The 141,219-nt window shown below is 47.3% G+C and overlaps 4 protein-coding genes and 1 long non-coding RNA gene across 7 annotated transcripts; 3 read left to right on the top strand and 2 right to left on the bottom strand.

Moving 5' to 3' along the window:
- Positions 1-20,066: 20,066 nt before the first annotated feature.
- CSNK1E (casein kinase 1 epsilon) lies at positions 20,067-51,411 on the top strand. 3 transcript variants are annotated; one of them, XM_067559478.1, is made up of 11 exons: positions 20,067-20,376; positions 24,626-24,713; positions 31,935-32,045; positions 32,265-32,413; positions 33,188-33,416; positions 44,893-45,063; positions 46,292-46,440; positions 46,959-47,151; positions 47,259-47,398; positions 47,840-47,905; positions 51,285-51,411. In XM_067559478.1, the coding sequence occupies exons 2-10, from the start codon at positions 24,638-24,640 to the stop codon at positions 47,870-47,872; spliced, it is 1,251 nt and encodes a 416-aa protein (XP_067415579.1). In that variant the 5' UTR covers positions 20,067-20,376; positions 24,626-24,637; the 3' UTR covers positions 47,873-47,905; positions 51,285-51,411. The 3 variants fall into 3 exon arrangements, with proteins under 3 accessions (XP_067415579.1, XP_067415577.1, XP_067415578.1); XM_067559476.1 differs by lacking the exon at positions 51,285-51,411 and adding an exon at positions 48,566-49,975; XM_067559477.1 differs by lacking the exons at positions 20,067-20,376; positions 51,285-51,411 and adding exons at positions 21,056-21,232; positions 48,566-49,975.
- Positions 51,412-54,894: 3,483 nt separating this feature from the next.
- On the bottom strand, positions 54,895-55,690 carry LOC137160465 (uncharacterized). The gene is made up of 2 exons (XR_010921886.1): positions 55,520-55,690; positions 54,895-55,125 (listed from the first exon to the last, which is right to left on the bottom strand). It is a non-coding gene; the product is annotated as an uncharacterized lncRNA (long non-coding RNA).
- Positions 55,691-56,260: 570 nt separating this feature from the next.
- On the top strand, positions 56,261-97,081 carry TMEM184B (transmembrane protein 184B). Its single transcript, XM_067559475.1, has 9 exons — positions 56,261-56,408; positions 74,036-74,295; positions 79,976-80,141; positions 84,578-84,668; positions 85,286-85,361; positions 89,012-89,103; positions 89,479-89,648; positions 90,818-91,012; positions 93,237-97,081. Exons 2-9 carry the CDS (start codon positions 74,095-74,097, stop codon positions 93,476-93,478), a joined length of 1,233 nt encoding a protein of 410 aa, XP_067415576.1. The 5' UTR covers positions 56,261-56,408; positions 74,036-74,094; the 3' UTR covers positions 93,479-97,081.
- A 3,118-nt stretch (positions 97,082-100,199) lies between these two features.
- Positions 100,200-110,412, bottom strand: MAFF (MAF bZIP transcription factor F). The gene is made up of 3 exons (XM_067559028.1): positions 110,258-110,412; positions 102,504-102,573; positions 100,200-102,283 (listed from the first exon to the last, which is right to left on the bottom strand). The coding sequence occupies exons 2-3, from the start codon at positions 102,537-102,539 to the stop codon at positions 101,870-101,872; spliced, it is 450 nt and encodes a 149-aa protein (XP_067415129.1). The 5' UTR covers positions 102,540-102,573; positions 110,258-110,412; the 3' UTR covers positions 100,200-101,869.
- Positions 110,413-113,366: 2,954 nt separating this feature from the next.
- Positions 113,367-139,978, top strand: PLA2G6 (phospholipase A2 group VI). The gene is made up of 17 exons (XM_067559474.1): positions 113,367-113,399; positions 117,969-118,212; positions 118,566-118,781; positions 119,752-119,932; positions 122,228-122,415; positions 123,164-123,260; positions 124,608-124,790; positions 125,136-125,244; positions 125,657-125,818; positions 127,907-127,997; positions 130,121-130,284; positions 130,852-131,002; positions 131,159-131,295; positions 134,324-134,478; positions 135,201-135,368; positions 138,262-138,335; positions 138,571-139,978. The coding sequence occupies exons 2-17, from the start codon at positions 118,004-118,006 to the stop codon at positions 138,713-138,715; spliced, it is 2,430 nt and encodes an 809-aa protein (XP_067415575.1). The 5' UTR covers positions 113,367-113,399; positions 117,969-118,003; the 3' UTR covers positions 138,716-139,978.
- The last annotated feature ends 1,241 nt before the right edge of the window (positions 139,979-141,219 follow it).

Here is a 141,219-nt window from a genome sequence, read left to right as displayed (position 1 = left end):
ACGTGGAAGAGGGGGCGGGGAAGGCTCTGGTGCTCAGTGTCTAGTTTTCACAAATTAGAAAGTTGGCCATCATAGTAGGCCACCTAGAGGTTGATGAGCCTGCTAGAGCCTTGGCTTACGAGGAAGGTCTTTTAAGCTCAGGCAGGAGATGCTCATGTGTTAAGGTCCACAGGCCCCAGGTTCAATCCCATTGCCAATAACATACCTGTGGGCATTGTACACAATTATTACATATGTACATACCTTTGCTTAAAAATTATGATACATGAAGTGTCGGCTATGCCCGCAAGGAGACCAATCCTGGTCTTGTTAAAGCCAATTGGCGTTTTGCCAGCAACTTTGAGAGGAGCAGAATTAGCACCTTAGTGAGTAGCAGACCCCAGCGCCAGATCTGTCTAAAGCCTTGTCTTATTTCACTAAAGAGGTGTGTTCTTAACCTGAGTTAGCTAACTGGAGCTATAATCCTAGTGAACACAAGGCAGCATTACAGATGTCACGTAAACTGGCAGGTTGAAGCCCAGTCCTGCCATGTTCTTTAATTTGACCTAAAATGTTGGGAGAAAGCTACAAACGGTCTTGTCTTCACTAGGATTTTACCTCAAGTTAGTTAACACAAAGCACACACTTTTTTTCTTTTCTTTTTTTTTTTTTTTGTCATGAAGACAAGGCCTAAAAGAGACTTTGTCTTGGAAGTCAGTGATTCATTTACACAGGAGGAGACCAGGCAAATCTTCTCCCTCCTAATTATCTGTTCCTTGGTTCTAAACATTCACTAGCTTCCCAGCCCACGGAGATGTATTTTCCTCTTCTCACTAGGCCAAAGCCTGAAGTCATTATTCAAGTTTTGTTCAGGTAAAATTCTCATTGAAGTCAAGGGGAATTTTGCCTGAGAAAGGACTCCAGGTCACCAGTTATGTGACAAGTATGCTTAACAGGGAGGTGAAGACGTGGGGGTTACAGCAACTATTTGTAGGTTTTATTACCAATCGCAAAAACTCCCCCCATTAGTGGGCATCTAAAATGCGTGCAGGGAAGGAGTGAGGGGAGAGAGAGAGCGGGAGGGAGGGAACTGTGAGCACACTGCACTGCCACTTAGGGTACATCTTCACTGACGGCAGGAAATTCGCCACTATCAGATCGATCTATCTGGATTGATTGAGCCGTCAGTGAAGACCCTCTCAATTGATCCGGAAGTCGACATGTTAAAACCACCCCCTCAAGTGGTGCAGCACAGTGAAGATGCCGCATAGAAGAGGAGTTACGAAGTCAACAGGAGTTACACAAGCTACTCTGCGTAGCTCGTGTAGCTCCTGTCGACTGCTGCCAAATTTCAAGGTAAGTGTAGACCAGGCCTTAATGGTGCAGTATGGCCAGATGGGAAGTATGGAGCTACCCTCCTCCCAGGAAATGTAAGCAGTGAAGATACTCCTTCAAAACTATAGACAATACAAGAGAGAAAAAAACAACCAGATTGATAGAATAGCTGCTCTTGGTCCACACAGCTGAACCCCATGGGAGGGTGGCTGCTCCTATATGAGAGAATGACCTCCCACCCCATCTCCTGGGGCACCTACAACACAAGGAAACGGGAACAAAATCCACATGTAGCATGACAACATTTTGTAACTGGCACAAGAGGTGAAGGGCAGGGAGGATGGATGGCAAAGAGAGTAGAAGAGGGGAAGAGAGTAGCAGGAGGGGATGAGAAGGTGAAGAAGCAAGAGTAGGAGAAAGATGAAGTGAAAGAGAGGAGGATGAAGGAATAAGGAAGATGGAGGAAGAGAGGTTGTGAGGAGATCAGGGAAGAGGTAAGGGAAAGCAAATAGGAGGGGGGGAGAAGAGGGGAGTAGGTGAGAGCTGCAAAGAACGAAGAGGTGGAGAAATGAGGGTAGATGTGTAGATGGTCCTTCACCCACCTCCCTAACTATGTCAGCAATGCTTCATTCATACCTCTCCTATTGGATGGTACATATTAGTAAATGTGCGTAGGAGCCACATAGATTATTGTGCTGCTAATGGGTTTTCCCATCGCTAGCATGACATCACCCCCATGTACCACTTGCTGATCCATGTGTCCCTGTCCCTACCTCTCCTCTCTCTTCTCTCCCAGCTGCTAATTAATGAAGGCTTTTTTTCCCCTTGGGGGCATAAACAAGTGTCAGTATTGACATGGCTTTTAATATAGCTTTCAGAGGGTTGCGCTTGTCACTGGAGTACTGTACTGGAAACAACTAATGGACCGAGAGGGAAGAGTCCCTGTGTGAGGACACAGGACACATATCCACAGACTGGGGATGTGTACACAGGGAGAGGAACCCACACAGATGTGCACCTGTGTGCCATGTAGCAGTGTACACCAGAGACAACATTTTGAGTGTACAGACAAATGATATGCACAGGATCTTCATGTGCAAAAATGCAATCATATGGCTATGCTAAAGACTGCGCATACAGACATAAGGATGTGCCCAAGTACCTACACATGCAAACATGGCGACAATGGTGAGTGTACAATGCTCAATGCATGCAGACTTTGAGGATGTGAACAAAGTCTACATGGGCAAATACACCAACATGGGGCTCTGTGTTCTTTGCACAGGGCTCCGCTTGTGCAAACATTGGTTTGGGCATGTGCACAAAGCTATCCATGTGCACATGTACAGAGAGAGGCCACGTGTGCAAGGGTGTATGTGTGCAAATGTGTAGAGATGGGGAAAGTGCACACTATGCCAACGTGGAAAGATGAGGTGTGTGCAATGCAATAAATGTGCAAACATGCAGAGGTGTGCACAAGGCTCTGGTCATACAAACATGCAGAGCGGAGGGAGGTGCACAAGGCTCTGCAGCAGAACGGACACTCCCGAGCATTCAGATATTATGAGTATGGCCTCAAAAATCATACAATTGCCTACAAATCATGAGATTTAAAAAAAAAAAAAAAAAGGTTTTGGGCTCATTTTATTTGTCTTCTGGTTTCTGAGCCTTGGGTCACATTTTTATATTTCCTCTGTACACATGAGGACTAGAAACATACTTTAAAAAAATTAAAGCTGAGAGTCTCGTTGAATCACATGATCCCAGCAGCTGGGGCTTTAAGAAAAAAACATCAAACATTGAGAGACTCGCGATCAAACTGTGAGAGCTGACAACACTGCTACACATACAGAAAGAACAGAAGAGAAAGCTGAGCGAGGGGCAGATGGAAGGTGTGGTGAAGAGAAGACAGAGAAGAGAGATGAAAGGAGGAGAAAGAGCTCCTAATCCTTCCTCTCTTTCCCTCCGCTTTTGCATGACCCCCTGCCTTGCTCCAGGCCCTCCATTACACCACCTGAGGCAGTGCCTCTTTCAGCGGAAAGAAAGGGAAAGTGAATGCTGAATGGTGAGGTGAGTGCCCTCTCCAATGGACTGATATGCTGTTAAGACAGAAATAAGATCTGAATCCCCCAAACACCACAACCATAGCCCAAACCAATCGCAACTCTGGGAGTCCACACTCAGTGAAAATGGGCTCATTGGAGCCCTGTGGCCTGGTAAATATATGGAAACCCAGCAGTCTGGCCTATGACATTGCTATGGAAACCAAAACATGACTATTATTATTCCCCTGGAGAACTTTTGGACCAGTGCATAACACCCTTGTGAAGGTTGCCCATGTGTTCCTGAAAACAAGGAGGGTGCCTGTTGCCAAGGCCTTGCCCTGGTCACTCAGGGTTGCAGCTAACTCTCACAATTTGTTGTTTTTCTTAAAGCCCCAGCTCCTGGAGTCACGTGAATATGAGAGTCTCAGCTTTCGTTTTAAAAACAAAGTACATTTCTACCCCTCATGATTGCAGAGAAAAGCTTGAAAACTAGAGACTCAGAAACAAGATGGCATATGGGATCGGTGACACTGCTTGTTCCTGTTGCTTGTACAAAATTGTCTGGTGGTGATTTGTTTAACCCCTGCAGACAGGCACATGAGTGGGTGATATTCAGGACAAGCTGGTGTGGCTAGGAGTGTGTGCACTTTAGGAATCATTTATCCCCCAACATACCCTCTCCTTTCCACTCCAAAAGAAGGACTCCCATTGAAACTGTTCCCCAGGACTCCAGCCAAGTCCTCACACCAGACTTCCCCAGGCACCTAGAATCAAAGCTACAGATGAAGGACAGGGCAAGCCAAAGTCTGCTGGGAACATACTCTCCAATACACAAACAGACAATATACATCATACATACGCACTATCACATCCCAGACACACCACAACCTCCTTCCACAAACAGACTTTCACCATAAGCTCCACAAAGCCACACCACTCACACCAGGCATCATCACGTAGACAAATCCATTCCCACAGCATGTACACACACACCCCATAAACACAAACAAGACAAAACACAAACTGCTAATATACATGTCTCACAGACATATAAACACAGAGATACAAACACTCCCTACACATACACACCACAGTCTCCTCTGCACACACTACTGTACAGCGCGTGGGGCTGTCCAGCCCACACATTCCCCTGTCATGTGCTCCAGGACAGCCTTGCCCATCTGTTTCTCTTGCTTTCCTCAAGCAGGTTCTGCAGGAGGGTGCTTTCTGTCTGCCTCTCACCCCTGGCCCTCCAGACCATGTCATTGGGCTTCTACACCCGCGAGCCTCCCTCATCTCCGACATGCAACCTAAGCTGGCTGCACAATAGCCAGATGGTTCGCCACTGAACTGCACCCAGGAAACATCTGTATGTGCCTGTGCTTCACACCATCCACTTCCTTGCCCTCATGTCCTGCCCCAACACCAAGTGGCAGGACCTGCTGTCACCTGAGGAAGGCAAAGAACCCCAGCGGGCCATTCTGTGCTCTGCTCCGGTCCCACGGACCACCGGGGATATTAGCAGCTCCTTCACAGAGCCGTGCGCACAGGCATGTACCTGGAACGATTCACAAACTCCCTCGATGCCTGTCCCTTTTGTACTGACAGGGAAATCCAGGCGCACATCTATGTGGAGTGTCAGGTTGCAGGCTTCATCCAGAATCTCTGTAAGAGGTTCTGGTTGCACTTCTCCCCACACCTCCTGCTCTACGCGCACACCATCTGTGGCCCCACAAAGTTGTGAGACCTTCTCGGCAACCTCCACCTGGCACTGGCCAAGTCAGCTATCCATCATATCAGAAGGAGGAAGGGCGGGGTGCTCCGTGACTATGGGGCCTATTTCTGTTCCCTTCTCACATCATGTCTCCAGGCAGAGTTCCTATGGGTGGTGTCCATGGACTCCTTAGACACCGTTGAGGAGCAGTGGGTGTCATCCAATGTTCTCTCCTTGGTGTCCCCCTCCAGATCCCGTTATTAACTTTTGACGCCCACTACTCCTGATCCTGTTTTCTTTTTTGTTGGCCCCAGTAATCATTAGAAGCCTGACCTCAGTGATTCCGCCTCCTTAGCTATAGGGACTGGTGCCCAATTGCAGTACTACTAATAGTACACACTATCATACTTACTACACCCACCACATACATAAACACAAACCTCACAGCTTCCTAGCATACACCCGCCCACTATAAATACATAAACAGCACGGCATATACGCTGTCACCACAAACACCTAACATATATGCACCCCCATTGCAGACATACCCACAAACTCCCATCACACCTATTCACACACCGTACCTATGCTCAATACCGCACACAAACACACAGCGTTTTGGCCACGATGCTATGTATGCGACATTCAGAGCACTACTCTTATGTCTCTATAGCAGATTCAGTACGCTTTACCCCAGCTTTGACTAAAACAGATTGGTCCTACTACCTGCTAGGGCACAGTATCTGATGCCCACCCCTCCTACAGGACTTGTTAAAGCCACAGTGCTCTGGAGACTTTCTCCCTTTCTTTGCCTGGCCCACCCAGATGCTGTGAGTACTTCCCCCATCCTCTTCTAATTTACTGTTAAGACCCTCCATACTGATCCCAGGGAGCAAATGAAGAGCTTCATTCTTCCTTTAAATTCAGGGACAAGACTCAGATTCAAACCTCACAGCTGATGGCAAATTGCTGTAACAGCTGCATTACCACCTCTGCTTGCATTTGTTAAAGGAACATTTTTTCATTTTAGAAATATGGTCTTTTTTCCCCCAAAAAATGAAAAAAGAACCTGATTTTTTCTGGTGATTTTAAAAAATTGAAACCATTAGCAACATTTTGCAGTTTACCAAAAATCTGGTAAACGAAAAATGTTGACTAAAAATTTTTGCATAAAAGTTCAAAATAGTGAAAAAAATGGGTCCGATTTGAATTCTGCAAAGTGGAAACAAATTTGAAATCTTTCACACTTAAAAGCAAGTGCGTTGTTTTGTCAACCAGCTCTAGCAACCAGCCTCTGATTGGGTCACGTCTGGGTGAGGGCTGTAACACACTGTACTGGTATAGATCACTGCCCTGTACAGGGGGTCGTCAGGAGATCCTGTGTTGTTGCTGCAGGAGGTCTTGAGTTCTCTCATTGCTTCTTCGTGTGAAATACTAGGTGGCCATGGTTATAGGGAACAGCAGAAGAGCAAATCTTCCTTCACAAGCTATTAAGAGTCTGCTCCTGTTCCCATTAAAGTCAATGGGAGTTTTGCCGTTGACTTCAGGAAGAGCAGAATTGGGCCCTAATGGACCGCCACTAATAGCGACAGCATCGGAAAAGCCCACAGGGCACCAACTGTGCACTAAATCTGTGACGTTGGGATGAACTATTCCAGACTGTGGTGGGGGGATTAAACTAGGGAGAAATTTTGGGAGCTTGGGAGAGTTGAATTCCTCATTCAGGCATGGAGATGGCCTGGGTTAAACTGAAATAGCATTGCAATGGGTTATGCTACTCAGATGGAGGGGAGAGGAGAAAAGAAAACCCCCAGTAGGGAGGATTAGTTGGGGGAGGGAACTCTCCCAGACCCAGAGATCTATGCAGCGATCTCCCAGTGCCAATGCGTGTTTCTAAAAAGTCCAGTAAAGAAATGGAAACAAGCAGGAGCTGAGAAACACTCTGGATAGGAGGGTAGAGCATTATATCCTGGCTTTTACTATCGACAGTCTCAGCAGCAGGCTGCTCACACAGCCCCTAGCCCTCCCCATTCCACACTAAATTTCTATCCATGCTCACATAGTTTCAAAATTGGGTTAACAAGGCAGAAATCACCTTTACAATTAGATGCTGCTTCTTGCTTCCCCACACCCAGGAAGATAAATCACACCCTGGGAGGGGAGAAACTACAATGAGGATGAGTTGGAAGACTTTACTGAAGAAACCTGGCCCATTGTCTGTCCTCAGAGCACCACCTAGGGACCAAAAGGTAGATTGCAGCTCAAAATGGAGAAATCCCCCACTCATCTGGATGGAACAGCTGGGGAGGCAGCAGACCTGAACTGAAGTAGGCAGACAGAGCTGTACCTGGGACTCAGATCTGAAATAGCTGGCCGGAGGTGGGTGGGGGAGGATGCAAGGAAGGATTGAGGTACATTGGCAGAGCTGTGTGTAGGATACAGGACTGGCACAACAGGAAGTATTGGAGGTCAGGACAGAGGATCTGAAAATATATTAACTGATCTGCCAGTATTTTTCTAGTCATGGCAGTTTGTATAGGGCCTTAAAACCTGAATTTAATAATTTGGTTTCAGGATTTTTTCAGTGCTATCAAATATCATCTGTATAAAAACCATAAACAAAACTAATAAAGTCAAAGTAACTTTTAATAAGTTAATGTTTGTACTTCCACTTTGGTCCCTTCTCTCAGGCAAATCTGAGCAGCAGTTTCGGCTCCATGCTTGAATCATGTTCAAGAGGAAGTAAATGGAGATTGGGTTTAAAGTTGTCATTCTAACTCCAGTTTTGCTTCATGCACACACTTCAATTTCTACATTATTATGGCAACCAATCTTCTCATCACACCCTATAATGCTATATACTCTTTGAGAGATCAGAGAAGATACAATTATCACTCGAGATCAAACAGATCTCAGGATAGTAACTCCTAAAGTCAGGTCAGAATCCAAGGAAGAGGCAAGACACATTGCTAACTGGAATGAGGTGAGTTCAATGTCTTGTACTTTGTGATGAAATCCAGGCTGGAAGTGAATACTCTACTGGAACAGTCTGTGAGACACTGAACATTAAAATAGTCACTGGCCCCCTGAACTAGCAGGGTTATTCTGGCACTGTTCCAGGATTTAAAATAGCAAGTCTGGGAATGCTACTGAAATTTTTTATCCTTGATTGAAAGGTGCTGGTAGAGCTGTTACAGGTTCCCTGGGCTACAGTAGCTGAGATTGCTGCAGAGTAGGAGTGAAGTGAATTGACAGGGTTGTATGCTGCGCGGTGGGAAATTCATGGTCCTCATATCCTCTGTTTCAGATACTGACGAGGCTGCAGCACTGACAGTGTCACACTGAAGTTCTAAGTGCACACAGCACTTTCTAAACAAGAAGGGACAGTCTGTGCCATGCACAGAATTCCCCAGGCTCACGTTTGTTTATTTATACAATTTATTGTTATTATTTATTCATATTTTGGTAGCACCTACAGGCTTCAACTGTGACTGGAGCCCTGTTGTGCCAGGTATTGTACAATCACATAATCAGAGACAATCCCTGCCCCAAAGAGCTTACAATCTATATAGACAAGACAGACAAAGAGTGTGAGGCACAGAGAAGTGAAGTGACTTCCTGCAGGTCAGTAGCAAGCCAAGAATTGAACCCAGGACTCCTGGGTCTCCATCCAGTTGAGTTTATCCAACAAACTCTATATACATGTAGAGAAATATAAAACAATAACTCACGAATACTGCTTAAGTGGCCACCCCCCAAAAAAAAAAAATAGTTCTTGACCCTACCTTCAATCAAAAGCTTCAGTGAAGAGATGAGCCTTACTTCATATTCTGAATGTCTATCTAGGTATTTATATGAGCCCCATCATAGTATTTTAGCCCCTCACTAGATAACCAAATGAGTTTTGATGGACCAAAGGCAGGGTACATATTGAAGAGGCTGAGACCCTCTGCTGAGAATGCCCTGCCTTCAGACATTCAGATCCAGGGACTGTTAGCTAAAATATCTCAGCTGCTCTTGAGAAGGGAGGTTTCCATCAACCATCTGACCATACAGGACTTTGGGATAAAAATCAATACCTTGAATTGTATCTAGAAGGGAATAGGAGGCCATAGCAGTCTCTAGAAAACAGGCAGTGTATGTTTCCTAGGATTGACAGCACAATGCAAGGAGGCAGCTGCAATCTGCATACTGCACTAGGTGGCTTCTGAGTGACCAAGCAGAGTCCCCTGTAGAGAGGACTGCACTAATCCAAGATTAGTCCTGGAGTTGTCAAAGGCCTATACGCACAACTAGGGGGAAGCCTTCCATGTATTTCTATTGTGGGAACTGGTAATCCAAAATGAATTTTATCTGAGCAAAAAAACCCATCCCCCTGAGCTATTGCAGAAAGTAATTCCCGGCCACCTCCCGCCCTGTGCTGTGTGGGAAGGCTGTCGAGATGCCCTTTGTTAATCAGTGCCCTGTGCCTGGCATTTGGCTGGCCAGGACAAGCTGTCCCTGTTAGAGAAGCCCCTTGCATAAGAATTAAAGGGAAGCTGAGTTGAGATGCTCAACTAATCCACTTTCTGGGGCATGCTGGGAAGCTGCATATTAAAGCCTTCTCTCTGCCCTCCCTTCTTTCCACGTGTTGTTTATCGCTGCTCCTGCCCCTCCCCCGGAGGAATGGGAATTACCCTAACTGAGCCAGCTGGTTTCATAACAGCCTGAGCTGCCTCCTCAATCCACAGAGGGGCAGCACGCGCACTGAAGTCTTACAATGAAGGCAAAGCGCATTGAGCATGGTGTGAAAAACAACTTAGCTCAGGCAAACACAGCACACACAACACGCAGAGCACCCCCACACAATCCCTGCACACGGCGCACATATTCAGTTACCATGCCACATGCTCAAACAGACACTCACGACACACTATGCACACCCCTCACCAGTATACCACATGAACACACAACACGCACACACGTCACCAGTATAGCTCACGTATACATGACATGCACACTTGTCACCAATACGTCACACGAACATGACACGCACACTCGTCACCAATATATCTCACGTGTACACCACACGCATGGTCCTCACAAGTATACCACACGTACACACGACGTGCACGCCTAACAAATATGCCAGATGTGCACACACACACACTTCTCACAAATACACTGCGTACGCGCACGCTCCTCACAAATATACCGTACGTACACATGACATGCACACTCACCGCAAACTTTCAACACTCACTCCTTATAAATATACCACATGTACACACGGCATAGACACACTGCAAACTTACTACACCAGGTCTTCACAAATACACCACATGTACGAATGACACACGCTCACCACAAACTTACAAGACACATTCCTCACAAATGTACCACATGTGCACACGACACACACTCTCAGGAGAAAAATTAATATAGATTGGTCTCTGGAAAGGTACTCTTCTCCATGATGAACGCTGAGCTGAGGACTTACTCCCATTCACATAAAAAGGGAGCATCTTGCTTTTCCAGTGGCATAGGAGAGTTCTTTGAAAGGAAGCTGTTAAGGCTGGTTTTCTAAGGCCGTGGTTCTAACGATAGCCCACAGTCCACTGGTGGAGCACTTTGTGTAAGCCACACTGGCAGAGTGCATGTCTGATTTGTGTCGAGGAGACTTCACCTCCGCCTTTTACACCTGCCTTTGCAAGCATCCAGGCTCCTCATCAAGACTACTAGCTTTGGGTGTCTTAGTCGTTTGGTTCCCAACCGAGACACCTTTGACCAGATTTCCAGAAGCACAGGGCACCTGCAGCTCTGCCTCAAATCAATGGGAGCTGTAGGTGCTCAAGATCTCAGCAAAATAGGCTCAAAGTGTCTAAAGATGAGCACTCAAAATGGAGGTAACCAAAATCTGAGGCTACTTTTGAAAATTTTGGCCAAAGAGTTTGGTTGGATGTAGAAGCAGCTATTAAGAATGATGAGGCACTAGCAGCCTCCACGAAGGGCTGCAGCAACAAATGCCAGGTCTGCACTCAAAAGTTAAGTCGACTCAGCTACGTCACTCAGGGATGTGAAAAATCCACACCCCTGAGCAATGACCAAACACTCTGTATAGACAGTGGAAGAATTCTTGCATCGACTTAACTACTACCACTCAGGGGGGTGGATTACCTACACCAACGGGAGAACCCCTTACGTCACTGTAGTGAGTGGCTACACTGAAGTGCTACGGTAGCATTTCACATGTAGATGAGTCCTAAAAGAGTGACTGGGGAGATAAGTCAATGCATATCCACCAGCAGGAGAAGAGCCAGGAGTTGCCAGGAGAGACCTAAGCCACTTGTGGGGTCAGAGCCTGGATCTTCCCAAATGAAGTACTTCATGGAGGAGCAGAACATAGCAAGTGTTTTTAAAGAGGTAATCCATATTATGAAAAAGGGTGAGAACCCCTGTTCTGGTGTAGGGGTGTCTGTACTGAGGCATCTAACAGCATGGGCTGTGGCATGATGGCAGAGTTTAGATCTTGAGACGTGAGGTTACAGATTTCATGCAAGTGAGCAATTTTGTCTGCTGGATAAGGCCTCAGCCTTTGATACTGTAGATCTGACCTCCATGGTTCTGTCTTGAAAAGCTCTTTTTCAATGTTGGCTGTCTTCTGTTTCGCAATCTCCTGAACTCCAATGACTAGACAGACTCCATGAACCTGAACTCAATGTGCAGAGCATAAAGGGCAAGAAAGGTAAAAGGTAAATAAACCACATTCAGGATGGAGCTCTTCTGAAGATTCATCAGATCAATTCTCTTATATAGCCCACAGACATCTCGATTACAGGGCTGGTCATATAGTGAATAAGATGATAAGGGAGTGTTGTCATCCCTAACATTTTGCAAAGATTATGAGTTTAGCTGAAGATAATTTTGCTGAAATCTGACCATATCTTTCTAAAATTTAGTTTTGAAATAAGGTGGGGGGGGGGGGGAGGGGAGGCTTAAGAGTGTTAGTTGGACCTTTTGCAATATATTAGCCCAATCTTCCAGCACAGTAAGATTAAATTTTGCATCCCATTTTTTTCTGGATGGGGTGGGTTCATATACTGTAATTATTGAGTTAAAAGTAGAAATTGAGTTGAATGAGTCCCCAAAACTGGCAGCCAGGTCTTCTAAAAATAATAAGCTGATTTCCAAGATTTGATTCTATAAATGGCTGTAATACTTGATAAACAAGAGATGTGAGTCATGGAGCTGATATTTTTCGTTCACTTGTATAAGAGCTCAAGAGTTTGTTGTTTAGTAACCATGTCCCTTAAGCAATGTATATTATAAATTAGTGAGGCTAAATGAGAGTAGCATCACTTTGCCATGTTATTCTAAGTTGGGATGTTAGATGAGGAGCAGAGAGACAATTTTGCTATGGCAAAAGTAATCTGTGAATAGCTAAGGATAGGATTTGTCTTCTATGGGATTGGTATTTTAAATAGTAGAGGAAGCAGCAAAGTCTTATTTGACCGATCATCAGAGAGAATAGTAATTTCTCTGGAAATTTATGAATTGTCTCATAAAGTTTAATAGCTGGTAGAGCCAGACCTCTATTTAACCAAAACTTCTTAAATAATTTGTGTGACAAAGACTTGGCAGTTCACCAGCCCAGATAAGTCTTATGTAGATCTTGGGACAAATGTATCCCTGATGTAACTCCACTGAAGTTAATTCATTATCCAATGACGAATTTGCACTCCTGTGTCTACTATGGAAAATTTGAGCTGGGATTTTCATCAGTGTCATGCTTGCTTAAGGTGTATCACAGATAGGGTGGGGCTATTCAGTTTTAGAAGTTTGATATAAAGGACACTGTCCAGCCAATAAGAGATTCTGTATGGATTCCCAGGATTTAAAGTATGTAGAGACGTTTTCTTTGGTAATAAGCCAATGATGTTACTGGAAGCAATTTTTACAGGTAAGGAAGAAGTTCTTTACCCAAGTAGGTCATTTGGTTGGCTGGTTCAAAGAGATTGTTTGGTCGGAGAATAGTTGGTAATTCTGAGAGGAACATTCCTTTTGACATTTTTACAGTGAATTTTGTAGCCCTTGAAGTTTTTAAAGGCTGTGGCCAGCTCCAGATGATTCAGGGGTGGATACTGGGTAGATTGGGAAGAATCATTTGGGTGTCATCAGCAGACAGGCCTCAGTCCAACTCTTGTAGTCAATGGGAATCTTTCCACTGACTTGAATAGGTTGAGCTGGATCAGCTGTATAGGAGGTCCTCATCATCTGAGGTTTGTAAATTGATTCCAGGGACACGTGAATGAGCTCTTATTTTCATCGCTATGGTTTTTAATGCTAGTCTGAAAAAGAAAGGGGAAAGAGGGAGAACCTTGCCTGGTACCTCTCCCACTGTAAAAGTAGGGGAGATTATATTATACTATATATATAGTTCTGTGTTTCCCAAACGTAAAAAAAAAATTTCTCTCTTCAGGAAAATGAAAGTAGTCACATCCTTCTGTGGCCTGACCATGCATTATATTTTATACATCTTCCCTGCTCCCTGCCCCTGATCCCCACTTTGGGAAACACTAGTCTAGTTCTCCATAATACAGTATTTCCTCTTCTTTCGTATGTGATTTGCCGAGCAGTGAAATAGTTAGCTACATGGACCTTCATGGTATCATCACAGGCATCTGAGTTAGCATACATTGAAATGACCAAGGCAGTTTACATATCAGAGCTATAGTCTCAGGCAGACTAAGGTAGACATCTCTGCATTGGTTAGTCTTGCTTCCTGTTTGGAAGGTTTTCTTCACAACCATAACAGCTAGAGACTTTATTTTTCAAATGAAAGCTGAGATTCTGGAGAACAATAGAGACCTTTGTCTGTGGCCACCCCTCTTCGGGAGGGGAGGGGGGTGGTGAGAGCATGCACCACATGAGAAATAGTGTCTTAGCTGGTAGTTATAGATTATTGAAAACCAGTTGAGAAAGGTCTGACCAAATCCAAACTCCTTTAGTGTAATAAGTAGCTTCCTGACTCTGTGAAATGCCTTCTTGTTGTCAAGAAACAGCAGGTAAGCATCTAGTGACAAGTAAATAGTTTTCAAAGACTTTGGCAATGTCTTTTGAGGTCTTTGATGAGTGAGGATTCAAGTAAACATGGAAACAGTCTTCTGCTTTTCAATCCTGTTTGCGTGCTCTTCGCCCATCAGTGTAATAATTTGTTATATTCTTTTCATCTGGAGCTCACTTTTGGAGGGTAAAGGGGAGTTTAAATCATAGTTCAGTTTTACTAAGCTATTTTGGAGATGGTTGTTACCTGTGTCTCCGCAGATTTAATCTCATTCCCCAGTTTTGTCAGTTGGAGAAGACTGGTTTGCTTCTTTCTGGTACTGTAGTACATAGAACTAATGTATATCCCTCTGATATTGGCTTTGAGGGCTTCCCTGGAGAGCCTTTGATGAATTATGTGTAGTCTGAGATGCTCTTTGAAATTGTTTGTATAAATGTTGTGTCCTTAAGCAGGGATAAATTAAATCTCCCAAAGCTGGATTTTGAGTGGACAACACCATTTCAACAGAGGTTGTGATGGGAATCTGATCCAAGATTGTAATCCGATGTACTGCTGATGACATTGAGCCAGATTCTGAGCTGGCATACATCAGTGACACTCCACAGGCTTGATTTCAGTCGCCTCTTCTCTCATTCCTAAATGTTTCTCTTGCTCTGTACCCCTTGGTGGGAGCGGTCTATGCTGTTGTGCCTCATTGGGAACCTCTCTTCTTGAATTCACTCTGGAATGTCTATTACATCTCACTTAACATCCTTATCACTTAAATTTACTCTTTATCAGTCTCTCACATAACATATTCTGAAGTTTTCCACTCTATTTCTTGTACTTTCTCCACTGAATTCTCCTGCATCCAGGGATGAAATTGGGGGAAAACAGGTGGTGCTACTCTTCCAGGCTCCGCCCACAAAATAAATTCCTCCCAAGTGAGTGGATGAAATGGGATTCTGCTCATTGTAGACTGTGCAGCTGTTCAAAATGTGATCTTGCAACAAGCACTCTGAGCTGTAGTAATATCAAGCTCCTTAAGCTTGGCTTGCCCTCATTGTGGCCTGAATATATTCATGGGCTCCGCTGGGCTTCTTGGGCTTGGTTCCTTCTTGATTGGGGAAAAAAGGTAAGTGGCATCTCCCAAATGCCACTCACTTGTGGCACTGAGGGTAACTTGTGCAGATCCGTGAACTTCTCTCTCCTTTTTTACAAGAAGAATGACTCACTGAGCATACGAGTTGTCACCTCACTGAGATGAATGGGGCAGCTCACACTTATCAGAGCAATTGATCCAGGCCCTCTACAGACTCAGCTAGACGCCTCTGCATTGATTCACATTGTTGAGGTTTTCTTTGCAACCAGACCACCTAGAGTCTTACTCTTTTAAAAATTGAAAGCTGAGATTCTGGAGAACAAGATGGCAGCCATATTCTACTTGTTGTACTGCCACGTACTAGTGCAATCCAAGCCGTGCCTGCACTTGATCGTGCTTTAGCTTCTTCTTGTGCAATTGCATCTCCAAAGTTAAACGGAGACAACCCAGTTTGGGCTTCTTAATTTCAATACCTGATAGATCTCTCTGAATTTGTATTTTGGAATGTCAGAGGTTTAAATAATCCCAGTGGATGACCTAATATTCTTCCAGCTGCATTGGCTTTCTCTAAGAAACTCATTTTATCCCAGAAGGAGAAAAATTGAAAAGAAAATGAGTTGTTGCTGCCTTTCATACATCATTTAACTCCAGTCTAAAAGGAGGGGGTTAGAGTATTTTCAGTCATAAGAATGTTCTATTTTAAGTACATTCTCGCTGGTCCAGTCCAGGTGGATGCACCATCATGGGTTTCATCTATAATCCCCATAGTACAAATACTGATGTCTTTCTGAAGACATTCCCATGAAAACAAAAAGCAAATTAACACATCCACCCCACACAGAGCTCTCTCCTCCCATCCTCCCTCTAACAGCATTCAATAACTGTACTCAGTCTATCTATTTTAGGAACTTTTAATGTGCCCTTCATCATAGTATCTTGGCACCAAATATAGGGGTGGTTTAATTATGCTGGCGGGAGAGCTCTCTCCCATCGGCATAGAGTGGCTACACGGGAGACCTTACGACGGTGCTGCTGCAGCAGTACAGCTGTGCCACTGTAAGATCTGTAGCCTAGACATAGCCTAAGGGCTAGTCTATGGGCTAGTCTACACTTAAAACTTACAGTGGCACCGCTGTATCGGTACAGCAATGCCACTGTAAGAGCGCTTGTGTAGCCGCGTTATGTTGACAGGAGAGAGCTCTCCCGCTGGCATAATTAAACTACCTAAATGAGCGGTGGTAACTATGTCAGCGAGAGAGCGTCTCCCGCCGACACGGCGCAGCCCACACCAGCGCTTATGCCAGCAAAGCTTATGTCGCTCAGGGGCTGTCTTTTCACACCCCTGGGTGACAGAAGTTTTGCTGGCATAAGTGCTAGTGTAGACGAGACCTAAGTCAGGATGCAACAAGTGGGTGTAGCAAAAATATATATAGGATAGGAAGAAGGCAGAAGTGATCCAGTCACAGGGCTAGTGTGCACAGCTTGATTAAGATTCAATTAAAGGATTTTTTTAAATTAAAGAGTTTATTTTAAGGCTTAAATCATTTAAGGTAAAAGTACTGAAGTGTCCACACACATACTGATTGCATTATCTTGAAGTAATGTGAAAGATCTAGGACCAAATTCACTGAATTTGACACAGGGTAAATTATACCTCCCCTGGTTCATTGTGTTGGAGGGAGGATTCACCCCAATGGGTTGTGTCTACACTCAGGACTTCTTCAAATTCTCCCTCTATTGCTCTAGCACTGCCCCCACTCCAACAGTGCTAGTAACAGTCAAAGAGCTAAAGTAGACACAGTGTAGGCAAGTCAACTGCAATGTCCTTCAACCCTGCACAGAGCACCCATACAACAGCATTGCCTAAACCAAGAGCAACACCACCACACCGACCAGCTCTGGCACCGATGAAGCTGCATGGGTGGGAGAATTCCATAGTGGTGTTGACAGTGGGTGCTTTCCTGCACAGGCCGCTTTAGTATCTGCTGGGATATGAATCAGGTCATTCCCTGGCCCTACCCTCTTTCTACTCATTGCCTCCCATTTTTAATTTTTTGTCTGTGCTGGCCTTCTTCAAGTTTCCCAGCAAAGGGGCAGTTGTAGCTATTTTAAGCTTCTGCAGCTTCACCCCCAGCCGCTGGCTGACTTTCTGCTGCCAGGAGCTTTCAACTAGGTTATACGCTAGGCTGACTTGAGCCCCCAGTCTCCTGCACGAAGCTGTACATTTTATAATTTGCATTTCCATCCGGTTTCTGTTACACTAGCCATAAATCTGTCAAAGTTCAACAAAGCTATTTAAAAACTACCATCAGACATTTAACTTCTAGGAGCGGAGAAAAAATTCTGAGATTAAATTAGCCTGAAAGTAGTAGGCCCTGGCCCAGTCACCCTAAAATCGGACCTGCCGCACAATTCCAGCCTGCTGCTTCCCAAGTAGTTCTGCTGATGCAGCTCAACTCTAACTTAAACCTGCTGTTCAAAGGTCCCATGCCATCTGCACCGATTCAAACATCGCCAGACCGATCTGCAGCATTTACTTCTACTCCAGCCCTGTACTCCTCCCCCCACCTTTGCTAATACAGCTCTATGCTGATCAATGGCACCTTCCTGCACTTCCACTGATGCGCCTCAGTCCTTTCTTGCAGTGTGCTGCACACAGAGTTATTGCCTTCGTGGGCCCACTTAACTCCTCTGTAAATATACCTCAGTCCTACCTTTCTAAACCAGAATGCTGGGACCTCACACTGTTCTGCCAGTGCACTTGAATTCTTACGTACCTCACCCCTTGCCATTCCAGTCCTCTGACTCATGCATTCGTAATGCACCTCAATCTGGACCTGCAGCACTGCATCTGTCAGTCCTGGAACAGCCATACAGCTCTCGTGACGCACCTCATCAGACGCATGTTTCACTCAGTGCTTTAGTCCAATAATGAAAGGGTTAAATGAGTGGCAGAGTTCATGTGAGTTCCTATGTTCCTGTCGGTGACCGGGAGTTGGGACCACTCAAAAGTAACACAGAACAGCTGTCCGCAGTGGTGTGTACAAGTAATTTAGTCTGAGTCTGGCATGGACGGCACATAAAGGTACTGGAGGTTCTAGATGTTGGTTAAAGAGACTGCTCTTTATTCTCTACAGTTCTCTGGGACTCTTTCTTCTAGGGTTTAATAGAAGTTAAACCTTGTTAAGAAAATCCAAGTGAGCTCTTTATTAGTACTCAACACACCTCCGCCCTGTGCTGTGGCACCCTTGCTTTTCCACTCATGCAGCCTGCCAAAGCCCCTGACTCCTCATTTGGCTTAATTATTCCTGTCCTCACACACCTTACAGCTCTAACAAAGTACCTCAATCCTTGTCTGCAACCCCCCTTCTTCATCTAGTCCTGTCTCCTCACCCACACCAATCGACCAATGCACTTCAATCCTTTCCTGCAGTCAGACTCCTTGGCATTTTCCGGTCTTCATTCTCCACTCCTCTGCCAATGTTCCTCTAGTCTGATCTGCACAACCACTTCTATTCTAACCCTAGAAATAGCTCCCACACAGCTCTGTCATTGCAATTTAGTGTTGATCTGAAATACCTCTGGTCTTCCACTCCTGGGCCTCTACACGGTCATTCTGCCAAGCCACCTGAGTGATCTCCTTCTCCAACCCCTGCTATCGCAAACCTGAGATTCACACTCAACGCTTCCAGCCCTCCTCAGTTCTAGCACATAGCTCCTCCTGATATTTCTGTCCTACAGTCACCCTTCTCTGGTGAATACCTCTGGGTTCCCTTCTGCAGTGGAAGCAGTTATTTGGGATGACTTTTGTGATTTCAGGGTTTGGATGCCAAGTGAATAAAGTAAAGCAGGAGAGAAGCAGGATTACATTCGAGTACGTGTTTCTTTGTGCTTTGTAAAATGTTATTGTGACGTGTTTATGGGAATATATTTGTGTGTATTTATGTGAGGTTTTTTGTACGTGTATGGTTAAGTGTAAATATTTGTAACTATGTTGTTAATCTATGGTCTCCACAGGACTTCCCGTCTGTCACTGCTCTGCATGCCATGGTGTGTTGAACTTCGCAGTAGCAAGATCCTCTTACTCCAAAAAACAGACTTCTACCGTTAAAGGGAGAATCTCTGGTAGCTGTACAAGACCTGTGCATGTATGTTTATGTACATTTGTATATGTGCTTGTTTGTGTACTTTTATTTGAGCTTATGCTGATGTGTTTGTATTTCTTTAAAGCATATGCTTGTCTGTATGTATTTATTTGTATATTTGGGTCAATGTTTGTGCAGCTTTGTGTGTATATGTGTTATGGGAGGTGGTGGGTGCAGTACATAGGACACAGGACCAGGTCACAGAGAGTCTGTTTCTCCATTACTCCCTACCTTATGAGTACACCAGTACAAGTGCACAGAGGGTGTAAAATACTACTATTAAGTTTGACAGCTGCTTTGCATTGGTGTGAATGATGACTCAAGTTGCAGAGCCATGGAGAATCAGGCCTAGAAAGCCAAGGGTCAAATCTCAGGCCCAGCTATGTTATTCACTTGCCACTCAGTTGCTTAGTCTGGTCTTGCTTTCCCACTCCAGTCAACCAATGCACTTCAGTCCTTGACCTTAGAGTGTCTCAGTTTCCCTTTCCTGCAGAATGGGCAGGATAATGTTTACCCACCTCTGTTAACCACCCTGACAGAGCTATAGGCAAAAGGTGGCATGTGTAATTGTGTAGCTCTGTGTGTGCCTGTATTTATTTGAGTGTGTGTGTTGGTTGTGTTTGTACATAGGTGTCTACAGCATTGTGCGTGCGCGTCTGTCTGTGTTGACTGGTGCGTGTGTTACTTCGTGCCGCAGACCCAGCAACCTAGACTGGAAAAAACATGGCGTTGCCCCTTTAAATCTCAAAGGGCGGGCCCGAGCTTCGCAGGATGACATCACTGGGTTTGGCCCTGAGACTCAATGGAAACTCAATGAGAGAGGCACGCACCGCTTACTCAGTACAGAGACTGAAGGGGCAGGCGGGAGGGAGGGAGGCAGGCAGAGCAGAGAGACAAGGAGGGCGATCAGGGCTTGGAGCTGAGTACAGCCGCGAACACCCTGTCCCAATCCTCCTTCATCCTTCCCATCCCAACCACCGTCCACCCTGACAGCCGCTGGAGCAGCAGCCGGACACTGTCCCCTTCCAGACAGGGTAAATATTGCAAGCATCCGCACCTATCTTGGGGTGCAAATCCGGGGGGAAAGGTAGCCCCTCTGGCTCTTTGTTTTTGCTGAGAGCGGAGGAAGAGGCTGGGGGAGGGGAGAGAGACAGGGCTGGGGGAATGTGACACAGGCAAATAAGACAAACTGGAAGGAAGAAAGGAGGACAAAAGCTGTTTTGCGGAGACAAAGCGAGGGGGGCACCCCCACAGAGCCCCCCTGCTCCCCACTTTTGCAGGGACATTTTAGGGGCTGTTCTCTACCCCTTTCAGAGCGGTGAAGGGTTTTTTTTTTGCTCTCTACATGTTGAAGTGGCTCTCATGTATTTTTGGTTGAGGTTTTTTTGTAGGGGGCACTAGATCTGAATGTGTTACTAGACTATTATATTTGGGGAAAGGGGGCAACAAAAACCTGCTCATTTCTTTGCTTAACATCTCTCCATAATTTTAAAACATTTTGCACTGAGTAACTGATACCCCTTCTTGCCTCTCTAGGTTTTATTTATTTCAGGGGTGGTCACGATTCACAGGGGCAGCCCTTGCATTATATATTTATAAAGTATTATGTCTGACAAACAGGGTGTGTGTTTGAGCTTGGGGGGGGGAGGGGAGAATCAGCTGGGAAAATCAGTATTTCCTTTTGTGCACTGAAAAGACTGGTGAGGGAACGAAGAGAAAGGAACTGTTTATCCAGAATTATTTCACCTTTGAGAATGACTAGAACTAGGAATGGATAGAAGATATAAACTCTGTGCCATTTTTAATTGACCGGTGCATTATTTTGGGGGAAAAAAAATCCAATGTTAGAATTTGACTTAATTTAGTATTTTCCTTGTGGAGGACCAAAAGGTGATAAGGAATTTTTCTTCCTTGCTTATTTATTTCTCCTTTTATTATTTATTTCATTTTAATTCCAGTATTTGTTGTGTTTTCTTCTATCTCCCTCTTTCTTCTTTTTGTAGGCCAGAGGGATCTGTATTTATATTTGACATTTTGCATGCAAAGAAAAAATGTTCTTTTCCCCCTATTTTAAATTCTATTTTCTCTCCTTATCCCCTCCCTTTAAGAAAAAGCTATGTAAAGTCTCTATGATCTCTGTATTAGGCAATCCCCATTTAGCTCCCCAATCCCCATTCACTTTCCCCTTAATGCCAGATTGAGCCTAGCAGCCTCCATTATGTAGCTGGTCAGCTCTCAGTGTGTTTAGTATTCTCTGGCCCCTGGTATCCCTGACTACATTCTGATATAGCTGTTCAGGTGGGGCAGGGAAAGTCTCCATTTATTTTATTTGTCAGTGGTTTGTGTGCTTCATGGTAGAATCTGTGCTGACTTGTAAAGGGGGGGGGGTGGGAATCCTGCAGCTTATGTGTGCGCATCATGTGTTTACATAATGTCCGGTGTGTGTGTGTGTGTGTGTGTGTGTGCGCGCATATGTATTTATATAATATAAAATAGGATTGGAGCATATGTGTGTGTGTGTACACAATGCTGCTGGGAATATAGTATTTCTAGAGTTGTGTAGTGTACTGTAGGTGTTGGTGTGTCATGGATATTAATATATGCTACACGTTCACTTGTGCAGAATGCATACTTGCTTTAAGGTTTCGTGGAGAGGTGGTTGTGAATCCCATTATGGAAAACTAAATGGTTGTCCTGTGCGCCCTGGGAATACTGCTTTGATTGGGGAGTGCAAGCAGGATGGCGAGCTGGGGTGTTTAGGATATCTGTTTATGGCAGGTCTGGAGGCCAGACCACAAAGGAAAGCGGAAACTGTAGGGTGTGTGAGGGTGAGCTGGTAAAATCTTCTAAGCCCTGGAGCAGTTCCAGGGGCTGAGTGTGTGCTCTGGCCCGTGGCATGAGTTTATTCCGCGACCGTCTGTGTACCCATCTGCAGTGTACCCTCTGTGCAAGGTTCTCTTTCCAGTGCTGCAGTTGTGGGGGCGGGGGCAGGTTTACAGGAAGAAATATCCATCATTCTTTGCGCTCTCTCTATGCCCCCAAGTCCCCAGGGGTGCCCCCACGCTCCCTTCTTGGATACCCCTTTAGAGACCGCTGACCCTGTTCCTTAGTCAGCAAGGGGATCATTGCAAAGTTGTGTGGGATAGCCTATAAGCTTTGCCCCTGTCTGTTCCAGGAAGTGAGGGACCAGAACAGGGCACGGGCACTAACCACTAGGCTCAGCCTTTGTAGCGTGCGGAGCTGTTGGTGCCTGAGACTGGACTCTGGGTCGCCTGCATAACGATGCGGAGCACTACCCCCTCAGATGTGGGGCCCGGCCTCTGCAGCATTCCTAGACCCTGCTGACCAGGGCTGGGAACAGAACCTGAGCAGAACACTAACCTTTAGGCACCAGGCCTGGCTGAGCGTGCTCTCAACAGATTCTGGGTTCAGAGTGTCAGTGTCATTAATGCAGCTTGTGCCGAGAGCTGCAGGCATTTGCTCCTATATGGGAGCAGAAGGGCGCGCGAGTCAGGTGTACGTACATGTGGCTGTAGTCTCAGAATAGCAGGCAGCGGATAACATCGAGGCTGGTGCTGTGCCCTTGTGCAGGCACACCTGCCTCATGGTTCTGTTCCCAGGGCTGTGCCTATTCCTCGTTCTACAGAAGTTTTAAATAGTCCCAGGGCTTTGTAGTCTCTAATCATAAAGAAGCCAAGGCAGGTAGGTAAATATCAAGCGAAGAGACTCCACCTCTTGATGTTTGTGTGTGGTTCCTAGTGATTGCACCTCTGCTTTCAGGGTTTCTGATGGCCCCTGAATGCCTTGGTGTGGTTATTTTCCTGTCTCTCTCTCCAGCCTATCTATTCCTTTTTCTGTAATCCCATCTCCTGGGGTGGGAGAAACTGTTCTGGTTTGGGGTTTATGGTGTGCTGGGATTATTTTTGTCACTCTGATTATTTTTGTCTCCCCCAGAGGAGACATTCCCATTCCCCTCTTGAAGATCTTTCCCTGGCTGGGGCACAGTGCATGGGAAGTTTACCTCTTACCTTGTTCTGAACATTCAACTCGTTCTCTGCCATGCCTAGGTGCCCATCCCCAATACACCCGGAGTCTGCATTCTCTACACTAATAATATGGCATTACATTCATTAACTCTACAGCACAATCCTATAAAAGGAGCCACGTTCTCTGCTCCCCTCCTTTTAGACAGAGCCACATGGCTTGAACAGAGGAAAGTGCAAGGTGGTGACCTTGCCCGGGAGCCTCCAGAACTCCATTTGGCGAAGGCCTGTGGAAAGAGATGGGTCCTGCAGTACCCCTAAAGGTGGTAAGGCTCAGACTGGATCTCTGGTGGGGATGAGTTCTATGGCTGTGGGCCTTCCCCCCAGAGCTAAGTATAAGGAAAGTGACTAGGCTGAGTCCTGCGTGCCCTGTGGGGCCCTTCTGTGCATTTATAGGGGTAGCAGGTAAGAGCCTTGTGTTCCTAGACCATGCAAAGGTGTGGGGGGGAGCAGTAAAGGATACCCACCGCAGTGTATTGTAATGCAGACAGAGACCCGGTAGGGCAATGGAGGCTGCAATCTGTGCCGTAGAAATGCTCTGAAATAGGAAAGTAATGCAGAGACGGACTTCATTTTGTTTGTTTTAATGGGACGCTTTCTTCCCTTCTCCTTCCCCAGCCCTGTGTGCGATGTGGAAAATGGAACAGCTTGTTAGTAACAGTGGTTCGGTGTCTCGGAGCTATTGGTTCCAAAGAACACCTACCACTGGGGTGCTGGTCCTTGGACTCCTTGCCATGGGATTCATGCTTGGTCTCTGGTGCTGAAGACCAGAACTCTTCCGGGTTCAAGTTACTTTAGGCTGCCATGTATGAGGCTGGTCCTGGTGCGAATGCTGCTCCTCTGGGGCATCTCTCCGCACCATTAAGCCTGCCAGCATTTCCACCACCCCCCCCCCCTTTCACATCTCTGAAGAAATGATGAAGCAGGGATTAACTCCGGTTCTCCCACAGGGCTGTGCAGATGCCTGAAGTCAATGGGTTTGGGTCTTGTCGCCGCAGCACTCCTAGCTCTGCCAGCCTTGGGCAGCCAAGAGACTGGGATGGAAAGTGGATCCCAGTTTTTCTACGTGGCAGTTCAGGAGACTGAGCCCTAGGACACCACACCTGGCCCTGCAGAACTTGCAGCCTTACGGAAAGGGACTGGCTAATAAACTCCAGATTTCTTGTGCCGTGACGTGTGAGGTACCGATTAAGTTCCTGTTTCTGCTCTGACTCTGCATTTCCTTTGCTTCCTCCCTCAGTGCGACGGAACCATGGAGCTCCGGGTGGGGAATAAGTACCGGCTGGGCCGAAAGATTGGCAGTGGTTCCTTTGGAGACATTTACCTGGGTGAGTCTCTCTGTTGGCCATTCTAGCCATCGGGATGTATTTTCTAAACCCTCTGATGCTTCTTGTCTGCTTATGGGGTGAAACTAGCTTGTGAGGGGAAGGATTCTGAGGGTGATCCTCAAGGATTATGCTGCTGATGATGGCTGCTTCTCTGGCCTTTACTGCTGCTGGCGGGCTCCTGAAGTGAGGATGTTGTGGTGTGCCAAGAGCCAGCCCAGGCCAGGCAGTGGTGAAAGGAACTGGGTCTCGGGCCAAACTGGTTACGAAGTGGACTGTATAGTGTGTGTTTGGCAGATTCCCACCCCATCCCTCTTTCCCCTCACAAGTTTGTGTGTGTGAACCTGGGGGGATCACTGGTGGTGGGAGTGGTGGTTTGGTGAGGGGAGGTCTATTACACCAGGACAGAGAGGCTGATCTGATAAAATCTCTTTAGTGGAGGCTTGCTGGCTTCATATTGGGTAGGAAGATACTTATAACCCTGATTGCCAGCTGGGAGATCCGAGCTCAGAGCTGTTCAGGGCTGTGGGAAGAGCACCAAGCAGTGGTATGGTTCCTGCTGCTCTGTCACTCAGGGAAGGAGGGGAGGGAGAAGAGGCCACTTTCAATCGAGACTAGCTGATGTTGGTCGTTGGTCTCCCAAACTTGCATGCTGCCCCCTAGTCCATTTCCATTTTTAGTGGCTTTGCATGCCAGTCTATTCTACAGCCTAACAGAGCCCATCTGATAAGAAATAACTTCTTGAGAACTGGCCATAATTTGCCCTTTGCTCAGTTTCTCCCCATTACTTCTAGTTACAGACCCTCAAGAGACCACCCTGAATAATTCCCCTCCCTCCTTGATGTTTACACCCTTCAGATCCTTGCAGATGATCATCATACACTCCCTTGATTGTCATGTTGCCAGGTGATACATATTTTGCTCTTTCCTGCTAAATCAGTCCACCCAGCCACTCATCATTATTGTTGCTCTTCTGTGAATTCCCTCCATTTTGTTGACCTGTTGAGATGCCCAGTGAAGCATTCTAAATGTGGTCTAGCAAAGGGCTATCCTCATGAGTGATCTGATTCCTCCACATTGAAGGCTGCCTTGGGTCTCCTTGGCTTCCCCGGCCACCAGCACCATATCACATAACGAACTTCTCTTTAACTTGCTCTCGGCTATCGCTATGGGATCTCTCTCTCAGCTTTACTGCTCTTCAGTTCCTCCCAGTGAATATTGCTTTCAGATTCTTTTTCTAAAATGAATCGCACTTTATTTTCTGCCCATATTTCTGGTAACTACATCCCTTTTCATTATTTCTTGGTCCTTGTGGGTGTTTGCAACTCGTCCCTGTTAAGTGTCCTGTGAATGTCACTAATGGCTATTTAGTGCCTTTGCCCAGGTCTCTAATAAGGATGATAGGTAAAAGCAGACTGGGGCTCCCTATTGCATCCCACTGGACATTGCCTCCACCTCAACTCAGGTGACGCTGTAACAGAGTGAAGTAAGGAACAAAGGGCAATAATACCTGGTTAGCACTGACATAGCATCTTTTGACTTCAGGCAAGTTACACAATCTAAACCTCCCTTTTGAGGTAGGTAAGTACCCCCTGCCATAGATCTGGAGTGCATGTGTATGTGTAGGGGGAGAATGGAGATAGAGAGGTAATGGGTCTGATCCTTCACTCCCTTGGAGCTTGTGTAGTCACCTGCATCTGTGCAAAGTGGATGTAAAACATTCTGGAATTGTTGCACACCCCCTTTGCAAAGTGTAAGTGATTAACATAAGAATGACCATACTGGATCTGACCAATGGCCCATCTAGCCCAGTATCCTGTCTTCTAACAGTGGTTGATGCCAGATGCTTCAGAGGGAATGAACAGAACAGGGCAATTGTGTGATCCGTCCTCTATTGTCCACTCCCAGTTTCTGGCAGTCAGAGGCATAGGACATCCAGAGCATGGAGTTGCATCACTGACTATCTTGGCTAGTAACCATTGATGGACCTATCCTCTATGAACGTATCTAATTCTTTTCTGAACCCAGCTATAGTTTTGGCCTTCACAACATCCCCTGGCAACGAGTTCCACAGGTTGACTTGGCATTGTGTGAAGAAGTTCTTCCTTTTTTTTGTTTTATACCTGTTGCCTATTAATTTCATTGGGTGGCCCCTGGGTCCTTGTGTTGTGTGAAGGGATAAATAACACTTCATTATTGATTTTTCTCCAAACCAGTCATGATTTTATCCCCCTGTAGTTCTCTCTTTTCCAAGCTGAACAGTCTGTCATTTTAATCTCCCCTCGTATGGAAGCTGTTCCATACCCTTAATCATTTTTGTTGCCCTTCTCTTTAACTTTTTTGTTTCTTATATCTTTTTTTGAGATGGGGTGAAGAGAACTGCACGGCATATTCAAGCTATGGGTGTACTATGGATTGATGTAGTGGCATTATGATACTTTGTCTTATTATCCATCTCGTTCCTAATGTTCTGTTAACTTTTCTGACTGCGTCTACACGTTAAGCAGATGTGGCAAGTTCTCTTAAAACAGTGACTTCAAGATCTGTCTTGAGTGATAACAGCTAAGCAAGGTGCAAGGCAGTGGAGGCTGTGATGCCCTGTTTTGTTAGGCAAATAGGGGTATGTGTGTTAAATCGTTTTCGCTCAGTCAAGTTACTTTAATATGAAGCCCTGTTAGCTGGCTGTGTTGGAGCCTAGGTGGTCCCTCCAGTTGGGGTCAGGCATGCTGTAGGGTAGTGTATGTGGAGGAAGCTTACAGTCCTGTTACCCAGCTTCTATCTCTTCCTGGTGAGTGAAACTCTGTTCATGGATCTGTTAGTCCTGCACTAGATTCGCCTAATATTTCCCTCTCATGGTCTGGAGATAGAGGGAGTGAAGGGAAGAAACTGAACTTTGTCTTGGTGTGAGATGAAGAACGTGGGTTTGCACAGCTAAACTCCTGACCTCTCCCCTTTCACCTGACCACGCTTGTGGCAGTGTGTTTTCCTCTAAGCAATAGGTGCTGTGGGAAATACACTTCATAAACCATTTTTTGGAAGAGGGGAATGTTAATTTTTTTTTTTCTCTTGCACATGCACATACATACATAGTCTTAATTTCAAAGGCTGGTGCTCCTTCCCCCTTCTTTTGGGAAATCTGCAGTAAGATAAGAAAACACTAGAGAACACGGGGAACAGCACCGTTGGCTGGGGATGACCCAGACGATCCAGTTGGCCTTTAATATTTTCTGTGGTTCTGTAATTCAGTGGCTGTGTAAACATTTGTACAGAACATGCAGTTTGCTTTATGATGGGCTTGTGAGGAAGTGGTTTTGATTGGACAAGTCAGAAGTGAGATGCATTAGCAGAGCTGGGGTGGGGGGGACAAGGACTGGAATACAGAAGCTATCGCAAGTCAGCAGTGAGATGCGTTGGCAAAGCTGATTGTGGTGGTGAAAGGGCTGGATTGCTTTGGAGAGGAACCATAGAAAGGAGTGTGAGCTGAAGATTGTCTGTCTGGCAGGCAAAGCATGCCGGGACACTGGTGGTGTGTGCTTGGACAGTTCCTGGTTGCATGCCCCTCCCTCACATGGAGGGGAGTGAGTTCCCTTTGTTTCCTGGGCTGTTAACTCTCTCTCGCCCATCTGACTTCTCCCATCTGTTCAGTGGCCATCCTTTCTTCCCTCACTAAGCTGGCAAGAAAGAAGGTGGTGGAGGAGGGAGGATGTGGGGCGAGGGAAGAACATGGCTAATAAACGTCCTCAGTGTGCATTGTGTGTTAGTCCTTTATGTCTGTTACTTCTCTAAAAGGACCCCTTGTGGAGAATATCTCCTTGTTCGGCAGGTGATGTCTCTGTCCCTGTCCCCAAGGCCCCATTTAAAAAGCTCAAATCTAATGGATTCTGAATTCAGACAGCTCCCACAACTGAGCAAGGCTGGGGGTGGATGTTACGTAGGATTGTGGATAATTCCTAAATCTCTCAGGTGGCTGAAGCTAGACGTCCACATAGTATTTGTGTCTGAAACAGTCTTCTCAGACTCTGAGATCTAGGAGCAAACTCTGGGGAAGGCAGAGAATCGTAGGGGTCTGCAACTTCTGCAAGTCTATCAGATAGTAAAAGAGGGAGCATGGAGCAAAGGGTCAGGAACTCCTAAACTCTTCTTCTGGGTCTGTCACTGACTCCGATTTAGTCTTGGGCAAGTCATGTAGCCTCTTTGTGTCTGTGAAAGAATACACACCTACTTCAGTAGGGTGGCAGTGAGGATTATTAGCTGATGCCTACAGAGCTCTGAGGGTGTACAGAGCTCTGAGTGAAAAGTATTTAGTCAGTCATCCCGATCAGTAAAGGATTATTCCTTGCTGTACGTTTTCTAATGTCTTGTCCAGTCTAGCTCTAAAATGCTCCAAGCAGTGAAGCTGCTTCTACTTTCCAGGGGAGACTGACACCTCTGTATCAGTCTTTGGAAAACACTTGGTCCAAAGGCCAGGTCTGGCCCTACTTAGATATTTGCCTATCCGAAATATCCAGATTTTGCAAAATCTAAGCTGTCATGATTTTTTTTTTTTTAACATAAGGTTCTGTATCTTCGCAAACATGAGAATCTTCTGCATGTGACCAGAGTTGTAACCAGTGAGTTGTCATCTTCCTAAATCTTCAGACAGTCTGAAACAATGACTTGGAGATGTGAACTCCACCAACCCCATCAACCTCATTTAGGTTGGAACTCAAAAGCCTAATGATGTCACTTTTAAATGTCAGGATTAACTTTCATGGCTCATCAAGTTAGTGGGTGGAGTTTGGCGGGAACTGGGAATTGCTGCAGGGAATGAAATGGAGAAGAATTAAAAGAAGGGAGTTGCAAAGACAGAAGAGAGAGAGAAACAGAGAAAGGAGGAAAGAGAAGGAAGAGAGTAATTTGGAAATAGCCGTGAGTGTTTGTTTTCCCATTGGGGAAATACTAAATCTGACAATAAGTGACTGAACAAACAGTATTTAACTAAAAGCTTAGGCCTGGTCTAAGGTTGGTATAAACTATGTTGCTCAGGGGTGTGAAAAATCCACCCTGTTACAGTTACGCCAACCTAATTCCCGGCATAGACAGCGCTAGGTTAATGGGAGAATTCTCCTGTTGACCCAGCTATGGCCTCTCGGAGAGGTGCAGTGCCTCCCCCGAGGGGACAGCCCCTCCCATAAGTGTAGGTCATGTTCTCGGTGAAGCACTCGGGGGTGCCACTGCACCATTTTAAGTATAGATAAAGGTCTTCATGACTATGCAAGGGCAATGCTGTAACCTTGTTCTTTGGGCAAACTCTCCACTGACATTAATAGGAGTCTTGTGTTGTGAAGGGAAGGGAGTACATGGTCCTAAATTTACACCTGGCTCACAGACTGTAATTTAAACGTAGAATTTGTCTGTGTCCAAAAATGACCCCTGGCTGAATGAATATCAAGAAGGCTTCCTCCCCAACTCTCTCCTCTGCTCCCCCCCTCCTCCGCTTTGAGTAAAAATATTTCTTAATTTCATCCTGTTGATCCTATTCCTACTCCCTCGGAGTCTTATATAATTCCTCACTCTCTTTGGTGTTTACAGCCTTCAGATACTTGCAGACTGTTATGTCCCATTCTCCCTCTCTACCCTGTTTACTTGTCACTTAGAGAAGAGATAGGTATTTAGCTCTCTGTAATCATTCTTCATAAATCAGTCCCTCCAGGTACCGAATAACATTTGTTTCTCTTTCACAAATTCCTACCAACTTGTCTGTCTCGGGTCTGACACTAGTATTTCAGCGACACCTTTCGGCTAACAGGGTCCCTCAAGCTGATCAGTGTTCAGGAAGTTCCAGGACTGCCCCACAGGGAATGGACTCTGGGGACATCTACTTTATCTTGTGGATCTAGGATGGGAGAGGAAATAGAGTGGTGCTTTTTTCTTTTTTGACCATTTTTCCCCCTTCTTGGTCCCAGTTCTGGATGAGGGGTGGCAACGGGTAGGTGGATAGAAAGTGCTCTTTCCGCATCCCTCAGCAGGGGCTCTGTATTTCTTTAAGCCCGGATTGGAAGGCAAGAATTATTTTACCTGCCAAGACTAGCTTTAAGGCCAGTGGATTGTTTTGGCTTGCTTTTTTTTTTTTTTTTTTTTTTTTTTTTTTTTAAACTGTGGCCCACCTCAATCCACTGTCTTGTCCATGTTTCTTCTATTCCTATGACTGCTGGATGGCTGAATAAATTCCTCCTCCCATCCCTTTCCTCCCCACTCCATCTTCTGGTTAGTACACATGTTCTGGGATGGTGTTTAGGGTGACAGTTTTGACTGCCAGTCACCTGTGGAACTGGCAGTTAGAATCTGTGTGATTCTTAGTATTCCTTATTCCACTGTGCGGGTGGTTTGGGATTAGAGAAAGATCTGGAGTGTCATTCTTGTGGCCTAGGCACAGATCTTTCAGTTCTTGCCATTTTAGGATGGTGGGAAACAAATTGGACCCCCCTTCTGTTGAATATTTGAAAGGGATAGTATGTCCCTCCTCGTCTCCCCTTCAGTCCTTCTCCCACAGCCAGCAGAAAATCCAGCTCAGCTGATGGCCCTGTGTACTCCGTGGCAAGATTCCTGTGTTCTGTGACCGCTAACTTCAGTTTAAAAATGTCAGGTTTTTTAATTACTGTACATCAGAAATATCTTCAGTAAAGGAGTCCCTGTGTGGTTTATTTTGCTATTGCCTTCAGTCTTTATTTCTTCACACTCATGAAAGTCTTTGGCATATCCAAAATTGGATTAGGGAACAATAATTACATGAGAGAGAGAGTGTATTTTGTCACCTGGGCTGGTGGACAGTTTGGAATTGTGTGATATGCGCGTTAGTGGGATTTGTTACCTATTTTGCTGTTGATTAATTTAACCATGTTGACCTACACACTGTCACTGTAAGGTTTCAGACTTAGTGAGATAGTGAGGCCGTATGCACTTCTCAGAAGTATTGTTTCAGGCTGTCTGCAGAGTCTGCATTGGTTTCCGTTTATTTTGCCACCTAAAGATTTTCTCTGCAAACGTAAGAGCTTAGAAACTGCATGTGTGATTTAAAATGAAAGCTTACATTGTGATGCATAATTCTGTGACAAAGGGTAGATTTCATGGCAAATTCTGCAGTTGTGGTGTCATGGGGTTTGCATGAACCTTGTAACGGGTGTCTCGCTTCATTCAAAGCATGTGTAATCTTCATTTTTCCCTCTTTTTTTTTTTCCTGTGCAGGTGCCAATATTGCCACTGGGGAGGAGGTTGCCATCAAATTGGAATGTGTCAAAACCAAGCACCCCCAGCTCCATATAGAGAGCAAGTTCTACAAGATGATGCAGGGAGGAGGTGAGATCAGGGAGGGAAACCAGTGAGGTTGCTATACCAAGTGAGAGTAAAAGTAGAAATTATTCCAGGGCATCTTGGGGAGGTGGGAGAGAAATTGCTGCTGGTACCTTAGTGTTGGATATTTTCATTCTCAGCAGGGGATACTGTGGGTGGTGGGGAATCACTGTGGACGTCTCTCGTCTGTCTCTGACTCATGGTGTTGGACTCTCTTTTCTGCAGTGGGCATCCCCTCCATTAAGTGGTGTGGGGCTGAGGGTGACTATAATGTGATGGTGATGGAACTTCTGGGACCCAGCCTGGAGGATCTCTTCAATTTCTGCTCCCGCAAGTTCAGTCTCAAAACGGTTCTGCTCCTGGCAGACCAGATGGTGAGTTTCTTCTAAAGGTGTCAGCACCTCAGCTCCATCCTCATACCTTACTTCTTACTTTTCCCACCCCTTCCACTCAGTAGCAGTTTGGAGCTACTGTATCCCAGGCTATTTGAGTGAAGATGGAGAGGGAACTTAAGCGGCTTCCAGGGTGTTTTGCTGTTGAAGGGGCTGGGGAACCAGGACACCCAATCGCAGGAGTTGTCAGACTGGATCAAGCTCTAAGTCCACCTAGCCGAGTATCCTGGCTCTGACAGTGGTTGGCACCAGAAGTCCCAGAGGAAGGTGTAAGACCCTCAAATAGGCAGATGTGGGATAACCTGCATACAAACCAATCCCAGTTAGGTTTCTTCCTGGTCTTGAATAGTTAAAGATTGGCTTAAGCCCTGAAGCTTAATACCCCTTCCACACTCTTCCCTTCCCTCCCTGAAGTGTTAACGGTGACTTCCCCGGTGAGGAGGAGGGGGAAGTGTTGGTGGGAACGGATGTGTTTCCTGTTCATCTGTGTTTGTGTCTCTTCTCCCATGAGTTGGGGAGAAGAGTCCTTTCTTGGGCTGGGACTGTGGCCCTTGCTGAGGAGGAATGCTAGCTGTTCGAGCCCACTCCCATGGCCGATGAGCAGATGGCCTGGCAAGCGTACCCTCTTTTAAGGGTGGGGGTTGTAACTCATACAATCATAACAAGTTTCCTTCCTATTTCTCCTGCTCTGTCTCCCCTCTCCCCCCCCCCCCCCTCCACCCACTCTCTGCACTGTCAATCGCCCTCCCCCTCCAGATCAGCCGTATAGAGTACATTCATTCCAAGAACTTCATCCACCGGGATGTGAAGCCAGACAACTTCCTCATGGGGCTTGGCAAGAAGGGCAACCTGGTGTACATCATCGACTTTGGCCTGGCCAAGAAATACCGAGACGCCCGCACCCACCAGCACATCCCCTACCGGGAAAACAAGAACCTGACTGGCACGGCCCGCTATGCCTCCATCAACACCCACCTGGGAATTGGTGAGCCTGCTGTCGCGTGTATGGGTGTCGGTGGGGACTCTGCATATCTGTTCATGTGAACCCCATGCAAGGTGTGCTCCCCTGTGGTGTAGATTGCAATATAGTGGGAGGGGCAGCAGCTGCTATTGTGAAGGTTGCGTAGTGGTTTCCCTCCAAATCCCTGGATTTCAATTGCTCATAACATTTGAAGCAGCAGGGTTCAATGGCTAAAGCACTGCAGTGGGAGTTGGGAGACTTGGCTTCTGTTCCCAGCTGTGCCACTGACTTGCTGGGTAACCTTGGGTAAGTCACTTACCCTCTCTGTGCCTCAGTTTTTCCCTCCCACCTTTAGTTTGTCTTTTCTGTTTGTAAGTTCTTGGAGGGAGGAACTGTCTCTACTATGTGTCTGTACAGTGCCTAGCACACAGGCACTAACCTCAGTTGGGGCTGCTAGGCAGTCCTGTAACGAACAATACTACCATTCATAATAATTTTGAAATAAGCACTTTTTTTAAAGATGAAAATCGCATAATGCAGGCACACGTGGAGGCAGCATTAGGGCTGCGCGTGCAACGTAAACCTTACATGTCTTGACTTCTGAGCATGTAATCTTTAAGTTGTAATTAATATTGTATGAGGATTTGTCACAGGATGACTGGCCCCTTTGGGAGTGATGGGTCCAGCCCCACCTGTGACACTTTGCTTATTTTCTCCCCCCTGGGGAAGCGAGCTGTCACATGACAGGCAGGTCATCAGGCATGGAGATAAAAATTGAAACCTCTGCAGAGCCGAAGTAGAGGTGCAGGGGGAGAGAAAGTAGCTAGGTTCCAGTCCTGCTTCATGGAATCTCCTGATAGGCTGGGGAAACTGGCGTGAACCATTGCACAGCCCTAGGAAGAAGGGCTGTGCAATCTCTTACCCAGGGAGAAGGGTTTGACCTTAGGGGCTGAAAGCAGACTTTGTATTTATAAAGGCTAGCTAATAAAGTGGACCCTAGGAAGGGGAATCTGAGGGTGGAGGGCATGCAGGGCCATGCCATGCCATGCCATGAGGGAGTGGGCTCCAGGGATGTCATCCTGCCAAAGGATTATTTATACTGTAGCATCCCAAATCCCTTCATCAGGATCAGCCCACTGTTGTGTTGGTGATGGGGCAGAGTCCTTAATACTCTGCCTATTTTCCCCCCTCTGGCCTCTGGTTGATCTCACTAGTGGGGAAATATAGTCTGCTAATCTTCCAGCCTTTTTTACAGAATCCCTGTTTCCCATGCATAATGCTCCTACCTTCCCTGTGCTAATAATGTTGTCAATCAATAGTAGTGTGAAATTGACGTGATTCTCTGACAGTTTCACAGCTGCCTATGGAATTCTGAATGCCCACATTAAAAACGATCAGACTTTTGTTAACTTTGCTGCTGCTTGGCAAAGCTGTGAGCAACAGAAGTATTGAAGTTCTCTCTCTGCGGGCTCGGGAGAGCATCTCCTTATAGTATAGGCTACATTTTATTCAATTTGGAAGGTTTTCTCCAGATTCATATGGGCTAAGAATGTAAAAAACAAACAGAAAAACCTTAAATCCTGCAGAAACTGGTGGCTTTAGGCCCCAGTGTCATGTGGGAAAGCTTTCCACTCTCCACTGTCACTGATGACTTTCTTGAAGCTGTAGATTCTGGACCTAATATGCGGAAAAAGATCAGATTCTGATCACCCTCATCTTTAATATATGTAGCTGCAGCCTATGGAGGCTTTGTATCAAAACAGGAAGCACTGCATAGCTGGGAGTGGGAGGATTTTTCCTGGCTTCAGCTCTTCATTAAAAATACAGCCAGCTTTGTAGAACCCTATGGGCCATATTTTGGCAAACCACTACTTGTACATATATAATATTGAATTTCATTGTGATTCTTACTCAGGGTTCCCACAACCAGGATAACTACCACACTCCAATTACTTTATGCATGCTTCATCTACTAGGTCTATCAGGGACTGCATTTTTGGACTGCTCTATCAGAACTGAGTGAGGGACTAATAGGTCTGTCTTGCTTGTTTAATTATTCACCATGGTCTTAAATCTTTAGCCTTTGATTCTGGAGTGCAGCTTGCCTGTCATGATGATTGTTTAGCTATTGTTTGCTCTTCAAAGGGCAGATTGCATGTGCAATCAACCTGTAACTCTCACATTGCACTTTGCACAAAATTTTGAAGATGGAATACATAAATCCTTGCAACAGCTCTCAGAAATTGTATGTCCATTTTACAAGTGGAGTCAGAGAGAGGTTAAGAGACTTGCCCAAGGCTGCTTGGGGAATTGGTGTCAGAACAACAATCAGAACTCTTCACTTCCTGGCTCCCACTGCTGTGCACAGGCCATGAGACCTCTCCACTGGACAAGTGACACCCACGTTTTGTGAGTTAATAGTATTGCCATGGGAACTTTTACTCTGAATTTTGACTGTTACTAAATACTCGGTCTTAACATTGCATTCATGTAGTTGAGCGGTAAGGAGAGGAACCATTGAGTGGAATAGCAATCAAATGAGAGCCTTTATTTGACTGTGCAAGCTAAGGATTGGTACATTCCAGTGTTTGAAGGGAAGTGCAAGTTTTTTTTTTTTTTTTTCTTTTCCTTCCCAGAGACTGGGGAAAAAGTGGGTTGGGAGATCTGGGAGGTTTTCCATGGTTACAAGGGGAGTCATTTGACTCTGCGGCCCTTGGTTCATGCATTCCAATCAATTTTCACATGCTCTGGGGATGAGAATCCCCTGTGCCCGTCAGAGCTTGTAATGTCTGAAATAGACACCCAGGGGTGCTCAGGAGACAGGCACAGAAGGGGCCTAGCATATTCTGTCTGAATAACGAATGTGGGAAGCATGAGGGTAATAACTATTTCCCCTCCCCACCCCACCCCCACCCCTAAATGCCTTTTATAGATGACATCAGAATGGGCTCTGTTTTTATGCTGGTCCTGCCCACAGCACTATTTCCAGTTTCATGCACTATTTAAGACACTAGCCATTCTGGTTGTGCAACTTCAGAGTTTATACAATCTAATATGAATGTGTAATCAGAAGAACATAATTTGGAGAGGAATGAATGTGGATTGGGGAGATTCTGGGACCATCCTTGGGAAGGGAGCCAGTCGCAAACACATAGAAATAGCATGGCTTTTGGAAGGGTCAGGTGGGTAACAGTGTGCTGTGAATCAGGGAGGCTTCTTGGCTACAGGGAAGCAGGTCAGCTCATGAATCCTATCAGGTGCAGGTCCTAAATTGCCTCCGTCTGCTCAAGCACCTGGTCCTAGTGCAACTTGCCTCCCTGCTGTCTATGACCCAGCCTTTGTCTGGGCATCCTCTCAGAGGAGGGAAGGGGTGACCAGGAGCCTATGTCTGTGTGGAGCAGGGAACTGGCATGGAAGTAGAACAGTAATCTTAGAAACAGGAAAGGAAAGAATATATCATTGCAAAATAAGGATTGGTCTTGGGGGCTTTCCGGAGGTGTGGGGAAGAGAAGGTTATTTTGTAGAGGAGAATCAGTAGGTTGGAGGGTGTGTGGATGCTGTTCTTGGTGTCGAAGAGAAGACTGAGGAGCTGAAGATGAGTAAAATACAGAGAGGAAGTGTGATGTAATAGGCTAAACCCAGAACTGGGAACCAGGAACTCCAGAGTTATAGTCCTAGCTCTGACACTGGTTCACTCTGAGACCATGAGTAAGTTCTTTGTTTCCTGTCTGTAAAATGGAGATGTGATTTCCCTTCCTCTCAGGCATGTTGTGAGGATAAAGTGACTATTGTAAACACTAAAAGTGATGCATGCTAAGAAATGGTGTTGTTCCTGTGTGTGTGTCTTCAGTCCTTTAGGGTGAAGGTGGATATTGCTGAGGGTGAAGCTGTCTTGTATTATATTTTATTTGTTCTTTTAATATATATTCCCAGGCAGAAACTGTTAAAATGGAGTTAGGTTGAATGTACTTGTTAGTTTAGTGTGATATACATTACAAGGATGTTGTAATTATCCCATCAACCACGAATTTTATAAACCCAGGAAGTTCACGGCTAAGTTGCACGTAAAAGAAATCCAAACAGGTTAAGTTATTGAAGTGCAGTCAGGAAACCCAAACAACCTTCGTGCTGCCCTGTTGGGCTCTTCAAACGTCTCATGGAGTGAAAACTCACTGAAATGTTGTGCATAGGCTACATTTAAAGATCTATATCTATATATATATATATATGTACTTTTAAGAATTAATGGTCACTTTCCTGTTCTTCATAACTGGAAGTTTGTCCTTCTGCCCTCTGGTGGCACCATGCAAAAATATCCTTAATTCTGGAACTCCTCAACTTTTGAGTGCTTGACTTTGCAATTTTCACATTATTTTAACGTGTTTTTGTTTTTAATTGGCCATGTGAAGTGAGGCCTACGCTCAGCTTGATGGCATTTCTGTGTAATGCCATAACTGCTAATCAGAAGTAGTGTTCAAACCCAAAACTTCAGGGAATGTTCAAAGCATTGCTGGCTGTAGTCTTGTTGGTTTTGGTGGAAAAAACCAAAAGAGAAATGGAGGACACATGGAGACCCTGAGATGTAGTTAGCAGAGCCAGCAGTTTCAAGCACCTCTGTAAATTATCTATAACTCAAACAGGTTTATGGCAGCTATTAACACCTTCTAGCATCATAGTACCTCCTCCAAACCATCCACTGTCTCAGCTGTGCCCATACAGTTTAAAATATAGACAGCCTGAATTACTTAATAATAATAATGGTGAGAGGGGTAAATGAGGATTCACAGAGCCCCTGGCATGGGGGCAGAAAATGGGGCACACAAAAAGCCTTGGGATAAGAGGAAAGGGTGGGGGATTGCAGGGAGTCCCTGAAATAGAGGAGGATGGGGAGGGTGGTAAGGAGCCGCCACTGAGTGCAATGAGCTTGATCTATAGAAGCAAGGAAGTGTGCAATGTTCTAGTATCTATTATACACACACGTGCACTCACCCTTAATCCAGCTCTGAAGCGACACCATGATGGGGTAAGATGGGGGGAATATGAAAGAGTCTGATTTGTCTTTTAAAAATCAGTTTAATTTGGATCCACAAACACTAAACCCACCTTAATCATAATGGTGGGTTACCTGTGCAACCTTAAGTCAGTCTCTGATGTGTCTGCATTATAATACAGTCTCTAATTATATGATCACATACTTTTCACAGTTTTTCCTGAGGACCCATTTCCCCCTCCCCTACCCCCCCCCAGTCTCATTTAGTGCACAGGATAGAACTGCTCTGGGAAAGAATCAGGATCGTAGTGAAGGAGGATTGGTCTGTACTTCACCTGCTTAATTTGTTGCAGAAGTTGGAAGGTGTGTAGTGAGCTAAGCAAGGAATTTCAGGAAAAAAACCCAAGATTTCATCCTCTACGGTAACTGAATGCTATTCTGGGAAAACTAGTTCTGCCTCTGACACACAGTTTCTATGAGATACTGGGCAAGTCATTGTTAAACCAAATTTTTAACAGAGGATCACAAATTTGTATGTTCACTTTCTGAGTGCCCAACCTAAGATATTTGAGGCCTGATTTCACTTGCAACTGAGCACACTCAGCACTTCTCCAAATCAATGGGAGCTGTGTTTTGAACATCTTAAGTGCGAAGTACTCTGAAAAAGCTTTGGCCTTAATCTTTCTCTGCCTCAATTCCCCATTAAAAAATAAATACCATCTAATTTATTTTTATTTATTAATAAATTAAATGTATTAATAAAGAAATAATACTATCTAATTTCATGGGGTGTTTTGATGATAAATACATTACTCTTTGAGAAACACTCAGATACTATGGAGAGAACACCATGTCCATAAGGAAACGAAGAACTTTCCATTCAGTGGAAGGTTTGAATGGTGTGTGTTCAGTAAGGCCTGGGCCGCGTATTAAATGTGAAGGATAAAAAATAAATGTTGAATAACTACCCATTTATTGAATGAGGCAGGGGCTCTGTGCCCAAAGTAGCATGTGATCATGTAATTAAAGACAATCTCATAATGCAAACTCAAAGAGGGCCAGATTAAAGTTGTACCTTCCTTAATGTCTGGGCGCGTGACTTTGGAACCGTAATGTTCTTCTAATTTAGATCTTTTTAACTTTGTTTAAAAAAAAAAACAAAAACAAAAAAACTGAAAAACCAGGAATTCCATTATACGGATGCAGTTTGACCCCCCAGCTTGGCTCGTCCACAGGGTTTAGATCCACAGCACAGACCTCTGCCACTTGAACTCACAGAGTAAATGGTAGCGGTAGTAGGATCTTACCCTCTCTGTGGAGCACCCACTAGTGGGGGATTAGAGACACTCTGCCAGTGAGTTTCACAGCTACTTCCTGACAGCAGACAAAAGTAGAGTCTGAGGATTATCATAGAATCATAGAATATTAGAGTTGGAAGGGACCTCAGGAGGTCATCTAGTCCAACCCCCTGCTCAAAGCAGGACTAACTTCAGCTATATCATCCCAGCCAGGGCTTTGTCAAGCCTCAGCTTAAAAACCTCTAAAGATGGAGATTCCACCACCTCTCTAGGTAGCCCATTCCAGTGCTTCACCACCCTCCTAGTGAAAAACTTTTTCCTAATGTCCAACCTAGACTTCCTGTCCTGCAACTTGAGACTGTTGCTCCTTGTTCTGTCATCTGCCACCACCGAGAACAGCCTAGCCCCATCCTCCCTGGAACCCCCTTTCAGGTAGTTAAAGGCTGCTATCAAATCCCTCCTCATTCTTCTCTTCTGCAGACTAAACAAGCCTAGTTCCCTCAGCCTCTCCTCATAAGTCCTACTCCAGGGTTCTATTCCAGATTCTGTGGGGGAGTGTGCTGTAGTGGTTACAGACCCTTCTGTTCCTAGCATGACTCTGTTTCCCGTGGTCCTCTCCACCCACTCCTCCGTTCCTCACCTCTCCATGTTCTAATTGGCCTGCTTTTGCCTTATCTTCCTCACTGCTCCCCCTGCTGGCAGCCAGGCATTGAGAGCCTAGGAAAGACTGTCTCCCCACTTTCAGTTGCTGTGCCTGATGCCGCAGTGGTCCCCAGCTGCCAAGGGGAGCAATTGAAGGGAAAGTCCTGCTCTGCCCCAGCAGCACTAGCGTAGGAACATGCTTGGTGAAGAAAATTTTTGGAGAATTTAGCTGCCAAACTCTAACAGTTCTCTACTGATGTATGAATTACAGTTCTGCGGAGGCTTGGAAAACTTGGGCAAATTGTCATGGGATGCAAGAAGCATGTTCCTGACACCAGGGCAAACTTCTTTCTCCCCTACCCTCCCCAATGCCAAATTTCAAGTCCCTGCTCTGAATTATGGAAGATCTAGAGCTTCTCAAAAAAGCGCTTGGAAGATTGCTTTGCCCATGTTTTTAAAAACAAACAAACAAACAAAAAAAACAACTCGCGTGCTTGCTCATGTCAGTTCCAAGTAGGTGGGTGCTCACTGTGTGCACAGTCACTGGAAGGTTTTTCCCCTAGTGCCATCCATAGGGTTGGCTCTGGAGTCACGTCTTCGTGGTGGGATCTGCTGATCTTCAGTTCCTTCTTACCGGCCGTAATAGTTGTTGCAATAATGATCTTCTCTTGCTTTGCAAGCATCTCTCTCTAGTGGTTATTGAACTGATTCCTGTAAATAGTTTGTTAGTTTTGTAGTTATTGTTAATTTAGTTAGATAGGACCCCACTTATCAGGGTCCTTTCCCTCTTCCCTGGGGATGGGGCATGCTTCGTTCCCCCAGGTTTAAACTGTGCGGATCTTGTAAAAAGCCCATGCCCAGGAGCGATTCGCATACCACCTGACTTAAGTGTCTCGTGGAGACCCATCAGAGGAATTGCTGTAAGATCTGTAAGTAATTCTGCCCTAGGACAAAGAAGGAGAGGTGCCAGAGACTGAAGTTCCTCCTTTATATGGAGGCTGCTCTCCAACCAACACCAGGCCTGGCTGAGCTGACACCCAATGCATCAGCTTCAGTGCAGAGTGCACTGGCAGCCGTGAGAGAGACAGCATCGAGGAAGGTCTAGAGACCTTCTGCAATGTCACAGATCACCGGCACTGAGGGACACCTCATGGGCGCAGCACCACTCCCATTTCCCTGTACCACACAAGAAGCAGAGGAAAACAGACAGGAGGTGCTCGTCAACGCCCAAAGCAGCGGGGCACAAAAGCGGAGGTGCAACCTGCATTGGGCTACTCAAATCGCGGTAATGTTGACTTGAGCCCCAGAAAGGGGTCCATCGAGTCCAGTGCCTCTGGACACCCCACCCAGGTAGATTTGCAAGGAGGACCTGCAACTTCCCTCCACGCTGGAGACTTTTGAAGTGGCCAGGGATCTGATAGAGAGCATGGCACCTGAGGGACAAGTTGTCAGGCTCTGACTCAAAAGTGTAATCTTACTCCTCGTGGTGAAGATGGCACCAAGCAGTGAGATGCCACCAGAGGATGGAGGTTGGTCAGCCTTTCCCCATGCCTAGGCTGCCACAGGGGCAAGTGCCAGCCCAGTGGCCTTTTTGGACCCCCTAGGGTCATCTCTTGAGGAGAGTGGTGGAAGGTACAAGTCTATCCATACCTCGACGACTGGCTGATCAAAGGTCACTCCGGGGAGCAGGTGGAAACAGACTTAAAGTTGATAAGGTCAACCCTCACCAAACTGGGTCTCTTGATCAATGTGCAGAAATCGACCATCAGGCCTTCTGAACCCACCTGAAAGGCAAATGTGTCTCAGTAAGGACAGACAATACAACAGAGATGTTCTATATAAACAGACAGGGTGGAGTACACTCCTCTCTCCTGTGCCAGGAAGCCCTTGATTTGTGGGACTTCTGTCTAGCCCACTCACTCCACCTAGAGGTGTCCTACCTGCCCGGGTTGCAGAACGAGTTGGTGGACCACCTCGGCAGGTCTTTCCCCATCCATGAATGGTCCCTCAGCCCGGTTGTGGTGAACGACATCTTCCAAAGGTGGGGAATTCCCCACATAGACTTGTTTGCAACGAGACGCAACAGGAAGTGTGTGCAGTTCTGCTCCTTCCAAAATCACATCCTGGGATCAGTCGCCTACGCATTCTTCATCCCTTGGATAGACCATCTGTTCTATGAATTTCTGCCAATCCCGCTCATTCACAAGGTCCTGCTGAAGATCAGGAAGGAAAGGTCCTCCTTGGTAGTCCCAGCATGGCTATGCCAACACTAGTGGACCATGCTCCTCAACCTCTCAGTGGAAACTCCAATCAGTCTGCTGGTGGTGCTGGACTTGATCACTCAGGATCACGGCTGCCTTTACTGCTTCCCAATCCTAAAGTCTCTCCACCTCATGGTGTGGAAGCTCCATGGCTGAATCCTCTGGAGTTAGAATGTTCAGGACCAGAGAGAGCCCCCGTGGCAGCAGAAAACCTTTCACCAGGGTCACTTACCTGCTGAGTGGAATCGGTTCTCCATCTAGTCAGCGCAGAAAAGTACTCTGCCCCCGTTGTCGCCGATACCTCTCATCTTGTAATAGGTAGCCCATCTCAAACAGCAGGCACTGTCAGTGTCCTCAATCAGGGTCCACCTGGCTGTGATCTCAGCGTTTCATCTTTGGGTGGCAGGCTGCTCGGTCTTTTGCCAACCCCACAGTGGGGAGTTTCCTTAAAGGTCTTGACTGGCTATACCCTCAGATGTGTCAGCCGATTCCGCCAATGGGATCTTAACCTTGTACTGTCAAGTCTGATGGGTCGTCCATTCAAACCTGTAGTGACCTGCTTGCTTCTCTATCTATCATGGAAGGTAGCCTTTTCAGTAGCCATAACTTCGGCCAAGATAGTTTCAGAACTCAGGGCCCTCATGTCTAAGCCTCCTTATACCTTTTTTTCTTCAAAGAAAAGGTTCAGCTGTGCCCTCACCTGGCTTTCCTCCGTAGGTGATGTCACAATTCCACTTAAACCAGGACATATTCCTTCCGATGTTACCCAAAGCCACATGCCAACAGCCGAGAGCAGAGACTGCATACGCTGGACATTAGACGGGCTTTGGCCCTTTACATCAAAAGGACTAAACCCTTTAGGAAAACAACACAGCTCTTCGTACCAATAGCGGACAGGGTGAAAAGCTTTCTGGTTTCGTCACAAAGAATCTCTACCTGGATTATGTTGTGCATCAGGACGTGTTATGGCTTGGCAAAAATACCAGCCCCAACGCTAATGGCTCAGCCCATAAGGGCACAGGAGTCCTTGGCAGCGGTCCTTACGCAGAGCCTGATCCAGGACATTTGTAGAGCCATGACGTGATCGTCTGTTCACACCTTAATGGCATAGCATGCCATGACTCAGCAAGCCACAGATGATGCAACCTTTGGTAGAGCAATACTACAATCAGCAGGTCACTGAGCTCCGATCCCTCTGCCTACGGATCTGCTTCAGTCACCTACTTGGAATTGACATGAGCAAGCATTCGAAGAAGAAAAAATGGTTTCTAGCCTTCTGTAACTGTTCTTTGAGATATTGCTTATGTCCATTCCAAGACCTATCCCTCTGTTGGAGCCAGCTGGCAAGAAGGAACTGAAGAGCCTTATATAGGGCGCCAAGAAGATCCCTATATAGGGCGCCAAGAAGGTGTGACTCCAGAGGGCTCCAGAGCCAACCCTATAGATACCACTAGGGGAAAAACCTTCCAGCAACTGCACACCTACTTGGAATGGATGTGAGCAACACAACTCGAAGACCAACAGTTACAGAAGGTTAGTAACTGTTTTTGGTTTTGCCCTATGCTGCTTCTCTGAAATGACTGAATCATTTTTGGTTAAACTTTCCAGAAAGATTGAGCCTGAGGTTGACATCCAGAATGGAAAATGTCAGCCTAAGTGGTTTAAGGTGGGCAAAGTTATCAGCAACTGAACACGAAGTCTTAAAATAGCTAGTGTTGGACAAACACTACCTAGCTCTGGCTAGCATATTTTTCACACACAAGATAGAGGAGGAAAATTTTGTTCAAACTTTCCCTTATTTACCCGCTCCTCAAATTTCCCTTTGAGCAGGAGACAATTTCAGCCCAAAAGGTAGGTTGGAGTGTGTGAGGAAACATTACATACTATTAATAGATTCAGAACACTTTTAGTTTTTAAAGTCTAAGGCCCAAAGTGACCATTTGATCATCTGTTATGACCTGTGTAACACGGGACATAGAATTAATTGAAAGAAATGTTTTGGAATGGCTGTCCTAGACTTCGCTTTACCATTCTTTCCATGACTGATCCACCCAGTGTCAGGTTTCGTTTCTGGTTGAGAGATGCCAAGGTGATCCTTGTACTAGGCACAGCTGGGAATGATGGGGAGGGGAGTCTGCTGCAGGGATGCAACTCCTTTGGCAGGTGGGCACTTGGTTGTGTATTAGAAGCTAAAAAGAGGTAGTCCCTTGTTTTCCCTTGCTTGCTCCTGACTCCAATCGACTGGTAAAACAATTCTATTTGCAGCTCACTCCCTGCCCATGTGTGACTCTCTCCTTGTTCTCCTTCAGAACAAAGTCGCCGTGATGACCTGGAGAGCTTGGGCTACGTGCTCATGTACTTCAACCTGGGTTCGCTGCCCTGGCAAGGTCTCAAGGCTGCCACCAAGCGCCAAAAGTATGAGCGTATCAGTGAGAAGAAGATGTCAACACCCATTGAGGTGCTCTGCAAAGGGTACCCTTGTAAGTACTGTGTGCTCTTGATGGGTATCTTCACAATACACACGTGCACGCTGTCTCTCCTGCCGGAACCCCACAGCATCTGATCCCTGCTAGCATTGGGAGGCATGGCGCATGTGCGGGAAGGGTGGGAAGGAACCAGGCACATTGCTAATGGCAATGATTAGAAGGGATGAGAAACCTTGGCATTCCAGTCCTGGTGCACAAGTGGGAGCTCTTGGATATCCCTAGGAAGCTGTTTCTGGCTGGTCTTCGTATTTGAGATGGCCCAGTTTAGAGGCAGGTTGCAATGAGAAGGTGGTTCAGGGTTTGTGCTGCTGATGTTTGATAGGTTTACCACCTTTGAAATGTAAAACAGCCGGCACCTTCCTGCCCCTCAAGACAATCCCACCGCAACCCCACCCCCAAACACAAGGCAACTCCGCAATCCCCCCTTCAATAGCCACTTATAGTATCTAGCGAGAACCCCTACAGATGAGATCAATTAATATCACATCTCCTCACTCTTGCGTGACTCAAACCCTATCTCAAACGCACAGTTCACTGCTGTATTTTCAAGAGTTTTGTTCTGTTATCGCTTAAACTGCGGAAGTGGGAACACAGCAACATCTTTAGCTGGATATAGAAGCTTTTAACACTAGATATCCCAGTGTCTTGTGGTGATAATGCAAGTCTTTAGACCCATGTAAAAAGACCACGACAATTAAATTATTTTTCTGGCAACTGGCAAAGCCATTAAAAAAACTCAGATGCTGGCCAGGTGATAACCCTAAGAGGTGTCTGGATCAGTGGGGTGCTAATGCCAGGTTGCAGCCAGCGCTGCTCTGGACTGCTGTGGTCATTTTCTCCCCATGTAGCCCCTGCTTCCCAAATCTCAGTTCTCCCTTCCTCCTCTGTCCGCAGCCAGGGTTAGGGGATCATCCCATGCAACCTGCATGCTATCTCTTACTTGAAAAGCAGCCCAAGAGGTGAGGCGAGGAAGGATTTCCCCCAGATGAATTGGGTGGATGTCCTCAATGCCTGAAGCAGAGTGAAACAGGCGCGTATTGTGTGGCTCTGCAGCCATGCCCGTTTGGTCTGAAGCAATGCTTTTGGTGGGTGGGGGGCGAAGGGGGATGGAGGCTAGTCCTGTGGTTGTAGCTGAGACTCGCTGTGGGGAGAGGGGAATGGGGGTGCCTCATTGGGGTGGAGCAGCGTTTAACGATCAACCATTATCTCTGCCTCTCCCCAGCCGAGTTTTCTACATACCTCAATTTCTGCCGCTCGCTGCGGTTTGATGACAAACCCGACTACTCATACCTGCGGCAGCTCTTCCGTAACCTCTTCCACCGCCAGGGCTTCTCCTACGACTATGTCTTCGACTGGAACATGCTCAAATTTGTGAGTCATGCAGGCCTTTGTGAGGAACATAGTACTCCTGGGCAAGGACAGGGGGCGGAAGCTGTGGCCGTGCGCGCTGAGGGCACACTGGGCATTCGTCCCCAGTGAGCAGTAAGTGGGACCGATATGCAGCATGGGTAGCAGGAGGGGTGCTTAGCGGCATTCATGGGGAATCACTGCTGCTGTCCCCTTGGGCTTCGGGTCTGACTCTCCTGTTGCAGCCTTTATGTTCTTCAGGGCAGGGACTGGCTCAGTCTGTGTTTGGCAAGTACCGAGCACCTTGTAGCTGCTACTGCAATCTGAACCGTAACAGGCACTTTTCCCTCGTTCGCTTCCTCGAGATCGAAACGTCCTCATGGCATGGAAGATTCTAGAGAGCTGGATCCCCTCTCTTTCTTTGCCTAGTCCCTGGGCAAGGCCTGTTTCCTGGCATGGGTGGACATGGCTCGTAGTAGTTGGCAGTTGCCCTTTGCTAAGTGTGTTGCGGCGGGGGTGGGGGGGCCGTATCTGCATTTCAGGGAGCAGCGCGAAACCCCGAGGACATGGATCGAGAGCGGCGAGAGCACGAGCGAGAAGAGAGGATGGGGCAACTCCGGGGTTCTGCTACACGGGCACTGCCCCCCGGTCCTCCAGCTGGAGCCACAGCCAACCGCCTTCGCAACGTCGCTGAGCCCATGGCCTCCACGCCCACCTCCCGAATCCAACAGTCCGGTGAGTGGGGCGAGGAAGCCGAGGTGTCTGCGAGCCCAGGGAAGCTGACTGGAAGCTGAAGATGCTGAACACTTTGATCTCCTTTTCCGCTTCTCTCCCTTGGACAGGAAACACATCCCCCAGGGCAATCTCACGAGTGGACAGGGAGCGGAAGGTCAGCATGAGGTTACACAGGGGAGCACCTGCCAACGTCTCTTCCTCTGACCTCACAGGGCGGCAAGAGGTGTCACGGATTTCAGCGTCACAAGTGAGTCCTTCCTTGGGGCGTGTGGCCTCGGCCTGTCCACGCCATGCCCTGGAACACCTGCACTTTTGATGACACCAGCGGGCCCACACGACCTGCTGGCTGAACGGTTGAGTTGGATTTCAGCCAGCTTCAGTAAGCACTTGTCTTACTCCCACAAGAAGGGTCCTGTGATGTAAGGCCGCTGCCCAGCCCCCACCTTTCCAGAGCCTAGTGCTTGATATAATCTTCCTCGCCCAGCTTTCAGGATTCCCTTGGAGCAAGCATCCTCCCGGCTGGCTGCCTGGCAATAATGGTTTGGGGAGGAGGGAGGAAGTGGGGGAAACCAACAGACACATCAAGGTAGAAGAAAGTATAGAGCACTCTGGTTTGTCTCCTGCTTTCTCCCCAACCCTCTCTCTGGTTCTGCCTCCACTGCCTGCTCACACTCTCACTCTTTGCCAGACAAGTGTGCCATTTGATCACCTTGGGAAGTGAGGAGAGGATGCCCCCGGACCAGTGTTTGCTTAGGTGAGTGCTCTCCCTTGCACCCCGGTCTCTTCAGGGAGACTCTGGTGCTAGCTCTCCGCCCGAAGCCTGGATGCTGCTGTGGTGGGTCAGTGCACTTCCCTTCCCCTCTCTCATACCGGGGAGATGCTTTTTGGTCTTGGAATGGGCAAGAGGGATGCTTGAGCTTCATTGGCAAAGCCTGGGGATGCAGAGGAGCACTGTGGTGCTGGGAAACAGATCCATGTGGCGGTGGTGGTGGGCTTTGGAAGTTCATTCTGTTGCTTCTGAGGAGTGGGAATGCTGTAGAAGCCACTTCCTCGTTCCCAAGGGGGCGGTAAGTCCAGAAAGCCATTTTATTGCTCTCCAGTTCATGCTCTCCTGGTCCATCTTTCAGGCCATGTGAGGAAGAAGGCTGGGGTTTTGGGTTTGAGTAGGGACCGGAGGGTTATGGGGGTGGTATGCACCGGAACCAACAAGGTCTGTTTGTATATATTTTTACACCAGTACATATATTTTTCAAGGGGAAATAGTTGGTAACAAGGTAGTCTGAGGGCTTCTCTATAGGGTGTGGAGAGGAAAAAAGAAATGGGTAATTTGGGATACCAACCTCTCATTGTCATAGGAGATGGCCAGGCAGCCCCCTCCTTTCTCTAACACTCTCTTCCCCTCTTTTTCTTTTAGTGTCTTCACTGTATTTTTCTTTTAAAAAACAAACAAACAAAAACCCAAAAACAACAACAAAAAACCTTTTAAAAACAAAAACAAAAAAAAATCCAAACAGATTTTGTTTTATTTTATTTTTTTTTTGCCAACACTGAGGAGATGTGCGGGCGTGAAACGTCTCTGAGCTCGCTGCCTGTGTTCTTCAGCACGAGCGCCTCCAAGAAGCCGACAACGTGGGAACCCTGCAGAAATGCCTCTGCTGCCTTTGTGCAGCTTCTCTCCCCAAGCTCCACCATCTTCCCAGCTGGCTGCCCCCCACCCTCCCCTGACTCTGCTCTTTTTTTTTTTTTTTCTTTGTTTATTTTAAAAACAACTTCTTGCCTTTTTAATTTTGGTTGATTTTAAGGTCAAGTGGTTTCTAATACAATTTTTAAATTCACTTTTTTTTTTTTTTTTTATTTTGAGGGAGGGGTTGCACTTGCTTTGCAGGAATCTCCTGGGCAGTTAGAAAATCTCCGATTTCCAGCCATGGCTGATGGTAGAAACTGGGTTTACAAGCATTAAAAGAAATGGATTGCAAGCCGTGAGGGGAGTCATGGAAAAGGCCTGCCACGTGTTCAGGCATCTTTTTCTCCCGGTGGCATCTCTGCATCATGTGGAGAGCAAGCAGAAGCACCAGGCATGTATAAATAAGACAAATGGTCCTGGCATGCCAAGGATTTCTTTTCAGAGGGGGTGAGTTCAATGGAGGAGGTGAAAGTGAAGCTGAAGGACAGGGAAGTTGTAACCCGCTTCCCATATCAGGCATGGGATCCTTTTCGTCAGGCTGCACGCGATGTTAGGTCTTCTCTTTTTTTTTTAATTAAACTTGTTTTTAATTATTGTGGGAAGAGTGTGGGTTCTGAGGAGAAGAGGGATGTGCGGAAACTTGTGGGGATGGTTTTCCTTCTCCCATTTTCCCACCCACCCCAAATAAAAGCTCTGACATCCCAGTGTATATGCACAGCCCTTGTCAGCCTCCTCTTTTCCCCCCACTTTAGTTGTTTTAAATGTATTTTAGGAATACTCGAGACACCGCGTGGTTCTTGGGTTTTAAAACGCAATGATCACCGCTGCAACGTGTGGCCGCTAGCTGGCGCACTGACACTGTAGTGTGGAGCCGTTGAGGATGTGGGGGGGGGTGGTTTTTTGATTTTATTCCTTTCTATTTAACACTGGTTTTTTCCCTAATTTATTTACCCCTCTTACTCTCTTTTTTTTTTAATTAAAGAGCAAAACTTTTTATTACTTTGTAATTTAAAAAAAAAAAAAAAAACCTGAAGAACTTTGGGGGTGGGGGGGGATTTTGTACTTTTTCCTGTGTAAATATTGGACTTTTTTGAGCTTTATCGTGGTTGTTAATTTGAAGTAATAAAGTAGAAAATGATAAAGTGATGCAAGTATCTGTCCTTTCTTCTCTCCTCCCCACCCGTTCTGGTGATGTGATATACGGGCAGGAAGTGTCATCTTGCTGCCAGTTAAGTTCCCAAGTTCCCAGAACAAGTTTGAATAGAATTACTGGGGGGGAAAAAGCACGTGGTCAGAGCACCTAAAAATAAAGCTGAGCTGGGCTTTGGAGTGATGGTGCAGCCACTGCTGTGGCTTTGGTGTGGGGAGGGCTATGTGAAATCTGATTCGAGGGTGTTTTTTTGATGCCTGGACGTGTGTGTGTGTGTGTGTGTGTGTGTGTGTGTGAATTTATGTGCACACTGTTGTCCCCTACTAAACATGATTTGTCTCTGTCCAGGCTTTGATCGATCAATATCAAATCCTTCTGTTGATAATTTGTCAATTTCTCCCTCCATCCTGAAAAATGTCATGAATATAAATTCACAGGGAAGGGAAAAGTTCATGTTGTAGTTTCAGGCAGCTGAGATCAAATTTGGGCTGGTATAAGTGGGACCAATTCCTATTTGAATGGCTTTTTCCATGTCTGCATGTGTCCCCTTTGGTGTTCTCTTGCTGTCTGGCCTGCCTGGTAGTCGATTAATATTGAAATACTTTATTTCTAGTCCTGACTCCTGCAGTTACACCATTCTGAGTAAATAACCGGATTTAAAAAAAAACAAACCCTGGGAATAAATGATGAATAGCTAGTGCGTTAGACTCTGTCCCCGAAAATCAGGAGATGGTCATAAATGTGGGGGGGGGTTGAACCTCTATAGCGGTCCCTCACTGTGCTTTCCAAGGGGAATGGAGTGAAACTTGACTCCTTCCTTCTAACTTGTTTCTTGTGGGAGGCACGGTGGGGGCTCTGAGATAACCTGGTGCCAGACTGTTCCTGTAAATCCAGGTTGCATGGAGATAATGATACTTGCCTAACTCAGTGAAGTCCCTTGATCTGTGGATGAAAAGCAGTATGTAGAAGTAGGGTGGTGATGCATCTCATCTGAAAGGTTTGGAAGGCAGTGCCACAGCTTGAATAATCACAATTCCCATTCTGGGGAATTAGGAATACATCTGTGAAGTTCACCTGTGCCTTGCTGATGATGAGGACAAGTCTCTAAAAGAGAAGCAGCAGCAGCAATGATGGGAGAAAGCACAGTTGCTGCATCTCAGTCCTGACCTGGAGCAACTCTTGCTAATCCAGTCCTGGGGCCCCCAGCAACACTTTCCCATGGTGATGGATCAAAATCTGTTTATCGCTTGGGTGGAGGATCATCTTTTTCTACCATTCTCTTGTACTTTTGTCTTTCAGATTTACCCACTCCCACCTACTCCTGGGAGGAATTAATCTGACGAAATTGGGAATGTCTCACCCAGAGCTTGCAGTTATAAATGTAACTGAAGCTTCAGCAGTGTAATAAATGCTAGTAAATTTTACAGATGAGTTTAATTAAAATTACCTACACGTCCGTATTATTCACTCACGGTACAAAAAAGGCTGAGAGAGCTCTGAGACAGTAGGAGGCTGAGGGTCAGCTGCCAGAGGCCTGCTGCTACACTGAATTGCATACCAATTTGCAATTTAAAATAAAAAATAAACACACACAGTATTTGCTTATGGATCTATCATCCTTGTTAGATGAATAGGTTAGAAATGGGCTTGTTTGCTCTCACCAGCAATAAAGCACAGCTAATCAGCTTTGTCTTTTGCCCTGAGGTTTGGTGGAAGGGAACAGCTGGGCTGGGTTTGGCTCTCTGGCTCCCTCTGTTAATAGTGGGCACGTGAGGAAAGTGTTAAAGGTGAAGTGCAAAGAAAAAATGTATTTCCTCTCACTGTTTCTGTAAACATGTAGTAGTGAAAAACTCCATTTTTTTTTCATCCACAGTAGGCTTGTGGAGTTCTTGTCTCCCTCTCTTTGCTGGGAGGACCTTGGGTACAATCTTTGGAGGACCAGAACAGTGATTTGGCCCAAGGCTGCCACCTGGGGTGGTGCTGCCACTCATTCTCAAGAGAGCAGTGACTCAGGTTGCAGCCTCATCACAATCTAGGTCCCCCAGCAAACAGGAAGTGAAGACCTGCTGTTTCTAACTAAAAATTCACCTGGCTGCAGGGAAATAGGGGAGGGCAGGGCTGAGTGGTGAGGCAGCCTTAATATGTAATAAGAGAAAAAATAAAGGGTAAAAACAACTGAAGGGGCCAGGGGGAAGGCTAAGATGGAGAGACAGGCAGACTGTCTCCCATTTATATAGTAGTTATTAGGAACATCAGGAACACCACATGAAACCAAACCAATGATTTTTCTAGTCCACTGGCCTGTCTCTGATGCTGGCTATGCAGGCTGCTTCAGAGGAAAGCTACTTCCAGTCTCAACACACCGAAGTGGGCCGTGTTATGGTGCTGAAGTGGAGGAGGTGAGTTTCTTCCTGACATCAGCTGCTCAACAGTGTATATGATGAAACAGCCTTAATAATGGATAGATGCCCTTTGTAGTTGCTATCCTGGCTTGTCATTGCTGATGCTATTAGTCAACAAAACAACTGATCCTTGTTAAAATCTTACCAAGCTGTTTCCCTAAATAATGTCATGCAGTGGTGAGTTCCACAGGTTTATTATAGGCTGCTAGGGAGTAATTATAGTACTTGATATGTGGAAAGAGTATCTGAAGGTAATTTTTTTATATATATATATATATATATATATATACACACACATCATTTAAGTGCTGCTTAGAAATTATGGTGCATGCGCGTGCATTCCAGCCAAATGACACTAGGTATCTTGCAGGATTATTCTGGAAGTAAATCTTCGTTGGGTGGGAAAAAGGAGGATCTATATGCTAAGAGCTTGGGCATGAGGTGATGGAAATCCAGTCTCTTATTCTGGAGAATCCCAAAACATTTTATACACGTTCTAGATATTAAAATGCATCTCAAAAGAATTCCAGTCATCTAGGTGATGCTTAAATAGTTACACATGGTATAACCAATGCTGATTTCAGATCATGGAGCTAAAGATTCCCTTTCCAAAATCTGCAGGCCCGTCTGCTTGTACTCTGCTTGTTCCCTCTGCCTTTTAATGGGAGGCTGCTACAGTCTTGCTCTGTCCAGCATAGCTGAGTTTCTCTTAGATGTACTCCTTGCACATTCCTTCTCTGGTTGGTGAATGAGTGTGTACACCTATGTAATCATCTTAAAATCAGCTAGTTATACGTGGATGAATTGGGGAGAGTATTGGTATATGGTGTTTGGTTAGTGGGGAACATATTGTCTCTTGAGAAACAGCTGCTTTTTATATATAAAAATTGTACCAAGTTTCAGAGTATCTCAAAATACTTTCCATCAAAGGGGGAGAGATGAACAAGAAATAGACAAGGGATCAAAACATGTTTTCAGCTGGTGGAGGATGGTGGCTATAGCTGGACAAATTTGGATAAAGTAGTTCTAGTGGTAATTCATGTGTTGTAGTCTTGGAAAGCATATGATATCCTTTTAAGAAGCACCTGTTAACAGTTGAATGGATTATGAAGGGTACTTCTTAAAACAGGAAGGGGCAGACTGTCTCTTTAAGCAGTAGCTGCTCGCTTTTGCAGTGAGAGAGGTATAGTTAAATAGCTGGGTTGATTCTGGAGAGAGTGTGTTAAGGTGGTTTCCTTTTGTAATGCAGCAGCTGGTGACATCTGGAGGCAGGGGATAATTAGGGGGATGCTGTCCCTTTTAAGCAGCAGTTGTGGTTATCTAGGTGCCCAGAGCATGAGGGGGCACTACCTTTTTAAAGATAAAACATACAAAAAATTGGGCTTGTACTTTTATGAAAAATAGAAACCAGAAAGCTTATTTTATATTAGAAATTCAGGTCCTGTTTAGGTTGGAAGATTAAACTGCCAGAAGCAGTGAAATGATATCACAAGTTAAAATGGCTATAAGAGAGGTAGGGAATTTTAGTCAGACTGCTTTACATTCTTGGTGTTTTTTTTTGTACTAACATGTATCTGAATTAATTTCATATTTATCTGTTCTGTGGTAGCTCAGAAGGCTAGACTAGTGCAAGGCCCCATTGTTCTAGGCACTGTGTAAACACAGCAAATGAATAGACCCCTGCTTGAAAGAGCTCACAGTCTAAAAAAACCTCATCTAATGGGTGAGGCAAATAAGTGGGGGGAGGGAAGGGAAGGGGAGTTGAGGGATGGATGAAGGCTGAAGGGATAGTAGTAGTATAATATAATACCTTTCTTATTACCTCCATTTTACAGATGGGAAAACTTGAGGCATGGAGCAATGAAGTGACTTGCTCAAGGTCACCCAGGAGGCCAATAGCTGAGCAACGAGTAGAATGCAGGTCTCCTGAGCCCAGTCCAGTGCCCTGTCTGGGCAGTTTTAACATAACTAGTTGCACACACAGTTTGTTGGAGTCAGCCCATGGGTAGCAGCAATCAAAGAAAGCTGAGGTGTGGTAAATGGATTCTCAAGTCTAATGTTTCCTTTCTTTGAGCTGGTGCAGCTGGGTATGGCTGATGGAGGCCACTCTGTCTTTACAAGTGGAGCATTACAAGGAAATCACTTATGTTTTTTTAACTCATTTAATGGGAGTAACTAAGAGTGTGAAGGAAGGAAGTTGTCAAAGACTCAGCCCTCTCTGGGATGGAGTTAGGGGGCTCTAAGGCACAGTTGGAGGGGATGCCCGCAGGTGCTCCAGCAAAACCAGCCCAGCCCACTCTTGATTTTTTTGTGTGGCCTAATGAACCCCTATATTCACACTCCACACACCCTTGTAATAATCTTTATACAAAATATGCCCTGTGAGGTATCCTCTGAAAATGAATAACTCACTGGTCAATAATATTATGGTGAAATGCAGGTAGCAGCATTATATGTAAAGTTAGGCTCATGATTTCAGTTTACCAGGCAAGCCTGGAGCATGGGTAAACCTGTTTTCTCAAAAACCAATGACAAGCTAATGCCTCTAGCTAGCTGAGGTGCAATCATCTATCAAAGGCCCGTTCTTTGGCCAGGAAGGAGGTAGGAACTAACAGATCTGCATCTTAGCAAACGGTGGCATGGAATCTCTTTTACCACCTGACTCCTTGTCTTCATCCCCACCGCTCAAATGGACTTTAAGGCTAGTCCTCAGGAAAATGCATTTCAAAGGATGACAACTAAAAAAAGGGAGAGTAAAAACAACCTAAGTTATATCTCTATCCATCTCTCTCTCCTTACCTAAGAAGACAGAGTATCAGCTGAAACTTTACCAGCAATGGTGCTGGGAATCTGTTTTAGGTATAAACAAGGAAAGTTCTGTGGCACTTTAAAGACTAACAAATTTAATTTTAGCAGGCATAAGCTTTCCTGAGGCTCAGCTCACTTCGTCAGATGCAGAGGTAGAAATGAGAAACATAGGATCATCATATAAATATGTATTTTAGGTATTTCACCTTGGAAAAAGTCTAGGTTAGCACTTTCTAGTGCCTTTTAGCATTAGAAAGTGTTAAGTTAGTACTAAACTTTTTCTCTTGTAACCCTTTCTGACTAATTTCTCATATTTGTACTCACTTAAAATCGATTTCGTTGTAGATCGGTTTGCTTTAGTCTTTAAGCAGAACTAAGCGAGTGTTGTGAACTGACGGTGTGGGTAACTCCACTGAGGGTAGCAGACTGTGGTATACTGACACCCGTAGAGAGGTAACAGACCTGCTCCAGCTGCACTGTCCAGGGGAGGGCTGGGTGAAATCCAGGCGTGGCACTATGTTGAAACCACCCTGTGAGTAGCACAAACAGCGGCTGGCAGCTAGCATGTGCCTGGGGGTTTGCTGATAGGCTGCTGGGGTCAGGGCTAGTGGAGCAGGGCCGGGGCTATAGGCCGACGCCGAGGGTGTGACCTGCCCAGGGAGGAGGCAGCCGCGGTGCCAGGGCAGCCGCCTAGCCCCCGGCTGGTCTGTCTTGCAGCCTGCCGTAAACACACTGGCTTCCCTGCTCCGTCCTGGGCGCCCGCACACAAACCCTTCCAGTCACTGCCAGCGGGCACCAAGGGAGGGCACGTGCCCCCTGTAGAAGAGACCTGGGCCGAGCTCACGCGGCGGCTGCGGCCAGCTGAGGAGAGGGGAGCGCTGCCCCTTTAAGAGCGCGCTGGTTAGGTCACCCTCTCGCTCCTATCCCCCAGGCGGGGCGGGGCCTCGCGCTCTCTCGCCTGCGCCTGCGCTTGCGCTCTGTTGCCTCCGCGAGACCCGGCTCCGTCCCAGCGTCTCCGGCCCGCGGCGCATACACAGGCACCGGGGCAGCTCCGACCCCGCAGCGCCAGGAGCAGCCGGGCAGCCAGGGACCCGCCGGGGAGGGCGCGGCCTCGCCATGGGCTCGTGAGGGCCCCACCCCTCCCCTGAGCGAGCGGGACGCAGCGGCCCCGGGGGGAGAGGCGGCTCCGGAGCGAGCCCGGCCCCGCCGCACGGTGAGACGGGGCGGGACGCAGCGCCGGGTGGCCCGGTGCAGTGCGGCTGGCCCAGGGCGGTGACACTGAGGAGCTCGGCGCTGGCTGGCACGGGGGTGGTGCTGCGGCGAGGGACCGATCGGCACGGTGCGGAGCGGGGCTGGGTGGCGTGGTTGCGGGTTGGCCCGACGTGGGGTTGGATAGCAAGACAGTGGGTGACAACACGGCGTGGTGCCGGGCGGCCCAGTGCTGTACTGATTGGCATGATGCAGGGTGGCACGACGTGGGGTTGGTTAGCAAGGGGCTGGGTGGCACGGCGTGGTGTGGCGCTAGGTTGGCCCCGAAGGGTAGCGATTGGCTCATGGGGGGACTGGCATGGTGCTGGCTGGCACTGAATTATCTACCGTGGAGAGGGGTGGTGTGGCATGACCGTGCTGAGTGGTCTACTGTATTGTTACTGTTAGTGAGGGGTATGTTTATAGGATGAGTTATGGATCTAAAAGGCATGTATTTAGAATAATAAGGGGGCTGCGTGTGTTTAATATAAGGCATGTGTATGTGCAGCATGTATGTATGTAATCTTCTGTGAGGTGTGCTTGTGTGGCATAGGGGAGTAATATACAATATGATAAACACTGTTGAATGCATTGTATGTGTGATAGCAGGTCTATAGCATGCAGTGACAGAAACAGTAGTATGGACATATGGTCCTTGGGGCTTGTTTACACTCATGGTTATACCTGCAAAACTTTGTCGCTCTGAGCTTTGGGGAAAAAAAACACCCCCCGAGCGATAAATGTTTTGCTGGCATAAGCATCAGTGTGGACAAACCCTTATAGTGCCTGTACAACTTGACCAATCTTAGTGGAGCACACAGTGCTCTTAGAACTTCAGGTGTTCTGTAAGATGAAATTCAGTGCTGATAGATGCAAAGTGATGCACTTGGGAAGAATAAAGTGAAAAACTTATATGCCATGTTGAGTTCTGATGAACTGTAACTCAGGAGAACGATCTGAGCTATTGTGGACAGCTCCATAAAAACCACTAGTCCACAAGCAGCAAAACAGGTATGCAAAGAAGGGGAGCTGGGATAACTAAGGAAAATATTGAAAATATGGTGCTGATATAAATCCATATACATGATCGTATGGAATACTAACAAAAAGACAGCAAAAAAATAGAGGAGACTCAGAGAGAAGCAATGAAAATGTGTATGGAGCTGGCTGGAAAAAGAGTTCAGTTTCACCAAATTTTTCTGCCAGCTGGCTAGTCTGGCTACTCTGCAGCCTGTCTAGCAGTCAGGGGAGCCTGGGCTTGCAGGGTCTGCGGCACCAGAACTGTGCACCCAGCAGATTGCTACAGGGCCAGGACTTCTTTCCCTTTTGCAGAGAATTTTGAAATTTTTGGTTTTGGTTCTTAATCAGAATCAAACCAAATTTCAAGATACCAGTCCTCTGTGAAATGGAATTACTTTTTTCCACCCAGTTCAACTGTGTTGGTTTATTAAAGCTCTTTACTAGCTATGCTAGTCTTAAACCAATGGCCTTTTGGGTTCTGTGGTGGCATGCCTTATTCTTTTTTTCATTCCATGTGTCCTCATTTATATCTGCAATGGTGGATATGGAAATGGATCGCTTTCTTTACCTGACTGCTCCTCCTAGTAGAGGAGTCTGTTTCTATTCCCAGCAGTTCAAAGGAAGTCAGCAAGCTCTTGCTAGTGAAAGACATGGCTGGTAGGAGAAATGAATTTTATTTTGTGTTTTTATTGCTATTTAGCACCAGCTTAGTTCAGGACCCTGCTGTGCTAGGTACTGCACATACACACAGCAGGAGGGAGACCCTGCCCTGAAGAGTATACAGTCTAAATCAGTGGCTCTCAACCTTTCCTGACTACAGTACCCCTTTCAGGAGTTTGATTAGTCTTACATACCCCCAAGTTTCACCTCACTTAAAAACGACTTGCTTACAAAATCAGACATACAAATACAAAAAAGTGGCACAGCACACTATTACTGAAAAATTGCTTACTTTCTCATTTTACCATATAATTATAAAAATAAATCAATTGGAATATAAAAAATATACTTACATTTCAATGGATAGTACATAAAGCAGTATAAAACAAGTCGTATGAAATTTTAGTTTGTACTGACTTTGTTAGTGCTGTTTATGTAGCCTGTTGTAAAACTAGGCAAATATGTAGATGAGTTGATGTAGCCCCTGGAAGACCTCTACGAAGCCCCAGCGGTATGCATACCCCTGGCTTAGAACCGCTGGTCTAGATAAGTGAGACTGGTGGGAATGAGTATTCCCATTTTACAGATAGGGAAGTAAGGTACAGAGAGAGTAAGGGCTTGTCTATGTGAACAGTTACGGCATGGCAAGCTGGGATGTAAATCTCTCTGATGCTAGCTGCCATGCACTGACTGTCCTTTTCGACCCTGCAATGCCCTACCTACCCTGCCCTCTTCCTAATTCTGGTGTTGCTGGATGTGAGGCCTCAGGATTTCCTTTATTCCCCTGGGACGTTTGCTCTCTCCCAACAAACCCCATCCCGGTCCTCAACAGGGGGACTCTACGCTCTGCTCCATGCCAACCCCAACTCCTCCTCTTTGGAACCCCTCAGGATCCCCATTTGGACAGGTCTCACCTGCTGCAATGCCCCGGATTCCGCAGCTCCTCTTCTCCATGGTCTGCTGCAGACACCACTTCCGGGCCTCCCTGCTCAGCAGGGGCACTTTTGCTAATGGCACTTTTTGAAACTTCAACCTTCCTGGGAAGTGCTGCTGAGAGCCAGGAGCCAGCACCCCTTCCTGGGATTGAGGTATCTGGCTGCACCTGTTGGCTATCCAGCCCACAGGCAGTGCCCTCCCCTCCCAATGCCTCATCCCACTCTGCCCCCTTCCTGGCCCTGGCATCATTGGATGTGGGGTTTCGCCTGCCCATCTGTGTGTGTGCATGGGTGGCTCAGAAAATGATAAGGTAGAGACTGATTGGAGAGGGCTGAGCCCCTCTAGTCCTAGCCACCCTCTGCCTATGCACGTTTCAAAGTGGGATAGAGCAAAGCATACTCCAGAGCTTTTAGTGTGCGGCAGCAAGGTCTGCACAGACACAGTGCACAGCAGGCTAACCTGAGAGAGATTTACACCCCAGCTTGCTGCGCGTTAACTCTTCATATAGAGAAACCCTAAGTGACTTGCCCAGGATCACACAGGAAATCTGGCAGAGCAGAGAATTAAACTTAGATGTCCCAAGTCCCTGGTCGGTGCATTAACCCACAAGACTATTCTGGTAATGGCTATATATTGAAATCAGGTAAGACAAGTGTTCTCATGTGTCAATCATGCGGGAGTCTGCTATGGCTGCTTCTCAGATGTCTTTCAAATCATTAAGACTAAACTGAACACTGGAGAATGTGCTGCAAGGAACAATTAGGTGTGTGTGGGGGGGGGGAGGGGTGTTAAAATGTGACCTACTGACAATAGGTCTTTCCCCACCTTCCTGTAATTTTTAAAGAATCTGTTTCATTTGAAGTTAGGACATTTAAAAAAGTGAAATGTGAATGCTTCTTTTCCACTTGTGCCACCCTTTACCTCCTTTCTGACTGCTCTATGGATGTTCAATGACTCTGAAGCACTCCATATGGTCTCTTGCCTGAGGCTACAGGTTGGTCTCTGAAAGTATGGATTACATACAATTACCCAATCAGGTATGCTACTTTGCTGCTGTGCTATAGAAGCTTCTTTGTGCGTATGAATACCACTGACTACTCTTGTAATGAATCTTCTGTGTGTAATTGTACACTGAGGTTTAAAAACTAAAGTTTTTTTGCAGGCTATAGTGACTGCCTCTGATGTCAGCTTTTTGAAGGTCTGGGTGTTCTAGGGAGCAGCGTTCTGCTGTCTTGCTCACCCATCCGTTTTACCTTTTCTGTTGACCTTACGTGCTACATCTCATTCCTCTTTCTTCTCCCATGACCCCTGGGTCTCTGTTCTCCTGTGCTGGAAGAGCAGCTTCCTGCCAAAGCACTCGGAACTTGGTTAAAATAGTCTGAAATAGATCATAGTAATAAAATAGTTTAAACAAAATATTTAGCTAAAACAGCCATAAAACAGGACAGCAGCTGCGACTGAGAACACCATTTAGTAAAGCTTTTCCAATTCTAGGTTGGAAATTGGAAGGGAGAGATTGAGGCATGTATCTGGGTACTGCATATTCCACTCCCTGAAGGTCATTGCAGCATGAGCTCAGTCTGCTTAAGCAATGATGGTGGGGCTTCTGAAAAGGGAACGATGTTTCAGAACACCTACCAGTATTGGTGGGGATGAGGTTCAAGGAGAAGAACTCATCTATATCTAGGTTTCCCACTATTTAAAACAACAGGGTGTTGATAAGATGTTTGTTTGTTTGCTACAGTGCAAGTGAAGGACTGAGTAGGCAACAGAGCAACCTGTATCCAGGGAGGATGCATTGTGCAGACAAGTCCCTGAGAACCTCACTGCAGCTGGGCATGACAATGCCTTTATAACCCCTGAGGGGGATAATTTACAGGAAATTTGAAGGAGGAAATAACTACTAACACATTCTGCCTGCAGCACTGAATATTCTTTAAACCATACCATGGCTGGTGTTGGATTTTTATCCTTCACCCTCCCTCCCCCCACTGAGTAGTGACAGCAGCAATATTTGAGAGATCAGAAATGTCATATGTAAGACACAGGAGGTAATTGTCCCACTCTGCTCAACGTTGGTGAGGCTCAGCTGGAGTACTGTGTCCAGTTCTGGGCATCACACTCTAGGAAAGATGTGGGCAAATTGGAGAGAATCCAGAGGACAGCAACAAAAATAACAGGTTTAGAAAACCTCATCTGTGAGGAAAGGTTAAAAAAACTGGGCATGTTTAGTCTTGAAAAGGGGGACAGATAAGTCCTCAAATATGTTGAGATGTTCTAAAGAGGATTGGGATCAATTGTTCTTCATATCCACAGAACGTATAACTAGAAGCAAATGACTTCAGCTATCAGGGTGGATAAAAATCAATTTTAAAAAAAATTAAAATCAGATTTTTTTGATTGTGCTGTTTAAATTATATTTTTTTCTGTTTCAAAAGTAGACCTGTTCAAAATGAATAAAAACTAGGCGGGAATGAGATCTGCTTGTTTTAAAAGTTTGAAGGACAACCTAAGTAACTTAGGAGACTGTCATTTTCAAGAGACATAGGCAAGTAGGAACTAAGCTCCAGCACTTTCGCTTAGGCATATATGAAGATTTTCCCATGATGACCTGAAATCAGTTTAATTCACTGACTACAGTTAATCCTTCTGTCCCTTTCATAAATCATTTAGTTGTAAATGTGGAACATGTTTTGATAAGAGAAATATATGTATCCAAAACATTTAAGGTTGTTTTGTTTAACAAAAATACATCTTATATGTTGTTTAGTTTGTTTAATTAAATTCCAGTTACCGTCCTAATGCAGCTTGACACAGATAATGAGCAAAAATTAATTATCTAGTAAATAAGCAATATATCATTCACCATTTTCTAACATACTAAAATGTACAAATTATAAGAATCTGAAAATATTAAGCTATATAAGTGCTTAAATAAATGTATATAATTAACCCTTCTAGATAGCAATAAGATGTACCAAATCTCGTTTAAAGGCTCTATTTAGTGTATAAATCAACATTTTAATGGTTATATCGATCAATGAAAATGCATCTTTCTAAGAAAATAACTGCAGTACAAAAGGAAAAGTTGATTAAAATTGATTTTAAATTGAGGCTAGACATGTGGTGATTTAAATCACAGCGATTTAAATCAATCCATTCTGGCAAGCAAGGGAGAGTTAGGTTAAATATTCGGGAAAACTTTCCAACTATAAGAATAATTAAGTACTGGAATAGGTTACCAAGGGAGGTTGTAGAATCTCTGTCACTGGAGGTTTTTAAGAACAGGTTAGACAAACATTTGTCAGGGATGCTCTGGGTTTACTTGTTTCTGCCTCAGAATGTGTGGACGGGGAGGGGGAAGGTGGAGTAGATGACTTCCCGGAGTCCCTTTCAGTCATACCTTTCTATGATCAGCCAGCAGGAGTTGTTGCATAATAGAGGGTGACCAAGAGCAGGGAGCGATGTGTTATTGTCTCTCCTTCCTGCTTCCAAGCTAAAGAGACTCCCCTCCTCCTGGGGATGTTGTTCCTATAGCATTCCCATCTGGATTTGGTGGCAAAGGGCAGTCTCCGCAGTTTAGGAATGAAGGGATAATTGCAATGTATTGTCTAGAGCTGTGGTAAAGCTTTCCAAAGGAAATGGGGCTGAACAACACCCTAAAGACTGATGTCCCCCTGCTCCATTCGTGGGGTTTTAAAAACATGAAATTAGAACTATTGGAAGCTGCTGAGTGGATTACTCAAGAGTCTACAGTAGCCATTGTCTATTTATCCTCAGAACGGGTACCGGACAGGCAGTACTAGTGTAAGCTGCGCCCACATTGCTTCCAGCCAGTGGCCCTGGATGAACCATCTCATGTGACAGATGGGACCGGTGTTTCTGACTCCATGGCTCATCCAGTCCTTGTTGCCTCTGTATGTCTTTGTCAACAAGGTTTCAGTTAATGCTAATTGTGATAGCTGTTTAGGCTGTTGTGACCACCTGCCCTGCTAGAGAGTGGGCTGAGCCTCCCAGCTTGTTTGACTCAGACCATCAAATGACAATAACTTGCTATTAGCGTTTTAGGCTGAAATTTTCAAATATGGCTGCCAAAAGTTAGTCACTTACATTCCTGTTTAGGTGCATACATCAAAGGGGTTTGATTAGGCACCCACGTTTGAAAATGTTGGTCTTAGGTTTTTTTTAAATGTCTGCTTCTTTCCCCCCTTGCCCCTGCATATGGTTTCTGTGGCTAGAAAATGCATTATTATTGCTCAAGTCTGACGTTAGAATTGCTTTGGAATATATCACTGTTATCTCTTGGGTCTCTCAGTTTGAAAAACAGTATCTTTGACTTCTTCCACAGATCTGCAACCTCTCTGGGCTGCTTTACTGTGGCTCGTAAGAAAGATTAAACTGCTTCTAGCCACTCGGCAGTGCAAGAACCCTGGGAATGATGGGTTGGGCCTAGGATTTTTTGTTGAATGTTTGCCTCTGGTTGGCCCATTGGTGCTGTCTTTCTCTGTTATTCCTGTTGAGATATGACACTAGCTTCTCCCTTCAAGAGTTGCTTTCTGCTTTTGAACGTCTAAATTGAAGTCTTTGGGTAAAGGATGACATCCTAAAGTGATGGGCCACTGGCTGATCTTTTAACTAGCTAAAGTGTGACACTGACACATCTAGGCTTGCAGCATCGCTAAGGAGAAAGAACTCCCCCTCCAAGAGCCCAGGGAGTCCTGATTCTGCTCTTAGAAATGTACATCTGTTATAATAGTTTGATCTTTTTCATTGTTCTTGATCAAGTGAGGGAGAGGAGGAGGAGAGGGAACAAGATTGAAGAAATTGGTGAGGCACAGTGTTTCTGGGAATTACCAAGGGTATGTACTCTGTGCCCTTTTGTCCTAAAGTCCTCAAGAACAACCACCTCAAATGCTGTATTAAAAACAAGAACAAGATGATTTTATGATCAATAATACCATTTGTAGTATGTGTGCTAAGAGAAGGACAGCTGAATTTATTTATAGGCATGTTTATAGTGCATATCTCAGTAATAGCTGAGCACCTTTGCATCAGGGAATCTCATGCCAAAGTCAGAAGAGATGCTTCTGCCCCTACTCTCCTCCATGTACATCACTACACAGTTGAGTAGGTGCATAACGAGGTGCCCAGCTTGTTCTGAGGCATTGGAAGCTGTTTGATAAAATGATGCTTGGATCTGATATGGCAGATCCTGTGTGGTAATTGTGGTAAATGCCTGCTCTAGTGTGAAAGTTACCACCCTGTGCAACTTGATGGGTGGCTGCCACTAGTTGTGGGCTACTGAACGGCTTCACTTTTGATAGCACACTGGCCTGTTTAAGTGCTATTGACCAATTTTATTCAACCCTCTCTCTCTGTCCCTTCATCTTGCTTCTAAGAAATTAATGGAAGCAACATGGAAAGGGATACGATGCAAGTGAAAGGGAATCTGGGTTAAGTTCCTGTCACATCTTTGTTTCTGAGAATTTGGAAGATTGAAAAGAAACCTCCTGTCATGTTTTGTAAATGCTCATTTCAAACACCACCCTCTTGAATTCAGTTTTCCCACCTGCTGTCATGGAACCACTACTTTGTTGTCTCCTTGTGGGGGGAGGACAGGAATGGAGTGTATACGTGGGTTGGGGCTGGCTGGGATGTGGGAAAGGAACACACCTCACCCCACAAATGTGTTTTATCACATTTTCAAAGAGGGATTGGAAGGTTGGGGACATCCCTCCCCCTCTCATTTCCTGTCTCCTTCCAAAAAAGGGACTGGTTGTGGGATTCTGACCTATTATAATGTGGGTCAGTCCACCAAAAAAAGGCAGGGAGAGAGACAACAGAAATTAATAGAGCAGAAAAAACTCTGTGGGAGGATGAGAGCGCGGCTTTGGGTAGAAGAGATTTATTGTCGATCCTGAGTTTCTGAGGTGGGGGTAGTGGAAGCTCTTTTTCAGGATGACTTTGTGTATTTGATTAGTAAGGAGTGGGGGAGACTAATAGCAGAAGGGGTAATTTTGGTGGGACCAATAGGATGGGCAAAAGGGGGCAACTTTGGTGTGTGAGGTGGAAGGAGGTAAGATTTGCTTATTTCTTCTGAGTTTAAGATTAATTGAAATTAGGAAAGAAATTGTATCACAGAAGATGTGGAAGATTAAATTATTTGTGTACAATGTACTCCGCTTATGTGCATAACCATGGGATCATCCCTTGAACGTACACTTCGTGGGAATATGCCACTGCCTGAGTCAGGCATTTAGAGGACTGAACTGCTGTATGTTCTCTCTGCTAAGATTAATGTTTTGCTCATTCGTCTCACCATTACAGACATTTTTTCATGTTCCCCTTTATGTTTGAGTGACATTTTCTGCCTTTTGTTTTAATGCATGTACTGTAGCTGTTTAGAAAGGAAATGATGAATGGACAAAATCTCATAAGTATTCAGACTGATCAGTTCTCCAGAGGAATAACACTTTTAAAAGCCACATTTGGACATCTATTTGCTATGCAATTAGTTGATACGAAGTCTAGTGGCATGTGATAAGAATTCTGTAGCTATGTAATTAAGTGCATATGCTTGGGTGGAGTTCAGTGTGTGTGAATGTTCGGACACGTGTCAATTCCAAAAGCATGTGAAACAGGTGATCTATGACTCTTTTATTGGCCTGAGGTTAGCTTTATTTCTTGTGAGTGGCAAATCCGTGAGTGAGTTACACGGGTCATCCCAATCAAACATCTATACCATGCGATCATTTAGTCTGTAGATGCCACATATTTAACTGAAACTGTTTTAGAAATGTTTTGGAGAGTTTTAAATATTATTGAATCTGTCCTCTCTCTCTCTCCTTGTAAGCCAGGTGCTTTTGTTGTGAGTCCAGTTGCACAGGACTCAGAGGGAGAAAAACTAAAATTAGTAATAAGTTTATAACTCTTGATTTCTTTGATTGCTGCTACCTATTTGGCTGGCTCTGGGCTTGTCTAGATGGCAAGTTACTGTGCTGCAAGCCGGGGGGTGGTATAATGAAAGTGGCTACATGCCATTGTGGGCAATCTGTGACTACTGGCAGCAAATCTTTCCAGGAGTGGGTGGGCAAGGTTCTGTGGCCTGCAATGTGAAAGAGGTCAGACTAAATGATCATGATGGTCCCATCTGATCTTAAAGTATGGGAAGGTGTGAATCTATAGTGCGCCAGCTTGCCTTGCAGTAAACATCCCAGATGGACACTGCTTCAGCATAATGAAAGTCCCAGATGTTACTGCGTGGCAAGCAGGTATATTATAGATTTACTCCGTAGCTATCAATGACGTAGCTTGCCACATAGACAAGCCCTTCATCTGTGAAATGTACACATACCTAGTCTATACTAAAACTTCCTCTTGTTACTTTGTCCTTCCTTCCCATCTGCTCATTTGTCTGATCCACTGATTATGTCTTGACTTTTTCGATTGTAAGCTATTTGGGCCAGAGACTGCCATTTACTATGTATTTGTACAGTACCTAGCACAATGAGGCTCTGATATCAGTTGGCCAGTTGGTTTATTTTTATACAAATAAAAAATCTTTTTAAAGTCCGAATTCTAAGGACCCTCCAGAGGTAAAAGTGGATGTGTGTGACCCATTGACAGGATGGATAAAATCAATTTTTTAAAACTGGATTTTTGTATTTTGCTTAAATTATATTTTTTTAAATAAATCTGGTTAAAATGAAATCCAAACTGAATATAATACATTAACGCCTAAACTTAATCTTAGTATAATCTGTTAAAACGTTTAAATAAAAAATAAACGTGCCGAATCCATGAGCTTTTATCAAAAAAGGAGTTAAAGGCTGTTTCGGTATAAAGAAATAATCGGGGGGGGGGGGGAGACAGCTAACTTTTGAGGTCAAGCTTTATAAATTTGGCATAGTAGGTCATGTATTAAGGGTTTGTTTGTTTAATAAGAGTAAATTTGTATGCTGTTGTGTGTTTTTAATTAAATTCTAGCTACTATCCCAATGCAGCTTGACACAAATCATGAGCAAAAAGTTAGTTATCTAGTAAATAAGAAATATATCATTCACCATTTTCTAATATACTAAAATGTTAATAACAATCTGAAAATGTTAAGCTATATAATTGTTTAAATTATATATATATATATAGTTGTATTGCTACCCTCCTAGGTAGCAAAAAAAAGTATACCAAGTCTAGTGTAAAAACTCTATTTAATTGTAAATCAACATGTTTTAATGGTTATATCAACCAGTGAGAATGCATCTTTTAGATAATAACTGAAGTACAAATGGAAAAGTTGATTAAAATTGATTATTTAAATAGAGGCTTTCCACTTGATGATTTTTGAATCAGTGATTTAAATTGCCCTGAGGTAAATCAATCCACCCTGCCCTTTTGGAAGCTGTAAAGCCCCCTTTTCCAGCTCTAGAAAGCTCTCAGTTTTAGACTAATTGCAACAATTCAGACCTTAGACTCATTGCTGGTGGTGGACTGAGCATTGTCTCTTCTCGATCTCTGACCAGCGACCAGGTAATTTTAGGGAGAAATTCTGGTAGCAGGTGTGGGAAGGAAACTTTTTTGTGGAAGGTTAATTTAAACAAAAATTAAATATGATGGTGGTTTGAAGCTGCTTAGAAGTTAGGAATGTTGGAATGCTGTGGAGATGGATTAGTGGGGAGAGGACAAGTGAGACAAGTGCACGAGAGGTTCTGTTTAGCACATGATTATCACTGTGTGTGCTGTGGAATTTGACCCACAAGGAATCCCATACGGGATTTCCAGGATAACAATATTGTTGAGGTGAATATATCTGATTAGATCAAGTTTCACTTGCCGGAAGGAGGCTTAGCTGGTACAAGCTCTTCTCTGGCTAGCTTTGCATATTGCTCCTTGCTCCTTCAGCTCTTTGAAAGGAAATGCTTCAACCTCAGCTGAGATGATCTATTTTAAAAACACAGATTGCATTTGGAGATGGCAAAGAACCACATATAATTTCTTGTTCCCTTTCCTAATTACTTCGGGGGCAAAGTTAGCTCTCTCTGTTGACCAGAATATAGCTGGTCTTGTTATAAACTGGGTCCAGTTCAGAACAGGTCAAATGAGACTTAGATATTTACGAGGACAGAGTTAAATTCTGTAGGATCCTGAGCCTAGTGTGTGCCTAGATAGCTTGAGGAAGTCTGGTGGGGGTGTCTGAGCTTCAGCTGACTCCTAGGGACTAAAGGACTTTCCTGCTGCACTATTTTTGTTAGGCTACTGCACCAGAAGTGTGCTTTATGTAATAAATGCACCTACATATCCCTTTTAGTTAACGGTTTTGAATTCTAAATTTGTTTTTGGTGAAAGATGCTGGTTTGACAATGTTGGAGAGTGATGGCCCCTGTGTTTCCAGAAGTGGTACAGGACTGACAATAGCAAAGCATACATTGCTGCCTGACAGTGTGCCTAAGCCCTGACACGAAGGGATCAACTGGACTGAGGCTATATTTTCTGTGCAAAAATAATAATCTAAAAATACACTTTATTATTTATGTTGGGAAAGTTATCTTGATGTAAAATCCTAGTGGAGACAGGGACGTTTTACCTCAGTGTAGCTAGTCAAGGTCAACTCCTGAGCAACAAAAATGATAAGTTTTCAAAAACCAGACCTATGAGGGAAGGTTAAAAAAATGGCATATTTAGTCTTAAGAAGAAAATACTGGGGGGACCTGATAAGTCTTCAAATATGTTAAGGACTGTTATAAAGAAGATGGGGATCAATTGTTCTCCATGTTCACTGAATGGGCTTAGTCTGCAGCAAAGGAGATTTAGGTTACATATTAGGAAAAACGTTCCAACTATAAGGACAATTAAACTCTGAAAGAGGCTTCCAAGGGAGTTGTGGAATCCCCATCATGGAGGTGTATAAGAATAGGTTGGACAAATATTCGTCAGGGATGATTTAGGTCAGGGGTTCTCAAACTTTCTTTTCTGGGACCCCCTTTGAAAATATTTCAAGCTGTGACAATCTCCTCCCTCCCCACATGCCATGTCACCCTTACTTCTGCTGTGCTGCTGGGGGTGGCGTTGCCTTCAGAGCACCTGGCCAGCAGCTACCGTTCTCTGGCCACCCAGCTCTGAAGGGCTCTGGCTGTCAGCCATGCGCAGGCCTGACAGCTCACAACCCCCTCCCCCATAATAACCTCATGACCCCTTGAGGGATCCCAACCCCCAGTTTGAGAATCCCTGCTTTAGGTTTACTTGGTCCTGCCTCAGTGCCGGGGATTGGACTTGATGTCCTTTCAAAGTTCCTTCTACCTCTATATTTCTGTAATTCTGTTCCCCCCACCCCCCCACACCCTTGTGGTTTATCTTGATTAGATGCATACATGTAAAAACTATACTGCATTGTTTCCTGTAGGATTTTACAGTGAGAGATCATTGCAAACCCCCTTTTTTCCATAGTGAAGGCATAGCCTGATACTCCCAAACTGACTTCAGGCAGATATCGGATGATCACTTTCAGCCACTGCTAATTTGGTTTGTATCTAAACCACTGCCTGAGAAGTGAAAAGATTCCTATCCTGTTGTAAAGAATAGATTAGTGGGCAGAGGGCCATGGTGTCCAGGAGAGAACATCCTCCTCCTTCCCCCTTTTTCTCTGCTGCTTTTGAGATTCTCAGGATACCTCTGTGTGGCAGCAGGAGTTTCAAAGCAATTGGCTGAATAATCCTGTGTGGGACTTATAGATTGTTTCCATGTCTGATAGGGATGTATGTATCTGTGAGCCCACATGCACATTACATCTATCTAGATGAATTCCTGTTAAAGAAATGGGATTTTCCATTCACCAAGCCATGTACATATTTTTCCTATGATGTTCTTCACACCTTGTTTTTTAATACAAACACTTTCCAGGGAAAGTGTAGTTGTGAATTGAAGATGGAGAAGGTTTTAAGGTAAGATTTAAAGAGGGGAAGTGTCTCAGAGGCAAGAAATGGAGGAAAATTCCAGATTGGTGGAGCAGAATATGTGAGAGGTCAGTTCTGCCCCCTTCACCTCACCCCAGAGTAAGGGAGAGCTACTGCAAGATAGACACAGAAGAAGGCAAGATTGGAGGAGAAGATGGAGCAGGCTCAGGGAGTAGTTCCAAAATTAAGATTGCCCCCTCATGTATATAAATTACAATTAAGTCTTGAATTACACAATCACCTACTATTTCTCGAGTACACTACATAATTTTTACTACAGCCGGAGAGGCACATGTCAGACTGGTAATGTTTTTCTTGTTGTTTTCTATTTATGCTAATGTTATTGTCGTAATGATTCTGTATATCTTTACTGAATTAGACAGGATAACTTCTCTTCCCTGTAAGGTATGTATTCTGTTAATTTTGCAGGATGCATATACTACATTCTCTTCTCAGTCAGCAGCACAGCTTTCCTTTGGTGCATTTCAGAAGAGGGAAAGTTAACTATGAAGCTAACTTACCTGCAAATTTTGGTGACCTATATATCTATCAACATTTCATTATTTCTTAATCTGCGGTCAGTTTTGTCAATAAAAACAAACAAACAAAAAAACCTTACTGTGCACTTTTCATACAAACGACTTTCCTGGGCTCTGGTATACACAGAGTAGAATACAGTACTCCAAAATGTTACATGTGTTTAAGGCTAGAAAAATATATTACAGAATACAATTTGAAAACTAAGTAGAAGTAAAGATTGTGTTGTAATGTATAGTCACAAGGGGGCAGTATTAAGATTGCACATACAATCTCAATTTGAGTGTCTTCCTGACTTTTGAGTGCTTAACTATACAACCTTTATATTTGTAAAATTCAATAGTAAACAACCTAAGTGGTTCTTTTAGAGAGAGAGACAAAAAACCATAAAGGAGAAGTTTTACTTTCCAGGCCTTTGCACCTCTGCTGGCCAGCAAAAAATTGTAAAAAGTGTTTCAGATCATTGAATTTAGAGAGTTTGGTTAAAGAACAGTGGAAACCACTGTCCCATTCCTGCATGCCTCACCAGGCCCAGAGCAGAGGGCCAGTCCCCTGTGAACTTCAGGAGCTCTGTAGTTTGGAATGGTGCTAATAGCAGCTTCCTCATCTGCAGAGCTCCTGAGGTGTATTGGAGCAAGGATCCCTACTTCGTAGCTTAGGAAGTCCACAGATCCTCCCTCGACACTTGTATGGCTTACAAGGCCTGCAGAGGTGGCAGCGGTTTTTATTGTGGTTCTAGTTCACTTGGCCATTGTCCTTTTATACTAAGTGAACATCTGAAAATTTCCGCACCTTGGCTAACACAAGCTCAGTTGTGTCACTATTAGCAACGTTGGGATCGCTAGCGTGGATGGGGTTAAGGCTGCCAATGTGGTTTTTAGCAGCATTTTAATTAGATTTGATCCCTGTAGGGATCAAGTGAAATGGGGCTAAAAAAACCAGTGTAAGCAATTAAAACCCAATCTGCACTAGAATTCCCAGTGTTGCTAGTACTGATGCAGCTGCATCAGTGTTAGCTAGAGTGGGAATTTTTTGGTACACATTTCCTAGTGTAGACTGCACTGGTGTGCAGGAGCTCTCTTTCAACCCCTTCACATCTTACAAGATCTGCAGAAGTGCTTCCCTTCAGCCCCTCTAGTCCCTACAGATTTGCAATATCCTGGCTAGCTGGATGTTTCACTATGTTAACCATGGATGCATCTGCTGTGAACCCTATCTAGATAGGCACCTTATGAGCTTTGTGGAAAGACCTATTGCTTGTGCTTAGTATGGGCTTGTCAAAGGCTTAGAATGCTGTCAAATCAAAACCAGTTTCCTCCAGAACTAGCAAAGGCCCTGCTGCTCAGTGAGGACAACTTACATCCAAGATTCAGTGTTCAAACCTTCAGCCATTTTTTCCTGTAAGGCTGTCTGATTTTTTTAAAAAGTGAGGGAAAACTGTTCAGCTATTTTTGAGCATGAGAACACATTTTTCTATTCTAAAAAAATTCTTGTGACTTTTTTAGAATAGGAAAAGTGTGTTCTCATGCTCAAAAAATAGCTGAACTGTCTTCCCTCACTTTTTTTTGTTAAATCACCCTTGAGCAGAGATCAGGTTGAAACTTTGCTTGAAGTGGGAATGTTTCAGAAAAAGTGCAGCAATTGGAAGAAAAAAAAAAAACCCATAAAAAGGAAGGATTGGAAATTATTTTGCAGATCCACATACGATATGTTTTCGTCTCAGCCATCAGCTAAACCAGTGTTCGGTGCATTTCAATAGAGAGGAATTTTAATTGTGAAGCTAACTTACCTGCAAATTTTGATGACTTGTATTAATGGACGAGCTAGTTAAAAAGGAACTCAGCTATTTCCCCCCAATTTACCTTTGTTTTCCTTCTTCTTAGAACGGCTTGATCTACACTACAGCGTTAGGCCAACATAAAGTAACTTACACTGATATAATTATGTCAGCATACGTACTACATCCTTGCTCCCATGGATGTAGGTGCTCTACTACACCCGCGTAATAACTCCACCTCCACAAGAGGATGGTGTCTGTGTAGTTAGGGCGGGTTACTTACATCAGCAGTTGGCTGTCATTCTTGTCAACTTCACTACTCCAAGCTAGAGCTGTGAAATTGACAAGAAAGCAGAGTGGGTGGAGGGCTCCAGCCAGAACCCAGCTGTCCCCTGAGTCTGGCTCCTCCAGGTGCCCCTCTTCCCCTGGGCTCTTGGTTCCCTGAGCATGGGAGCAGCAGGGAGCATGGCTGCCCCCCTCTTCCCCGGACTCTTGGCTCAGCACTCCCTGCTGGGAGCATAGCAGCCACCCAGTTGGGAGCCAAGAGCCGGACAGACGCAGCCCAGTGGGGAGCTGAATGCTGCCCCTCTTAGGTCAGTAGAAGCACTCCTGGTGAGGACACGCACCACCGACAGAAGGGCAGTGTGGACATGAACCGCCACAGTAATTACTAACCTAGAAAGTAACTAAGTTTTAGTGTAGACATGCCCAAAGTAAAAAGAAAGTGGGTAGAATTCTTTCCATACGTCAGATCAGAAACATTATTGGTCATACATGCAATCCTCTGATTTGGAAGCAGCATGGCCTTAGCAGTGTGACCTTAGGAGTATGTGCATTTGGCATGTGAACACACACCTCAAATGGTGTTGGTAATTAATAAAGGAGGCTTTCCTTTGGAGTTGATACTGACCCAGTTCCCCTCTGTAATACAAGATGTTTGGGCTGCTTGTAGTGCTGTTTCAGATCAGATGTAAATCTAAGGCCCTGGCCATCCAGGATATAAGGACTCAGACACATCTCTGAAGGGTAGGGGTGTTTACTGTGTTTAGGGTGTGCTGGCCACGTTCCAGTCTGGGTAATTTAATTTCTGCCTACCTGAATTCCTCTGTAGAGCCAGATGGATGCAGTATTCTTCGCTTCCTGCCTGAACTGTTTTGTAGGAGGAGGGTCATGGTGTTTGCACTGTTAAATAGCTGCTGGGTTTCACCCTAGAGGTGGCTGGGTTTCACAGGAGAGTGAGTGATCCTTATACATCCTTACTAGGGATGTATAAATTAGTTTAATTTAAAATCCGTTTAAACGTTCTAAAAATAGAACAGTTAAACACGGGGGTCGAGGAGTGAGTGTGCTGGGCAGCTCTCACTTGTGGGGAGCTGAGCCAAACCAAGCCCAGCTACGGCTCGTCCCCCTGCGCTGGGCTTCGTGCGGCTTGCGGGGAGCCAAGCCCAGCTGCAGTTCGCCTCCTGCACTAGGCTCTGTGCATCCCTCCACCCCCCAGTTTAAACAGCTGATTAACGTTTAAACAGTTAACTCGTTACATCCCTAATCCTTACCCGCCCATCTCACAGGGTGCTATAAGTGCTTGACCGAGTTCTGTTTGGAAAGCATTCTAAGATCACATGTGAAAAGCATGGTATAAATGCAGACTATTACTTCTGCATCCATTCGGCTAAGATTAATCTCTGCCTTTTTGTTTCTCCCCTTTTGGTTTGATAGGGCTCAGCTTGGTGGCGGCTCTGTAGAAACCCAGGTGGAACAGCTTCCCAAAAAGCACGATGATATTGGTGACTGGAGTCATGTCAGCACCCGAGCTGGGGTCCATGGCCACCACCCCAGTTGCAGCCCCCAATTTCTCCTGGATGCCCGATGACGGCAGCCCCACAGTTATGGAGCAGCCCATATTTCTAATGACCACCGCTGCTCAGGCCATCTCAGGTTTCTTTGTGTGGACAGCTTTGCTCATCACCTGTCATCAGGTAAGAATCCCTTGGTGTTTGGTCTCTGTAACTCTCTCTACCCTCCCCCTCCAAACTGGATGAATACACAGGTGTGAGGGTGTCTCTGCCAGCTGTGGGAAAAGGTGGGTAGGGGTGCCCAGGCTCTGGAGAGGTGTCAGATCCCCATGCTTTGGGAGTTTATTAGAATAATTTCTGCTGTTGTCACTGACTCACCTTATGACTCTTTCACCCCCACCCCGCTTTGAGGAGTCACCAAGAGAGCCAATCTTGCGTCTCGGCAAGGGGAATAGGTGGTGAATAATTTATTAGCCTATAACTCAGTAAAGGGAACTGGTGCTTAGTACTGCACAAAACTGTCCCACCGGAATATTTGTGGGGTGTTCTTTTGCTTCAGGTGGATCCAGGGGTTGGGTAGAAGGGCCATATATGAGTTGTGGAGGTGTCTACACATAGTTGCTTAATGATCAGTTCTGGTCCCTGAGAGCGTGCTAAAATATAGAGAGGAAGCAGATGGCACCATTCTGTGCCTAAGATTGCAATGGCCAGGTAGCTGCCTATGCATAGTGTCTCATCTTTGCCTTTGTCTTCAGGCTTGTAATAATTGAACTTTGTCTAGCAATGAGCCCCAGGGCACAGACAGGTGAGGAGAGTGAGGGCATTGTAAAAGAGATGGAGGATAGAGCATTTTTCCACCTGGCTCTCATTAGCAGAGGCACAAGGGGATTGCCATATCAGGTAAGACCATTGACCCATTCAGTCTGGTATCCTGCCTTCAGCAGCAGCCAAGATCTGTTGCCACATTTACTGAGCTAGCTGCAAATCTGTTCCTTTTCTGGTCTCTCTCAGTGCACCCCTTCATGTCTTAGTCCTTGTGCCTTACTTCTCCCGGGGAGGAAGTCTGCAACTCTCCCACTCTTAGAGCAAAGGCTCTGCCAACATTGTTGCCTAGCAGATCTGATTGAGTTCTGGCACCTGCAGTTCTTCACTTTGGGAGTCTGTGACCAGTCAGCTTCTTAAAATGAAGGTGCTGGTTATTTTAACAGTAGAACAAAGAATTCAGAGAACAAGTATTTAAAAACTAGCAGTCTGCATGCATCTCTCTCTTACCTACTGGCCTGCCACCTAGGCAGACCTGACTTCTTTAGACATCTACAGCAGGGTGTCAGGAGTCTGTCTGTTTTCCCTGAACAACTCCCCCCTTTCTTGAGTGAGTGTTCCTTTTTAAACCTGTCAATCTCCTGTGCGTGCGGGCCTTTTTCTGTCCTGGTTCAAATCAGTTTTGTAGATTAGCTGGAGAGGAGCCAAAACCTTCAAAGGCAGTAGTCCTGGCATTGTCCCTTAACTACTCTCAATGTTTGCAGAGAGATGGCTTATCCTGAGCTGTTCTTTTCCTTCCTGCCTGGTTTTCCAGACAGTCACTCCAGTTACCAGACCAGCATATGGTATTCATAAGTATTACAGGACCACTCCAAATCCATCACACCTGTTCTTTCAGAGGAATGTGAACTCCCACCTCCCACCCAGTAATACACTTGGCCATTTGAGTAGTGCTGTAAGTGGAGGCGGGGGCAGGTGACAGGATGCTCTACTCCTGGTTGGATGGCACCACGTCCTGGGGATTAGCTCAGTCAGACTGCTGCCCCTTCGAGTGGTTACAGCCCATCTGTTTCTCCTTTGCAGCCCCTCTCTGAGTCTCCAGAACCACAGCCGTCCTCTTAGTGACTCAGTCCTCCGGCCAGGTCACCATTGTGGTTTCCCCCCCAGTGGAGAGGGCATCAAGGTACCTGCTCTCCAGCAGTCTCAGTCTCAGGCAGTCTCTGCTTCACTGCCTCACAGTGGCACTCCCACAGGGCCCACCCTTAACTCCAGGTTGCAGCTCAGGGACCCTCTATACAGCAGCTAAGGTTCATTCGTTGCACTTTGCTGCCTTTCCCTGAGCTGCTTCCATACATCCTGGCCTTCCCCACTCCTCCGGCTTTGCCCGTCTCTTCACTCCCTCCTTTCAGGGAATAACTTTAGGCAACTTCTCTCTGTAGCCCCTCAAACACTCCACCCATCCCTCAGAGAGTGACTATAGCCTTCTCCCTACCACCCCTTCTGTTTCCATTTTCCTGTCTTTTAGAGAAGCCCTTCCTGTCTCTCGCAGGCAAGCTTCTCTCTAATTAGCTGCCTCCAATGTAAAGCTCCCCAGTTCGCAGCCTAATTAGCTCCTTGGTCCCACCTGGTCCAGCTCAGCTCTTGCCGGACCAATGTGGTGGTGCACACCCCTTCGCAGGGCAGGATATAGAGGTGATGAGATTGTGCTGTCATTTATGAGGCTTAATTACCTTTTAGTCTTATCTGACCGTATTGTAATTATGTCAGCTATTAGTTCATTAGATGATCAGCCATTTACTGCTTTAAATCATCCAGCCTGAAGTGCCTGCCTTGATGACCTTCTGTGCCAGTGAATTCCACAAGCAGAATTCTGCTACGGAAAGGAGCAGCAGGAAATGTTTGTTTTGCTTTTTCTCCCTTTCTTTCTGGGGCGACGCCTGGTCACTCTATCTCATGGGTGCCAGCACAAATCCAATCCAACATCCTCTTCTCTAATGTAGTCATCAAGTGAACTGTAACACACAGTGGGAAATACATGCCTTGAAATTTATCAACCTATGTTCAGTATCTGGGAGTTATTGGATTCCAGTGAGGTGACTGTGAGTTGGAAAATCACAGCGTATTGCAGAGGCAAATAGTCTAGGGAGGTTTGAAAAGAGATTAGTCACTGATGAATAAGCGTAAGAGTAGTGGCACTAGCTTGGGTAACAATAAGTGCCATCGATTCTCCTGCTTCAGGGTGCACCTTGATCACTTGCTGGAAGTAGGAAAACATTTTTCCCCTATGGTATAGTATTGCACAGCCTGGGTTTTCTGCTTTTCTCTACAGAATCCAATGCTGTAAGGGTTAGAGGCAGAGTGCTGGATTAAATGTGCCATTGTCTGTCCTATAGCATTTCCTGCCTGACGTCTCCTTGTGTTCATGCAGACACTGAAAGGCTCTAGTGACATACCTGTAACTCTGAGAGGGAAACCTGGAGTCACTTGAACTGTGACACTCAGTATCCCTGGGGATGGGTGGGTATTATTTGTGTTGTCATAGCACCTCGGAGCCCTAGTCATTGATCAGGACCCCATTGTGCTAGGTGCTGTGCAAACACAGAACAAAGAGACGGTCCCTGCCCTGAGGAGCTTCCAATCTAAGTATAAGAGGAGAGACCACCAATGGATATAGAGAGACAGAGGAGTACAAGAAACAATGAGACAGTATTGGTCAGCATGACAGACAGTGGTCAGCACACCAGCTGCCTCACTGTTTAGTTTTTTGTAGGCATTACAGCAAAGGAGAGTTTTGAGGAGGGATTTGGAAGTGGATAATGAGGTAGCTTTGTGAATGTTCATGGGCAGCTTCTTCCAAAGCATGAAGGTGCTTGTTTCAAAATTTAATGAGTGGGGGATGGAGGCTGGCGGCATGGGCTGACTGGAGGCGAGCGCTGACCTTTAGGTATTGAATGAAAGATGATAGGTGGGTGGGGATAGGTCGTAAAGAGTCTCGAAAGTGACTCTAAATAGCTTATGTTTTGGCATGGTAGAAAAGAGGGAGCCAGTGGAGGTTTTCAAGGAGAGGGGTGACATGGTCCAAGTGATGGGTTAGGAGAATGATCTTTGCAGCAGCATTCTGAATGGGTATGAACAGGGCAAGATTGCATTTGTCAAGGCCAGAGAAAAGGATGCTGCAGCAGCTGAGACATGAGATGTTGAGAACCTGGACGAGAGATTTAGCTGTGTGGACAGTTAGGAAAGGCCATATCCTAGATGTTATGCAGAAAGAATCTGCAAGATTTAGACATCGCCTGGATGTGGGGACATTGAGAGAGTCAAAGGTGACAGACACCCAGGTTATGGGCCCCAGTGACAGGCAGGGTGGTGAGGGTGTCCACAGTCATCCAAAAAGGAGTTAGCAAGAGGGATTGGGCATGAAACTGAAAAGCTCTGTTGTAGCCATGCTGAGTTTGAACTGGCAATTAGACATCCATGAAGAGAGGTTGGAGAGACAGGCCGGGATTTTAGATTGGACAGAAGGAGACAGGTCTGGAGTAGAGCGAAGCATCTGCGTGAAGATGGTAGTGCAGTTTGAGTTGGCCAGTGAGATTGCTCACAGATAGGGTGTAGAGAAAGAAGAGATGGGAACCAAGAACAAAGTCCTGCAGAAAGCCACAAGGGTGGATGAGGAAGCTCCTTGGAAGGAGAATTTGAAGGAGCAATTAGAGAGGTAGGAGGAGAACCAGGAGAGGACAGTCACAGGAGCCAAGGGAGGGACACGATTTCAAGAAGAGGAGCGTGGTTGACTGTGTTGAAGTGCCTGACAGGTCAAGGAGGATGAGGCTGGAGTACTGGTTCTGAGCTTTGGCTAGGAAGAGGTCTGTAAAGACTTCAGCAAGATCAGTTTCAGTTGAGTGCAAGGGGCAGGAGCCAGATTGGGAGAGGGTATAATATGGAATGGGGGAAGAGGTATTTGAGGAGTATAACTAGATTGTAAGAAGAAGAAAAAATCACTTTGGTTGTGTTTATTCTGGGTTTTTTTGGTTTAAATTAATACTACATGCAAAAGACCTTGCCTCAGGAGAACATGCTCCCAGCTACTTCAACAGAACCTGTGTCTATTGACCATCAGGACATGCTGTCAGGCCTTTTTCTTTACACAAGCTTTTGCCTGAAGTCCTTTAATTGTCCTGCCCATTAGGGAAGGTTGATTTGTATATTTCAAGTAGACAAATTTAGCATTCCCATGCTGGTATTTTTTGGTAAAGTTGAACTTTGTTAGAAGATGGAGATTCTGGTGGAGAATGTTTTTTTAGGGGTGTGACTTAGATTAATTTCGAGATGGTCAGTGACATTGTTGGAGGGAGAGGGTGGGATTGTGGCATCATAGTTGTCTCAGCCAGTTATCCTGGGTGACTAGGGAATTTGCAGTTCTATTGGTTATCAGGCTGCACTAGCTTTATGACTTTATTGTACTGTAGAGAATCCAGTTTCAGAGCTGTGAAATGTAGTGCTCTGGTGGGTGGGCGAGAGGCTGGTATTTTATGGCTGCACTGTCAAAGCAATGTAATACTACTCTTGCCAGCAGGCAATGGGGTTTGGGGATTATCCATCTACTTAAAGCATAGATGAAGGAATTTTCTGGGCTTCTTTCATGGGAAAGTATATAAAACTGCTCAGAAGTAAAGAGGGCCTTAACAATGATGACAGCCTGATGTGCTCAGTCCTATACAGCTGAGGAAATGAGGAGGCTGCAGGGTTGGCAATCTTAAGTGCCTGAAAGGGGATAGCAGAGTCTTGGGATGGACTATATGGAATTAAGTATGAACAAGAGAACATGAGCCCACACTTGGTAGTAATTAGCAAAAAATAGTAAAAATGAATATAATCCCATCTCATTACAAACCGAAGCGCAGCCCCCAACTCACTTCACACAGGCTGCTACTAGTGGCCATGAGAGGGTAACAATTTTTCATTCCTGCCATTTTAAATCTGCATTAGATTACCTGCTCCCGTGTGGAGGTCTGTATCCCATTCCTGGTTCCCCTTGGCCATCCAGTCCCACTCTTTCCTCTGTTTGATTGTGACTGATCCTGTTCTCCATCTTCCTCCCATTCAGATCTACATGCATCTGCGCTGTTACAGCTGCCCCAATGAGCAGCGCTACATTGTTCGGATCCTCTTCATTGTGCCCATTTATGCCTTCGACTCATGGCTCAGCCTCCTTTTCTTCACCAACGACCAGTACTATGTTTACTTCGGCACTGTGCGGGACTGCTACGAAGGTAAGAAGGGGCGCACAGAGGATGGTGGGGCACAGGGGCTTTCTGTTACAGGCTGGAGCGCAGGGACTGGTCCTGCATGTAGACAGGAAGTGTGGAGGACGTACCTCTGTCATAGGGCTAGCATCAGCACTGTTATCAAACAAGAGTCATAATTTGAGGCCTGGCTTAGTGACTGGGGAGTCATGTCTTCTGTCCTGGCCAGAGATGACGCATAACTGTTGACAGATGGGGACACAATTTAAAGCAGCGGTTTTCAAACCTTTTGAGTTGAGCTCCTCCCATCCCTCCTTGGAGTTAAAATTTTTGATTGCACTCCCACAACCCAGACAAAAAGAGGCGAGACAGGGAATGGAGGTGGTGCTCCCTTCCTGAGCCCTGCCACTCGGCCCCTTCTCCCCCCAAACGTTCTTCTAGATCTCCTGGGGAGGTGCGTCCTACAGTTTGAAGACCTCTGATTTAAAGGTTCTGGTGGTAGGCAGCTGGGTTCAGGGCAGGGCATATAAACCCTGGCATAAATCTTGGGGAAGGGGAGGAGGGTGCAAAGTGACCCCTCGTGCCCCATCCACACATCGTCTGCGCTCCTGGTTGCTGTAGGAGTGGCAGGTTATATTGGGACTCCCCTAAGATGCGGTTTAGACACAAAGCTTCTGAAGAGATTTTCATACATGGCAGACTTGTATTCATTCTTTTAGAAGAGGTGTATGAATGCCCACTGATATTAAAGATCCCCAAGAGTAAGGTGCTAGGCCCAGGGACCTGGGCAGACTTCAGGCTGGCTAATTATATTCTGCCCTTCTCACATGTCCCCTAAATCCCCATTGCAGTTTTTGTTGACGGTGTTACTCTTTTCCCATCTTGTGACTGTTTGCATAGTGTCTCCGGCCAGCACAGAAGGGCTGCTGCATTCCACTATGTTAGCCACTGTGGTTCAGTGGTGTGTGAGTGATCTGTAAAGTGCTTTGGAATCCTGCAGGCGAAAAGCTGCTATGGTTAATATCAGTTATTTATTGCACTTTTCTAAGGATCTGACCCCCCTGTCTAGCAAAGGAAAAGACACCCTTGGGGCGTATTAGAGAGGAAACGGTCAGTCTCTGAAATAAACACTTCATCTAAAACCTGCCCCCTTACTCCATTCAGAAAATGAGCCTTCCCTCCACCAACAGCCTCCTGGGAGAGGCTCTATTCAGTGGTAGAACATCCTGTTGGACTACTGTTATTGTGCGGCTGGTGTCGTGTGTGTATCCTGACTAAACTATACCTCGTTTGTAGGGTTTGTTGTTAGGGAGATCTATGTTGCAGAGAGGCCCCTGTGTGTGTCAACAAGTTAATCTGCTCAAAGGACCAGTGACAATGCACTGAGATGCAATAGCAGATGGCAAACTCTCACAAACAATCCAGAGGCCATTTTTCTCTCCCTGTGTTTGTGTGTAAGGCCTAGTAGGAAGCCTGCTGCTCTGTGAAACTCCTCTCCTAGCAACGGCTGTTATCCCTTCCACCTTGCCTAGGGAGTTTGCAAACATCACAGCATCTGCTTAAGGGGTCAGCCTGCTTGGCCAGCTTGTTGTGCTGTGTGGAGGTGTGCCTTTCCTCCCCCCGCCCTGGCTGAATCCCCTCTGTTCTCTGAACAGTTTCAAAACTATCCCCAGGAAAAGCAGGAGATTGGAGAGTGCAGAAGGGATAGCTTTCTCACTTTCAGTGAGATTTTTACTCTTGGGGAATAGCTCCATTTGAAAACAATAAAAATTAGTAATGAATAAAAAAAATCCATCACTAAACTTGAAATCTGTGTTGTACTGATCATGGGTGGTTCTTCATGGAGTATATCTTTGAGTGGGTGGGGTGTACTTTTTTAGTCCTGCTCTTTTATCCTGATTCCACACGTATGAAACCTTGGAGCCACAATCTGTGACACAAGAGTTTAGGTTTTTTTTTTTGTGGTGATGTGATAAGCACTTTTGATGACAAAGATTCATATGGGCTATGAGGGGAAGAGCTATTATTCTAGCATGACTGTCTTTGATGATTAGCACTCCTTTCTTTTGGGGGAATATAGAGGGAGAGTGGGGACAAATATCCCCTTTCCCTCTGATTTTATCTCCTACTCAACGCTTTTTTGGATGGGCAGCTGCAGAGGGGAATAGAGGGCACCACTGGAGAACAGTATGAGAAGCTTAGCTTCTCCTCCGCCAGCAGCTGGGAGCTGCCTCCTTAGGCCCAAAGTTAAGGGGGATGCAGGAAATTTGAAGACCAGGTAATTTACCACAGTTTTGTTTTGTTTTTTTAAATACATGTTTTCCATGCTTGTGTGTGTTTAATTAATTATTTCATTGATACCAATGCCCCAAATCATTACAGTTATATAGTCAGTGTGCCTGTTCAATAACCAGGATTACAGGTGGAATACAGGTATGCCTTATTATTACACAGATGCAGGTAGACCGTGGCCATTTATGCACTGTGCCATACTGTTGTGCTAGAAATGTCTGGAAGTGCTTGTGTTGTGTCTAACCCTGTTGTTAGGTCTTGGCGAGGGGGGGTGTTTCCTCGTGGATGTGTGTGTCCCTTTTTGTAAGAGCATATTTGGGTGATTACAAGGTTCAAGAGGAGGTAAAAGTCCGCAAGCTGCCTCCGATCATGGATGTCTTTCCAAGTGCGATAACCTCCTTGATGTTGGGTATTCAGTTCCTTCCTTAGGACAGATTCTTGGCCTTATGCATTTGATTTTGTTTTGTTCTTATCTTGAAATTACCCGGGTAAAGCATCTCCCTCCTGAGTTTATTATTTCTTCAGGGCATAATGATGTTACCATAATACAAGTGGGATTTGGGCCCCATTGTGCTAGGTGCTGTACAAACATAGAGTAGGGCAGACCTTACCCCAGAGAGCTCACAGTCTAATTTAAATTAGGATACAAGAGTGCATATAATAGTAGGAGAGAGGTGGGAGAACTGCAACAAGGGAAACAGCAATGAGAACATGTGAACGTAGGCTAGCCAAGTGCACTACTAAATGCTTGTCTTTATTTATTTATTTATTTTTTAAAAGTTACATATGATAAGTGAAAGTCCCTACCAGTGATTCACAGGAGCGATGCTAGGGGGGGACTTGCAGTGGCTATAGCCACCCCAAAATTTGCCTCACCTCCCACATAGCAGCTGCTGCTGTTTGGCTGCCCAGCTCTGAAGGCAGAGGAAAAAGAGAGTGGCAGCTGCTGGCCGGGTGCTCAGTTCCAGCAGCGGTGGAGAAGTAAGCGCAGGCGGGGGGCAGGGGTTTCCTGAGGGGAGCCCCCGGCCCGTGTTCCTGCCTGCCGGGGTGCGCCGCTCGGGGCAGGTGGAGGGTCCAGGGCTCCCCATAGCGGCCTGGCCTGACCCACTCTGGCTCAGGCTCCTGGGGCTCTGCCTCCTGTGGTCAGTGCTCCCCAAGTGCTGTGAGGGCTAGGCCGGCCCAGAAGCCAGGATCCCCCAGGAGGCTCTTACTGCCTGCGAGCAGCCAGCACACTGCCTGGCTCCGGCTTCCAGCCTGGCCTTGGATGGGACCTCGGAGTGGGAGAGGAGGAGCAGGAGTCAGGGCCTCAGAGAGGGGCAGGGCCTCGTGGCAAGGAAGAGGCTGGTGCTGCTGCCCCTGTCCATTCACTTGGTTATTTTCACTTGGCAATATACTGTAGCTGTCAGCAGAGTGACTCTTGAAGAGGGAAGAGCATTCCTCACATATGGGGTGATCTGGAAGAAGGAGCAAATGCACCGCACGGTGGGTGACAGAAAGCCCTTATTCAGCCAGCTAGTTAGTGAAAAATGTTACAACTTTCTGCAGAGAACAATAGACAGGCTGTAGGTTCTAATGATCACCATAAACTGTGAAATTTAAGTTTCAGTCCCCAGATCACCTGTCAATTTCTTTGGGTCTCCCTGTGCGGGGAAAGTGTTCACAGTCAGATCACATAGGAGAGACTGTTTGCTCATCAGCTGTCCTAGACTAAGCAGGGCAGGGCCTCCTCTGTACTTGGTTTAGAGACCTCAAAGGTAAATGGAGGGTGCAGCAAGAAGCGATATAGATGATTCATTAAGGATGCTCTGCCATCGGAGTGAACACTAGGCTAATGCCCCAGAATAATGCTAAGGAGCACTGTGACTCTGGGAATGGCACCCTACAAATGAGAGATGAAACAGAGGCCTTGACCAGAGTGGGGATTTTGTCAAAGGCCCTGTGACACTTTTTGGAAGAGTAGGGCCATTAGCCTTGATGTCCTAGCCGGGAGTTGATGCAGATAGTCATGTAACTGCTGAAGTACGAGGAGGAGGGTGCACTCTGGTGTCCTTTGGAATGAAAGGTGTGGTGCAGATTGTCATTGCTGCTGTTTTGCTTCTCTCCTGCACCCCAGCTGCTTGTCCCTGTTGAGTGTGTGTCATGGTTTTGATCTGGTTAATCTGTCTTTGCAGCTTTTGTAATCTACAACTTCCTCAGTCTCTGCTATGAGTACCTTGGGGGGGAGAGCTCCATCATGTCTGAGATCAGAGGGAAATCGATTGAGTGAGTACTCAGTCTGTTTACAGCACACATCTCTCTCCCATCCTTCTGTGGGGGCTTCTGAATCACAGGGTTTATTGGGAACTGTGTGGTACAAAAAGCCTATCCTGAAACTGGATGATATCACCTAGCTCATTACACACAGGACTTAAACTGACTTACAAGCATCCACTCAACCTGGATGAGGCCATCCAGAGCATCTCAGGTGAACTGATCCTATGTGCAGCTTTCGTATTCACCTGGCTTCCCTGTAGTTCCTTCTCTCCCCTTCCCCAGTATATGTTTCCTTTCTCTAGCCCATTCTGGTTATGGCTGCCTGCTCTCCTTTTCTAGTGCCGTACCATGCTAGCCAACAGCTTCCCTCCTGAAAATTGGTTTTGGAGGGCGGGAGTAGGAGTGCAAGACATACGTCTGTTCTTGTCTGCATCTCTGAAGGAGACTAGGGGTTCTGTCACTATAGCTGTGACTAACTAGGCCTGAGGAAAGCAAAATCTTATATTTTCATTGAGAGAGGGTCGGCAGGCAGGCAGACAAGGGCCTACATCTCACTTCTTCCCATATGTTGTGTTCTGCCCTCTGACTCCTCTTTCTCTGACTGTCCTACTGTGTTGCATTTTCAGGTCCAGTTGCATGTATGGGACTTGCTGCCTGTGGGGGAAGACATATTCCATTGGATTCCTGAGGTTCTGCAAACAGGTATGGGCTGAGGAAACCTGGGCTGTGTGCAAGAAGCAAGAGAGGGAGCAGTAATCCCTTGCCCATGATGCTTCTGAGGTGGGGGGCCTCTGAACCATCCTCTGTTCAGTGGGTTTATAAGATATTGCTGAGAAAGGCGCATCAATTGGTGAGAGAGAATAAAGCATTTCTAGTGCTGAAATAGAGCTGACGCAGGTGTACCATGTTGCTCTGCCCACCCAAAAACTAGAAAGACTGTTAGCAAGGGAAATGACCTGTCTTCTTCACAGGATCTACTCCAAATCCTGGGGAAATTATGCTTGTTTCTTCTTTCCCTCCTGGGATGGGTAGGTCCCAGATCCCCTGTGAGAACTTGGTGCCTTTTTGGATCCCAGACACCCCAGTAGTTGTGTAAGTGTCTCTTGAGTTCCCAGCTTTGCCAGTGTGGTTAGGAGTGGGAGTATGGAGTCTGATCATCATGACACAACACTTTGCAGGAGGAACTTCTCCAGCATATTGCTCACTCTGGGGGTGTGCATGCTAAAGTGGGTATGTTCGGAAAGAGAGAGAAATCTAAATGACAACAAATTCGTCATGTGTTCAATCATGGGATCCAGGAAGCTGTCACCACTGACTGCCACGAGGTACCAGTAAAGGTGGAGATTTGCTAAGCTGCTGAAATTGACATGCAGGATTTCTCTGGAGATAATGACTGAAACAGGTTGGTTAGATCAGGGTGTTGCTTTTATTCTCTGAAAAAGGGCTGAATTCCATTTTTAATTATGGTCTTGGGGACTCTCTCTGAGTTTAGGTCCATTTGCTGCCCTTACTCCACACCCGAGCTCCATCTGATCTCAATGAAAAGTCTCTGATTATAAACAGTCTGATTATCACATTCACCGTCACTTCCTGGGAAACATAGTGACCTTTTACACTATGGTTCTTTCTTCCTTCCCTATCCTCTTTTATTTGTTTGTCTCCCTCTTTCCTGCCTTTGTGTATCTCCTTTCTTCCCTCTGTACTTCTTTCCCTAAGCAACACCTAATTCCTTCCTCCCCTGGGCTTCACTCCGACCCCGTTTTCCTTTCCCTCCATTAAAATTATGAGCAATGAAATAGCTAATGTTAACATTTAAAGTGTCATCAGTTGGCTTTTGAGTTAACACCCCAGTGAGATTAATGGGGCGTAGGGTAGTTCACCCCTCTTAGAACTGTTGTTTCAGATCATCTGCAGACTTAGGCAGATATCACTACATGGGTAACACTAATATATATTTAGAAGGTTTTCTCAACCATGAGGACTAGAAACTTTTTTTAATGAAAGTTGAAATTCTGCACACTCTGAGTATGTTGTGCAAGTTCCACAAATGGATCAAGTGGGCTGAGGGTTTGACAACTCTGTCTTGGATATTTTTCTACGTCCCCTCGCTTCCCTGCAATCATGGTGGCAGTTCTTCCGGATGAGATTGCCTTTTGCAAAGTGCTAGCGTGACTTTCTAGCCTGCCAGAGGAACACGAGTCGCTTCCCTCTCACTCCATGGAAGTTGGGCTGATAGCAGCTCAGTGATGAATCTGTAGCACCCAGTCCAGCCTCTCATACCTGCTTGGTACTCCAGCACTGGTGAGCAGGAAAACTTCCAGGGCAACTGACTGCACAGTTTAACATTCAGGATCTATCTCTGTGATGATCAGCTGAGGGGAACCCTGTTAAAAAGAACACCTTAGTCATTCTTGGTCCCACTCTGAGCCTGTCTGGTAGGGCTGTCACCCTGTCGGCTCTTCTCAGCCTCGTTTGTGCTGAAGGCCTCTTCAGTGCTGCAACTATCTTTGCCCTGTCCTCTCTTGTACTGGGCTGTTCTCAGACAGGCAGCTGCTGTATCCATCTGTATCGGCCATGTGTATCTTGGGGAGTCAGGGTACGTCTACGCGGCAATAACAGACTTGCGGCACAGCTGCGGCTGGCCCAGGTCAGCTGACTCAGGTTTGTGAGGTGCGGGGCTAAAAACTGCAGTGTTGACATTTGGGCTGGAACCTGGGCTCTGAGACCCAATCTCTTGGGGTTTTTGAGTCTGGGCTCCAGTCTGATCCCGACTGCTACACTGCAATTTTTAGCACTGTAGCCTTATTTCCATTAGCCCAAGTCGATTGACCTGGGCTCTGAGACTCAGTGCTGGATTTTCTGTGTATTGTAGACACAAAATGGGTGTGGTCTACAACCATGGGCAGATCGTTATCTCCACAGCAGGGCATTACACAGAGGTTCTTTCCTGACTTGTGCCCATTGACCTTCATGATGTCTGGGTCATGCGCCCTCAGTGCATTTCCCATATGTCTTAATGCTTTCTTCTCCAGGAAATGCCTAAAACCAAAAAATGTGCAGGGAACTAGTTAAACAATCCCTGGATCGGAGAGAGAGGAAGCTCAGAGTTGTTTACCAGTTAGCTTGACCTTTTCCACTTCTCATCTTGGTGACTCACCACTGGCTTGAATTGGGGTTTTTATCTCCTTGAAGTCTGATGACCACTAGCAAATTGCATCTTATCAAAAGCAATCTTCCCTTTGGTTTTGCCTTCCTTCTATCCCCCTCTTCAACTGGCCATGGGTCAGCACCTTGCAAAACTCTTACCTGGTTTGCTTTGAGGCGATGCCAGTGAAAAAATTTAGTATCTTCACGCTTACCTCCACGTGAACTTTTGAAGTTCAGCTCGCTCTCTCTCTCCTGGAAGTTCAGTGTTTCTTCCTGATGTAGTTTTGGGTGATAGGGAATCTGATGGGTGGAGGTTAAGAGGCAATGCTGAGTGCTGTGGCATCTCCCAGACAGAATTGCTCTCAACTTCTAGAAAGCCTTGAGGATGATTCTCCCTTCCAGAATGACTCTATCACACATGCCAGGGAAAGCAGAACAGATCTAACCTAGCTAGGCATTTAGCCAACATTCATCACAGTGGTATCTGAAACCACCTTAAGCTGCTCTCATTTGCCGAGAGGTCCCTTCCTAAGAAGAGTCCAGTGTTGCTTCCTCCTTTCTCCCATCTAAGGTGAACGTCTGCATTGCAAGCAAACAGAATAAAGGGATGAAAAATATGGACCAGAGTCCTTTCCTCCCCTCTCCGCCTTTCCTGGGACACCACTCCATGTTTTATTCATTATACAAAATTGTATGTTGTACTGTGTCACCGACCGGGTAGGATCTTTTGTGTGGTTATCTCCTGGAAACATGCATTTCATCTGATCAAATGCTTCTCAATAGCTCCTCTTTGGACTCGGTCATGGAATGTTAGGCCCCAATTAAAGACCTTCACTTAAAATAAATATAGGCGCTCTCCTTACCTCTACTACAACCCAGCCTCTGAACCATCTCTTATCAGTGAGCAGCCTCTTGCAACCTGCAGCCCACAGGTAGGCTTTGGTTCTTGTGGTGGAGGTGGGGCAGCCAGATGCATGCACACAATCTGAATCTCTTTCCCCTCCTTCTCCTAGAGAGCTGCGGTTAAGGAGCAGTGGGACCAAAATAATTGTTTGTTAGGACTGGAACCACACCCTGCTGCTCAACTGCTCTGATGGTGACTGAGACGCACTGTAGTGCTTGCCTGTGGCTCAAAGCCTGTTTGTATATGTATCTGGCAGGTGTTCTCTCTCCTCCCTCTCACTCCTCTTCTCTCTTTCCCCTAGGCCACTCTGCAGTTCTGTGTGGTGAAGCCCCTTATGGCAATCAGCACGGTCATCCTCCAGGCCTTTGGCAAGTACCGGGATGGTGATTTTGAGTAAGCAAACTTGTTTATCATCATGGGATTTCTCTAGCAAGCGAGTCTCTCACACGCCTGATGCTCCATGTGTTTGTGAAGGAAAGGGTCTGGCTGCCCTGGGATCGGAGTAACTGCACGGGGTCCTGGTGGAGAGAGGGCATGTGTGGAGAAAGGTGGGATTTTGGGGTGGGCATGAGAAGAGGGAGGGCGGTGTGTAGGGGAAAGTTGGTATGTGAGAGCAGAGCCATTAAGTGTCAGATTACCTCAGCCTCAAGGAAAGGGGTTGAGTGGTGGGGGTGTCAAAGGATAGAGGAATGTTGTGCCCCTGTCTCAAAGAGTCATGATGGAGGATATTTGTGAGCTGCAGAGGCTTTGTGTTTCCTCTCATTTCAGTGTCACCAGCGGCTACCTCTATGTGACGATCATCTACAATATTTCAGTCAGCCTGGCACTCTATGCCCTCTTCCTCTTCTACTTTGCCACACGCGAGCTGCTCAGCCCCTATAGCCCTGTTCTCAAGTTCTTCATGGTCAAGTCTGTCATCTTCCTGTCCTTCTGGCAAGGTGAGGCACCTCCTCTTCCTTGCCTACAGATTCCATTAGAGAGGCTCCAGGGAAGTAAAAGCTGGTGAAGCAAGTGTTGAGTAGTCACCGAGTCTCTCTTTTGTGGTCCTTCAGTATGTGGTTGCTTGTCCCAGGAGAAGCTCTCTTTCCCCCTTTATCATCTTTGTTCCTCCCCCACTGTCTTTGGCACACACCTGCTCACAAACCAGCTCCTTGTTTGCCACTGGGCAGTTCAGCCAATGGCAAGATACAGCTGGCACAAGTTTATTTGCATACTGCCATTGTATAAAGTTGCTTAAAGTGACGAATCGGAAATCATGTGTCCTTTTTTTAAGATTATGCTAAATGGCACATCAGCTGAAATGCATGACAAGTGGCCTCAGAACCCCCACTGGATCAGGGCAAGATGCATATAAATAAGGAGATATTCTATCAGAACAAATTAATAGAGGTGGTGGAATGTTTAGAGGTTTTTAAGCTGCGGCTTGACAAAGCCCTGGCTGGGATGATTTAGCTGAAGTTGGTCCTGCTTTGAGCAGGGGGTTGGACTAGCTGTCCTCCTGAGCTCCCTTCCAACTTTAACTATGATTTTGTGATTCTATAATAGTCTGTCTGTGTAGTCCACTATATTGCTGTGGCATTAGCCATATTGTCACATGCTACAGAGAAAGTAAAAAACTCAGTTCACATACTAGTGTAATACTTCATGCGATGGGGAGAAATGCCTTCCTGACTCCTGCTATCATCAGTTCACACCCTAAAGCATGAGGATTTATTTTGCTGGTAATTTCATTTTACCTAGTGTTGGTGCCAGCACCAGCGTAGTTCAAGATATGCCTGAGTGGTTTTTTTACCCTTTTTTGAGCTATGTGCTACAGCAGTGAGTTCCATGATTCATTTATAAGTTGCGATTAAAAAAAAAAGTTCATATTTAAGTGCTATCTGTGCTCAAAATTGTTACTGTTGAATTTCACCAGGTGCTGCTTTTCCCTTGTACTACAAAACAAGGTGAATTGGAGCATCCTGCTGACTTCCTTTGTAGCAGTCAATTTGTTAAATGAATTTGCCTAGACACATGCACAGACAACTGGCCATGGTCGTTCTGGAAGGAGTTGTGAGGTCAGCCTTTGTTTTGCCTCGCTTGTGTCTGAATCTCTTGCCCTGCTCAGGGATGTTGCTGGCTATTCTTGAGAAGTGTGGTGCCATTCCCAAGATCAACTCTGCCAATGTGTCTGTGGGCGAAGGTACTGTGGCTGCTGGCTACCAGGACTTCATCATCTGTGTGGAGATGTTCTTCGCAGCCCTCGCCCTGCGCCATGCCTTCACCTACAAGGTCTATGCGGACAAACGTCTTGATGCACAAGGTACAGAAGCCAGCCTCCCTGAGAGAGTCATGTGGCAAGAAGGAGGGCAATCAGTACCCCATGCTGGTTTATTGGGTCCTAGGCTCCCAGTCTGGATACTCGGGAAAGGGTTCTCTCCCCAGTTATATTTGCACAGACACATGCGAGGGCACTACAGGTCAGAACCTAGTCTGATTTTATCATTGTTTCCTTTTCAGTTCCCCAATACTCCATCCAGGACTGCTCGAAGCAGACTTCAGGGCTGTAAGAAGTAGTCTCCTGTTATAGGATGGTGTAATAGCCTCTTTTCTGTGTCTCTATGAGGGAACTCCACACGTTCAGTTTGTGCAGCAGACACAAGGGAGTGGGGGGAGAGGTCTGAGGCAGCTCCTGTTGGACTCAAACTGAGGTAGATGGAAATATGTGCCCTTGACATAAGGGAAGGGGGTCATCATACAGAGTCATTCTGAGAACAGAGGGCTCAGAGGCCCAGCTCTTGGGAAGAGGAAGGGCATCAGCAGAGGGACATGGGAGCTGGCCTGTGAAGAGAGGATGTTCTTGTACCCAGCACTGTACCAGTACGTCATGGTGTTTTCCCTTCTCCCCTAAATAAAGGGGTCTGGTTTCCTTCCCTTTAGCGATGGGATCTGCATCATGCACAGGTGGCATATGAAGATCATCGCATGTCCGCTCCATCCCAGCAAGCATAGAGGCTCTGGAAGGACAGGTCACTCCAACAATAGAGGGCTTTTGGGTAGAAATTAGAGGGTCTCGCCCTCCCACAGAATACACCGTAGCTGCAGAGGCCACCTGTATTAAATGGATGGTTACATTGCTACCCAGCACTTCGGGGGTATTTTGGTAGCGGGTCTGAGAATAACTTGCTTGTTCAGCCTGTTATTTCCCATCTTTCTGTCTCTCCTTTTCCTTTCTCTCCTTCTCTCCCTTGCTTTGGCTACTGGTTTCTGACGCAGCCGTTCCAACGTATGGGCCATACGGTAGGTGCCATGCTCTGTGTATTCTTCAGTTTCTCTTAACGGGGACACTATTCACACTTGTTTCCCACCCCCCTCCACCAATATCCTAACCTTTCCCTAGGAAGAACTAGCTGGCAGATTCCTGCTGCCATCCCGTGTATGTAACTTGCCTTATTTGATGCAGCTTCTTGAGAGTTCCTGTATGGTAGGTTGCCTAACAGGGTAGTGATAGAACTTCATAGACAGGGGTGTCTTTTGTGGGGCTAGCAGGTTGGGAGGCTTATCTGTAGCATTGAAACACTTAATTGTTTTAGGCCTAGCTAAAACCATGGGCCGTGTAAACAACGGTGCACACTCTGTACCCAGATCTAAGGCTGGGAGTGGGGCTGTGTATATCAAAGCAGTTGGCCTCATGTGTGGGACACTGTCCCCCTTTTATCACCAAAAATAAGCAGCATGCCTTGGTGGTTTGGGAGCTCAACTTTTGGGGCTGGGAGCAAATGCAGAAGCTCATGTGGGGACTGATACCCCTGGCAGTTCAGAGAGGGATGGGATTAGTAGCATTCCAGGATAGGATTTCCAACTCTGTACCTGTCTGTCTTGCACCCTGTAATTTCCCCACATCCCCCAGGCTTTATAGGGTTGGCTCAGCTGCAGCTTCCCTCACTGCTGTTGTGTGAGACACACACACACATCCCTAGCCCACGTTGAGGGCTCTTCGCTAGTGCCTGCGCCCTCCCTTCCTTCCTAGCTTCATGTCTCTCTCCTTTTTCTAAACCTTTCCTGCCGCCCATAACAGCAGTGAACCCCTCAGTCCTGTCTGCAGCCACCATCCTTCCTGATGAATGCAAGCCCCATATCTCCTCTGAATTCCTGGAACCTTCCTCTTGCTCTTCTTTGCCTTCTCCAAACCCCATACGGAAATGCTTCTCAGTGTCTTGTGATCATACACCCTTACCAGCCAGGGCGAGGAGGCAGGGTGGGATTGTCAGCAGTTTGCGAGCGGCCCATTCCCACTGCATGTCTCCAGTCTGCTGTTTTCGAAGTGGAATTGCTCGGCCAGTTGTGATCAGTCCTCTTCTGAATGCTGGGGGCATGCCCCTTAAAGCTTGTACCGCTTTCACGGCACTTCCTTGGAAGCCACTTTAAGGCAGCTTGTGCAAAAGACGCTAGGGTGGCTGGGGGGTGTGGGTCACCGTATGCAAATTCCCTCCTCTGATTTCTAAGGCTTTGTTTTTCTCACTGCGCTCTCCCATCTTACCCTGCAGGTCGCTGCGCCCCCATGAAGAGCATCTCCAGCAGCCTCAAGGAGACCATGAACCCTCATGACATCGTCCAAGATGCCATCCACAACTTCTCCCCTGCTTACCAGCAGTACACCCAGCAGTCAACACTGGAGCACGGCCCGCCCTGGCGCAATGGCAGCCACATCATCTCGCGCTCCCACAGCCTCTCGGGTGCCCGTGACAATGAGAAGACCCTCTTGCTGAGCTCTGACGACGAGTTCTAAGAGAGGCCTCCCCCCCCGGACCTTCCCCAGAGCTCCCCTCTGACGCTAATGGCTGTAACTACCCCAGCGCAGCCTGGAATATTCCTTTTTATTTATTGAACCAGAAACGGAAGTCACATCACTTCCTGAATGGTGCTCAGTGGCAGAATTGGGCGCTTCCCAGTATCTTTTGTGGGTGTGAATGTCATGATCAGGGTTGGGGGGTGTTGGTTGGGACTTCAGTCTCACAAACTGTTTTCTAAAGCACAGATCAACCGGACCAGGTTTTTCCCCACAAATAACTATTTAAAAACCACTAAACACAGGTGGCGAAGGGGAAAAGAGCCCTAGGAAAGAGTGGGCAAGTGTCTTTGGGCTTGTTCACACTTGCGCGGAAATTCGGCGGCAGTCGACAGGAGTTACGCAAACTACGCAGAGTAGTTTGCGTAACTCCCATCGACTGCTTCTGCGCGCTGTTCACATTGCGCTGAACCGACGGGAAAAGCGTTCCCGTCAGCTCAGCGCTACTCTAGTTGAGGAGGTGGACTTAAGTCGACTCCCTCATCGATTGAGCGGGTCTCACTGACCGCTCAATCGATCATGAAAGATCAATCTGGCAGTGGCGATTTTGCCGCCGCCAGTGTAAACATAGCCTTTGTTTTGGGGGAGGAAGGTGGTGCAGGAGAAAATCCAGGAAGTCAGGTCTAGTCCTCCCACACCTGGCAAGCTCTGTGGAATGTGATGGGCTGGAATTAGATGTGGCCAGAAAAGCTTTCTTTCGAGCTGAACGACTAAATTGGGTTGTGCTCCTTTTTTCCATAGTGGTTGACAAGAACACAACCTGCCCCCCTTCTTCCCCTCTTTACCAGCTCCTCAATATTGATTTCTCTGTCCCTTTTGGGCAGTGTACTAGGGATACTCCTGTAAGAATTCCTGAGGACCGTGTCAGACAAAGACAGACTTCTCTATCTCTGTTGGAGGCTGCAGAAGGGAACTTCTCCCATCCCCCAATGCACCTGATTATGCAATATTGTACTTTAGGGGTGTGGAAGGAGAGAAATTTCCTCCTGACCGCAGCTGGTGATCATGTAAAGTCCTGCCGGGGGGAGGGAAGGGCAGATTTGAACAATTTTTTTCCCTCTGTGAGTGAGGGGTTATATGAGCGCATGGATGGTCAGGCTTCCGCTATCTCTCTGCATTCTAGAAGCAGGATTCCTCCCTGAAGTGTCTGGCTGACCCTACTAGTGAGTCTTAGCACCAGCCATACTCAGTAACTGAAGTTAAATATTTGTGATTAGAAGTTAATATAATATATTCATTTGCAGAACTCTGGTCCCTCATTTCCTCCGCCGCTTCTTTGATTTCTGTGTAGTGGGAACATTTTTAACTCTGAACAGCATCTCTCTCAGATATCCCATCCCTGCCTTCCAGAGCTGGATCTTCCCATTAAATTCCAGAACATACACATCCTTTCCCCGCTCTTCTTACAGATATCCTTCTACCAATCTTGTCATTCATTCATTTGCCGTGTGAATTGAAGGCATGTTGCTGCTAACATGGAGTTTGCTGAAAGGGATGTTAAATACTCCCTCCTCATCTTCCTCTTTGTTGTTCCAGGCTTAACTGGGCCGGTTTGAGTTGTTTACACATTTTGGCCAGTCTGTCGTGTACCTGCGTTGTCCAATGCCCCCTCCCCACTCCCAGGGCAGAGCTGCCACTGCACATGCTATAATCTCTGTAGTAACGAATGCAATAAAGGCTTGAGCCAAAGACCACCGAAGTCAGTGAGATTCCTTCCATTGACTTCAGTGGGCTGTGAATCTGGCCTTCGAGGTCCAGTAGAATGAGGATCAAAAGTCCCCCTGAAGAGCCAAAATTTGCCAGGCACCAAGAAATGCATCTTATTGGACTTCCCTGCTGCTGTGGTGAAATGTGCCTGCACTATAACTGTCCACCGAAAGGGAACCGAAACCAGGAGGTTAACATGAAGCTGCTGCTTTTCTCCCAGCTGGGCCTCTCTCTGTTGCTTCCCCATCACTAGGACCAGTTTTAAGCTGCTATTGTGGTTTAAGTCCCCTTGGCTAGTTGGGGTCAGCAAGCACCTGCTCTGTCATGGTGTGCCTAGGCCCTCCGCTGGAGAGGCCTGATGGGAAGAGCTAGGGCCTGACTTCTTTTACATGTGGCTTCCCTTTCTGGGCTGTGCCTTAATTTTCCCAAGCAAAAAGCCCCGCAGCAGAAGCCTCATAAATTATCTGTTCAGAAGCCTGTCTGGTTGATGGAGAAGGGATGCGGTCTGGAGGTGAGCTCGTTTCTCCTTGGGACGTCAGTGCAGGAGGGCTTTGTATTCCAATGAATGCTAGTGAGAATATGCTAGAGGGAAGGCAGATATGTTCAATGCAACATCTTCCACTCCCCTACCTCAAAGCTGCCAAAGAGCCCAGGGACAAGTAGGGGGAGGCTCTCTGAGGGGGTGGGAGATAGGAGCAGGAGGTCTAACAGCAAATGTGCTTCTGTAGCTACTGGGTCCCCTCCTCACCATCCTTTAGTCCCATGTACTATATTGTGCTTCTTTGGTTTAAATCAATCACTGCTTAACTTTAAACTGCAACAAAAACACCCACTAATTATCAGGCCTTTCATGAGCTTAGTGTAAAATTACCTTTCTCCACCTGCAATCCTACTGTGAAGCAGGGTTAAAGTTCACACAGGCCTTCACTTCACAACCACCCCTCGTCTCTGTCATTAGTTACTTTATAATAACTCTGTTTTGGATGCATTCTGTATTTCCAGCTGCCACGTCTCCCCTCTCCTCCCTCCCCCATTGTCCCCATCCCAGTTTATTTGTGGTGAGTCTCCTGATGTCCCTCTCATGGGTGGAGGGAGGAGGCTGAAGTTGGAGTGGCCAGGGGTTGTGCCCTTGACCCTGAGATGTTCCAGCTTTGGGGAAGGATTTTTTTTTTTTTAATTTTAAAGCGGATGCTGCATATATTGTGTGTAGGATCTGGATATTCTTTAAGCTTTCTGTATTTAGTTGTTTAAAACATAACCCTTTTGGCACTAGCTGCTTTGGAAAAAACAAAGAAATCTGGTAGAAGCTAGAGCCCTATCACAGCCAGCTGCCACATATCTATTTTTAGCGCCATATGAAAACCTCTCTGCTAAGCTTCCTCCTCTTCCTCAAGATGGGCAGGTGCCGGAACATGACAATGACTGGCCAGCTAATAAAAAAACAAATACTCAATAAAATTAAGTGCTTGAGATCTAGGCTAACTGACCCAATGATCATGTGTATCCAGCTAACGGTAGCCCAGAACCCTAGCACCCAGAGCAGTCCCATCCGTCGGTTCTCAGTGCTGCCCTCTCCTGCTCTCTCTCCCCTTCCTTTTTTACCATGTAACATACCCATGGGATTTGTTTATTATTTTTCCATATAGAGTAGCTCTTTGTATATAAATGACTGGAAAAAATGTATGATAAATAAGACAGAGTCACCTAGTTTTGTACCTATCGTGTATAATTGATGTGAGCTCAGCGACAAGCCGCTCTCTATTTTGGTCTTTGTGATGTTATAATATTCTGCAGAAACAAGCAAACACAATGACAAATAAAAATATATAGATTGTACTTAAAATGCCTCTGCCTTGTGGTGTGTGGAGTTCCCCCCCCCCTTCAGTCCCTGCCTTGATTTTGTGACCTCTTTTTGTCCCTCTCAGGGGCTGGAGCCACTCAGGTCTAGCGGGTCAGTCTCCTTTGCAAGACCAAAGATCTTCACAACTGTCTGGGTCCATCCATCTCAGGCTTCTCCTGGCAGCACTCAGAGGGGAAGGGTGTGTGTGCGCGTGCAAGCAAGCAGAGCAAAGGACTGGATGGCGGAAAACCTGGTTTCCATTCGTGCCTCTGCCATTGAGAGTGCTGTTTCCCTGGACAAATCATTTGGAACAGAAGTGAACCCTAATTTTGGGTGCCCAACACGAGACGTGGAATCTGATTTTTCAGAGATCCTGAGCACCCACGAGTCCAATTTAAGGCACTGGGGAGGGCTGCAGGAGGTCAGCCTCTCTGAGAACCATGCTGCCAGGCCCTGGCACCCAAAATTAGTGGCCACGTGAAAACGGCGGCCTTCACCACTCTGTGCCTCCATTTCCCTGTTTGTATAATGGGCTGATAATGCTGAGTGCTTTGGGAGTCTCTTGTGTATGGGGAAAAGGCAATATAAGTACAAAGTATCACGATAGGGTAACTGCTTATTCAAAAAAAAAAGTGCACTCTGTTTATAGGCTTACTGGTGTATTTTTGGTCCTGTGCTTCTAGCCAGTATGAAATTGGTGATAAATATGGTAATTGTGATACGGAGGCCCCCTCTCCACTGTGTAAGGACTCCTCCCCACCCCCCCCAAAGAAATAAGATACTACTTATTGGAGCAGGCCCCAGCAAATAGTGAGACTACACTTTCACTTCCCTGGGTGTGGGGATGGGCCGGCAGTAAAGGTTGCATTCTTCTATCCTGGTAGAGGCTAAGCACGTGAAGTCTGGAACTAGTGCACTAGAGGCTGCTACAGTGGGAAGTGGATGGAGCGTGGATGTAAAAAGCAGAACAGATGTGTGGATTGAACATTGCCTGGAGGCTGGGAACTTACCTGTGCACATTGCAAAGGTCTGTAGTAATCCATCCCACCTGGGTGCTGGAGAGCAGAAGCAGTCACATGTTTTTTCCATGTAGGTTAAGAGGATCCTTGTTTTCCTATGGTGATGGCAGCTCTGTGGAATGTGAAGCGGGTGGGACCAACTACCAAAGCAGTCATTGACCTCTAGGTAACATTCCTGGGATTCCATAGTGCACCTGCTTTGCCTGCTGCACTCTGCATTCCTGCCACAGGGGCTTGCTGGCTCTTTGTAGTATCCCCATCAGGAAGGACTCCCCCTCCCCCTTAGTCAATTAGTAAGGCAGTGTATTCACCTAGCTGCAAGGCTCCTGTGTAGACAGCAGAAGGGACCCTTGATGTTTCCCTCCATGCAGGCCCCATGACTCTATGTGCACCCGCCATTGGTCTTAGTATCCAGATCCTTCCACCTTTAAAAAAAAAAAAAAAAAACACCCACTGGTTTCCTTCTGACCCCATCTTGCTAGTCACTGAAAGCTGTTACCAGCTGATGGTACTTTTGGGAGGTCACCTATTGGCAGTCAGGCTCCAGCCCATTCCGAGCAGGAGGAGAACCCTAGCCGCCCCGGCATTAATTGACGCTGGCACTTCATTGGCAATCTCAGTAGGAAGGCAAAGGGGTTGAACGGAGCAAGGACACCAGATTGTCATCTTGTCCCTAGAGGTTGCTTCTGCAGGGCTAGGCTGAGGCATGTTAGCTGGTTTGTGCCCCCCCTCCCCACACAGTGCTGGACCTGTCCTGTGTATAAAAGGCAAAGTCCACCTTGCGGCCTGGCACTCTGACCCCAGCCACTAGGATCGACATCCAATAGTATCTACAACCCCAAGTGTTGGAAAAGGGCCCAGGCCCCTCCCAAAACCCTGTGATTTCACAGAACACGGGTTCTTTTTATTTACCTTCCAGTTTCTGAGCACTTCGGGTACAGTTGGTTCATGCACTGAATCATTTCTGCCCAACCAGGTGCACTAGTAACTTCCTTTTTTAATGAAAATTAGATTTTTCCACACACTTTTGACTCCAGCAAGCAGCGCTTTGAGAAAAACAGCCAACTGAGAGCACCACAAGAGCTGGCAATCCTGATTCAGTTTGATAAGAGCAGAGATCTGTTTTACAGCTTAATAAACTCACACCCTCTCTATGGAAAAAACAAAAACAAAACTTGCTTTATTTGTAAAGTTACAAAATACAGAGGCGTCGGGTAGATCACTTACTGTACGTCAGAAAATAAATACCTTATTTTTGCTCTATATAAGTATAAGATAAAATGTGATTTGCATATATAAAATATAAAGTACGGCTCTGTACCAACATCCTGGCTGTGCCGAGAGGCGGAATGGCAAAGAGGACGTGAAAATAACTTACATTTGTGCAATAAATAAACCAAAAGGGGGGGGGGGGAGGAAGAGGCTAACCACAGAACCTCACACAAAGTGTACTGGGGGCGTGGGAGTGTGGCCACACCTCACTAGAGTTGGCATTCTGGTGGGTGGCAGGGCAAACTGCTAGAGCAACCAACTGGATATGGAGGAAATGAAGGGGTTAATTTTCTAACCTAGCACATGCCTAAAAGTGACTGCCCAGTATTAGCTTTAATGACACCCCCCCCCCATGCTATCCATATTTATTTATGGAGCCCCCCTGCCCCTCACCTATGTCCAAGCTCCTAGTTGAATGATACTGCACCTTTGAGTCCATTGGAAAAAGGTGCCTGTGACTGATAGGGAGCAGGGAAATATCCTCCACTCCCTGAACCGCCATCTGGGCTCTCCACCTTCATGCTTTCCCTCAGCTAGTTGGTTGAGGCAGCCTGGTTCAGGGGAAAGGGCACTGAACTGGTAGTCAGGAGACCTGGCTTCTATTCCCAGCTGTGTCACCAACCTGCTGGGCAACCTTGGGCAAGTCACTTCACCTCTGTGCCTCTGCTTTTCCTCCCTTCTCTCTCCCGCCCCCACCCCCCCTTCCCACCCCCCAGTCTAAGCTCTTGGGGCAGGAGCCAGCTCTCCATCTGTTTGTACAGGGCCTAGCGCAACGGGGTGCCAGTCTTGGTGGGGCTGTCCAGGAGCTACTGTCATATAAATAATAATTTTATCTCAACTACAGCTGTATTTATTTCCTTCCTGCTGGTGCTGCTACCTTTTGAAGAGTCCCATCACGCCATGGAGGAAAGGTCACCATTGGAAGGAAAGGGCGTGAGTATGTGTGGATGTAGAGATAAAAGGATGCTGCTCTCTTCCGCCTGTGCCTCCCTCTCCCCCCAGATAAAATCCCATCTTTAAAGCTAAAGAAACAAATGTTTGACTTCAGCCCATTTCAGCTGGTTACTGGCTTCAGCTGCCCTTTTAGGCTGTGCTGGTTTGTGTATGGATGGATCCAGCCCAGTAAAAACCAGATTAATACAACAACTTCCTTCTGCATGGCTTATCTCTGCAGTTCATTTGGCAATTATGTTGGCTCCCACTTACGCAACCAGGGACGCACCGAAACGTGCTGTGCCTCCTTTGTTCTTTTCATATCTGCTAACTGCTGTGGGCACAAAACGTGATCGAAGCATCCTCGCCCCATTACATTATTTCAAACGTAAGCCTGCTGCTACTTTGCTGTCCAACTGCCTCACTTGCTTTGTTCCTCTTTCTAGTATCTCTACTTGCCTTCTCTCTCTCATTCCCTCCTCCCGCCCCCCGGTCCCCTATCCTGGTCTCTCTCTTTAAGACCCTGCAGGGGAGCTTGGAAATTTAGCCCAGCTGTTAAATTTATATTCACCCCCTGCAGCTGAGTCATTGTATTTCTGCATGCTCATCACCCTGATGTCTAGCACAGATCAGAGTTGTATGACCAGGAGCTCAGCCAGTCCTGACATGTGTCCTCTCCCCCATCACTCATGTGCTTCTCTTTTTCCCCTCTCTCTCCCCATGAAACTCCAACCTCTTTCCCCCCCCCAGCACTACCCTTGCCCCCCTTAACCCCTGGAAGACAGGCTTAACTCAGCCAGCAGAGCCTCTGCCATTTGCGCTCGATAGCAGTTGTTTTAGGGCCTTGCTGAAAAGGGGTGGGGAAGAGCTCCTGGGGTTTCTGTGGCAGCTTTGGGAAGGGAGGACCCCCTGGAATGCAACTGACAAGGGGGCAGGGAGGGTTGCAGTTTGTCTCCCTGTGGGGAGGCCACAACAGAAAATCTTGAGTAGAGAGGCCACAGTTAGCAGGAGAGGGCAGCAGCGTTTTGGCAACATCTGGTTATTCTCTGGATGGGTATTCCATCCACTGCTCTGTGCACAACAAGGCAGAACAGGTTCTTGGCCTGACTCCTGGTTCTTCCCTCCCCTGGCGCACCCGCCACCTTTATCTCACAGCTCTTGGCACCAGACGGGAGAGGTCTCCAAGCCCCTTGTCTAAATATGGGGGGCGGGGGCACTGAGGGGCAGGAGAAGCTGAGAATACTTTACATAACAATACAAAATTGGGTGAGGGGAGGGAATATTTCAGCTATGAGATTCCTGTTGGCTCATTTTCACCCAGTTTGACAAGTTATTGTGGGGGATGGAGGGCGGGCAGAAAGAGAGCTGAGCCACAGCTTGGTTCAAGGCAGATGGGGGCAGCGGGGAGAAATCGAGGGACCACTTGTTTTAGGGTCTTCAAGTCAATTCTGTCTCCTGCAGGGGTTGTGGGAGGAGCCAAGACAGCTGCAGTCCATTCTGGGTAAAGAGCTGGGCCCAGCCATGGAGGGAAGAGGCAGTTCGTGGTGGGGCGGATGAGCACTAGGAGTACGTGGCCTGGTTGGCGCCAGATTTGACGATGGTGATGACGCTGGCGGTGGCCACCTTGGCAGCAGAACCGTGGGCGGCGACCGTGCGGGCGAAGCCCTGCAGCGCCTCATACTTGCCCCGCAGGGCGTCCAGCTCCAGGCGCATGGCAGCGTTCTCGCGGGCCAGTTTGTCCACCTCCCGCTCCAGCTCCGTCTTCTGCTTCTGCAGCTCCTCCTTCTGGCACACCCGCTTGACCCGGCAGCTGGCTGCGTAGCCGCGGTTCTTCAGTGTGCGCCGGCGCTGCTTCAGTCGCGCCACCTCCTCCTTGGAGAGGCCCCGCAGGTGGTGATTCAGTTCCCGCACTGACAGCCCCATCAGCTCCTCATCGGACAGGTGAGGCGTGTTCTCCCCCAGCTCACGCTTGATCTGGCCAAGAGAGGATAGCGGGTGAGCCATGAGTGCGTGGGAGAGAGGGGGAGGGGTGGGAAGCACAAGTAAAGGAGGGGCTGGAAAATGGAAGAGAGTACAAGGAAGGAGAGAAGAATGGAGGGAATGGGGAAGAGAGGAATGGAGGAGAAGGGAGAACGGAGGTGATGCTGGTTGTGCTGTGAGAGGCACTTTCTCCTGTGTGCTGACTCACTCTTACCTTCAGGGCCTTGCTTGATAAGCTGTCTGCAGACATTGTCTCCTGCAGTCACACTCCCCAAACGAGGACCCTGCAAACAAGCCAGAGGCTGCATGTCACTCCCGTCCATCCCTGTTCATTTCATGCTTCAGGCTCCCTCAGTGTGTGTGTATGGGGGGGGGAGAAATGACAGCCTGGCCCTACAAATCCCCCTCCCCCCACCCCCCAGGTCTGTTCTTTACTCTCCAGCATCTCTAGCTCCAGCCCTATAAGCCTGGAAGATAAATCAGTCGGTCCCTTCCCCGAGAAGGACACTCTCCCGGGTGCGTGGGTGCATCCCCCGTCCCGCTAGAGAGATGGAGGTCAGGGCAGCGCAGAGACACAGCACTGAGTCAGTCAGTTATTTCCTTTTAAAAACAAAACATGCCAAAATTCCTGCCCCTCCCTTATTTCCCCCCAAATGGCCAGCAGCTGCCAGAACCCAGGGCTCCCTCTGCCTCCCCCCGGACCTCCCCCCCCGACACCCGTTATAGACAGATTCCCCTCTGCGCCACGTTGTCCGTCCCTGGACTGGATGGGCCCTGCCTTCACCAGAAACCACACACGGGCGAGAACTTTCCTGACAGAGAGGAAACATGGTGGGGAGGCAGCTGGTGGGTGTGTCAGTGAAAAGTCAGTGCCTGGAAAGAAGGCTAAAGGGAAAGTAAAAGCAGCACAGGCAGCAGAGAGCTCAGCAGGCATGCTGGGAGAAGGGGTGTTTGGTTGGCAGGGCTGTGGCAGCTGTAGGTCCCTATGACCCAGGAAACTGCACAGGGCCTCTGCTCTTCCAGCTGCAAGCACCTGGCCTGCCCTGTCTGGGGGCCTGCCTGGCTAAGTGGGCCTGGGCAGAGGTTAAATGCCCTCCCTGGCTCTCAGGTTGGGAAGCGGAGCTTTGCCGATAGATTACAGAGCCGCACAGACAAGCGGAGGAGAGGGAGGGTGGGCTGGAGGTGACAGGCAAGAGACAGATGCAGGTGGATCTTGGGGGGAGGGGCCCTCATGAGAGAAGGCATCCACTGGCGTGTTGCTGAGGCACAAAACTCCCCCACAAAACTGAAGAACAAGGAGGGCAGCGGGGTTCAGAGGTGACACAGCTGAGCCTGCTGCTCTCCCCTGGGACATCTACAAGTGCAGGGGACATGTGCTCCCCCTCTAGGGACCACAGACGTGCACCCAGGGCTGGAGGGATGGGGAAAGGGGATCCCACTGAATTCAATGGGAGCTGCCAGGGCCCAGCCCTACCAAAAGGTCAGACACAAGCTGGGGACCCAAAACCTACGGCAGTTCTGAAACTGGGCCTATCTCAGTCTTGGCCAGGATGGGAGAACAGGTGGCCATTGAAACCTGTACCAGACTTGGCTGAAATATCCCCATCATGTGCCCTAGGGTTAGAGGATTTGAGAGGAGTCCCTCCCTGTCACAAGCACTGCACAGGGCTCCTTTGGCCTCCCCTGCCCTTCTCAAAAGCCATTCTGGGTGCAAGCATCTTTCTAAGCTGTCTCCCCCTCCCCACCTCCGACCCCCACACACAGACTGAGCTGGGGGAGATGAGCCATGCGTCCTCCCCTCAGGAGAGGAGAAGGACTGGCCAGGGTGAGCGGAAAGAGACGGAGTCACTCCCTTCGATTTGTTCTGCAGACGTGCCCAGACGTGACATTTGACTTAGCCCACGAGCTGGGGAAAGCCAGGCTCATGGAGAACACGCTCCAAAAGGGCCCAGCTCTGGAGGTGGGGGGGATGGGGAGATTGAGGCACGTCCCTTTCATCCCTGAACCCCAGCCCCAACCAGAGACCTGGCAGCAAACAGGACTTTGCCCCAGGGGTTCACATAGCTGCCACAGGAGGGGATGGAGGAGGCAGGTTGGAGCTAGGAATACCATCAGGAATGGGGCAGCTGGGCTGAGCTGACTGCCCTATGGCAGGCAGGGATCTCTTCTGGGGACCAGAGTGAGTCTGTGAGCCCCCCACCTCCCTCGGGAGGATACAGATGCAGACGACTTCTGCGGACACGCTCACGCAGGCCTGCACACAGAAACACTGCCCCGCCTTCCACCTGGATGAGTCCTATAGTTCTGATTACCTGCCCTAAACTGCCACAGAGTGGCCCTGTGCTCTGCTAAACAGCAGCCACTTTCTGACTCAGGGGTGGCGGAGCAGTCCCTGTCTATAAAGTCTTTTGGGATCATTTGGGACAGAAAGCACTAGAGAGAGATGGAGGCTTTTTTTTGGCCCCACCTACGTGCATGTGGGTCCAATAAAGAGAGCCCTGCGCAGATACAAAATCCGTATCCGCATCTGATCTGCAAACATGGTCCGTGGCTACCCGCAGATTTGCAGGGCTCTACCACTACACAGTGAGCATATGCCGAGATGTACCTGCACAATCATGCACGCCTGTATAAGTTTGCTACCTCCCCTGCCTGTGAAACATGAGCACAGACACAAAGCCACAGGATATGACAAAGCCCACCCTCAACACACACCACAAGGAACAAAATAGTGTCAGAGCCGGGAGCCACCTCACTGCACAGACACCTCACTTTCCTCCCCAACCCCCATTCTGGGGGCTGGCAGCGCAGAACAGGCAGGCGGCAAAGACTCCTCTGCTTGTGGCTAAGTGAATCAAATGTCCGGAGAGCCCCAGGGGAGGAGGAGCAAGAGCGAGGGAGACAGCAGGGCTGTCGGAGGGAGAAAAGCCATCTGATCTCACTGTGATTCAGCATAGAGAGTGGGAAGGTCATCAAGGCCATGCATGCCCCATGCCCCCTTCCTGGTAATTCTCTCACCGCCACAGGATGGCAGGGAGAGGAAGGGCTGCAAGGTTGGTTGAAATGTGACCCTGATTATTGTGATGCTGGCTGGATATGGGGGGCCCTTGAGGTGTATTCAGGAGCTCTGATTACTCCCTTCCACACCAATCTCGCGTTGGGGGTGTCACGCTGGCTGGATTGGGGGGGGCATTTATTATATTTTTAACTTCAATATGTCAGAATCAAGATGCGTTCCAGGTCTCAATGAGCTTCCTATGCAAGCTAGATAGGACAGGGTCTATGGACCAGGTGAGGGAGGGTGTGAGGGCTAGTGATAAGAGAAAGAGGAGGAGGTGTTGGAAGAGGTGAACTTGAAGATGGAGAGACAGGCTGTCTACCTAGTGCCTCCAACCACGGGGAGCAGAAAAAGGGAAGGTGGAATGCAAAAGCATGAGAAGGCGCCCTGAGAAGGAGACAGGATTGGGAGAAGCATAGGGAGTGAGGGAAGAGGAGGGAAAAATGAGAGCAGAGTTAGAAGCAGGGTGTAAAATATACAGGGTCCTAGATGTGCAGTGAGGAGCTGGAATCTGATACAATAAGAGCTAAGTTACTAAAGAATAGGGGTCAAGGATGGAGTGACATGGTCAGAGCAATGGGAGAGGTAGATGACCTGAGCAGTGGCATATTTGATTGGCTGGAGTGTGACGGGGAAAGGCTGTTAAGAGGCAGAGAGGCCAAACAAACTGTTAGAGGTTACAATAACCAAGACAAGAGACAACAAACGTGGAAAAATCAGATCCTCATATAGCCTGAATTCATTGCAGCCGAGTAGAGAAATGCTAGTCTGGGATCAGTCTGCCACTGTCACAGGTGAAAGGACCTCGTTCAAATTTGCTGGAATAGCCACTTGAGATGCACCGCTTTTGGGGGGTCCTGTCCCACTGCCAGAGACAGGAAGAAGTCTCCCTACCAGAAGCTGTGATTTTTTCCCGTCCCGAAACAAAACACTTTATTTCTGCATTATTTACAGAGCAATACCAACCCCCTGTCTACAGCAGGCAGATCCATGCCTGCCTCCCCCACAAACCCTGCCTCGCGCCCAGCAGGGCTGACACCCTTCATCGTGCCCCAGGAGGGACAGTGCCAAAGTGCAAGGGCAGCATGGCGGGTGAGGGACAAAAGGATGTAAAAAAAATAGGCTCTCTAGCAAAGTTGTCCCTGCTGTTCCCAGGAGCCAGCTCTGCCTCCATGGCTAGGGGGCACTGCCCCCCCAGTCTGGCCAGGGCAGCACTCACAGGCTCACAACAACACAGGGCTGGGAACAACACCCCAAAATCTGACTCACCCCCCTCCTTCTCCACAGTCTCAGGAAGATAGAGATGGACCCTCCTGCCCCTCTGGGGTGGGGACACTACTAGTGGCAGGGGCATGGGCACCTCCTCGGGGTGGTGGATTCCCTGCGGGAGCAAGGGGGAGGCGGGGGACTCCCAGCATCCTTCCCCTCTCCCCCTCTGTGTTGTGGTTCTGAGGTGCTGCCGTCCCTAACCCCTGTGGCCCCAGGCAGGGCTAATTTGACCTCTGGAGTGGACACAGTGCTCCCCACGGGCGAACATGGAGGGGAGGTAGTGGCCTTGGCCTGGTCCCACACAAACAGCACAGCTGCTGTCCATGCCGGGGCCCTAACCAGCCACCCCCTGAAGTGTGGGGCAGCTGCACCAGCGGGTGAAGGACAGGGAGGGAAATAGCTGACTCCCTGTCCCAGACAGGACTGGGAGGGTCCCATGTCCACAGGCCTCGGCTCTGGGGTGCTGGGTGATGGTCTGACCTCTGTGGTGTTGGAGATTGGGATCGGATTTCCCTGCTCTCAGGATGATGCAATCAGAGACAAGGGAGCAGGCCCCCACCAGCGGGTACCAGAGTCTGTGCAGAGTCATAGTTTTCTGCTACTTTAAGAAACTTGGGTGCGATGTTAAAGCTAAGATTCCTCATGCACAGAGGTCAGGAAATTCAACTATTTGGGTCCCACCGCGAGGCATTCACTCAGCTACATTGTGCCCCCCATGCTAACGCAGGCGATCAAACACCATATTTAGCTGATGGATGTTTTCCCCACATGTTGGAATGACTATATACTACCTCCAGTCCACCCTGCTTTAAGGGTGTGATTTAATACACACAAGGGACAGGTCATTCAGGCCTAGTCCTCCAAGGTATTTAGGTGCCAAACTCCCATGCTTCAATTCCAACAGCAGCCCCACTTAGCTGGATGCTGCTCCCATTGAACTCTGTGGCAAAACTTCCATGGACTCCAATGGGAACAGGACGGGTCTCCCTGTACTGATTCATGCCCAGCACTGCAGCGTGTGGCTGCATTGCACAAGACTCAGATTAAGGGGGAAGTCCCCCTTGCCCATACGGGAAAGGAGGAGGTTTCCTAAGTAACTTCTTCTCTTCCCCTACTACCATGTGGAGGTGGCGGGAGGGTGGCTCCACATGGCTTGATGGGGGAGAGAAGAGAGCTGGCCAGATAGCTAAAGGTGCCTCGGTACCATCGTGATGGGTGTGCTAGAAATAGACAGGTAGGCCGGTTGACACTGAGTGGGGAGCACTGATTTAGTCAGTGCTCAGCTCCTGCTGCCCAAGAGCCAGCAGAAGGAGCAGAGTGCTGATCAGTAACCAATGCAAGAGCCCTCTTCCCATAAGAACGGCCATATTTGGGTCAGACCAATGGTCCATCTGGCCCGGTTTCCTGTCTTATGACAGTGGCCAGAGACAGGTGCTTCAGAGGGAATGAACAGATCAGGGCAATCATTGAGTGACCCATGCCATTGTCCACTCTCAGCTTCTGGCAAACAGAGGCTAGGTAAAACTGTGGCTAGTAGCATTTAATTCTAGCAGTAACTGCCCACTGGGACAGTGCGTTAGGCCGTCCCAGGAGGGGAAAACTGGACCTTTTCCCCTAACTCTGCACAAAGGTTTTAAGGGTAGGAAGCAGCTGAACTGGAGAGGAGGCATCTGCCTGGAGAACCCTCTATTAGAGGTTGGGGGAGAGGGGGAATTCCAAAGGGAATCCCTCCCTAACCACAAGGTGTCTGAGCTCCTACACTGCAGAGGCAGATCCCAACAAGGTTGGTATGGTGGGAGCTAAGCAGTGTCCTAAACACTGGTGGGAGTTGGCAGGGGGAAAGAGTACACTTTACCAGGGCCCAGAGGTCCTGGGGGGCCCGGCCCAGGCTGCAACCCCCATGGGGTATGTGTGTGGGAGGGGGCCCATGTTACAAGTTTGTACTGGGCTGGAAAAAATTATGCTTGGGCCCTGGGGGGTTGGAGATACCAGTGATATCTGTGGGTGGTAGAAGGGGGTATCTGAGGTTCAGAAGAGGACCTGATGAGTGTAGTGAAGGTGGAAGGGTGTCGAGCGCCTTAACTACTCCTATTTCCTTGTTTTTATGGCTTGCGTTAGCAGGACTCACAGCCTAGCAACCTCACCTACATTTGTGTGGGTTCTGATATAATAGTTGTCATGTGATGATGAGTCGCTTAATTCTAACATTGAACAAGAAGAAAGTATTAACCCTAAGCAATTCTCCCTGCTTCGCCAAATAAGCTTCTGCCTCCAACTTTCCCCTGCCCTTCCTGCCTGGCTTCCTGCTACTGATTTAAAGAAACAGTACACATAGCCTCACAATTATGACCGACACTTACTGTACATTCAGTGGTAGTCATTAAAAATTCAGTATTTGCCCACAAGTTATCGCATGTTGGTATGTGAGACAGTGTTATTCCCTCCATTTCCCTAGATACCGTTAGAATAAGAAATAAGCCTGATACTTGTATGGTATCTGCTGGCAAATATTTACCACAGTAGCTAGTGCCTTTTATCCCCAGAACTCAAAGTTCTCTGTAAATTAATTTCCAAACTATGCTGTTTACACAGGGATCACTTTGCCTGCCACTGAAATGCAGTCACCTCTGGGCTGAAACTCAGCAGCTGCTCAAGATGCACCGCAATACTACACAACAATTCAGGACAGGAGGTAAAGAAAAAAGAATATTTATCCAACTGAAACCTCAAAGGGAATTTAGGGGCTTAATTTTGCAACTGTATAGCTAAGTCACTGAGTCAATGGGAGCTCAAGATGAATCAAAGAACTCAAGATAAGGTCCTCGTAATTTACCCCAGGTGGGATTTGGCTATGATGGCCACCTCTGAGGTATAAAAAAATAGGACATCTGGGATGATCCTGAGCCCATAAAATTGGACAGCTAGCAGAGTGTACTGAGCACCCTTACAGATTTCCCAGAACAGCTACCTTTAAAAAAGGATTATCCTGAGAAAACCTGGACAGGTGGCAATCCTAGATTTGGCCAAGATAGAAGGGCTGACATCTCTATTCTTGAAATATGTGCCAGCGGATCCTCAGTGGATCAGGGCCTCAGTTGTACCTCTCTTTCACTCTCTCTCACACACACATGCCCCACACATAGTTAATTTCTGCCATGAGTAACTTCTCTGTTATTGAGAGATTTCCTGCCTTCACAGCTGTCTAAGTGCTCAGCAATGGGTGTGTATAAAACAGACATGAATGCACACACATAGAGACACACTGTGCTTTTAAACACTTTGATCCTCTCCACTGCTCCTCTCCCCACACTCTTCTCTGAAGATAAATGCCTTAGTCCCAAGCTGATAAAACCATGTCCTTCGCCAGACACCCGCTCGCCCAACTTGATTTCAGCTGACATCAACCCTCCCCCTAGCTGTTCACACGCACTCCTAAAATAAAAGTGCCACAGAGCTGTATCCTTCAGGCTTTTTGTCCTTCTCTGGGTAGGGAGGGCACAAGGAAAACAGAAAGCCCACACTGGAGGAACACACACATACAAAACCAGCAACATAAACACACCACCCCAAGCTTTCTGAAGTCTGTAAACATCCCTCCTACGGCAGGGTGGGAGAGAGACCAGAAGAGCATTCTCGCTTACTGTGCTGTGTTCCTTGGCTCAAGTCTTTGTTGCTGCTCTTCTCTTCCTTCTTTACCCCCTTGGAGATCCTTTTTCTTAATGATTTTGCTTTGAACCCTCCTTATTTGAAGTTGTTGTCTAGAGAGGAGCTGGGCGCTGGGCTGAGATCTGCTGAGTTGTAATATGAGTTTCCTGGAATTACTCACTCACAGGATTCTTTTCATTCATAAAAACAGAGTCATGCGATGACATCATTGTTTCCCCTCCCTCCCTCTCCATCTTAGTGAAGGGCAGAGCTCAGGCATTGGAAGTAAGAGGAAGCTGCCATCTTGGTGCTGGGAATTAATCTTAAAGGGCCAAGTATGTTTGTTTTCCTTGTCTGTATTTATAACCATTATGACTATTAGCATTCATTAGGGTGACCATACGTCCTGTTTGGGCTGGGCCGTCCTTTTTTTAAGCCCTGACCAGCTTTCCTGACTTTTTTTTTGGCAAAGCTGGGCATTTGTCCCATTTGCTCTTGCCAAATGCTGACTGTTGTCAAAAAAGTACGGTGTGACCCCTGGCTGGGAATGGAGGAACACGCGGGGGAGGGCGGCAACACCAGCCCCATGGGGGGTGGCAGTAGGAATCAGGCGAGCAGCGTTGCCAGTCCTGTGCGGGGGCTTGGCTGAGTGGCTCAGTCTAGCCCTGTGTGGTGTCCCATTTTCCCTTTGGGAAATATAGTCACCCTACATTAATGATGTGTACTTTTATAGATGATTTTATTGTTGTTAAAGTACAGCCCTGGGAATCAGAAGATGTGGGTTGTAGTCTTGGCTTTGTCACTTGAGCAATATTACTTCACCCATCTTATCTCTCTAATATCCTGGGATCAACATGACTACACCAGCACTGCATACAACAATGGAAGATATCAAATTTTGCCATCTGAAATGGAAACTCCACAACATGAAGAAAAAGGAAGCAAAACTTAACACCTTGTCTCACTTGGGCAAATCATTTAGCCTCTCATGTTTCCCCTCTGTGAACTGGGGATATTGATTATTCCCCTGCCAGGCAGGCTTCTTGTAGGGCTAAATTAATTAACCTCTGCAAAGTGCAGTAATATCCTTGGATGGAAAGCACTGTAGCAGTGGAGACTATTATTACTGTATTATTAATAGTGTCTTGTATCTGAGTACTTCAAAGCACTCACAATTATGAATTAATTTTAAATAGCTTTTTAAAAATATTGAATGAGTATATATTAAAGGTGAGGAGAAAGGGGAACCACTGTTTTTGTTTTGTTTTAAGAAAGTGTTTTTAATCACAGACAGGCATAATCCATACCAAAAAATAGGAGGGTTCATCCATGCCCTTCCAGAGCGGTTGTATCAATATGTTGTGCATGTTGGGAAACACATATAGGAATAACATATCCAAAATTATCTATAAAAAGGAGTTTCCTACTGTATCCAACAACAGGCATTTCCTTTACCATTTAATGTACCAGTCATGGGGTACTGAGATTATAGGGTCACATGACACTCCTGAAGTTTAACAATTTTCCAACATCCGCCCTGCTGCCACTGAGTTTAGAGGACTGTGACTGAATCTCCTTGCATTTATTTGGGATCTTGTGATGTTACACTGGGCGGGGATAAACATCGCAACACAGCATCTAGTCCTGCACTGATGAATACAGAAAAAGAAGAACTGTAAAAGGGGTGATCCTGGCTAGTTTCAGTCATTAGAACATTATGGTTTAGCTTTGCTCTCCTTTATAAAATTATCCTGCAGTAATGGTTTAATGATTACAGTGATATTAGTGAAAGGTTAGATCAGTACTGCAGATTAGTATAGTGTTTTTTCACTAGGGCTTCCTATCATCTCTTCCAGAAACTCAGTCTTATGGGTTACGCAGCTGGTGATTTCTATGTCACAGGACATAGCATTTGCTGAGATTCCTTTGCATTCATGCATGCATCAGTCTTTGGGAGAAGAGAGGGACTACATTTGCCATCCTTCCAGTCATTTTAGGATAATTCTGTCTTTCACAGATCTTTTTGACTTCAGCCAGAATGTCATGCTGTTGCACAGTGACTGAGCTCTCCATCTCTTGTTGTCTTCAGATCAAGACTGGATGCCTTTCTGGAAGGCATGCGTTGGTCAAACACCTGTTACAGGGCTCAGTCCAGGGGTAATCGGGTGAAATGTTATGGCCTGTGAGCTACAGGAGGTCAGACTAGATGATCTAATGACCCCTTAACTGGCCTTAAAATCTATGACTTTAGGAAAGGCAGTTGTATATTTTAGTCAAAGCTTTATTTATTTATTTATGTATTTATTTTTAAAGAACAGGGTCTTTTGGCTCAAAGCCAGCATTTGAATTGCGATTGACATTTTCCAGTTTTTTCCAACAAAAAACAAAACGCCAAAAAACGTTCAGTGGAAAAATGTCGGGTCGTGGGGAGAACGTTCGGTTTCCAGGTTCTGGGTGTTTTGAGAGGGAAACACTTTCTGAAACTGGAAATGATTTTACCCAAAGCTGAAATAGTTGCACAGAAAAGGTAAGGAAATAAAAACCAGATTTGAGACACTCCCCAGAAGAATTAAATGTCCTTTTCCGCCCAGCTCCAAGCACGAGCCCGGACGAAGGCTGCAGGGCCGGGGCTTCGCAGATCCCAGGGCGATGCAGTGGCTCTTGTCCCATCAGGGAAAGGAGGGTGGCCTGGCACAGGAGGCTGGTCTCCTCAGCACTGAATCCTCCTGAGCCCTGCCCCTGACCCTCCCCCTGCCAACCACCAAATGGGAGAGTCGTGGTAGTTAAAATTTTCAGGTCACTGTCTCTTTAAAGGGGTGAGGCAGCCCTCTGCCCCACACAAAGATGGCTGCCACTCTACCATCATTCTTTGCTCTTAGTTCCGCCCCGCTCAAACATGGCCGCCGGCGGAACTGCAATATTCTGACTGGGCGTTTGAAAACAAAAATCATCCGGGTTCCAGCTCCTGCCCACTCTCTCCTCTCCCCGCCCCCTCGCCCCGATCGGACGGAGCCTGTGATTGGCCAAGGGGGGAGGGTGAAGGAGCGAGTGCCGTGATTGGCGAAGAGACGATCACGTGACGCTGCAGTCCCTTTTTGGTGACGGCTGGCAGGCGTAGCAACGGCGACTGGGTGGTGGGTGAGTGACTCAGGCGGTGAGCGAGCCTGGGGGAGGGGCACGGGTTTTGGCTGCCTGCTAAGGATTGTGGGTGCCCGTGGTGGCTGGTGTGGGCGGCAGCCTGAGCCAGCTCTCTGGCACGCGGGAGGGCTGGGCTCGAGGGCTCCGTGCCGTGATGGGATCCGCGGGCGCGCGGGGGGCAGACCCTGCCACGCGCCAGGTTGGGTGCAGTGGGCGCGTGCGCCCCTCACCCCTGGCGGGCGCCGCGAACCCCTCACCCCTGCGCCCGCCATGGAGGGAGCTGGGCTCGGCCTTCCAGCACACCCCGCTGCCCAGCTTGTCCTTGCACCTCGTGGGGCTGGCACTGCCATGCGGGTAGCTCCCCAGGCCATGGCACCATGGCACACACCCTGCTTGCATCCCTGCGTGCCCCGCGTGCTGCCTTCTTCCCTCCCGGGGGGACGGGAACCAAACGCTGACCCTGCTGTGGCCAGGGCAGCCGTGGGACCAAGTGGCCCCGAAGCGGAATTTCCAGCCTCAGCTGGAAGGATGGTGCGGCTGCAGTGCAGGCCCTCGACACACGAGGGATCAACAGTACTGCAGCCAGGTCAGTGGGTGGCGAAAACCCCACCTCCTTCCTGGAACGACAGAGGAGAGAGAAGTCAGCTGTTAATAAAGGAACAAAGGAGCCACAGCTTCATGTTTGCTTTCCTCTTTGGTGTGTTCTTGTTTAACTGGTTCCTTTTTTCTCATATGGTTCATTTCCTATATCTTCATTGGATGGGTGGGGATAAAGGACCACCTTGTGCAGTTTGTTTCTCTTGTGCGTGCTCTCTCTCTGTGCTTCCTTCTTCACGGTCAGGTTTTTTCCTCTTTCCTAGAAGTGAATCCATAAAAAGAAATCTTTGATTAGAAGAAATTTTCTCCCTTTCTCTTCCCTATAGATTTGCTGTATTATCTCTGTTTTTTCCCCAGTTTGGAAATAGCTTGGGTTTGGGATTTCTTTTGGGAATGAGATGGAATGCTGTCTCAAATTTCCCTTGTCCTGTGCTTTGTTCTGTAGATCCTATTTTTAGGCTGTTAGGTTTCCCCAAAAAGTTATGTGCATAGGAGCTGTTCAGTATCCTGAATCACCTAACTAACTTCCACCTCTTGCTGGAAAGAAATAACCATTGTCTAATTGTTACAGCAGAAATCTGGGGTCCTCTCTACATTAAGGGAGTTTTTAAATATGTCCCTTCATTGCTAACACCAGTTCAGCTCCACCTGTGTTAGCAACATTAGGAGCCATAGTGTAGATGGGCTGCCCCCATTGTAAGCACTCTTGTCAATTCCACCTGTTCAGGACATTCTGGAATCCTCCATTGCTCCCTTCAGCTGTTCTTTCTGTGAGGTTGTGGGACCCACTCTTCTTCCTCAGGTGGGATTTGTATTGGGGTTAGGGTGTTCTTAGTGGGTTGTTTTAGTTTAAATTATATGTATTATTGTTTGAAATTATATGTATGAAACTATAGTTAATCTTTTCTTTTAGGTTTTGGATTTTTTTCTGATCGTTCAGTTCTCTCTGCTTTGGTAGATGGGGAAAGATGTTAGGGAAGGGATTAGCATGGTGGTTAGCCATAGTCTGTGGGATCCTATAATCCAAGAGAGATGAGGCCTCCTCAGATCTAGGAAACTTTTTGCCTGAGCAGAAGGGGCCTGTGAAACTCTAATCTTGTCCCTTTGAGTTACTTCAGAATTGTTTTTGCCCTTGACTCATTTAAGGTTCTCCTGGGTTGTAAACAACTCATTTGGCTATTGTCTCTGCTTTCTATATGCCAGTGCAAGGACTCTGTCCCTTGTCATCCTTTAAGGAACAGTATATTAAAGATTTGATGAATTTGTATGTTCAAATCATAATCTGAAAATTCATGGGATTGAACTCTATTCTCTTAAAGTCCTTTTGAGCTTCATGGAAACTGATTCTTCTTGCATCTGCTGTTGACCGTTCCTTCCCTTGTGGCTATAACAACTGAGAAGAAAGTTTCAGAACTGAAGGCTTTGATAGCATCCTTATACAAATTTTCATAAGGATGAAGTAGTCCCAAAACCAGTCTTCCAAACTCTTGAATGTGATGGTCTGGTTTTTATTTAAATAAGGCAGTTTCTATGCCAGTATTTTTCCTATGCCCTGTGACCTTCTGGGTTTAGCTTGGCCGCACAGAGCGGATGTGAAGAGGGGCCATTGGTTAATTCAGTATCAGTGCAAAATCTTTTAGGAAACAAGAGGGAGAGTGGATGGATAGCCATTCCTTTCAGTCTAGAGGTGATCTAAGCAGACCAGTTCAGTACTTGGGCTGTGTGCTTGCTGAATTCCCTCTGTACCAGAAGGACTTAACACCCCTTCTACTGGAGTCTAGCAGCTACTGCAGCATCTATTCCTCCCAAGCGGACTGTTGAGCTGGAAGGCTGCTACCTAGAGCCTGACTCATACCTCTTCTAAGTGCCATATTCTTGATACTGACTGAGTTGTGATCAGATTGGATGCTGCACACAGGAGAGGAGTGTTTGTCTCCCTTCAGTAAGGAGCATACCTCAGCTGTCTTCTCGAAGGCAGTCCCTGCTGGCAGGTCTCTCCAAGTGGATGTGTGAGGAGGCAGGATCCTTGGGGGGAGCTTGTCTTCATCTACAGCGCTATGGTGGCGCAGCTGCAGTGCTTTAGTGAAGACGCTCTTGCACCAACAGGGTCTCCCATCTTGGCGTAGTTGATCTGCCTGCCGGAGAGGCAGTAGCTATGTTGACAGGAGGTGCTTTCCTGCTGATACAGTGCTACCTACAGGCGAGGGGGTGTGTGTGTGTCAGTCTAATGATGTCGCTGAGGGTTGTGGATTTTTTCACGCCCCTGAACAACGTCGACATGCCAATATAGGTCTGTGGTGTAGACCTGGCCTAAGTTTACATACAGAAGAAACTTTATGCCCACTTAATGTATTGTCTCAGTAGATCCTTAGTGACCCTCCCTACTTCAGAGATTTAAAGGAGACACTTGTACTCAGGTTGATACATACAAATATATCAAAGTAGAATGAGGGGCCAGATGAGTAGGGGGCAGGAGGGGGACCAAGGCTGTTCACAATCAGGGCTGTGGGGGAGGAGCAAGGCTGTGTATGGGCTGGAGAGTAGCTGGGCCATACAGGGAGAGAAGGGGGAACATGGTAATGATGGAGTGCAGCTGTGGGGACTCAGAACAGTGTGGGGACATCAGGGCTCTGTGAGGGAGATGTGTCAAGGGGGACAGCTATCTGTATGACTATCAGCATTGCTCCAGACTTTAAAAAGTGACACCTTCCTCTACACACACAAACTTTCCTAAACACCAGTTAAGGCCATTCAAGTGGGACTTCCACAAACATAACTAGAGATTTGCTGGCCTTTTTTCAGGTGAAGTCCTCAGCCATCTCATGCGACGACAGCCATGATTTCACCTCCCCTCTGCCTCAGCCACACTGTGTTACATCTGTCTCTTCCCACTTCCTCCACTGCACAAAAATGCAACTTTTAACTCCATCCACAAACAGCTGTTACAACACATCAGCAGATAGGCTTCCTCATTTCATCACCTACATTAAGTTGACTAAAGACATTAGACAGTAACTTCCCAGAAGGATGAACGCTGTACAAACAGCTTGCACTTAAAAGAACAAACCGTTCTCTCAACTAACAATCATACAACAGTGCACACTTCAACATCACCATCAACTTAAAATCTCTGCCATGCCCATAGCCATCTACTTCCATACAACGTTTCCTTTATACTCCAAACATCTGTTGCATACCACTCCCTGTGCTCCAAGTTAGAAGTTGAATGTTTAGGCCCTTGTACAGCAAACACTTTACTACCATGAGTAATCCCATGGGTAGTAAAGTTAAGCCCCTGTGTTTGCAGGATTGGGCCCTGAGTAGGGAGGCTGAGGGAGGAGACAGGTGTGATGTCAGTGAGGTAATGTAGATAAGGCAACATCATGGCTGTAGTTTGCAAGGGCTTCCTGACTTCTTTTTTGGTTGCATTAAGTCTAAGGCACTGGATGGGGACTCCGGAGATCTGGAGTCAATTTCTGGCTGTGCCACAGACACCCTATATGACCTTGGGCAAGTCACTTTAACCTGTCTGCAGCTCAGTTCCCCCATCTGTAAAATGGAGGTGATAGTCCTAGGCTTTCTCCTGCTCCTTGTCTGTCCAGTTGATTTAGATTGTAAACTGTATGGGGGAGGGCCCATCTCCTAGTACAGGACGCAACACAATGGGACCCTGACTGAGGCTGAAGCTTGAGGGCCAGGCAGTGTGGTCTGCTAGAAATCTGTTCAGCTGATATTTGAAGATCAGCTATTCACCCCTCACTCCCCATTGCACACCTTCCTGCGGGAGGTTGGTGATGGCACTTGTCTCATGGAACATATGGAGTCAGTGGACTCGTATTGCAGGAATGGGTTGGGGTAGGGATGGGGGAGTTGGGGTTAAGGTCACTGAATGGAAGTCTCAGGGCTTTTCTGGGTGGGGGCAGTGGGGCAGGGTACTGACCCAGGCTGAATTTGGACTCTGATTTCTGCCAGGGTGAGTGGAAGAGGATGATAGATTTCCCCAAAAGATGCAGTTCTTCGGCCGACTTGTAAGCACCATCAACAGTGTCACCAACCTGTTTTCAAACCCTTACCGGGTGAAGGAGGTGCCCCTGGCAGAGTATGCAGCTAACACACGCCTGAGGGGGGAAGACAGGGTGATCCTGTACAAGAACAAAGTTGCTCGCTCCTGGGATTGCTTATTGGTGAACCCCCAGAGTCAGCTGGTCGCCTTCCGGTAAGTGACAGATGACCCTTTCCTCTCTCGGTCATGTTTTAGAGTGAGACTGGAGATTGTCTGTGAATGGCGAGTGTGGGGGTAGGGGGAATGGAAACATCTTCCTGGCTGCAGGTGCTGTCACTGGGGCAGGATGCCCAATCGGGTGAGGAGTCCTTAAGAGTGAAAGCAGGAGTGCGTTAATAGGGGGTGCGCTCCCCACTTGGGCATGCATGCACAGTGCAAGTGGGAGGAGGAATGCCTAGTGCTCGGGTATGGAGAATGAAAATGTCTCTCTGGTGCTATGAGGGTGGGTTTTTGTCCTATTTAGAGGGGAGTTGGGCTGCATTCTCATTCCCTTTGCTTTTCCCCAGGCTCTTCCAGTTAGACAATGAGACGGAAGCCATTGAGCGCTTTGAGCAGTATGCAAGGCGGCTGCGCCCCTTCTACGAGAGCTCACCACAACCTTTACAGCTGGAGGTCCTCCAGCAACTGAGCGACTGTTTCCGTAACCACCCCAACTGGTCCCTGGCGCACGTGGCAGTGGAGGCAGAACTTCGGTGGAGTTTCCGACACAACCGCATTCTAAGGCAAGGGCTGAGGCGCTCTCCTGAAGGAGTATCACATAGCACTAAGGGTTAGCTCAGGGTAAGAGTGCGGTTCAGGCCAAAGCTTTTCAGGTCAGGCACCTAAATCTGTATGCCAGCCCCTAAATAAATAAAAGCGGGCTACTTGTTGGAAGTGCTTGGCTCCTGCAATTCCCATTGACCTCGCGTTGGCAAATAGCGACCTAAATGCCTAGCTTGGTTAAATGATGGGTGTGATAACTGCTTACCCATTGTTGAAAGGTATAAATCTAACACTGGCCACATGAGCTGCCAGTGGGTTTTGAACTCGTTACTATACCGTCAGCACTGACCTGCTGCATTTGAGCTGAAGGGGTAAATCCAGTAGCAGTCGTAAGGCTGTTATATAATCTGTGTGGACCAGCCACTAGAGGGGGGTTGTGGCACACTGTACAAGCATGTTACATGAGCAACAAGAAGGGAGAGGAATTGTCGTCTTGGATCGTAAGATGCTGGACACCACTTTGCTCTAGATGTCCCATTCCCTTTCAGCGCTGATCTGGGGAAACATTCAGTATGGACAAGGGGAACTAGGAACCGGATAGCTCAGGAACTGAGGGATTAATACAGGAGCATTCTCCTCTTGGTTACTGGGTACAATCTAGCAGAGGACGCTGCACATCAGGAGCGAGGGTGTTAGCAGAGCTATGTGCTGGTTCCACTACTGGAATAGCAGGAGGTGCTAGATGGCAGGAATGAGTGCACTGGCAGGGCTGTGAGTGGAGGAACTTTGCACAACACTTCTCCAGGTTCTGCCCAGGGCTGTCAGCCCTTTGCATTCATAAACACCAAGGACATGAAACAATGAGTTCTAACACAGTAATTTAGGGAGTCTGACACAAACATCTGGGAGGGTATTGTATTGATTGTCCTCTCTCTTAGGGCAAGGGCCTTCCTAGTTGTGACTTGTGCTGTTTACTCTCTTGCGTTGCAGCTGTGTGAACAGCACGGAGTGCGAGGATGGCTCTACCCCACTGCAGCTCGCCTGCCGGAAGGGAAACATGGAGTGTCTGTGTGAGTTGCTGGAGTGCCATGCTCGGCTGGATGTCACTGACAAAAATGGAGAGACGGTCTTCCACTATGCTGTCCGAGGGAGTAATCCTGAGATCATAAAGGTGAGGGAGAAGCAAGGGGCTTTAGAGTTGGGTGCTGGATACTCTTCCCTACAGTGGGGAAAGGGGAAAGAAAAGAGCCCAGTGCTCTACATCTGGAGGAGATGGAAACAAGGCTTTCCACACTTGGAGGAGAAAAAACCAGCTAGTTCTGGTGCTGCGTGAGGACAGGAGGGTGCGAATCTTAGGCTTGATCTCCACCCCACCCGCACTTCCCCCCTCTTCAGGGACTTTGCTGTTTGTGTGACTTCAGAGTTCTCCAGGACTCAACTATAAAGCCCAGAGTGCACTGGGCCAGGGATAATACAGGAGGAGGTGCAGAACAATTGCATCAAAAAGCACTATTTATTTGCATCTAGTTGTGGCCTTAGGGCAAGATTTTCCTTTCTTGCTCCTATGGCACCTATGGCGAAGACCAAACCCAAGTTTCACATGGCTTTGCATGGTGACTATGGGTCAAAGGGTAGCTTGAACAATTGCCCTGGTTCTTCAGAGTCTGTAGAGTCCATCCTTAAACCTGCCTCCCCTTGATTCAGATGACATGACAGTCTGAGCCATGTGTGGACAGAGTCTGACCAAAATCATGATTCCTCTGGGTCCTTGTTTAATTACTATGATGTGTTGGCCAGAATGGCTCAGTCCATAAGGGTCTGGATTGTCAAGCCAAAGTGGTTTCTTTCTGCTGAACTGAAGCGTTAAAAGTGCAATGTGTTTACACAGGCTAAGATTAAGGATTGTGGTTCTGAGGTTTTGGTGGTGCCCATAACTACCTTCTGGATTTGGTCTGCGTATAGACCTGAGACATTTCACGTCTGTCTCCGTTCCCCCCTGCAGCCTCTTGGCGGTGGGAACGGAGTAGTTGATGAAAGACTCTATCCAGTGCCATGAGCAGGAGGGGTACAGATGTGCTTCCTTTGTTGGGATGTGGGATGACTGCCTGCCATCTATAGATAAGTGCTGTCTCTGCATTGTCTCCGGGCCTGAATCTTGATGGAGAAGGAGCCTGGACACTGGCAGCTGATAGATGGCATTGGAGACTTTTTTTTTTTTTTTTTTTGGCTGTGTGTTCTCTACTCTTTATACAATACAGGAAGGGCAGGGCAGGGCTCAGAGTTACAGGTGGCCGAACCTTTGCTTGGAGGAGTTTGTGTTTCTGGTTTGTAGTTGCTGGTGACCTGCAAGGTTATCCTGGAGGTGGGTTCTGGGAGAACAGGCTGATTCTTTGCAAGGAGAGGTTCTGGGGTCGAGTGGAGGCAGGCTGAGTTCTCAATGCAATTTGCAGTCCAGAAATGTTCTTCAGGGCTTGACTTTGCTGCCTCTGTCACAGAGGAGAGAGAGGAGCTCTGCCTCCTTATCAGCCCTGACATAGGTTTGTAGAAATTCCTCACGTCCGAGTCTGCCTGTATCTGATCCCATTTTATGCCAGCACCACTAGAGTTTTCTTCCTCCTTGCTTTTTTCCAAGGCAGGTCATTGGTGATCTGTGTAGTGGGTGGATGAGAGAGGGGGCTTCAGTGCTGGAATTTGTATGTCCATAGCATGTATGTAGTCTGGCAGCACTTCACCGTTTCTCCTATTCTTGGCCTTTGGACTGGGTAGTTTTCTAGAAGTCAGTCTTGGATTTTGGAAGAGTCTGAGAGAGCTTTGGGACAGACCATGGGGGTTTTCTTGGCTTGTGACATGGAGGGGGGGCTTGCCACATCTAAGGTGTTGGACTTTTAAGGGACCCTAAAAACAATCTCGATTTAGCATGGCAGCCTCTCCCTGTGTTGCAATAATAATAGCAGCTTAGTGGGTTTGCCTTGAGAGACGTTTTAAACTGGATTGACCTCCCCCAGCATGCTATTTACCCTTTGCATCTCAGCAAGAACAGGGAAATTACACTTTCCAGGTTCACTTCCTGCTTCTCTGGCCTGCACCCTGAGCAAGTGGGTTTGGGTTTCCTGTGAAGGGGGAGCAGGGAGGGGAGTGTCAGCTTAACAAACAAACAAACCAACAACACTGTTTTGTTGGAAATTTAAAAAACACAGTCTTGAAAACATTTCTATTTTGTTTATACTTGAAAGAGGATCTGCATCTGGACTCTAAACTAAGCTTGAGCCAAGGGGATGCAAGGTGGAGTAATAAACTTCCCAGTCGGACAAGCAAGGAGAGTTTCCATCACCACCAGGGTGGAGTTGAGGGATGATCCTAGGGTAGGGAGTGAGGAGGGGACAGGCTGTGCCATCTGTGATGAGTCAAATACTGGCCCCAGCGGCAGAGCCAAGAGAGAGAGAGCATGCTGTTCAATTTTTTTCAGCTCCTGGGCAAAAAACCGTCTGTTGGCTTGAACCATCTGAGCAATCAGGGTCAGACCCCTCTGCACCTAGCCTGCCAACTGGGCAAAGAGGATGTGGTTCTGGCTCTACTGAAATGCCATGCCAAGTGCAACATCATGGGGACACTGGGCTACCCCATTCACACAGCCATAAAGTACTCCCAGAAGGGGTAAGTGTCCACTTGTCTTGCTGGAAAAGGAGCACTAGAAGGCCCCACCTATAGGCCTGGAGCCCATGTGCTTTTTCCTGGGTGCCTGCTCACCTTGCTGAGAACACTATCAGGATGTCACTGACTGGCACAGACTCACCTGCCCCTTCGCAGTGCCTGCCCGCCTTGCTGGGATAGCAGTGATAGCAGGATAGTGCTCGCTGGCTTAGAGCTTGCCTCCTATCCGTTCACCTTGCTTGGAATGGAACTCTGGGGTTGATGCCCAGCTAGATGGGAAGGGCCCAGCATGTCCCTTCCTATTGTTCACTTGCCTCCCTGAGAATGGACACACCACATGCTGGCTCAGATCCTGTGCCCACTCCCATTGGGGGTTTGCCTTTGAGGATGGGACAGCCCCAGGATGTCATCTGCTAGCACAAATGCTCTGTTCTTTCCCAGTGTCCACTTGCCTCGTTACCAGGGCATGACCCACCGGCATGGATTCAAGGTATCTTTTCCCGGTGCCTGCTATCCTGTCTGTTAGTGGGGCCCTAGTAGCACATAAGACACGGGATGCTTTGCTGTTCAGGGGCCTGCCTAGGTCACAGAGCATCCCAGAGGGGCTGGAAGGAGAGAGGCCTGTTAAAAACAGTTCCCCAGCATGCGCTCTCAAGCATGTGATGACACGTGAACCTTGTTGGCAGCCTGGGTCTTTGTCCTCATCCATGAGCATTTCCTTTCCATGCCTCCATCTCATTTCCTCCCAAAGGTGTGTGCGGGCCCTTCTTGAAGTGGATGTCAATCAAATTCAGTTCAAGGACCCCCGCTATGGAGCAACTCCACTACAGTGGGCGAAAAATGCTGAGGTAAGCAGAGCTGACCCGGGGGGAGTGGCAAACTGAGAGGCATGCCAGCACCACCCAGTCACACTTGTCCACTTCTCATTTGAAATTCTCCCCCACCTCCACCCCTTTTAATTCCTCCCTTCCTGCATGTCACTGTGTGCGTGACTCCATTTAGAATACAGTAACCCTGCAAGACACTCAAAAGGCAGTCACTGGTCACCCACGAATAGGAGGTGGCAGCCTGTATGCATCAGTCAGACACTCAGATTCTCAGGTAGAGCAGTCTCTTTCCCCAGGTCCGCCGCCCATGATACTGGTTGAGAGAATCAGTACCATTCACTGTGGGGGGAGAGAGCTGTGGACCCTCACAGTGAAGTGGGTAGATCCTGATCCTGGGTACCCCAGGTTATCGGGCTGCCAGTTTGTTCCTCTTCTCTCTTTTGCTGATGGCATAATAGTGCTGCCTGTAAAACAAGGCCCCCTCTGGAGTGGAACATGGCAGTCATTCTGTGCCATCAACATGATGTCGCAGTTTCTAAGGGGGGAACAGAAGAATAACTTCTCACTGCAGAGTGAATGTTAGGTGGGCACGTTATAATCACCCAGAGGAAATTGGCCTGCCTCCTGATGCTAATACCCCAAATTTTTGTGAAAAATGCTAGGAGAGCTTTAATTACCACTGCCTCAATTTTGCATCTCATGCCAAAATCGGCACCTCCAGTGACATAACGCCCCCTGGCGCCAAACCAAGGCACTGATGCAGGCCTAGTTTAGAAACGAGCGTGCCTCTTACTGAATTGCCAGCACTCCTTCCTGCAGCATCTAGCTTCTCCTTAGATGTTTCCCAGTCGAGTACTGAACAGGCTTGAAACTTCCTGGCTCATAAGGTGAGACGGTGGAAATGAAAAAGGGGATTTTGGCAAAATCTACACAGAATCTTCCCTGAAAAGTGCAGCATCTTGCCAGGGACTTTAGCCCAAATGGGAGCGCGTTTCTCATTTAGCTCTGGTTCTGCTTGGCCCCATTCTTGTGTTATGTTTTAAGACACAAGGAGAGACATTCAGAAGCATAGGTAAGGTCATTAAAGTGACCAGCTGCTTCGGTATCAAATGTTAGAGAAACCTCACAAGATCCCCCATGTCACAACATGGATGCCCAGGGTTTTTGTAGCTGACACTTAACGGGTAGCCCTTGTCTACACTAGTCTTGGTTTCTTTGCCCATTGCTATCACTAGTGGCTCCAGCACTCACTGCATGGCATGCCCTACTTCGGGAAGAACAGGATAGTTTGCCCACTCAGGCTGTTGCTCTGAAGCTATCACACTTCTGTGTTGCCTTCTCTCTCTCCCCCATGCCTTTGGGGCACAGATAACCCGGTTGTTGATTGAGTATGGCTGTGACGTGAATTGCGTCAGCAAGACGGCAGACATGGCTTTGCACATCATGGTCAAGCGGGGACGCTTTGACTGCGCCATGGTGCTGCTGACGCATGGGGCTCTCACTAATGCCAAGGGACAGGATGGCAATACCCCGCTGCACCTGGCCATGAAGGTGAGTTTCTCCCAGGCTCTGCATGTCCAAGGGGATCTGATGGAGACATTTTCTGCAGGGCCAGGGCATGCAAAGAACACCTTGCTGGAGGAGGCCCCATCACTTCTTTTTATGAGAGAGGGGTTAGTACACACACCAGTCTGCACAACTGTTCTCTTCCATGCTTCTAGGAACACCACAGGCCTTGGCCCTCAGAGCCCCAGATGAATTCAACAGGATGCTCTTAATTAGCTGGAGCACCCAAGGGGAGAGTAGGAAGGAGAGTGACAAGGCCTAGCAAAGTAGGCGGTGGCAGGCAGGAGAAGGGAGTGTTGCCTGTGACAAGAGCTTTCTTCCTTCTTCCAGCAAGACCACCTGGACACGATCAAGGCCCTCATTGTGTTTGGAGCAGATGTTGAGGTCCCCAATGACTTTGGGGAGACCCCAGGGCTGGTGGCAGCCAGGACCAGCAAAGGTGAGAGAGAGCCCTGAGCAGAAGAGGGGAAGAAGGGAGCAGGAGGTAGAAGTGGAAAACCAGACACTGCCCCTCTCCACAGTGTCAGAAGCTGCAGGGGCACAACGGGGAGGAGCATGGCAACTGAACTACCAAAGTGCAGTCCCTCTCCCACCCCTCCCTCTGTCATCCTCGAGCATACTGAGTGTGCAGTGTCTACTGCGTAAAGCTGCTGTGAAATGCAGGGTCAGGGATCCCAACAAAGCACGAGCCCCGGTTGTGGAGGGATGCGCAAAGTATGATTCCTGCCTCCCTCCCCATCCCTCTCGGTCATCGTACACACAAGGGACTGGCTTACTGGGGCACTTGGAATGACCCTGTCGTCTGTGTATTGATTTTCTTTTTAATATATGTGACTCCCCCACCCTGCAAGGTCCTAATCGGAAGGTGCTCTTAGGCCTGCTGCAAACGGTAGGGGCCGAACGCTGCCACCCACCTACCCCCGAATCCCCTCCCATGGCACCTGCAGCATCACCACTGCTATCCACCTCCCCGGAAAGACCACCGCTCCCACGGAACAACAGACACAATTTAGGTAACGCCCTCCCTGGCCCTGTCTCTCACTCTCCTTCTCTCTCTTCAGTCTTCTCTGAGATCTTCACTCCAGATTGTCCTGCACTTTTGGGGCTCCGTCCCACTCCCAACTATTATTTCCTTTAGTGGCTGTCAGCCTGCTCCCATTCTTTCCAGCAGCAGGTCTATCCTTCTCTTATTTCCCCAATAAAACTCTGGATTTCTTTGGATTCTTGGAAATACACTGTAGTGCAACTAGCAGGGAAGGAGCATTTTTGGGTGACTGGCCCCATCGCCCTGGAATAAATCTGGGGCTTATGTCCCCATATGCTGTGACACCCCTCCCCCCCCCCCCATCCAGCTGGAGAGGCAGAAAAGGGAAGGGCTTAGGTGAAATTTGTCTTGTGAGTTTTCCATTCTCTGTTGGTGATGGGGGACTCTGGGTGTGAGGAAGAGGTGAGGAGGAATGAGACATTGGAGTGTCTGGGGCCCAGACCCTGAAAGCTGGCACCTAGTGGACGGAAAGGCTGAGGCCTAAGGATAGATGAATGTGAAGAATGAATTCCCTTCTCACCCCAGCAGAGGGGCTTCTCTGTAGGCCAGTGTTAGGGTCTCGTTGGTAGGATGGAGTAGTGGCTGTGGAAGAAGGATAGAAAAGGAGCAATTACCTACCTGTAATTCTGCTTCTCTGAGGAAATGGCCACACAGGATTCTCACTCTGGGGTTAGCACTTTCTAATGCAAAAGCACTATTCCTGTATGGTGTGTCTAGAGAAAATGAATTCATCTCACCCCAGCATGTATGTGTCTGCCTCCAGGAGTTCCACTGGTAGAGTGGTACAGGGAGGGAAATCCAGGGCTGAATCTCCTTCTTCCCTCAGGAGTGGTGGGAGTTTGGGGATGTCATTCCGGGATTAGATTTCTGATATATTGACAGAACAGGGCTGTTTTTTATCAGGGACCTGAGTCTGTGCTGAGAAACCTTGTCCAGTGCTGAGATTCCTCCGAAGATCCACTGCTTCCTCCTAGCTGCTGGCAATAATGTATATTTTTTTCTCCTCCCCTGTTTTTCTTTTGGTTTCACAGGCTGGCACCTCCTCTGGGCCAGATTGCCACCCCACTCCCAGGGTGTGGCCTGGGATACAGCCGCAGATGGGTAATGAGGAGGCTCCCAGACCTCCATGCCAAGTTATCTCCCAGGATTAGAGCTAGGTTTCTTTTTCATTTCCTGCAGCAGTGGCTGCTGGGACCTGCCTTCTCTCTGTCCTACTCTGGTGGTCTTCTACTCATCTGCATCTTTATTTGAAAGCACTCTGTCTGCCTGCCTGCTGTCTGGGATTTGATTTCTGATTCTATTTAGCGTAGAGTATAAGGAGGGGGTGAATTGGTGGCACTGCATGCGGTGGCTTGTGTCTGCTCAAGAGAGGAATGGCAAGGAACTTGTTCGATAGGAATGGGAACTTAATGTTCTTAACGCTTCTGTAGCATGGTGTGAGGCCTTCATGGGAAGCGTGCAATGCATCCGTGTCAGTAACCAGCTACCGGGGGATAGGAGAGAGAAGGCAGAGAGATGATTAAGGGTTTGGCTTATTGCAAGAGAGCCCGCCAACTGAGTATAACTTTGCTAAATAGTGACTGGCAGGGATGGGACAGGTATCTGTCCCTTGAGCATTAGGAGGGTCTAAATAGCAAGGAGATGTTGTTAGGATAAAACAGCAAAACTTTGGCTGGTGGTTATGAAGTATTGAGGTCTGTTTAAGTGTGAAAGAGTCTCTCAAGGAAAGTGGTGGAAGCCTCACTACTTGGGACGTTAAAGTGCTGGAGATTGTACTGCAGGGAGCAGTTCTGCTCTGGCAGGGAAGGGACAGACATGACCTGAAAGGTCTTTTCTGCCACTGAACTCTATTTGAGATGAGGGACAGAAGGGTGGGAAAGGAAACCAGAGGGGCAGGGTAAAAGGTGAGAGTGCATTGGGGGAGCTCTTGGATTGTGGGGACCCCTTATGAAATATTTGCGCTCCGGGTGAAGCAAAGGCCTTATTTAGGCATATCCCGCTCCTCCCACTGCGACATTAACTGTGTCTCTTCTGCTGTGTGTTTGTGCCTCTCTAGGGTTCGAGAGCATCATCCATATTTCCACAGCCCTTGGCCACTTGCTGAAGACGCCGGATGTTGTGGACTCTGCCAGTGGTACTAAGAGAACGTAAGCAAGGAGCAGAGCTCATGAGACAACTGCACGGCTCAAATAGCAGGGCTGGGGGAGTGAGAGTGAGTTTATCCTCACCCGAGATGCACGGCATCCTCATTCCTGGGAATGAGCCAGAGCGCCGTGCTGGGGTGCGTGCGTGAAGTTCTCTGTTCTCATTATCACTGACTGAAGTCCCATGCTCTGCCCCCCCCATGAGTGACCCCTTTCCCCCTGCTAGTGCCCATAGTCCTGCACTGACTCACGGAACCCAATCTGGGTGATTAAAGTCTGCCACCTCTGCCCCCACCATCACCCATTTAATGCTGTTGAGCAGTCTGCTGTGCAGGCTTTAACCCCGTGAGCCCAATACGCTGCCTGGATGGCTGCAAAACTCTGTGCCAGTTTTCACACCCGTGCAGCAGCATCTTTGTGCATGTGATGCATCCGTCTTGTATGGCGTGGGGAGGGAATGCACAAAGGTGGCATGAAGTGCCGGGGGAGTACTGGTGAAACAAACTGTCACTGCAGTGGCGTCTGTCTGTCTATCTGATAGGAAGGCAGGCAGCACGGTCCCGGGCAGGGGAGGGGAATAAGGCAACTTTCCTCAGCAAATCAAAGGGGTGGCCAGTCCTGTGTGTGCATTGTTGTTTAGAAAGGAATACTGTATTAAAACAAGCTGTGTTGGGGAGAAGGAATCTGAACAGCTGACGAAGATCACAGCTGAGGTGGGACCCAGTGGAAGGGCAATGGAAGGACTGGGAGCTATAACCATTTGTTACAAAACCTGTACTAAAACACATACTGCAGGAAGGAAGTCATCAATGAATCCCAGTCCTGCTCAAGGGAAATAGCTCCCAGCAAGGGAGGGATTATACCAGAGCCCTGCCCAATTTGGGGACTTTAGCTCGGGGCATCGGGAGGAGTCCTACTACATCTCCAGCCCCCTCAGAGACCAGAGGAGAGAAGCAGGTCCCTGTCTTCCTTGAGGCACTGAAGGCCTTCTCCTCCCGGTTCCTCTGAGATGTGCCTGGACCTGGTACTGCCAAGGCCCTGTGGACTCTGGTAGCAAAGCCCCTGGTTTCCATAGCACTTTGGGGTTGCAGCCTGGGAACTGTGTGGTAGCTTCCAGTAAGTTCAAAACTGTGTGAGAGAGGGGAGGGATTATTGAATTAAATAGGAACATGACTGAGACACCGAGCCCCCAGTGTAATATAGTTGAATATTAAATTCCCTCTATTTTACAATGCATCGACATGTAAAGGACCAGTGTAGCTCCACTGAAGCAGATGGGATCCTGTGCCCCACAAGAATGCATTGTCCCTAACAACACATAACTCACTGCTGATCATGGAAGTGGGGGGAGTGACACTAGTTTATGCCATCTGGAGATCTGTCCTTACGCTATCAAGGTGCGGCAGTCTTACGTTGCCAAGATAAACAAGGATCTGCATTGTGGGGGATGTTGGAGAAGGAAAGTAGAGGTTTTGGAGGCTGGGTTGGAAAGAGATGGGATCAGCGCCTGGGAGTTGTTTGAGATTGTGGGGAAAGCACATTAGCTGGGTTTTTCTGCTTGTGTGATCGGCTGTGAAATAGTTCAGTGTTGACAGGGCAGTGCTGCATTCTTATGGGGTACAAGACGGTGCTACACCTGGAGAGGGGGAGGCGGCTCTCCACAAAGTCGTTTCTTTTGCTTGTTTGAGGCTGCTGACCTCAGATCCAATATCCCACACCCCATGGAAAGAACTTGTTTAGCCTGGGCAACTCCCCCTAATTTCCCAGTAGATGGTATCTGAAAACGGGGAGTGTTCAGGAAATGGGCGAGAGGTGAGATCTGGGAGCTGGTCGTGGTGGTGAATGGCTGGTTGGGCACCTCAAAAGGGAAGGAGGATGTTTGAGGACAGTTTGGATCAATTGGGTGCTGGTAGGGTTGTGGGAAGGTTTGGCAATTGGGAGGAGAGCTGGGGTACTTGTGGGTCTGCAAGGAGGAGCTGGGGGAGAGATTGGGGCATCTGGGAGGGGGTTCAGGGTGCTTGAGCAGGGGCCAGTTTATATATATAGTCCCTTCTGCTGTGCTGAGCATACGGAATGTTCTAATGCATAACCTAGCCCATCTTCCTGTTCTTCTGGTCCCTCTTTAGGCACGATCGCCTCCTGTGTCTGGATGGAGGGGGCATCCGGGGCCTGGTGCTCATCCAGCTTCTCATCGCTATTGAGAAGGCTGCCGGCCGGCCGATCAGGGAGCTCTTTGACTGGATCGCAGGGACCAGCACAGGAGGAATTCTGGCACTGGCTATTGTACATGGTAAGGAACGACTGGGGTGGCAGCACCAACCCACGAGAACTGCCATTACTGAGCCTGGGTCAGAATGGTTACTTGACATGTGGAGAGCAGAAGGGCAGGCAGGAGAGGGGGGCTGCAGTTCTGCAAGCGCTTGGCTCTGGGATCATTGCTGCCACTCATTAACGAACAAAAGCCAGAACTCTGATCTGCGTTTGCTCCTCCTGGGAAATGGTTTGACCTGCTGTCTGGAATTTGGGAAGTCACACGGCAAACAGACATTGGCTTTGGCAACCCCCGTATTCATGGTCTTCTCCTCACCAAGGGTCTATGACCAGGTTCATTAGCTCTCTCTTATTGTCTGGAGAATCCTCAGGATTCATCTCTGAATGTACCCGTCTCCCTGGGTAGCTTTCTGAGGATGGGCACAGGGCTTCCGCACTGGGCAGACAGTGCAGAGGCTGAGTGTGATGTTACCACATCCCCTCCCAGCCCTGGGGAATTTGAGCTCTGATCCCCTAGGTCTGGCTGGTTCTGCTTTTCCATCTGCCTCCCCCTCAAGATTATTGCTAATGCTGTTCTGTGTCTCAGGGAAGCCTGTGGACTACATGCGCTGCCTGTACTTCCGCATGAAGGACGAGGTGTTCCGAGGGTCACGGCCCTACGAGTCGGAGCCCCTGGATGAGTTCCTGAAGAGGGAATTCGGAGAGCTCACCAAAATGACAGATGTCCAGAAACCCAAGTAGGTCACAGATGGGGCTGCACTTGCTGAGAATCTCTACTGAGATCGTCTCCCCTCCTTTCGGCAGGAGGAGGAGGAGGCTGATGCCAAGGCGGATGATGCATAACCATATTTGTTTCAACGCTAACCTTTGTTTCTCACTTCATTTTCCCACAGGGTCATGGTAACGGGGACCTTGTGTGACCGGCAACCTGCTGAGCTCCACCTCTTCCGGAATTACAAGGCACCAGAGACCAGAAACAAGCCTGATTTCAAGACGACAGACTCCTTCAAACCACTGACCAAGCCAGAAGGTAAATGCTATCATACACCAGAGGCCACTGGTCCAAGTGACTGGCAGAGAAGAGGACCTTATCAGAGAAAGAAATTCTTGCCCCTCCTCCCCTCTCTCTGTAAAGAATGGTACATCCCAGTAGTAGATTACCCATCGTAAGAGCAGAATGGTATGTCCCGACAGTGGGTTATTGTCTACTTTAACACTTCTTAGAGCTTGAGCCTAGTGGAAGTTTTTTAGTCTCCCCTCTCACCTGTCCTTCCTTGACTATTCCTGCTCTCCTGCAGCAAAAAGCTGTAGCAGACTGGTCTAGCCAACTGGGGATATGTTCTGCTGCTCTGCAAAGCCACAAAATCAGCAGTCACTCTCCCTGGCTCTGCAGGAGAAAAGTGGTGCAGAAGAGCCACTAGATTCTTGAAAAGGGGCCAGGAGGACGCATCTTCCTCCATCTATGTGCAGATGTGACGTGAGGGTGGGCTTACATGTGGTCAGGTGCCCCCCCAGATTTCTGCCTTCCATTTAACAACAACTAAATATTCCGAGGGGACCCATCCAGAGGGGCTGCTGCAGACTCTGCCCCATAGGACAGTGGGACTGGGCAAAGCCTCAGGATGCCTCTTGCCAGGACACCCAGCAGTGAGGAGGCAGCAGCTACCCCTGGCTGTGACATTCGCTGTGTCTATGCAGTGTGGGGAGGGAGGAAGCAGCAAGGTGGCTGGCTGCGGGCCAGCCCCCACTACATGGGGCTGCTTCTCCTTCCCTGCTTTGCAGACTGCCCTGGGGCAAACCTCTGAGCCTGCTCCCAGGGCACAGGCCACTCTCCCTCTCCTATAGCAGGGGCTCTGCCCAGGGGAAACTGCTCCCCTCACACGGCAGCGGGGCTTGTCCTGCCTTCCATTTATCAACAGCTTCTAGATCCAGAGGGGATGCATGGGGCAGTCACGTGCTCTCCCAGAACCTTTAAATTGTGCCTTCCTGCCCCCACTATTAACAGTTACATGTCACCTCTGTCTAACATAGGGAATGTCAGCGAGGTAGGCTCAGAGGCTAAAATAGTGAAAGAACAAGTTAAAAATTACTTAGACAAGTTAGATGTCTTCTAGTCACCAGGGCCTGATGAAATACATCCTAGAATACTCAGGGAGCTGACTGAGGAAATAGCTGAGCCATTAGTGATTATCTTTGAAAAGTCATGGAAGACTGGAGAGATTCCAGAGGACTGGCACCATATTTGCCCTTTTCCAGTCTATAAAAAGGGGAATAAGGACAACCTGGGGAATTACAGACCAATCAGTTTAACTTCAGTACCTGGAAAGATAATGGAGCAAATAATTAAGCGACCAATTTGCAAACATCTAGAAGATAATATGGTGATAAGTAACAGCATGAATTTGTCAAGAACAAATTGTGTCAAACCAACCTGATAACTTTCTTTGACAGGGTAACAAGCCTTGTGGCTACGGGGGAAGTGGTAGATGTGGTATATCTTGACTTTTGTAGGCTTTTGATGCTGTCTTGTATAAACTACTTGTAAACAAACTAGGGAAATACAATCTAGGTGGAGCTACTATAAGGTGGGTGCATAACTGGTTGGAAAACTGTTAGCAGAGAGGAGTTATGCCCTTCCAGCTTGACTGTGAATCACTGATATCATGTGAGGTCCCGCAGGGATCAGTTCTGGGTCCTGTTCTGTTCAATGCCTTCATCAGTGATTTAGATAATGGCACAGAGAGTACACTTATAAAGTTTGTGTATGATACCAAGCTCGGTGGGGTTGCAAGTGCTTTGGAGGATAGGATTAAAATTCAAAATGATCAGGACAAACTGGAGAAATGATCTGAAGTAAATAGGATGAAATTCAGTAAGGACAAATGCAAAGTGCTCCACTTAGGAAGGAACAATCAGTTGCACACATGCAAGATAGGAAATGACTCCCTAGGAAGGAGTACTGTAGAAAGGGATCTGGGGGTCATAGTAGATCACAAGCCAAATGAGTCAACAGTGTAACACTGTTGCAAAAAAAGCAAACTTCATTCTGGGATGTATTAGCAGGAGTCTGGTAAGCAAGACCCGAGAAGTAATTCTGCTCTACTTCATGCTGTTTAGGTTTCAGCTGGAGTATTGTGTCCAATTCTGGGCGCCACATTTCAGGAAAGATGTGTACAAATTGGAGAAAGTCCAGAGAAGAGCAACAAAAATGAATAAAGGTCTAGAAAACATGACCTTTGAGGGAAGATTATAAAAATTGGGTTTGTTTAGTCTGGAGAAGAGGAGACTGAGAGGCGACATAACAGTTTTCAGGTACATACAAGGTTGTAACAAGGAAGAGGAGGAAAAATTGTTCTCCTTAACCTCTGAGTATAAGTCAAGAAACAATGGACTTAAATCGCAGCAAGGGCAGTTTATGTTGGACATTAGGAAAAGCTTCCTAACTGTCAGGGTAGTTAAGCACTGGAATGAATTTCCTAGGGAGTTTGTGGGATCTCTCTCGCTGGATATTTTTAAGAGCAGGTTAGACAAACACTTGTCCAAGATAGACTAGATAATACTTAGTCCTGCCATGAGTGCAGGGGACTGGACTAGATGACCTCTTGAGTCCTACAGTTCTGTGATTCTATGTGGATGGGTTCCAAAGGAAGCATCTCCATCCCTCCTGGGCTAATGAATGGATCTATTAAATACAATGGGCAAACTCATCCCTGATATAACTCTGCTGCTTCACTGGAGACCCAGCAATGATGAATTTGGCCCAGTAGCTTTAAAGGAGGCTTGGGCAGTGGTGGAGATGGGTGGGAGGATATTGTGGAGCCGTCGTTTATGCAAAAAATTATTCTCCAGTGAATCTAGCCAGAGCCCAGTGTTATGAAGAAAGAGGGCAGAGCTAACTGGTGGAGGTGAGGGGACTTCTGGAGTTACAGATCCCTCTTCTTCCCTCCTCCTCCCCCCAAAATCTACTGTCTTGCCTCGCCGATCAGAGTATTCTGTTTGTACATGGTGACACAAGAAGTCAGCCAGTCAGTCCCATGTGCTGTCTCCTATTCTCACAGACCAGCTTGTGTGGCGGGCTGCCCGCTGCAGTGGTGCGGCCCCAACGTACTTCCGACCAATCGGGCGTTTTCTGGATGGCGGGCTGCTGGCCAATAACCCCACTCTGGATGCGATGACAGAAATCCATGAGTACAACAAGTCCTTAACCCAGAAGGTGAGGGTAAATCCTAGGTCTTAAATCGCTAAGTGGGGGGATTGCTCTGGCATAGTGTGACCGGGGGAGGGGGTGTTGGTTTGTAAATGACACCTCCCTGGTGAAGGGGGCTGTAATGGGTGGCTCTCTGAGACAAGAGTCCTGTGTTTAGGCTCTTAGCAAGTAGTGCATCCTAGACAGCAGCACTGCAAGCTCCTGCATTGCCCCTGCACAGAGACCCAACCTGGCTGTTGCAGGAGGATCAGCTCGTTCTGTCTCTGTGGCTTTCCATTCTTGGCCTCTCTGAGGAGGCAACAAATAAGGGGGCTAGTTAGGGCTAATTGTGGTGATGGCATTTTGTGTGATGCTCACATCTGTGCTCTAGGCACAAAGCTGAGATTCCCCCTCACCCCCCAGTTTATTCCACAATAGCAGCCATGAGAGGTTCAATGGAAGTTGATGACTGTCAATCACTTTTGACGGGGTTGGATTGGCAAAGAAGACTTAGAGGTGGAATGGAGAGGGTTATGGTTCAAGATGGGTGCGGCATGTACAGGAAGTGGGCGGGGGGACAGTGCGGGTGGAGAGGTCTTAGGTAATCCTTGGGCCCTACAGGTCCCCAGTAGTATCAGCTCAAGGATCTGGGCAATGGCATGGGGACAGTAACTTCCTGTTCAGGGTATTTTTGAGGGGTGGTAGTGTGGATTTACACTAACCAGCGTTTGTTTCTTCATCCTCCAAAGGGGCAGAGCCAGAAGGTGAGGAAACTGGGAGTGGTGGTCTCCCTTGGGACAGGGAGGCCTCCGCAGGTCCCGGTGAGCTCCGTGGATGTCTTCCGCCCCTCCAACCCCTGGGAGCTGGCCAAGTCTGTCTTTGGGGCCAGAGAGCTGGGCAAGATGGTGGTGGAGTGTGTGAGTAAAGGAGAGTGGGGTGGCTCGGATGAAGCTGTGGAGTGGTGGTTGCTGTCCAGGGGTACACCTGAGGTGGTTTCTGATGTTAAACCCTATCATTTTTTAAATGAAAAGATGCTCAGTTGGGGCTTATCAGGCTATTACCCTTTAAATTCCAATGAGGGTGTGGGGATCATGAGACATCTGTTCAGAGAGCTCTATGGACCACTCCCTGTCATAAAGAACTCCGTAACAAGGATCTTACTCCCTAGCAAGGTGTCTGTAATCGCTTCCCATTTTCAGCTGCCATCATTCCTTCCATCGCAGCGTCCTTAAATCCCTCGTTCTTTAAACTTTAGAGTTTAAATTGCTGTAGCAAAGACCTCTCCACACTTCAGAAAGGGGGCCAAGATGTGACATGGGAATTATGGCGCCGTGCTCATGATACCCAAAACTGCGAGCCACTGTGTTACCCGTCTGCCTTAGCAAGAGTGAAAGCTTTGCTGCTGCTCAGCTGGGTGTGTCATCTCTCGAACTCACCAGCCTATCTGCCTGACCAGTGAACTCTTCTGCACTCTGCCAGTCAAAACCTTGCTTTGCAGGTAACAATCAATGAACTGAGTTCCCCAGAGACGTCTCTCTGCAGTGTCCCAGTCCCTCTCACTGGACGCTCACAGAAATTACTAAGCTCGCTCCCTCCATGGAGTCAGAGCACACATCAGCCTGTTAGGTTAGCTGAAGACTCTCACTTCTCTTTAATCCACACAGCACTGAGATGGTTTTCAATAAAACAAGAATAGCTTTATTAACAAAGAACAGACGTAAGTGATATGAAGCAAAAGAAAGAGACAAACAGGTTGGTTCCAAACAAAACAAAGCATGCCTTCTAGTAACTAAAACTTTAATCTTAGCAAGTTGCAATCTTTGTCTAAGCAGTTTTCTTTCTTACATCAAGTTACCAGCATCCCTAGCCCTCCAGACTATGGAATCCAACTTTCAGAGCTCAAAGGGTGCCTGTACCCTGAGTCCTCTCAGTGGTGGATCACTAAAAGGTCTTTTTGCTCCCCTTATATTACTCAAAGTCCATTGTCTCTGCCCCAAGAGCCAGGAAGGCTTCCTGGGGTTTCTGTCCCCCTGCGTGAGTGTTAAACAAACTTCTCCCCTGATTGTTTAGTTTGATGGCTTTGTTTACCTTACATGTAAATATACTTGCATTGTCCTCTGCCTAAAACCAAACTTGGCACATGGGTAACTGCACATTCCGTTGTCTAAGGCAGGCTGAGTTTATACGCTTCCTCCCAAACACATTTCAAGAACATATTTCCAGCATACGCTTCTATAACTCTTTGTACACCCCCGTACATGCATCATATGGTGACTTGGGACCAGCCTGTCACCAGTTTACATACGATACCTTCCATGACACCTTTTAGATACAAATTATGAGGACGGAGTGCTTGGGCAATGCGTGTATCAAGCCTGATGGGAGTTACAGTATAGCACCAGCTAGCACTGAGGGGCTCTCGGGGTCACAGGAGAGCTGGAATGTTGGTCTGAGGTGGCCAATTTTAAGGAATTCTTCATATATCCTTCAAATACGTGTAGATTTGCAAAGGGATTAGGTGGATTATAATATATCTGGAAGCGAATGAGAAGGCAGGATAACCAGTAGGGGGCAGAGAGGTGTAAATGTCGAACACAGTCTGTCAGTTAATCCTGAGGAATGTTTGTGTGACTGGTTATGGAGCTGTGTTAATGACACCATAGCTGAGAGTATAAAACACTCCCCTTTTATCAACTAGATTTTTTGACACTAGCCACCATAACCTTGTCAAGCAAGCTTCTTTTTGCGTGAAATTTTGCATGTACTGTCTCTTGGCAGAGATGTTCTTGTTTGTGGTTGAGGCGAATCTCTAAGTGATGGGCTACAGGGGATGTAATTTTCAAACTGGGGTGCCACAATTTTGTGCATGCGAAAACGGATACAATTTACTGTGGGTGCAAAATTCCAGTTGCAGAATTGGAGGCCCGTTTTAAAAATCAAGCCCTGACAAACTGAGGGTATTTTGCTTTGAAAAGTTTTCTGTATTGCCAACATGATCATTCATCAACATTAAACTAAGGAAATCCTAAACAAAAAACGTTATAGTAAACAGAAGATTGGATGTGTGTAACAAACAAACAAAAAGAAGCTTGGAATATTTTTGTTCACAGAAGCTGAACGTTTGAAAGGAAAATTTGGAGTTTAATGTTCTCCAAATAACCTTAACTTTTACCCTTCCTTAACTCTTCTCAGCTATACCTACAGAGCAGGAAACCTCCATGGAGCTTGTATTTGCCATGAGCTCTGCATTTCAGGTCTCATTTACAAGCAGTCCCAGCATAACTCAGGGCTTGTAGTAAATGCAACCCCTGCTGGTATCCTGCCCCTGGACAGAAGCCAGGGCATAAACAGAATTCGAGTGATTTAGAATCATAGATGATTAGGGTCGGAAGGACCTCCGGAGGTCATCTAGTCCAACCCTCTGCACCAAAGCAGGACCAACCCCAACTAACTGACCAGCTAACCAACCCCAACTGACTTCATGGTTCAGAACCCAGAGTCCCAAACTGGAATCACCCCCAAGACCCCTTTTTGCACTTCTCTCTGCACACACAACAGTGGAGGCCTTGGACACCAAAAGGATTAGAAATTGTGTGCTGGGCCTCACTGGGGAGCTGCAGCAGAGCCTGTAGAAAGGCTCCCCTATATCTTTTGGTGGGTAAATTTCCAAAATGTAGTTACTATTTTTCTCTCCCTTGGAGACCTGTGCAGTTGGACTCAGCAGCAAAGGAGCCTGACTTTATAGGCAGAGGAATACAAGCATTTAGGTTGATTTCAGTGACCTAAGAGTGGGCGTGTTTCCCTCTGCAGTGCACTGACGCAGATGGCCCAGCTGTGGACCGTGCCAGGGCTTGGTGTGAGATGACAGACATCCGCTATTTCCGGTATGAACTCTTCTTGCTTTGTGCCCTTCCCTTCTCTCTGTGCAGGGTCGTCTCTCTGGTTCTCTCTCTTCCCATTGTACTCACCCCTGAGTGTAACGTGTGGCATGTGTCTCCTTCCCCAGGCATCATATGGTGCTGCATTTGATGCCTGTGTCCGCATCCCTGCCTTTCCCTTCTTGTGTTGCTGCCCCTGTGTCTTCCCCAGTCCCACCTGCTGACATCTCGGTCTCCACAGGTTCAGCCCACAGCTGCACTCTGACGTGATGCTGGATGAGGTGAATGATACGATCCTAGTGAACTCACTCTGGGATACTCAGCTCTACATCTACCAACAGCAGGAGCAGTTCAAGCAGCTGGTGCAGGAGCTCCTCACCCCGTGACTCTCTGGAAGACTCGAAGACACCAGTGCCCTATCCTGACCGCAGTGACTTAGGAAGTGGGCAAGGAGCAACAGTCTTTGTAAAAGGGCTGGACTAGGGGTTGTCCCTGCCCTCCGACCGAGACATTGGTGGGAAGAATTCAGGGATCAGAGATATTAAATATAAAGCAGTTCCCCCCACTTGCACATGAGGTGGCAAATGGGAATTTATAACTGGTGTGGAGGCCTGAGTCCCCTGTCCTCAGAGTGCAGTCTCTGGTATCCTCTAGGTAGGGGTGTGTTCCCTAAATCACACTGCCCTGATTCTATCTGACAGAGCAAGGGCAAACCTCCCACTGCTTCCCAGCTCCTTGTAAGGTAACACTGAGAACAGATCTCCCTATCCCTAGAGTATCTGTGGTGCTGGCCAGTCCCACCCTGGATAGTACATTGAAAGTCGGGCAAAGACAACTTTTGAGGACTAGTTTATCCATTCTTGCAAGTTGTGTGTGTGTGTGTTGTGGAGGGGACTGGAGTCGCTACCCCATGTGGGCCGAGTGGAGAAGGGGCCAGGAAGAGGGTAAAGTTCCTGCAGTAGTTTTGGATCCAAAGTATTGTGATTGTTCTTTTATGATCAGTTATCAGCCTGGGGGGGAGGGGGAGAAAAATCTTCCCTTGATCTGTTATAGCCCATGGCAGTTTTCCTTTCCTTTTCTATTGCTTCACTGTACCTTTCCCCCACTCAACGGCTCCTCCCATCTCTCCTTCCAGTGTCCCTCCCATTTCCCAACAGCTTCTGGCTTCTAGGGTGGTGTGAGCAGACCTGGGAGGAAGGGATGAGGCGCCGGTGTTTTCCGATCAATGTTTCCTGTTGCCTGGCCTGTGCTGATAGTCGTCACTCACGGGTGAGATGTGGTAGCCCCTCCCTTCCCTTCCAGGGATCACGTGACATGGAACAAAGATTAAACCAAGTTTATTGGGGGCCCTTTATTGGCTGATAACACTGAATAAGTAGATAAATATGATTTAAAGGCCATATTCTCTGTGATCATTTCCCACGGAGGAATGTGACCCTTAGGAACAGATCCATTTCCTCTATTTCATTGTCCCCCTCCCCAGCTCTTCCTCCTGTGTTGGGAATTCCAACATGCTCTTAAAGGGCTCTCATTGTTTATGTATTTTGTTTAGTTTTTGATAGAGGTGAATTTATTCACCTGTAAGAACTGTTGGAGGTGACCTGACAAACTGTGAACTCCAGTGTTTTCTCTTTTTTTTTTTTTTTTTTTTTTTAAATCTCCCACATTTTTGCCTTGCAAAACAAACCAGTTGTGATGGTGTTTCAAAGAGGCTTCGATGTGAAACTTACAAGGTGTGAAATAAAGGGAGGGTTGAAGTCCATTTAATCATCATAAGCTTCATATTCGTGTAGTGTCTTCTGTCCTGCATGCTCCGAAACGGCTTTGGGTCTGATTCTGATCCCACTTACACCAGTGTAACTCCACTGATTGCAGCAAAGTTACTCCTGATTTACACCAATGTGTATGTGAGCAGGATCCTGCCCTCTCTCTGTATGAAGGGATCAGTCACCAGTGCAGTGCAGCCTCTTCTAGGGTGGAATGTAATGGCTGTTTACCAATGCACAGCAACATTACCCAGCTGTCCGGGTGTTTGTGGCAAGCCGCATGTAATGACCCAGTTGGAACTGGGGCAGGAGAAGAGATGATACACCAAATGCAGGGAAATCTAATGATCAGGAGGCAGCAGGATGTTTGTTCTGCATCTCATCTCATCCATAAGGCTGTCAACACCTGTAAAGAGAGCGGCTTCCCCCAGGTCTCTGAGAGCAGTGCTTGGCCTGGCAGCTGATACATTGTGGACAGAGGTGTAGGGGACAGATACTGGAGTAGGGATGCCAACTAAACCAGAACATGCATGAACCATGGAGATGGAGGAAGCCCACAGCTGGGGCTTGGTGGTGTAGAGTGAGCAAATTCGGTTTCCCTCAAGAGTGGGGAAGGGATGTGGTGGTTGTGACTTCTGGGGACATGTGGGGCACTGGGCCACCTTGTTGCCAGCAGCCTCCAGCATGAGGGCATCTTGCCCTTGCTAGCTGGGTGTTAGGCTGGCTGTGTTAGGAAGCTATCAGCCACTCAGGCACTTTCCTCTGGGCCCTGCATTGACTATAGAGGCACCCCTACAGCAGAGTCCCTTCAAAGCGTCCCCCCTGTGGTGTCCAGCCCATGGATACACACAGACATCCCAGGACCTCTGTATGACGGAGTCAGGACACTAGAGCTTGGAGTCTGTCCCACCGCCGGGTCTCCACACACCTCCTGAATCTAGCCTTGGCATGTTCAGCACCCCTGCTCTGCTTCAGCTCCCCCTGTGGGTCTCCCTGGTCGGGACCCTGGGGAGCTCCTACACGCCCCCAAAGGGGCCATGCACCCCGCCTTGCAGGCAGCAGCCATTCACAGCCAGGGTTTATTAGTTCTCAGGATCACAGCAGAGAAAGACTGTGAGCAGATT

This window comes from Emydura macquarii, unplaced genomic scaffold (assembly GCF_026122565.2).
Source record: "Emydura macquarii macquarii isolate MOO-44397 ecotype Brisbane River unplaced genomic scaffold, CSIRO-AGI_Emac_v2 contig_2205, whole genome shotgun sequence".
Taxonomy (NCBI): domain Eukaryota; kingdom Metazoa; phylum Chordata; order Testudines; family Chelidae; genus Emydura; species Emydura macquarii.
This window is presented reverse-complemented; position numbering and strand designations above follow the sequence as displayed.

Coding starts and splice junctions, on each gene's coding strand:
- CSNK1E (XM_067559478.1), top strand. CDS start 24,638: ATGGAGCTCCGGGTGGGGAATAAGTACCGGCTGGGCCGAAAGATTGGC. Junction 32,414..33,187: donor TGCTCCTGGCAGACCAGATG/GTGAGTTTCTTC, acceptor CTCCCCCTCCAG/ATCAGCCGTATAGAGTACAT. Junction 45,064..46,291: donor GCTCTGCAAAGGGTACCCTT/GTAAGTACTGTG, acceptor GCCTCTCCCCAG/CCGAGTTTTCTACATACCTC.
- TMEM184B (XM_067559475.1), top strand. CDS start 74,095: ATGATATTGGTGACTGGAGTCATGTCAGCACCCGAGCTGGGGTCCATG. Junction 80,142..84,577: donor TGTGCGGGACTGCTACGAAG/GTAAGAAGGGGC, acceptor CTGTCTTTGCAG/CTTTTGTAATCTACAACTTC. Junction 84,669..85,285: donor ATCAGAGGGAAATCGATTGA/GTGAGTACTCAG, acceptor TTGCATTTTCAG/GTCCAGTTGCATGTATGGGA.
- MAFF (XM_067559028.1), bottom strand. CDS start 102,539: ATGTCTGCAGACAGCTTATCAAGCAAGGCCCTGAAG. Junction 102,284..102,503: donor TATCAAGCAAGGCCCTGAAG/GTAAGAGTGAGT, acceptor TCTCTTGGCCAG/ATCAAGCGTGAGCTGGGGGA.
- PLA2G6 (XM_067559474.1), top strand. CDS start 118,004: ATGCAGTTCTTCGGCCGACTTGTAAGCACCATCAACAGTGTCACCAAC. Junction 125,245..125,656: donor GGCAGCCAGGACCAGCAAAG/GTGAGAGAGAGC, acceptor CCACCCTGCAAG/GTCCTAATCGGAAGGTGCTC. Junction 127,998..130,120: donor GCCAGTGGTACTAAGAGAAC/GTAAGCAAGGAG, acceptor GTCCCTCTTTAG/GCACGATCGCCTCCTGTGTC.